General features: G+C 33.1%; 2 protein-coding genes across 26 annotated transcripts; one reads left to right on the top strand and one right to left on the bottom strand.

The window, feature by feature from the left end:
• Positions 1-2,432: 2,432 nt before the first annotated feature.
• Positions 2,433-80,655, bottom strand: LOC125059248 (mucin-3A-like). Of its 24 annotated transcripts, none has more exons than XM_047663588.1 (16): positions 80,565-80,603; positions 80,256-80,340; positions 64,164-64,244; positions 19,625-20,677; positions 19,377-19,499; positions 18,202-19,185; positions 18,005-18,118; positions 14,609-17,017; positions 14,168-14,413; positions 12,458-13,855; positions 12,259-12,387; positions 11,727-11,907; positions 11,447-11,646; positions 10,969-11,244; positions 9,624-9,737; positions 2,433-4,044 (listed from the first exon to the last, which is right to left on the bottom strand). In XM_047663588.1, the coding sequence occupies exons 3-16, from the start codon at positions 64,236-64,238 to the stop codon at positions 3,967-3,969; spliced, it is 7,380 nt and encodes a 2,459-aa protein (XP_047519544.1). In that variant the 5' UTR covers positions 64,239-64,244; positions 80,256-80,340; positions 80,565-80,603; the 3' UTR covers positions 2,433-3,966. The 24 variants fall into 24 exon arrangements, with proteins under 24 accessions (XP_047519544.1, XP_047519537.1, XP_047519532.1 ...); XM_047663581.1 differs by having other exon boundaries at positions 12,013-12,387; XM_047663576.1 differs by having other exon boundaries at positions 11,727-12,387; positions 80,565-80,655.
• A 3,265-nt stretch (positions 80,656-83,920) lies between these two features.
• On the top strand, positions 83,921-106,846 carry LOC125059250 (phospholipase D2). Of its 2 annotated transcripts, none has more exons than XM_047663602.1 (21): positions 83,921-84,242; positions 87,850-88,050; positions 88,847-89,003; positions 91,204-91,473; positions 92,358-92,478; positions 92,941-93,092; positions 93,861-93,992; positions 94,220-94,368; positions 94,883-95,118; positions 95,332-95,436; positions 95,922-96,061; positions 96,819-96,983; positions 97,481-97,808; positions 98,025-98,163; positions 99,053-99,185; positions 100,398-100,506; positions 101,216-101,386; positions 102,412-102,578; positions 103,381-103,621; positions 104,466-104,681; positions 105,987-106,846. In XM_047663602.1, exons 2-21 carry the CDS (start codon positions 87,882-87,884, stop codon positions 106,215-106,217), a joined length of 3,531 nt encoding a protein of 1,176 aa, XP_047519558.1. In that variant the 5' UTR covers positions 83,921-84,242; positions 87,850-87,881; the 3' UTR covers positions 106,218-106,846. The 2 variants fall into 2 exon arrangements, with proteins under 2 accessions (XP_047519558.1, XP_047519557.1); XM_047663601.1 differs by lacking the exon at positions 83,921-84,242 and adding an exon at positions 84,366-84,589.
• Positions 106,847-116,271: the final 9,425 nt, after the last annotated feature.

Consider the following 116,271-nt stretch of genomic DNA (forward strand, 5'->3'; position numbering starts at 1 on the left):
ATTTTTTTGTAGTTAGAGGTACTACGCAATTTAGTCTGGGAGTCCATTGAAGATTTAATAAAAAAAATTGGCCTTGCTAAGTTCTTAGACCTGCCATGTCTAAATTTAAACAAACTCAGACCTTAAATATATTAATACACAAGCATGCGTTTGTTTACTGGCGGCTATAGTATTATTAATTGAATTAAGAATACTTTGATTATTTTAAAATCAATTGAAATATAATTAATTTTGAACAAAAGTCAAATTATTATTTCAGTGTAATAATGCGTTGAATTAGGTAATAATTGGTGATATGAAGATTTAATAAATATAAACATTATTAAGATGTCTATTAAATACCAGGTTGTCTAAAAAATTTTGATGTCAAAGTAATTCTCATTAATTTTCCATGGCATTTTGGCTGAATATATGAAGAAACTAACATCATTGTACTACATATTAAAAAAAATTACGTCAGTCATTTACGGTAAAGAGTGGGACTTTTGATAGTTAATTTTAGATTAAACTATATTTATTATAGATTTTTTGGTACTCGCGACAACCAAAGACAGTAGATAAAAACGAGTTAGCGTATCAATATTCAAGTATAAGCCAAAAAGCTCCACAAAAAATTGTTTACAGTCCTCAGTGTTTCCAAGGTCGTACTTGAATAAATCAAGTGATACGTTTTATTACATGTACCGCTAATGTATGCAAGTATAGGTACCTTACTGAAAACGAATTGTGTGTAAAATATGCGAATTGACTAGATTATCTTATGTAATATTGTTTTATATTAAAATCAACACCCTCGTGTATCAAAATTTACCAAATAAATGTAATTTTTTTCTTATATTTATTTGAGGGCGTTTCCAGATGCTAAAACACACATTCAAAATGAAGCTTCAAAAACCCTAAATTAATAATAAAATAAAACTTACCCCTTAAAAATTTACACAAGTTTGAAAATTATAAAAATCTTTACAATTTCACAAAAAAACTATTTATAACCTAAACCGTTAAATACACGGCAATCGCCATCCGTTCCTTTTTTTTAATAACTACCCACAACATATTTGTGGTAGTATACCCTCTTAATAAGGTTTAAGTTTCTATTTAGTTTTATTTTTTATATATTTTTGTTTTTTGCCTATATTTTTATGATGCTTTGCTAAATTCTATGTTCTAATATAATTGATGTATGTGTAATATGTAAATTGGTTATTATAATTTCTTGTACTTCTATGCATGCATTTTCAGAACTTATAAATAAATATTTTAGTTCTAATTTCAAATTTCCATAACACGTGGTTTCCTGTCTGATATTCATTCTCAAAAGTTCAAATATTTAAACGGTGACGTTGATGTCATAGGATATATGTTTGAACATCATACACACGTATTAATCTGAGGTCATGATACACGAGTATTGACAGAGACAAAAGAACTATATTATCTATGTAACGTGTGGCTAGTAATTGATAAATAGAGCTGGTAATCAGTCGCTAAGTGGTCCGAAGTATGATAAATTAATCTTTATATAATAATAATATACTCTATCATCTATCCAAAATAAAATGGCGGATTTGTATTGCTTGTCCAAAGTGTTATTTATATATTTACTCCATGAGATCGTAAATTTTACTTAACAGCGAGAAAAATTCATTAATTAAAAATACCTTTCTGTTTTATTTGGGTAACATAAGTAATCTTATGCCGTAGCAACAAGAAGAAATAACTCGAAAGAAGCTGTAAAACGTATCCAAATCAACGCCTCATAAATTTGTTTAGCAAATTCTTTGATCAAACATTTAGATCGGGGTTTTAAGTAGGCATTAAGTTAATTGAAATAATCGTTTTGAAAATCTTTACAAAATTTGTAGGTTTTTAAAATTAATTCTTAGTGATTATTTACTAATTGACACGTTACGATAAAGTATTTGCTATACAACTCATATTGCACAGAGACTATACATTTTCTGACAGGAGCTGGAGGAATCGCAAATGATACTAAATAAATATCAAAAACAACTATTTCATAAGTCGGTCAGCATTCTACCTGCAGCTGAGTTTTATCATTGGACGTCGAGACAGAATATAAAATTCCACCCCCGTCATCGTCCGCTATTCTATAACTGAGCGTTTTATAAGACACTGTGTACCGCGATATGTGGAACTAGCTGCCCACTGAAGTATTTCCAACTAATTCAACTTTAAGAAAGAGAGTATAAATTATTAAAAGACCAGCAGCGCACTTGCGAGCTTTCTGGTTGTGTGAGTGTTCATGGGCGCCATTTAACATCAGATGAGCCTCCTGCCCATTTGTTCTCTGTTTTTTTTACTTTTAATCCCATAAGGTGACAGCTTTTATTACTTTTGTACATTATATGTACATATTTCTTCATCTAAATGTAAATTTATATGATTTATTAGGAAAACAAAAACACAAATACCTTGTTATAAATTTATTATATTTTACAATAATTATATTCACAATTTACTAATTATATCAATAATTTACAAAACAAAGCTGTAGGCAGTGAAAGGTTATAGAAGCCTTTTTATTCAGTCGTATTTTAAAAATCGCAGAAATATATTTTAATACACATTATACCCGCTTATATAAACTAACTTAAAATTAATGTTGCAGCACTTTAAGCGATAACTTAATTATTATGTATCATCGTGATATCATTAAAGTATTATTCTCACAAAAGTAATAAAGATTCCAAGCTTATTTTAAGGAATATAGGTATAAAGCTAGTTTCAGAACGTAAGCTTAATCAAAAAGCAAGACTTGAAAATATTCAGAGCCGAAACTTAGCCCTGAGTATAACTCCCGTGAGTCAAAATCGTATTGGATTTGACATACGAGAGTTACCACGCTAAGCCTCGACCGAATTCGCTCTTGAAGTGTCTTAAAAATACCTATAGTTACCGCATCCGTAGAAAAATAAATACAAGTATCGCTTAGCTTATAATTCAAATAAATAAAAGCACAAGAACATAGCTTAAAAGCATGTGCAAAATGGCACCAGACTTAAAAATAGGAGAAAATCTTAGATTTTGCTACTAAGGCTCTATGGAATTTCCAATACATTAGCATTAAACTGTCCAGATTTATTAAAAAGCAGAGATTTACTAAATAAATAGCAAAATCTGCTGAAATTTAAAATGTGATTCGCTATAGAATGCGATATCACATAATTTTAGAATAGGGTCTTAAGAACCTAAGTAAGTACTTAAATTAAAAAAGTGTCGATAAAATAGATCGTTCGAAGTCGAAAAATTATTCAAAAGAGTGGCGTTAAATGACGATATTTCTAGAAGAATCCAAACCCAGAAGCCAGAAGCTCAGGAAATCAGTAAGGACCAATGGTGAGATTTAAAATTTTGCCTGGACTGTCTTCCGTGTGTCAAAATCAAATACACTTTTTGACATAAGGGACACAGACTTATCCCTAAGTCTTTGAATCTTACCATAGCTGTTGTACAAGACAAGTTTTGCGGTCGAAAAGTGCATACACATACACAAACAACTAACGACAATGTCCCAAAAAGTAACAACTAAAGTTATAGGGTAGTGAAAATTAAAATTAAAAAATAGATTACTCCCACACTACAATTTCCTAATTTTATAGGAACGTTCAGGAAATGAGTAGAGTAAGACAAGCTAAGCTTAAATATCAATAACACACCATTGCCCTGACATTGGCTAATCTACGTAATAAAAGGAAATGTTTTCATTAATTTATATTTAAAATTAATTGATAGAGTTCGACTGAATTGTATTTGAATAAAATATTCAAGTACAATTCAGTTCTGATTCTTTCAGGTCTGATTCGATACAGCCTATCCATCGAAATTTGAAAAAAGAATATGAAAACATTCCCTTTACAACACTATGTACAACGCCTATATACATCACTCGCAACACAGTGCGTACTATGACACTTTCGGAAAAGTTTTGAGTCCATGCTTAACTTATCCCGAGCCTCCGGATCCATTCGTGTAAGTGTTTTGTCCCGCTCTAAACACGTTCTGCATTGTTTGGGCGGCGCCCTGTAACGTACAAGGGTTTTGTAAGTAACTTATATGCTTTTGTATATCTAATAAAAATATATGATTTTAATTTATTTATTTATTTATTTATTTATTTATTTATTTATTTAGTTTAAGCTTATAACATCACACACAGTACTAAAATTACTAATTATTTTACAAAAAATCTCGCATCTAAAATGTGTGACAATTAATGTAAGCATAAGTTTCACAAAAAATAAATTAAACAGAAATAAAAATTACAATTAAAACATATACGATAGTAAAAGCACACAATAAAATAAAAAAAAAATTACAGAAATTTGTTGGCACTTAGAGCAGAAAAAAAAGAAAAATCATCATCAAAACAGCGAAATTAGGTTTGAGAAAGGCACTTGCAAATGCTTTCTCTAAAACCGATCAGCCCACTACCGAATATATCCAGCTCTGGATACGCTGTGTTCAATTTGTTAAAATCGCGAAGAATTCGAACGAGAGGTGCCTGAACTCCTAGGTTGGTTTTGGCAAAAGGAATTTGAAAGATATTATTGATTTTAAACCTAGGGAATGAGTGAGGGACGACAAATTTGATTTCCTGTAAGAGGTCACTGCTCTGTATATAGTTATTGAGTAATTTATGCAAGAAGGTAACACCGGCTAAAGTTCTTCGATTGTACAGAGATATCATATTAAATTTTTTTAGTCGCTGATGGTACGGGTGCCTATGTGAAAATCCTCTGCTTATGAAAGCTAGGTGCCGCGTAAAAGATCTTTGGATGCTTTCCACGCGTTGCGAATGGATCGCATATGGTGGATTCCATATAATACTGCCAAATTCTACATGACTGCGCACCAGAGCGTTGTACAAAATTGTTTTAGTCGTACAACCAAAACAATCCGCATTCCGTTTAAGAAATCCAAGCATTCGTGTGGATGTGGTGACTACTTTATTGACTTGTGATGTAAACGTTAATTTTTTGTCAATAATAACACCCAAGTCACGAATCTCCTGAACCTCCTGCAATGGCGCGCTGTCAAGCTTATACACAGTAACAAGTGGTTTTTTTTTTCTTGTGTATTTAATATGAAAGCACTTATTTATATTGAGGATCATACCATTTAAAAAGCACCAATGTTGTATACCATTAAGATCACTTTGAACTAGAGCAGCATCACAGACAGTGTTAATAACTTTATAAATTTTTAAATCATCAGCGAAGAGAGACGCTTTACAGTGCTTTATATGATTCCTAACGTCGTTTACAAATAGTAAGAATAGCAACGGTCCCAAATGGGATCCTTGCGGAACACCAGATCGCGCAATATAGGGAGTAGACTCAGCGCCTCCAACAACTACTGACTGAGGCCTGTTACGAAGATAGGACTTAAACCAGTTCAGCAAATTCTCTCCCATTCCATAACCACGAAGCTTCTGAATCAGTAACGCGTGACTGACTTTGTCAAAGGCATTGCTAAAGTCAGTATATATAGCATCAATCTGGCGCCCACGATCTAATTCCTGACATGTTTCAGTCACAAAAGACATGAGGTTCGTTTGAATTGAACGGCCTTTTCTAAAACCATGTTGCTCATCAATGATACAGCCGTCTAAACATTTTGAGATTACGGGATACAGGACAGACTCAAAGAGCTTGGAAAAACAAGATAAAATACAAATAGGACGGTAATTTTTTACGTCGGTGATATCTCCCTTTTTATACACAGGTACAACACGAGACCTTTTCCATACTTCAGGAAAAACACCATCTTTAAGAGATCTATTATAAATAATAGTTAGGGGCAAAGATAACACAAATCTGCATCGTTTTACAAAGATAGGAGGAATTGAGTCTGGTCCAGGTCCTTTGTTAGCATCAAGACCTTTTATTTTCTTAGATATTTCATCTTCTCTGAAGCTAAGAGACATTAGGCCATCAACATTGCCAATTTCGTCTGGAGTGGAACTGCCAACAAGTGATTCATCACATGTATATACAGATGAAAATTGATATGCAAAAAGATTAGCAATATCAGGTGATGACTGGGCTGTAACATTGTCCATTTTCATGCAAGAGGGAAGCGATGAGTGACCACCTTTCCTATTTTTAATAAAACTCCAAAAACATTTAGGATTATTAGGAATACTTGCCTCAATATTTCGCTTATATTTAGTGTAGCAATCATCATAAAGTTTGTGACAACGTTTTCTAATAATGCGATACTCTATTTCGTCTCGAGGATTCTTGTATATTCGATACCTCTTACGTGTTTTTTCTTTTTCAGCAAGTAATTTTATTAAGGAAGAACTGAACCACACCGGATACTTAGATTTCTTGATGGTCGTTTTAGGAACAAATTTGCTTATAGTGGTGTTAAGAATTTTGTAGAACTCAGATACCATATCATTAACATCATCATGAGCGCGTAGGCTATCATTCCAATCAATGGTTTTCAGATCCCCTATTATAGACACATAGTCAGCTTTATAAAAATTTAGTTTAGTGTTACCTCTCGTTCGCAAAAAAGATATTTTAGAATATTCAATACTTAACAATAAACTAGGATGATTCGCGTATATTTTACTTAACGAGTCGGAGGGGGCTGATACATTAATACTAGACATATTACTTAATACTAAATCTAAGAAACGATCATCGCTATTACCTATACTATTAAATTGCTTTAGGCTATTCATAGACATAAAATCAATAAAGGCAAAGCCAAGTGTATTGTTATAATTATAAGGTGTCATAAAAACTTCATTATTTAGCGATCTCCAATTAATGAACCCTAGATTGAAGTCACCTAGAATAATGACGTCATCGCTTAAGTTTAAAGCTCTGTCAACGCTGTCTAAAAAATGTGTCAAAGTCCCAATCTTTACAGGGGGAGGCAGGTATACTACACATATCGAAAGTTTCTTTATTATTTTATTAATATTTATTTGTAAGGTGACCCATAAGTCCTCCACATCCGATTCCCATGCCTCAACTCTGAAAGAAGAAATTTCTTTGGAGACTCCCAATATGACACCTCCACCATCCGATTTGGTATTGGTAGAACTTGAACGATCTCTACGATAAACAGTGTATCTATTGTCAAATAATTCCATGTTAGAAATACCAGATTTCAGCCAAGTTTCAGTAAGAGCGATGATCTTATAATTAGAAGTTGACAAATACTTGAGAAAGCTTGCCGTTTTAGTTCTCAACCCTTGTACGTTTTGATAATAAATTTCAAGCATCATAAAAAAAAATCAGTGCGTTACTAGGCTAAAGATACAACAAAAAGCTTATAATCTAATATAGGTACTATACTATGTTAAAAGATTTAAGGTTTCGTTATTCTTAATAAGCAAGGCTTGGCAGTTTTCGTTCTTTCTTGTAAAAACGCGTCCGTTGCGAACCCATACAAATTTATACTGCTTCTCTTTTGCTTTCAAGCGTGTGGCCGCGTAAAGAGCATTGTTAACTGATGTTAGATGTTCAGATACATAAATAGGTTTCTTAGTTCCTCCGATACCAAGATGATGAGAGTTCAATTTATCTTGTGGATTCTTCCTATTAAATTTGCTCACAGCAGCCAGAACAAAGTCACGTGTACGCGGGCTACATAACTTGGCTACCACGGACCGAGGCCTATCACTGCTATTAGTTATTTTAGCAACCCTTGTTACGTGCTGAATATCAACTTGAGTGAGGGGACAGTCCACAGTCTTGGCTATACGAAGGACAGTTTCAAATAAATTTTCTGACCTATTCTCAGGGATCCCATTAATCAATATATTATTCTCCCGGGCATGTAGTTCAACAGAAGTTAGCCGGTTCGTTAGGTCAGCCACATTAGACTTTAACCTCTCATTATCTTTTTTTAGATTCACTATTGCGATGTCCTTCTCCTCAAGAGAAGACTTTATATCCTCAAATTGTTGACTCAGGAAGCAGATTGTGTCCTGGAACCCAGCAACCCTTTCAGTGAGATTATTAAGTTCCGTTGTCACTAATCGCTTTATTGTCACAGTGAGGACTGAAGATAACTCCTGTTGTAAGATATCTCGCAATTTATCTTCAGTGACATATGGTTCTAGTTCTGGAAGTTGTGAAGGGGGTCCATGTTTTATTCGCTGCGTTACTTTAGAGCACGGAGGTTCACTCTCCGGACTTGCTTCTTGTGAGCTCCTACTATGTGGGCTTCCATCAGAATTTTCACAAGTCAGCAATGACGTCCTTGCATTGCTAACATTAGCCGGTTTCCTAGAGCATTCGGGACATCTAAATGACGCCTTTTGTCTTGCGACCATCTCAACAAAGCGCTTGCGGGAGACATTAGCACATTCTAGGTCGTATTTTAACTTGCAGATATGACAGCATAAAAAATCCTTTTTTGGTAGCTCAATATGACAGCTAGCACAACAATTTGAAGGCGCCATAGCAACTATTAATAAAATAAAAAAAATAAAAAAAACAAGTGGGATGCCTGGATTGGAACCACGTCAGAAACTATACAACGATATTTATGCAGCGCTCTGTAACACTGAGCCGAGCGAGCAGTCGAGTATTTAGCCGAAATAATAGTATATATTCCAGTCCAATAGCGGAGTACAAACGCACAACGCGTCACCAGGTTGAACAAAAACTCGACACTATTTCACTGAATCTATGCATATGATTATTATAATTAATCAAAAAAACTATCAGATGCAAAGTAATGTTAATGTTATGATTCACTTGCGTATTTATCCATTTAGCGTATTGTTGATGTTTTAAAACGGCCACTGCACCAGAACGCTTGTTATTATGTTGAAAATTTGATTATCCCATTAACACAACAACTTGGAAAAGTCACACACTGCACTAATTTGCCTTGCTTAATTAATTTAAAACAACATTATAGCAATATAAGGGGAATTTCTATTTTTAATTGTATTTTTACACGGGAGCCGATGTGTACGGTACCCACACTTCTCAAATATAATAGACAAAAGAATTAATATAGGGTTACTTTAATGATCTTTGTTAATGCCAATTATAATTGTTATATTGATTAGTAGTTCCGATCCTGAAAAAAAAAACACAAAACGCGAAGATCAACAAATTTTAGTCACAATTTGTTTTTTGTAGCGTTGTCCTATTGTAGCATGTTTGAATCGCTGAAAAAAGTTTTGGATGAATATAATAAATAGCTACATAGCAAAATAATAGCAGATTCTGGCACTATTACTATAAAAATTAAATGAACAACCGAACATATTAAATGACTGAAATGAACTGAGGTTAATTCGTAAATTAAACCATAATTAAAATTTATATCAGCCCATTGTTTTTATATGTTTTGTTGTCATAGCTTAAATAGAAATGAATTCCATTAAATTGATATATAATGTTTTCCCAGTTACATCAAACATACATTTGATCGTACAAATTGACGGACTGCTGCAACTTAAACATTATGGATAGTATATTTTTTTAGCTTTAGGATAACCGAGCATCTTACAGTTTTAGTCGCTAGAACCTACTTCCTGATGGTAACTAAATATTCACGATTCAACTTTGACATAGTTCTCTGGAGTTTTCACACTTTGTGAAATTACGAGTAGTTACCTGAATTGCCGCTCCTAAGAACTGTGAAAATGCCCTGGTAACGTTGATGGCTGCGGAAACTAACTGACCTCTGCCAGGAGGCTGTTCCACAGCACTAGGAGGCTCCAAAGGTATCTACCAGTGAATGATGTGTTAATTACATTAGCACATAAAAATCACAGAAGCTACGAGCTTTGATATTTGTTTCAAATTTGCAAAAAACGTGTAAAAACAGGATTTATTTTTAAATTGAATTTGAAATTCGAATTATTTCGGAAAACTACATATACTTTTAACCCATTATAAAATAAAGAGGTTCTATGTTATATTTTTCTTTTTTTCAAATAAATGTTTGAAATTTGAAACACATAGCAGTGATGGATTTGTGCAATGAAAAAATGAAATGAAAAGTGCATGCAAGGTTAGTACACATTCATGGCACACTATGTACATAACATGAAACATTAATATTTTTAACACAAAATAATTAGAAATTTATGTATTATACAAATATGTCAAAGATAAACATTATAGATTAAGTTATAATGTTAATAGTTTTTCATATTTACAACAATTTCCATGAAAATCGCATCATATTAATAGATTTAATTTAAAATATTATAATTTTTTAATATTAAATAAACCACAATTAATTTCTACAATCTAGTAAAATATTGGACATAAGATTTGTTATTATAGCTCCAATGAATTCAGCATAAGCATTAAAATACAAAGAAAAATAGAATTAGACAGTTAGAAATTAATTGTACGATAATTTTACTCACCGGTCTTAAAAAAACACTATAAAATAGCTTACACTGATTCTGAATGAATGTACTATATAACATCATAATTAAAAAAACTCCAAAATATAATACCAACGAAAATCTCAATTTGTAAAATTATATTTATAATGTACAAAATAATTTATTAGTAACAAACATAATTATGTAATGAATTATAATAAAGGTGTAGGTGTAATATCTGTGCAAAGAAAGTTAGTCACATGAGTAAAAGATCAAACTTAAATTAATAAATACATGTTTAATCACAAAATATTTAAAACGAAGCGTAATTATTTACAACTATTCTACATAAAACACATTGTGTATTAAGTTATTAAAATGTAAAACATAAAATACTTTAAGTATTAACACAAAATCCGTAGTGATGTGAGTTTAAAATCTTTTGTGAGATAATAAATAGTAGCTATCAAACATAAGCTCCACATAAAACTTCTATTTACAAATAATTACAAATGTACATGTTCAAACCAAATTCTTGATTATAATTTAATAAGACCTACTTCTGTTCCAACACCTCAACCCCAATTACATAAATTAAGTAAAAATGACGGAGAACCCACTCTGTTTGCGGGCCTTTCATCTGCATTACCAACGAAAGGCCCTGAGCCGAACCAGTTCAATCTAGAACTGGTTGCTGACGCTGATTGCGCTGGTTGATTTCTTGTTGGCGCTGGTCTGGACTGCCTGGGAGCTTGTGATCCTGGAGCAGTATCTCTCCACTGCTGCCACAACCAACTTAAGCCATCCAATATAGGCCTTCGTGGCGCAGGAGGGGGCGGAGGGGGAGTTGTCGTCCGCCTAGCCTTCGGCGTCACGACCACTTGATTGAGTAATGCCTACGATGTTATATTAGTTCTAGATAATACCTAAATGATGTGTTACATATTTAGTAGAAATAAGTTATCTTGAAGCTTAGAAAAGTAAAAGTTTAAATGAGTGATGACAGACAAGCGTAGGTAAGTTACTCGCATGAATGCGAAGTGAAATATGATTGTTAATACTCTCTAATTAAGAAGAAAAAGAAAAGTTAGAACTAACAGCAAGGCGAATTTGTTCGTCCAAAGAACTTGCCGTGGTTGGACCGAAACCTTGCTCCTTCAGTAGAGCCGCAAGCAAGGCATCGTTGCTATTCCCATACTCTGTGCTTAGCGACATAGACGGTTTTGTAGATTCTGACATCATTCCTGCTGGTTGTGTTTTTTGTATTAATTTTTTCAACGCTTCATCCGACGAATGTCCTATAATTATATACAGTTTATTATATTTTAAACTAATGCTCTAGCGTTATTAAAACTAAAAAAAAATAGCTTAATTTTACCTGTGATAGCCAGTTTACTTCTTACGGTGGTCGTTTCTTGAGCATCTTGTAGTTTTATTAATGTTTGCAATAGTTTCGCATCGTCATGTTCATTTTTCAAATCGTCTTTAACAGCTATTTGAATGCCATAAGGTACCGTTGATGATGGAGTTCTCTGGGTAGTTTGGGTCTGTGCTGGTTTCTGTGTTAGAGGGTCAAAGGGTTCATTCAGAGGTGATGGTGAAGCAAGCAAATTTGATAAAAGCTTTAAATCATCGTTTACGCCTTGTGGAAGTTGTGCACTCACAGTTGTAGTAGGTAAAGTTGGTATATTGAATTTTGAAGGATCTTGACCAGTTGCTTTTAAAAGTGCTTGTAATAGTTTTGTATCTTCTTCAAATTGTTTGATGTCATCTTCAATAGATGGAATATTTTGTCGAGGTGTTGTTGTCGCTCGTGTAGTTGTAGTTTTTGTTGTAGTCGTTGTTGGTCTTGGTGTTGTTGTTGCACGTGTCGTTGTAGTTGTTAGCCTTGGTGTTGTAGTTGTCATTACCTTTGTTGTTCCAACGTTTTTGCCGACTTGAATTTCATTTAGACTTTTTTCAACAGCTAATGCAATTACACGATTGGCCAGTGATGTTTCTGGGTCCTCATTTTTAGATTTCGTACTAAGCACAGATTTCTGAAAAACGTATGTAAAATTATATTTCCATGAACCATGTAAATTGAACATTTCTGAATTTACAACATACCAAATTTTTTAAAAAGAGGAGGTCCTCTTCATCTGAATATGTGGAGCTACTAGGAATTTCAGTGGTCACAGTGGGTCGATTAGCTGTAGTAGATTGTATTCTTACATTAACAGGTCGAAATGTTGTAGATATTCCAATATCTTCTGTGGTTGGCTGTAAAGTGGACACAGTAATAAATTGGGACCTAACGGTGGTAGTTGGGGTGATTTCCGTAGTTGTGTATACTGGTCTAACGTTGAAAGATGTAGTTGATTTTGACTCCATCGATGTTGTTAATGGATTAGAAGCTATTCTTACATTAGATGTCAAACCAGATATTATGGGCATATCACCACCATTTTTTTTTCCAGTAACTTGAAGCAATGCTTGTAATAGTTTAGTATCTTCTTGGAGTCTTTTAAGATCGTCATTTACTATTGATGATGATGTTGTTTCTGTCGTAGTAGGCTGGGTTATTGGTATAGTACTTGGTGGCAGATTTGATGTTGTTTGAAGTGTTGTAGTTCGGACGCTTGGTTTTAATGTAGTTATAACTGCTTTAATGTCATCTAGTGAAGGTAGGTTGAGAGAGGCAGGGTCTCTACCAGTGGCTTGGAGTAAAGCTTTTAATAATTTAGTATCTTCTTCAAACTGCCGGATATCATCCTCAATAGAACGAACAGTCGTTGTCATTGTTTTTGTTTTTGTTATAAGATTATTATTGCTATTTTTACTTTGAGTTGCCATTAAAAGCGCTTGCAATAACTTAGCATTCTCTTGTTGTTGATTTTGTGCTGTATTGAACTCGGATATTTTTTTTGGATTACGATCGTTAAGTAGTGGTGGAGAACTTGTTTGTGTTTGAAACACGGTATTTGTAGCGCTACCAATAGGTACAGAGGTTGCTGTTGGTACTCGGTAAGTAGTTGGTGCAGTTGTAGTAAATTCAACACCATCATTATTTATTTGCAATTCGGGTAGAGAAATTGTGGTAGCAACCGTAGTTGGTTCTGGTGGAAAAGTTGCACGATCGTTGTTTAATTCTGTCATTTTAAAGTTCTGTGCTTCAGTGGTAAGTTCTAGTTCATTCATAAAAATAGGAGTTGGTGGTTCTTCGTTTACTTTTTCCGAGTTGGTTACGGAAGGTGTTGTAATAAATGGCTCTATTGTGGAAGTTGCAACAGTATTACTTTCTGTATTCATTTGTATTTGTGGAGTTTGTGTATTAACTTCAGTTGTGCCAGATATTGTCACTGTTTGAGTATTAATAGCCGTTGTTACTCGCATAGTTTTAGGAGTAGCCAGTTTTAATACGTTAGTTTCTTGTGTAGAGGGCACAGTAACATCCTCAATAGGGATAAATTTAAAAACAGTATTTCCAGATCCGTCATTGGGCTTTTCAGTTCGTATTTGTTTCGTCTGTAATGTTAATGACAAATATGAATATTTTTGAAAGTATTTTAAAATAATTATAGATTATAGAGTAGGTATTTGAAAAAATTAAGTTCGAGACAAACATTAGAATAATCATGTCACTTAAATGTGTTACATTCACTTCCATCACCACTTACCTTCTACGAAAACCAATATTAGAGTATTTATAGTAATGTTAAAAAATCATTAACATGCAATGATCTTAAACGATTAAAACGATAAAATCTTTAACTTATCTATATTTAGTCTAAAATGAGCAAAGCTATGTAATGATGTGGACGTAATTTATGATTATACCTCCGGATCAATATCCAGTGTTAATATTCTTGGTTCAGGAGTTGAACTTGTCATTGAAGATATGACCATTTCCTCTTTAGTCGCCAAGGATATACTATTAAGCAGAATCTCATCAACAGAAGGTAGCATTGTAGTTGTGCGCAAACTTAAAACATGCGAGGCAGTGCTTTTTTCAGCAGGTGGCAGTGTGAAGGTAGTTATACCCAATGAACTGCTATCTTTTATATTAAGTGCCGATGAAGGTATCTGCAATTATGAAATAATATGTTATGCCTCGCTATGTTATTAATAAGCGTTTGGTGTCCCAAAACATGCAAAGCCTACGATCTTTCGAACCTTCACCAATACACCTTCTAAATTAAGTTGTCTATATAGTGTAATTGCATGAGGAAAATAAGCACCAAAGCAGAGCACATAAGCTAAACAACATAAAATCAATACCATTACTTGCAGGTTATTTACAGTGTCGGTGGTTAAACTGATTTCCTTTTCGTTATTTGGTATGTCTGTGGATATCACAGTATTAGTGGAAACTCGGATTGGGTTAGACTGTGGTCTGACAATGGCTGGAATATTATGGATAGGGCTGTATGGATTTTTTAGACTCCATGGACTAATTGATAGTACGTCAATTTTTTGCATGATTCGTGGTACTCGAGTTCCGTTCGGAAACTTGCGTATTATTGTGTTATTTGGTAGTACGCCGTAAATGATGTATGGACTTGCTTCTGTTAATGCTTCCAGTGGGTTATCGTTAGGGTCTTTACGTACCACTGTATTGTTAGGAAGTATTCCAAAAATGACAAAATCTTTTTTTGGAATTGACGGTCGAGTGGCCACGTTTAGCATATTGCTGGTTGTTTTAAAATCTGCTGATTTGCTCTCATTTATTACTGTCGCTGTGGTGGTTTCAATACCTGATGTTGATGTGTCTTCTACGTTGGCTATAACAGTTGTATCAACAACAATTCTGGGCTCTGCTATTCCAGTTGTAGTTTCAAAACTACTTGAAGACGCAAGGTTAAACTTCTCATTTTCTATTTCCTTAGAATTAGATGTTGTTACAATATCTTCAGACACTGTAGTGGTAAGTACTGAATTGGCAGTAGTAAAAGCATCAGCAATTTCGCTAATAGTTTTTGTATATGATTCGTCATTTGGAAAAGCAATACCATCTATGTTTTGGGTAGTGAGATCTAAGTCATCACCGTTGAGATTATTATCAAGGGACAAAGGTACCGATGTAAAAGGTACGGGCGATGTGGAACTAGAGGTACTTTCAATAAAGTTCAGAGTGGTTCGTTCAGTTAAGTCAGATTCAGTGGTTGTAAAGTTCATTGTATTTATTATTTCGGTCAGCCGATTAGATAATGAAATTTTGGGTTTATTTAGGATACCAAGAGGTGGATTAGAAATTTCGTCAGAATGTTTACGTAGGAGATCCTCAATCATTTTTAAAACTCGGGCTTTTTTAGATAATACCCATAATTGGAGTTGTGATACTTGACTTGGATCTTCTAATACTTCAGTATCATCTAATTGGTTAAAAGACAACAGATTTGCTAAAGAGGGTGATTGAAGTTGGGTATTTGATATCTCTGTGGTAATATCTATTAAAGGATCTAGGATGGATGGGGTAACTGGTTCCTTGTTAGTAGAGGTTTCGTCTAAATTCTCTATATTATCAACCGTTACCCTTGCGGTAGTAGACTCGGTATCTTTAAGTGTATTGATTAAAACGTTATTTTCAAATCTTAGGTCACTATCTGATTCTGATTCTAAACTTTGTACATTTTCTAACGACTCAGAGCTATTTACAGGTGTAGTGTTTTCAACATCTACTTCATTTTGTGAATTTAGAAGCGTTTCAGTACTATTTACAATTATTTCTGCGGGGCTAACATTTTGGAGGATTTTATTATAAATATTTGAACTTTCATTTAGATTTATGTCAATATTTGCAGTATCGTTAATATCCTCCAAACTGTAAGGAGTAGTCATGTAAGGAGTATCATCTTCTACTTTTGAGATATTATTAATAGCGCTGGGAGTCAAAGTATTCAATAAATTAGTCATACCTACTGATAATCTAGATTTACTTTCATCGTCCATACTATCGATAATACTTCTAATATTATTTGATAACATGCTTGTTAGTTCAGTAGATACAACTCCATTATTAGATTGTAAAAGATCTGATATACTGTTATATACCGTTGTTGATTTGTCAGTCGACGTCAAACGAGTAGTGGGCAGAGCAGTTGGAGAGTTTTTATTTGTCGATTCAGTTTCGGAGTATAGAACTTTTATTGCGAATGGTTTTCTCGCAGATATGGGAGTAGTAGGATTTGGAATAGGAACAGTTTTGGGTGAGGTAAAAAAACTTGTTTTCTCATCTTCTGCTTTTAGTGACGGTGTAACATTGTCCCCAACCAGCAAACTGTTAAACACAACTGGTTCAGTGGTTTGTACAAACTTAGCATTTGTGTTTAAATTATCCTTTGATGTTACCGATTCCTGACTTGCAAAGCCTGTGACAGTATTTACATTAACGTTACTACTCACGCCATCAAGTGAATGCATTGTATTGATTTCGTTGATATTTTTTGGTAATATTGCAGCTGTTGTTGAAATTCGAGGCTTGGGCGTAGACGTGAGTATATCAGCCAAAGCATCGAATATAGACACTGTTACTGATGGTGAATGTTGGGATACTTCAACGTTTGATACTTGTAAGGGTTTCGCCAAGCTCTCGGAAAGCCTCAAATCAGCTGAATACAATGGGCGATGGGTTTTTGTGATGGCTATAGCATTCATATCAGGCCCTAATTGTATTTCTTCACCCTCTACCTGAAATGAAATGTGTTCTCACCCATGAATATAGAAAAAAGAATAAATAGTATTGTATTTATAAAGGTACCGAACGTGCCAAGAAAGTCAGAAATATAGAAATTACGTGCAAAGACCAAAGCCTCTTTATTTATAAATGAGGAAAATTGATTTCTGCCATTTAAGATTAAAACAATACAATATTAAAATGAACAATATTTAATGTCGACAAAAATGTTAGTGGAATGATATTATTTTACATGATATTTATATTAATTTGTTTACCGCACCGCATTGAAATGACATGTTTTAATCTGTAATTTAAATGCGGTTTATATTAAACTCAAAGATACTCAAAAAGACTTAACAAATGGTATTAAATGCAATTTAAACCGTCTCTTTGAAATACTTTATATGCTAAACATTAAGAAGTAAACTAAATGCTAAAGTGAAGATGATGCGATGATTTTTCTAAATATTTTCATTAACCAGCTCTATGGATGATTCGTGAGTATATGTTGGTGAGGTGAAGTTCATTCTTGACATTATTTCCGTTGTGTTATTGGAATAGTCATTCCCGAACAATATTGGATCTTCGATGAACTGTGTGTACTCGTCAGTCACGAAGAATTTCTCCCATGCCTTTAGCAATAAGAAACTTCTCGTTACAATAATTTAGCTCAAAGTATTATTATGTTAGTGTATTAGTTTTATGGAAATCGATATGAGAACGATTAGAAACGATCACTCGAACCAGTGGAAAAACGTTTTATTTGTTGTTTAATAGTACTGAAGGCAATACAGTGAATTCAGTCAAAAGTGATCATTGCTAAATCATAACATACAATACTATTAGTACGTTAAAAATATATTTTCATAAAGGGGATTTGGTCAATGAGTCAGTCTTTACATATTTTATGGTTAACATAATGCACTGTACATAAAGTAGAAGTTCTAATAACTATTATGTTATATTATTTGTAAATATGTAGTGAATGTGTTACTTACAGTTGTTGATGGTGTTACAGTAGGAACTGTGGGTTTGTAAAAAGGCCTATCTAAATAAGAACCTCTATATTTTGAACTAAACTTATGTTTTGGTTTTTCAGGTTCTTGTGATATCTGAAATTGTTGCGTTAATTATGTTGAAGTTTTTGTGTATTTGTTGATACAATGATTGACTCTGTATAAACACAAATACTTACGCTATTTGCAGGACTTTCTGTTGTCTTGGAAAAGGTGTCTCCGTACTTTCGAACATTCCGGTCTTTACTTTTGAAGGAAGGAGTATTCGTTCCTTGAACTTTAGCTTTTTCTTGTTTGCGTGCGTATTTCCTGGTTTTAATATTTCTTATTTCTGGTGTTGCAGAAGTGATGGCTTTTTCACTTTGTATATTTTCTTTGTAGTTGGCGTGATATTTTGGTGTCGTTATGTCCGTGTTAATAATTAATTTATTTTCACTTTCTTCAGCTTTATTAAGAATCTCATTTTCTGTACTATTTTCTTGCATTTCTTTACCTTTAAGTACGGGTGCAGTATTTTCTGCAGCTTTAGTTGGCTGCAGTTTATCAGACAAGCTTGGGCCATTGAGATAAGTAAAAATTAAAGGCATATCTGCAGAGTTTCCAACTTTTTTATCTGCTATCGGAGTTTCAGTGTTTTTTTCTATATAGCTAGTTTCTGTCAAATACAATTTTGTGTTATTTCTTAATCGGGAATAATATGTTGTACTTGGTAATGTTCTTCTCGCTTTTAAATTATTTCCTGATTGTACACGATCATGTTTACGATTTTCATTCAATGGTATTACAGTGATATTTTTGTTTACGGGATCGTTTTTACGAGAAAAAAGTGAGGAGCGTATGACCTGCTTTTTTGGCAGCGAGTCCAGTCGCTTTGTTTTCAAAGTAATGTCTGTTCTTGATGGTTCCGTTGAAGATAGAATTCTTTTGCTAAATTTATATGGATTTTCAAGGCTAGGTCTTGTTGCATTATTTATGTTTTCAGTTGTCGATTTAGTTGCATTTGGTTTTTTACTTCTGGATAAGTAAGTACCACGTGGACGAAAAGGAATAGACCTAGATTTCGGTGCCTCAGAGGTTGTGGTCGTGGACGTTAATCCTAATGATAAAGCTTCTTGTTCGTCACCCTTCTTACTTTTTTCTTCATTTTGCAACTTTTTACGAAGCTAAAATATACAATATGATTATTGATATAAATGTACATAAAAATTAATCTATATATTTAACAGCTAAACCAATATGATACTCTATGTAGTTGGACTACAATTCTAAGTACAGTCAAAATATTTAGCTTAATATAAGCTTAATTCCATATGAATTATCTAATGTTAAGTTTAGTTAAAACTGTTTAGTTTACCCGAGAGTTTTTGTCAGTGCCAGGATCCGTAGTGTTGGTTTGAATAGATAGTGCGTGAGTTTTGGAATCTTTGTGTGATGCTTTCACTGACAAACTCTCGCCTAAAGAAGAGTTTGCTTGTGTCTGAAAATTATAAGTGACATATTGTATTATTAATACACTGTATAGGAATTATGTTAACGAGCTGTGATTGTTAATATGTAATAATATGAAATTTTAAGCGGCTACACGGATTCCATAATACTAACCGCATTTTTAGCTTGTATAAGAGCTTTAAAACTCTCCGGGTAATTATCATCCTCGCTTATCTCGTCGGACATTTTCGAATTACTTTTAACCTCAGAAGATTTGAAATAACCGTTACTTCTTGTGATTGGTCGTCTTACGACTTTCGAGGGTTTAAGTGTACTCGATGTTAATACTGATTCCGTGCTTGGTTGAAATGTGTTCTCAGTCGCTTTAAAAGTTGTTGAATTTATTTCGCTGAATTCAGGTTGACTTGTTGTGTCATTCCTTTGACTAGATTTTTCTACCTCATTTAAAGCTGTTGTTATACCCACTCCAGTTAAATTTGTATCTGTTTCCAATGTTCTTGTTTTGTACCTCAATTTCCTTGAATTTCTTCCATCGCTTACTCTCGTAATTTTTGTTTGTTTAGCTGGTGCAGTAAAGGTATTTGTAGTACCTGCTACTTCTAAATCAAGAGCTCTCGAATTGGTCCTTGTATTAATTCGTCCTCGAGGTCTGATTTGTTTATAATCGTCCACAGTGCTTACGGTAGAACTTCTTCTTCTGAATTGATTAGATGGTGCAGTTGCTCCTGTAGGAAGAATTTCATTTGTTTTTGTTATATCTGACCTAATTTCAATACTTCTAGGTGACAACGTTACAGCAACTTTATTGGATGAACTTTCTGGTTGATCATTAAGGGGAGTAGTAGTAGGCGTAAACTTTCTTCCACTTCCACGGGATCGTCCTCGAATAATACTCTCTCTACTTAAGATACTCTCTGTAGTTGCTTCTTTCCCAATTGTTCTAGATCGAGATCGGATACTTGATCTCCGGGATTCAAATGGGTCATTTTGTCCAGATTGCACTTGTATTTCCACGTTAGGTGAAATATTATCTTTTTCAAGTGTCCTAACTCTGCTTCTTGACCTAACAGTGCTTGATTCTTGTGTTTCTTCCCTTCTTCTTATGCTTCTTGATCTATACGTCGGTATGTTGTCTTCGGTTTTATTCAAATTATTTGCACTTCTATCAGCAATCGTTCTTCTGCTTGTTCGAGATATGCCTTCACCCTGAAACGAGATAATAATGGAATTATTATTAATTATCAATTAAATATAAAAGCAATATACATATACTATCATCTCTTAAGAGCTAGCTTATAACACATCCTAATTTTTAAATGTGCTACAATTTAACGGGCTTGCCAATAACTGTATGATAATGAAAGGGGGAGGGGCTCACAATCAGTGGCGTAGCTAACAAGGGGCTAGGCGGGGCAGTGCCTCGGGGCCCTCAAGCTCAGGGGGCCCTCGAATCCTCACCAGAAATCTCGTTCGGTTAAAAAATGTTAAAAAAATCATGCTGTATCAGGAGTAAGTAAGCTAATGTCAATAAACTTTTTTGTACTGGTCAATATAGTGGTTCAATTTTATTTGATTTTACCACTCATATTGATGTCCGTTAAAGTCAATAGCTCGTGTCAAATCTAAAGATTTCGGCTACAGCTCATTGTATAACGCGAATTAGATAGCAATTGAAAACAAAACCGCATCAAGCCTGGATTTAAACGAAGTCATTGATACTTTTGCGAAAACTTAAGCTAGGAAAAAATTGACCTAGACTGAAAATCTCTGACCACGCAATTTATTCTTTATTTTAGGGAAAGTTTAGAAATCATTAGGGCTTAGGTCGGGGCTGTACGGCGGATGGTCTAATAATTCTATGTTTTCTTGCTCTAAAAACTCTTTTGTTCTGTGCGCGGTGTGAGAACTCGAATTGTCGTGATGGAGGATGATGCGGCGGTTGCTGTTCTCTTTACGGAGTTCAGAAACGACCTGTGGCAAACAATTGCTAGCATACCATTCTGCATTAACCGTTCTTTGTCCCTCGAGAGGAATAGTCGCAACATGGCCGGTTTTGGAGACAAACGTGGCCACCATTTTTTTTGCAACACTCCCCGAACGAACAATTTTCGTTGACTTTAACTCATTTTCGAACACCCAAACTCGTGACTGGTTTTTTGTGTCGGGTTCGTACGCGTGTATCCAGGATTCGTCACCTTATACGATGTTGTATACAGCATTTGATATAGTAGTCCTGCGTAGAATCTTTCGAGGGCTTCATCACCAAATACAGAAATCATCCGGTCAACACACTGTTTTTGTGATAAACAACTTCGAAAGTCATAATAAATCATCGCTCTTGAATTTTCTCGAGTCAATTCCATTTTCTCAACGACTAAACAAGTTTGACAAAACTTTGTGAAAATACCGAGAATCTTTTTAAAAAAAAAAATGGTATTCGATTAAAAAAAAAAGGAGATTTCAATTAAAAATATTTAAATATGACAGGAACAGTGGTATTATTCCATTCCATACTTTTAGTGCAGCCTATGTAATTGTAATTTATGTTGTTACTGTTTAAAAATTTTATTACCTGCCCTGCACACAAATAAGAGCTTAAGTAGCTTAGCATTTTTAAGGTATTTGTATATTTCATATTTTTGTTTGATTAAACCTAATAAGTTTACATAGCAGTGGGCCCCCATTTTTTAATTTGCCCCAGGGCCCTTGGTCACCTAGCTACGCCACTGCTCACAATTATGTTTATTTGTTATGTATGATATAATGGGTCGCTTAGGTGCATTAGTAAAACAATGAAAGTGCATTCCAAGTTAAACAATAGTTGGGACTTGATGCGGATACCGTAACGGTACCTAACAAATTTATCTTGCTCAGTGATATAATATAGTGCATAATAACTGTAATACATTATGTAATTACATATTATTCAGTGAATCTTCAAAGCGAAGTGATCTCCAGCTTTATCGTAAATGATTTTTTTAACATCAATACTTTTAATAAATGCTATTCTTTACTATATTTTCTTGTATTTAACAATATTTATAAAGAGAAAAGAATGAATTTCCCTGTAAACGTATTCAAACATATGAATTAGACTGGTAGCAAACTAGGTTAAAAGTAATCGGTCGATAATGACTATTTTGCAACAGTCAGTTAAATGAGTGTCCATCCGTAAAATAAGGTTGATATGTTCAAGCTGCGAATAATAGTAAGTAGAGCGTAAATATAAGTACTAAGATAATAAACATGAATCAGACTATAAGTCCTTTAAAGCGCCTAAATGTAGATACATGTAGCAGTATAAATTAAAAGATGGGAGGACGATCTGCCCAAAGAATGGAGAAGGTCTGTTAAGGATAGAGAGACGTGGAAACCATTGGGGGAGGCCTATGTCGACAGACAACCTGACCAAAGTGGTTGCTAATAAATTATTATTTTCGCTATGTAAATTAGATTTAAGAATAATACTGTTAAGTGTTAAATAAGAATAGCTTGGTAGTTAAAAAGGTCAGCGAATAAAGGGCTTTTATTATTATTATAAAATATTATTAGGATTACGCGCAACACTGCTGCAAGATTTTTAGAAGACATCGTGAGAAATCCAACATGCCTTAGGGTGAGTATAGACCCAAGTCAACGGCGTTTGCTCAAAAGGCTATTCACCTACTTGCCCATTCGAAGAAGCAAACGATCAAGAAAGAGATACAGAAATCGGAGGCCTATGTAAAAATAAATGCCGCTATAATCTTTTAGGTTTCATTTTAACGGAACTAACATCAGGTTAATTGAAAACGTAGTTTTCAAATCCAATTCTATTTTAAATTTCAAAGGTACAAAATTGAGCGGCTGGAAAGGGTTAGAATTTTCGCAGAAATTTTACTTATAACTCTAGGACTCTTTTGCCTCTCGCGAACCTGCGTTTATTTATTTGAACCAAAAATAAATAGCATCCATATAACTTAACCACTACGGCTCGAACTAGGGTGTGCATGCTATCAGAAAAAGTTTTGGGTTGATTATCAGTTAAAAAAGTTCTACGCGATAATAAGGTTTCCAAATGTTAGAAGAATTAGATTGGCTTTAAGTATAAGTGCTAAATGATAACCGCTACGTACTACACCATTATAATTACACTGCTATATCTAAAGTACTCATTTGTCGAATCAGTCGAATTTTGTCTAATCTGTCATGAATATCACAGTCTCACAGTACTCATATAAGTACTGAGTACTAATATGAGTACTGTGAGACTGTGTACTCAAGTTAAAACTGTGTAATTGAACTGATTTAGCAATTATTTTTAATGGGGTAAGGCAGTAAACGTGACACCAAACATAACCACGAAAACTTATGATGATAATTCTTTACTACACATTAGTTGACCTTCATCTAACCTTTGGATATCACAAAAGCCCTGACACAAAGTCTCCTATTAAAGGTAAAGTATTCAGTTTCAGTGTCAACTGAAATATAAGATTGTGTTCAAGTATGCGTTAAATTGATCATTTTCAATAGTTTAACATGATTATTGAATTATATATATTTATGGACAAATATTATATTTCAAGCTTCAAATTTCCAAATGATATACAATATTATTTATTTAATGAGTAGTGTGGACTCAGTTTCCACACTAAGACGCAAATTTGTTCCGTTGTGCGATAGAAAAGTATACAGACGCAATGTTTTTATAACTTTTGAAATACTTGTTCAAAAGTTATAAAAAAACATGAAACTATGGTCACCCGATCAGCCAGTCCTTGATCGCCTTTCACCCTATGACAGATAAAGACTTTTGCCTTTTATGAATGTATATTTATCACTGTATGAGCCTGGGAAATTTTTTATGTCCAAAAGATATTATAATAAGAATGTTGTGTACTTGACCCTTAAAACTGTACATTACGTGTTTCCGTTGTTTAATTAGCCTTTATGTACTTTGATTTCATTACGTCATATGTGGTAATTTAAATATATGTTAATATAGTGTTGGTCTAGTTGCCTCGTGGCTCTCATCCCTGATGTCGGAGGTTCGAACCCCGGCTCTACAGAAATGCACTTACTGTCTATGCGCATTTCACACTTGCTCGTATGGAGAAGGAGAACATCGTGAGGAAACCGAAATACCTTAGACCGAACGACGGCGTGTGTCACGCGCAAAAACCTTTCTGTTTATTAGAAAAAAACAAATGTTCTCAAAACATAGAAAAATGTTCTCGAATAAGAGCTGAGTCCCAGACTATACATTGTTTATTTCTCGATTTAGAATACCCTCCTCGTTAATCCTCCAGGATATCAACTAATAAGAGGGCGATACTCAATATAAGTAAAGGAGCTAAGAAAGACTGTCTCTGACCGTTTTGAATTAAGTTAAGTCTTGACGTGACGTTTGATTGAATTAAGTAAGGTTAAATGTTACACTTCGTTATTACCTGTTTGTGCTTGGACTATGTTGTAAGAACTATGAGTTCTACGCATCTTTTCTATGTTATATGTTATAGTATATAGACGGATAAACTTTGTTGAAATACAGAGTTTTCCAAATAATAGAAATAAAAACGTAGGCGCAGTTCTACGGATGGTCCACAGACGGGGAGTTTCTTCGTTCTCATGCAATTATAGTTTGTAGTTATTTTTATATATTAATTCATACAATTTCATATCATAAAATTACTACTGGACTTGCATGGAACTCGAGTAAAGAGTGCCAGGGCCATGAATTGTTACTGTTAATGGTAATACTGTTGACTTTTATTTAATTTAATTTCCTCTGAACGTAATGCTATTGTCATTTGTCGAACTGAAATAAAAACAGTGTATTATATTTTAATATTATATCTTTTTCATCCGTTCGTGACTTGCACCAGAACCTCGTGACGGGCATCACTTACATCACACTGGCTAGACGATACCCTTCTAACTGGTTCGAATGTTACATAGCCATTTAGCCTTACACTTCTTAACCGCATTTTTAAATTTCGAACTATTTTCGACAGAACTGTGCCACAGATCATAATATAACATTATATAGAAAAACTAATCGACAGAATTTGTCGAGTTTAATCTAAAAACCCTATCGACCAATTATTATCAAGCGATGCAATGATCCAATTACGATGTTAGCCAATAACAATTAAAAGATCATCTCGTTTTGAAAGTAATTTTTGTGCAGCATTGTGATCTGTTATTATCTCAATGTATATGCAATATCGTTTTATATGTCAAAGGTAGATAGTATCATTGCTCTACATCGTGACTGGTGCACATATGCTCATGTGGAAATCAATCTTATGTATCTCTTGTCTACAATTCATGCTAATCATTGATCTAGATAAATATTTTTAAGCATTTCAGTTCAGCAACGTTATTTAATATGGTTAAAATGGTATTAGTCCATTGAAATGTGAAATGGGATGAACATTTTTCAGGGGACGCAATTTTATTAATGGGTCAATACAAGCTTAAACCCAAGTTTGTGGGGATGGCGCCCTTGTCCCCCGCCATCTTGGAAAAGGGGTGAAAACACGTTTTTAGCAATATCTCCTAAACTATCCATCGTACAAAAAATGTTCAGTTTGGCCCTCAAATTGTAACATTTCAATGGCTTGGTCACATTCATGAATGTTTTGTTACTTTTCATTATTAGCATTTGAGGATTACACATATGTAATCATTCTTCTATCTAAATTATACATCCGATATTATATCTTAATTTATGTAAGATATATAGTTGTACATATATATTTAAACTGTTCAACAAGCTATCCTCTTAAAGATCAATGATCTGTAAAGAATTTTAATATAGAAGTTCATATTGAAGGAATCGCCAGAGCGAAAGTGGTCTCGTATCACTTTCATGCGAGCGCAAACCGGCTGACTTTCAATAATGTTAAAACTGTATTGGTTTACGTATGTTGTAAGAAGTTGGTTTGTCGTCTAAGTAGAGGGAGTCATACAGACTCTTAGTCATAACAAGTGAAACACATGTTTTGAAGGAGATTTTGGATCACAATTTTCTATAATCTAGCTACGAGAAAGATGAAAGAGCACTTCCCATCTATATAGTTTAAAGCCAATTGTAAAAAAAATATTCAGTTTTTTTTAGCTTGTATAATTGTATAACCTTACATTCTTCGGACACGTATCTCGGCGTGGTGATCAGTCCATAGAACGCCTTGTCTTCCAGGGGAAGGTGGAAGGCACTAGAAGGTCACCTAAGCGTTGGACTGACCAAATCAAGTCTGCCGTAGGAGACTCACTCAATCAGTGCAGCTGGATGACCTCTAATAGGCAACGATGGCGAAACGACGTAAAGCGCATCACATCTGCCCCTTCTATTACCACTTCCTAGCGATCACGACCGCTCTGTCAAGAGTGCACCGGATAGGAAGAAGAAGAAGAATTGTATAACTGTTTTTAAGATTAGGGCTGTTATAACCAAGTAGGTATTATTTTATGTTCTGGTGGTTGGTTAGATTAGTTTTAATGCCTTTGCTTTGCCTTCAACCATTTTGAATAAATATTTTCTTATTAAAGTCCTGATATTGAAAGTAAAATAACCAGGATATGTGTCCTTGATATACACCTATAGATAATTACTAGTTAATTATAAGCAATTAGTAATTGTGTAAGTTATAATTATTTATACGTATATGACAAATGAATTTATATATGTCATGAGAACAATTAGTATTTATTAATGTCAAAGTAAATAAAAACTAAGCAGATTGGAATTGTGATTTTTGTAAAATCGGATCTACTATTATTTCGTATTGTAACAAACATTTAAGGTTGAAAATTTGCACTTTTAACTTTCTTAATTGTGATGAAATGAAATCACCAATAATTGATGTCATAATTAATTTCTATATATATTTTTAAAATATAATCACTACCTATGAACATACAAAATAAGCTTAAAACAAAGAACAATTAGGAGTGTATTTCTAGCTGAGCAGCGTTCAAACCCAGCTGTGCACAAATGGAGTTTTCGTTAAACACCTGAATGGCTTCGTTCCGACGCCCCAACCAACATAGTGGTGTCAAAGATTTGTTCCTAATAAGAAACTCAAATGTTTATAACCAATCGGGTCACAATTTCAACAAGTTCAACTCAGCCTTGCGATTCTGTAACTCACTTTTCGAACTCACACAGCGGTTTTCGCATCGGCGGTCGCTCTCAAATCAGTCGTGAAGCAGTCATTTTATGATTTAGCATTCTGATTAACAATAAACTACTATCTCCCACCTTTTCAGAATGCCAAATCATAAAATGACTGCTTCACGACTGATTTGAGAGCGACCGCCGATGCGAAAACCGATGTGTGAATTCGAAAAGTGAGTTACAGAATCGCAGGGCTGGCCTGAGGACTTTTTTATTGATGTTCACTTTACAATATAAAAATACGTTCTAAAAATCAAACCAGAACAGTAACATTTACATAATCAAAAATGTTATTAAGTGAGAGCGTGTCTTATGTACCATTTACGAAAAGCAAATAGATCTTATCTAGTGAAGATCGTCACGGATTTCCGTAATGTCTTTATTAAGAAAACATCCTTTTTTTGTGAAGAGAAATCTCTGATTGTACTTGCTCGTACGGTAAAGAAACGTTCAGATGTAGCCCACCAATTTTCTTGCAAATAATTGCTTCAACAAATGAAACAACTTAAAAAATGTGAAGCCATACATGCAGTCGTTATGTTTCTTATATGTATTCAAAAGTATCGCTCTTTACGATCCTTACGTATTATACTTCGTAATGCCTTTTATGTTCTTAAAAAAAATACTGTAATTGATAAATAATTTTGATGTTTTTTTACACTTACATAAACTCAAGGCTTTTGGAGTGATTCAGAGGGATTTTAAATATGAAAAGAAATATCTTTATCTACATTCACACTTTTTAAAATATTATATTTTAGATAAAATTACGATAAATAAATCAAATCTAAATTTATTTATTTTTATTGATTCACATTTATAGACTCAATATTAAAAAAATAAAAGGTTAAAATTTGCATTACCAGATACCAATAAAAATAAGTAGAAGAGTAAGATTCTTTGCCATTTTTTTCAATCCAATAAATACAATGAAAAAAGGACGATAACAAGTATTTATTTGTTGTTGTATGTTTATGTAATTAATATGTAATATTGTATTTTGTTTAATTTTTTATGTATTTCGTTTGATTTTAAGCCTAATTAATCACGAAATCTTAGTCATTATAATTTAGATTGACCTAAAGTTAGATGTCTAGACCGTTACATAAGTCTAATAGGTATAATGAAAGATTCATATGTTAATGAAATCACATAAATATTTGCATATAAAATATTTATTTACGAAACTTTCATATGGCGTAAATTATTGTAATTAATCATGTGTTATTGGGGCGAAACAGAATTAATTATATCTAAGGGATTCGCACTAGTTACGAACAATAGTGGAACAATTTGTCGCTGGGTATAATTTGTATAAAATATACCGTATTTAAAACGTCTAATTGTGCTTATTAAATTAAAAGTATTGCATTAATTATAGATACCAATCCCATCGAGGGTATATCGTTGATTCAAAGTTACTTGCGTATGGCACTTGCAGCCCCGTGTACGATTGTGACGAAAAAAACCGACCAAACGGTGGTTCATTTACTTTCCTGACATTTTCCTGGAGTACAGCCCTGCGATTCTGTAACTCACTTTTCGAACTCACACAGCGGTTTTCGCATCGGCGGTCGCTCTCAAATCAGTCGTGAAGCAGTCATTTTATGATTTGGCATTCTGATAAACAATAAACTACAAGCTCCCACCTTTTCAGAATGCCAAATCATAAAATGACTGCTTTACAACTGATTTGAGAGCGACCACCGATGCGAAAACCGCTGTGTGAGTTCGAAAAGTGAGTGACAGAATGGCAGGGCTGATCGCAGCTGGTAAAAATCTGTTACAGAATTGTCAAATATATCAGTAAGATGAATAGCACAAGAGGTAACGTGGGGCCAGCCAGACCGCAGGCTCCGACTCGCCCATAAATATCATGTTAGTTTGGTATCGTAGTAGTACTAGTTTTCTTATTACAGTGGATACAGTAACTTGAATTAAAGTTTTTTTTCATTTAGCATGAAGAAAGAACACAAATAAATAATTTAAGCAATCTTTTATTTAGAATTTAACTGAATGCGATTTGATATAAAGAAACCAATCTCTCTTAATTAAAGTCTTTGTAGTCTAAATGGTATGTAGGTTTCGGCCAAATTTATTGTAAAGACACATTATTATTCAACCCACACTTATTGGTGAGCTGAATTGGTGATATCATTAATTATGCTCATTTAAAAAGGAGTCATTAAAATAAAAATTATGCAAAGCGCTATCATTGATACGATACGCAATATTTAATTCATTTCAGACCGCTGTCGGAAAAAATAGATTAATACATTATAAAGTATTTTTGTTTTACAAAAAAAGTCTAAAAGTAATGTTGAAATGAGTTCATGGATAAGGCCTTATGAAGGCTCTGTTTAGCTATGTATGCCTGGTACCTTGAAATAAGTATGAAATATAATTATTTATGAAAGGAATCCTTAAGGCCTGTGTTGTCTAATTAATAAATAATATCTTGAACATCGAATGAGTTTAATCTTTATTCGGTTGTGAGAGATGATATAGATTAAATTTCTGTTAAATATTATAGACAAAGCCGATAATATGAGATTTTCCTAAAACATACCTTGATTAAGTTAACTTGAGACCTTTAATAATAAAAGTAATCTCGACCCTGAAATACTTTAAATAAATAAAACCTAAAATAAATCATAACATTTATTTATAATAAAATAATCTACATGTAACCTTTATTCGATGATATCAAGTGTCGATCCAAAATTAAGAACAACCTTGACATTTACATAAGAAGCTGCATTCAATGATGTCATATATTGTTTAATACACATAATGTCAAAATTAATGGCTGATGCATGTCAAATGTCATCTGCCCATTAACATAAGTGGAGCCTCTGTATCTGAATTGTTAAAATGTCATACAAAATAAAAAGATAATGAGAACGCTCATTATGTCCAGGTAACTTATTCATAACAACGATGGCATAGTGGATTCAGCGTGCAACTCACATCCCTGAGGTCGTGGGTTCGGAGATCGAACTGATCGGCTTTGCACCAATGCACATTTCTGTCTATGTTTGCATTTAACACTTGTGTGAACGGTGTAAGAAAATATCGTGAGCGCCATGAATAGCCGTGAAAAACCGGCTTGCCTTAGACTCAAAAATTCCACGGCGTGTCTTAGGCTCAGAAGGCTGATTACTTTCTGGCTATTAGAAAATACGAATGATCATGAAATAGAACAGAAATCGGAGGCTCAGAAACATTTCCATTTATATTGAACGCAATGTAATTTCCAAAAATTATTTCCCTAAACGAACGGTGACTTTTCTGATTGTTGTGTAGTTCAAATATTAATTCTTACAAAATACAATAATATACGTGTTAGTAATAGTATACGAATAAATAAATTACACAATATTACTCTTGAACAGTAGAGAAGCTCAAAAGGTCATACCATAATCATCCCACAACAAACCGTATAAGAAAACTTAACAAAATACAAAAATTTGAATGAATCATACCATCCCACTAGTACCATTAAAGGAGACCTCCAAAATAAATATCTATTAAACTATTTGTCCTACAGAGTTTAGTTGTTTTAAAGCATTTTAATAAAGTAAGTTTAAAACTTAGTAAAGACGGGATTTGGTATGGGATACTACTTGTGTGGACACGTTTACCCCGTTTCACATCCCTCGGACAAGAAAAAAAGCTGGGGCAGTCGTAGCAGGCGGATAATAATAAAGGGCTCAAATATAAGAATCTTTCCTCCAACTTCGATTTTGTTCCCTTTGGAGTAGAGACCGTTGGGCTGTTATTAAAGTGCTCAGGCGCTAATTAAAGATTTAAGTTGGCGCCTGGTAGATAGTACTGGTGACCCCAGAGCTGGTGCTTTCCTCGCTCATCGCTACGTACACTGCCACAGGGACCATACTTTTGAAATTTTATTAATTTTTAATTTATTTTTATTATTACTATGTAGGTTAAAGTAGTTAAAATTTTAAATATTGTATATTTGATAGTTTTGTTAGTAAAGTTAGTTTTTTTAGTTTAACTATAATTTTCGAATAAATTTAATTTTGAACTCTCTGCTCGGTATACTTACTAATTGACGATACAAAAGTGATTTTATATAATATATATATATAATTCTTCTGTGAGTGTGTATGTCACTGAACTTCTCTCAAACGACTGGACCGATTTTGATGACATTTTTTGTGTGTGTTCAAGGGGATCTGGGAATGGTTTAGATTCACAAATCAGCCCGCCAGATGGCGCTGCAGTCGGTACTTTCATACTTTGCTTTACTAATTGCTTGAAATATCATGCAGGACAACGTCTGTCGGGTCCACTAGTAATATATATATGTAATAGTTTTAGTTTGCGTCGATTAAATGTATGTCATGCGTAAGTCTAATTATCTTATTTTCGATTTTCTCTTGCATATGGGACAGATGAGCAAAAACTATCACTTTCATAATATACATCATTAGTCTCATTAGACTAACCTTAATAAATTAATTTCAACACTTTCAAGTCATCAAAAGTAAATTGCAAATGTAATTAATTTAATATTGACCTTAAGATCTTTAAATGGAATAAGGTCGGCTAAGACACGCATTAGTTTTAATGTAATAATAAATATACAAAACAAGCCGTAAAAGTTTGCTTACAAAAGTAAACATATATTTATAAATAAGTCATAGTCTAGCCGATTTGTTCTCGGCCTTTGGGAGGGTTGTGCGGTACCGGGCGAGTGCCTAAACCGTACATGGAGGACACGGTCGAATTTCTAAAGACAAGCACGAATTATAAAAAATCCTATACTTGACGCTGGCTAATGCACAAATCGTGCCAGAGCCATAAAAAGTTCATTTTTTTCTCCTATATAAGACGTATGCATAAAAAATTAAGGAATATTAAATCAATATTGTCTTGATGGTCATGGCACCCTGGTAAGTGATGTACATTGTACAAAGCTTTACATTGATTCGTTTGCTTGTTAGTAAAATTAAATAGTAAATACGTTGTGACTTAGTTGAGTGTTTGAGTTTGTTTGTGAGATAGCCGCAAAGCTTTCGGATTCTCAAGAAAATAAACACCGTTATCCACTGAATAACAAACAAAATTTGTGCAGACATAGTATCTAGGCTATGTATGTGTTCTTAAGTAGATATATATAATATTATGTGTTCTTAGAATCTTAAGTAATTTTATAATGAAAATACATCTAATATATAAAATACTTGTGTCACGGTGTTTGTAATTAAACGCCTCCGAAATTACTTGACCGATTTTCGTGAAATTGTGTGTGCATATCGGTTAGGTCTGCGAATCGGACAAAATAAATTTTATTTTTAAGAATAATTTTTTTGTTTTTATTTTTTAATGACACAGCATACAAAATACATATAACCCTTAATTTTTACCCCTATTTTTTATTATAGTAGATAGTTATTTTTATTGAACTAAAAAAAATCCTAGAAATAATATACATGAAAAAACAACGTTTGCCGGATCATCTAGTAAAGCATATAATAAAAAAAATCAGTATTAAAGTCGGAAAAGTTATATACAAGTTTCTATAAATAAATCAGTTCAATATTTTATTATTGAACTAAATTGCTCCGATTAGTACTAGACTTTCAGACTTGTCCTATTAAGACATAATTCATGACCACTTAAATATCTGTTATTAGAATCAATTTATATTTTTTTCATAAATAAACAAAAATATAACTTGTCATTCGTACAGGTTTTAGATTGTGATAAATACATGAGTTTGATTCCAAACCTCAAGAAGAGACCTCAGTAAATATTGTACTTTATTTATTTATTTCTTAATTGTCTTAGCTAATATAAATTAATAATAAACAGAATAAATTGTTGAGGATACAAATACACATAGAGTCTGGCTAATAAAAGAAGATAATTTAATTATTTGAAACTTTTGGATGGCAACACAGAATGTATGATTTATTGTCTTGATACTTCATGCAATCACTCATTTTTATTTTTATATATTTTTCCGAATAGTTAACAGGCTTAATAGCCTAAACTTTGTTTTATTTGATAGAATATTTCGTTTCTTTAGCAGGAATTTGATTATTCCGAATAAAGTTGTGTTTTATAATAAATATAGTTTTAGCTTTCCATGCAATGCTAGTTATTTTAAGTATCAATAGTAAAAGACAAGTAAGTTTAATCCACAAAATATATCAAACTTTTAGGGATTCAATACTATTTTTTTTTTAATTTGCCGCGCTTTTTCGTTATCTTCTTTACTTAGATAGACTCTAGTAGTTGTATGTTGTACAGAGATTATTCTTTACTGATACACCTAGAGTTCTTAGGCCTGATTCCCGTAGAAGAATGCATTGTTTCAATTTAGAAGTAATAGACCAGTGCCGATAATTTTTGAAACCTAAAAAAATTACAGTAGGATGAAACCCATTAGAAAAGCAGGGGAATATGATCAAAATGAAAGGAAAAATAAATTACGGTCGATCTGAGGTCGGGAAGGGGTCGGGGGGGGGAGTTTTAAGGGTAAAAAACGGTTTATCTCGATTTCCGGCAAAACTAAAAGTCCTATCGAAGAAAGTTAAATGGCAAAGTTGTAGGTAATAAAAAGATCTAAAACTTTTGTATTCACACATTTTTCACATAACCTCAAAATTTATGTGAAAAATTCAAAAAACCAAGTTTTTGGTTTTTAATTTTTATCTTTTACAAATATATTTTTTTTTTAACGAAATTTGGTCAAAACTTACCTTTCTATGTCCCAAATACACTGTAATTTATTTGATTAAAAATATTTATTTTTTCACCTTATTTTGAATTAATATCGAAAAAACACCCTAATTTTCAATCGAAAATTCTGACGTCAAAATTTCAGCTTTTTTCAAAAAGTTGGTGTGCTTTCAGTTCGTTGAAATCTCTACTTTCCTATGGTAAAAAAATATATATATACTACCATAGTAAATCTTCTCAGAAAATGCAAAAAATCGTATGCAGTAACGCCCAGACCCGTCATCCCCTTCCCTACTTCTCTATGAATCTTCTTTAAACTATAATCAGATGCCTATTAATATATATATTATATAAGTTATATATACTCAGGTATATATAACTTATATATACCTGAGTGACCTAAAAAAAAATTTAGCCTTTAGATGGGCTAAAATTTTCGTATTTCATAGAGAAGTAAGGAAGGGGATGACAGGTCTGGGCGTTACTGCATACGATTTTTTGCGTTTTCTGAGAAGATTTACTATGGTAGTATATATATATTTTTTTACCATAGGAAAGTAGAGATTTCAACGAACTGAAAAGACACCAACTTTTTGAAAAAAGCTGAAATTTTGACGTCAGAATTTTCGATTGAAAATTAGGGTGTTTTTTCGATATTAATTCAAAATAAGGTGAACAAATAAATATTTTTAATCAAATAAATTACAGCGTATTTGGGACATAGAAAGGTAAGTTTTCACCAAATTTCGTTAAAAAAAAAATATTTTTGTAAAAGATAAAAATTAAAAACCAAAAACTTGGTTTTTTGAATTTTTCACATAAATTTTGAGGTTATGTGAAAAATGTGTGAATACAAAAGTTTTAGATCTTTTTATTACCTACAACTTTGCCATTTAACTTTCTTCGATAGGACTTTTAGTTTTGCCGGAAATCGAGGTAAACCGTTTTTTACCCTTAAAACTCCCCCCCCCCGACCCCTTCCCGACCTCAGATCGACCGTAATTTATTTTTCCTTTCATTTTGATCATATTCCCCTGCTTTTCTAATGGGTTTCATCCTACTGTAATTTTTTTCACTTTTTATTTATTTTAAAGGCTATCTGCACTGGTCTATAAGCGCATCACACTGGGTAACTTTAAAACATACACGATGCAAGGCTATGTGAGAATTAATGGAACATTTCAAAAAATTAATTACTTTTTAACTGTAATGTGTGAATCAGACCTTTAAATAATAACCTTGTTCTTCTTTTAAAGTAATTTATTTTTATTAATAGTTTTATCTTTTCATAAAAATACGAATTGAAACTTCAAATTGTGTGTATATGGGTATTTGTTTTTAAACATTTACGTTTAAAATCAAATACCACATTATTTAATAATGCAATATGATCTTGCAAAATCAAAAATATGAACTTTATTTAAATTTTTCTCTTAATTTTATGTTTTATTATTGTTATACAGAGGATGACTCAGCAGACTATCACCAAAGAGGTTCCATGTATGGTATACCAGCGTAATGCACTACTATGCGTCGTCCCTATGGGAGATTCTAATTTTGAATTAGCTGTGGTAGCGCACGCTTTAGCGCGTGCGCGGTGCTGACTGCTAAGTTTTGGCGCCATTCTATATTTAGTTGCCTTTTTTCTTAATTCTTGAGAATTTGGTTTGGCTTATAAATGTTTATCGCATTATTATAGTAAAAATTAAACTACGTCCTATATTTTATATGCAAAAACAGGAATGAATGGTATGGAATTATTTATTCTACGTATTTATTTTCAATTTATAATATTAATTGCTGTCTAGTGTGCTTGCAGTTTGTACCTACATAAGTTTATTTATCAATTTAATGCAAAATAAAAAAAATAATAATATGTATTTTAATAAATACCTTTTTAAACACTGTGTTAAAATTGATTATAACACGCTATTTTTTGGTGTTTATTATATTCATTATTCTATACATATATCGTACTGTCACGTGATACTAAACTGAGCTTATATTTTTGAAGTAATATTATTGCATACGATAATTTTCATGGATAGAAAAGTAAATGGATCGTAGTTATAGTCATTTTAAAACTAGTATAAACCATATATGTATAACGCTGTATTGTGTTAAATTTCCTTATGAGAACGGGATTCTTCTCAAAATTATTTATACGATCATTTAGATAGTAACTGTTTAAGCATAGAGATAGAGCTATATATTATTTAGAAGTAACGGTTGCTTAAGCTATTAAGTAGTATAAGTTAATCCCCTATCCCTGTGTCAGTCGTTAAGTAATCGGTGCACTGAAACTTATCATTAGAAAACAGTTCGGAGTACGGCCATAAGTAAAAGCTTAAATAGAGCGTTTCCGTGCTCCTACTTATGAGAACTTATAAAGTGACCTATAATCAAACCGTCGCGTCGCATGAAGAGCGCAATTAAATACAAGTTTTAAAAAATACCGGTAGGTACCTATTTGGTAATAACGTAAAAACATGTACCGCCAATGATATAAAGAACTTAAAGTTCACTTGTTCAAGGAAAAAGTGTCCTCAATTTAATATTCAAATTCCATTTAATGTGTAACGTGTAATTATTTCCTGTCGTATAAACTAATTTGTATCTAAATCAATTTCAATATCTATTAGTATTTACTACAATCAAAATGCTAATTTTTAAAATATATCATTAAGTAATATATGGTTTCGTAATAATTTTTTTCTTCAAAGTCAAGTAGGTGATCAGACTTCACTTCGACACGAGACGGCGCCCAGGAAATAAATCGCGACTCCACTGATTTTTTTTACGCCTACTAGGCGAAGGCGATATGCCAGAGGCACGGAGCAATGCGCATAGGTAGCATATACTGATTAATATCTGGTAAGCACCAGTCAAAATGTCCTCTGATGAAATAGATAATGAGAAACATACGGAAAATAGGTGCGGGAGTCAAAAGCCGGAATCCCGTCTGTAAGGAAGGAAGGATCAGTCTAGCTGTTTCACCGCACTATTAATTGGTAATCGTTGGGGCAAAAAGAGAAATAAGGCTCTGAAGAGTCTGAAAGGAGGATCGCAGGAGGAAAATGCCGTCTGGTCACTCGTGCCATCCCTATTAGCAATTAGTAAAAGATGGGACAGAGATTTTAGTTCGGATATCCACTAGCATCTCGAAGCCTCACCACGCCACACTCCCTGAACCATTGCACAGCCCTAGCGCAAAAGTCCATAAAGGATTTCCCTTCTTAAAAGATGAACTCTTTTAAGAGGCCAGGCCAATACTGCTTACATTAATTAAACCAGATAAAAACAACATTAAATTAACTGAACTTTATTTTTTACATTCAATGTTGTGGTTATAAATTGGTGCAATCCGCAACCTTGAGTATCCGGAAACCTAATCTGGTCCAAAGAATTACAGGTAGCAAAACAAGTACCTAAAGATCACTTGTTTGACGTGTAGAGTACCACTTACATATTCGTATATTCTTTAAAGTTGTATAAAAAGATCAAGAGCGGTTTGATAGTAACCAGCTTTATAAAAATCAAATATCTTACTTAGAAAATTAACGCGACACTAATGACTAATTTTAGCGCTAATTCGTATGTTGATTAATAAGATAAACATTGTCTTAATCGTACACTGAAAAAAGGTGCTGCGTTATTACTCTGTGTTTAAACGTCAATATTGTATTAAGGGGAATATGTAACGACTCGAAGAACTCTATTTAAATTATTGTATTATATTGTATTGTTTAAATATCTACATTATTAAGATCTACATAAGGGGGCGTCCATAAATTACGTGAGGTGTTTAAGGGGGGGAGGGGGTCGAGTCAAATCTCATTTAATCTTACGTTGGAGAGAGGGGGGGTCTCGGCAAATATCACGCATTTTTTTTCTGATTGAAAAAAAAAAATAGGAAAACGGTTGGCCCTAAAGGCCATCTCTGCAACTTCCCGCTAACTCCATATCTAAACGCTCAACATTTTACTTATTTTGTTTTAGTCGTAAATAAAAGCACGAAGCAATTTTTCTTTTCTTTTTACAACAACAATCCAACGCGTAGACGACGAATTACGTAAGAAACCCACATTTTGAAAAATCTCACGTGAGATTGGGGGATGGGGGAGGGGGTTGAATAAAATCTCACGACATCTCACCGGGGAGGGAGTCACAGAAAATTTAAAAAAATACCTCACGTAATTTATGGACGCCCCCTAATATCTACATTGTAAGTATCCTATTGGTTTTTATTCATAATAACGGCTGTAATGCAAATAAAGCAAAAAACGTAGATTTTTGTTCCTAAGTCATGCCGGTTTTATCATTAAGTTTTTCAATGCCTGTTTTTTAAATTCTTTTTTCAACGGCCTTTATTGAGAGATTAAGATTTGCAAAAATTGATAAACTAGAGTATTTATGAACTTTTTAACCATCAGCGAAAAATTTGATGTACGTAGATATATTTTTTTGGTGTAAAAGCAAATCAGATTGACATCTTACTTAACTACTTAGCTAATATGGTTCGCTAAATAGTTAAGTAAAATATAATTCATCTCAATACAACATAATTCAAAAAATCAAAACCGCACAATGTTTTATAGCACATAGCTGACTAAATTATTGCGATGCGTTTTAAGTAATGCGTTTGAATTGCCCAACACAATGTTACATACGGAATAATATGAGATGGTGAACGTGAGACCACTGTATATCTCTTAAATATTACTCATATACATATAATAAAAATGTTTTGGTAACATTGACGATTTTAGTAGAATAAATTTGTATAATTTTTATTTATCCTTTTCGCCTGTTTTACGATGACGTCGTGCGTTTTAAGCCCAGCGTTAGCAAGTGTTAAAAAACCCAATAGTGCTGGGTGTACTAGATACACATAGAAGAAAGGTATGGTAAGGAAAGTGTCTTGTACTCAAAAATCATGGCCACACGTCATACATATATACATACGCCTAAAGGCAGAACATTCTACGTGCTTAAAATATAAATGAGATGCACAAAATGCATCCCTCATATTAGGGGATTACCGGACCATAACCATTGCCAAACACGTGCGAAGTCGTATAGTGTTATCTATACCAACATTCAAACTAAAATAACGCAACAATCTTACAATCATCTCTAACACGACTGTTCTAGTAAAATTCTTATCTAATATTCTGATGTTACTAAGTAAAAATGAAAGTTTAAAACTTTATAGAACACAGGCACTTTTATGTTAAATAATATGATTTAATCATAAAATTATTACGCTAATATGTTATTTTGGCAGACAATTCAAAATATAGTTGTTACAAACACTAATTAGTTAGATTATAAAAGTCGTGTTTTTGTTTTGAATTAGTATTGATTCCATTAAAAAAAGATTATTATCCAGGTATTGAAACGCCAAGTTTTGAGTTGGCTTCCAAACTTAAAGATGGTAGTGATCGGCAAAGTAAACTACTCCAAGTACCTTTTACTTTTCGGGACCTTAAGAGGAATAAAACAGGATTTGGTCCATAAGGTTGTAAGGTGGCTGTATGTGAAGCAGTTATTGACAAGCCTTGGTATTTTTTTTAACTTTTTCATTTGATTTTGGCCTTTATCCATTGATATACAAAAAACCCAAGATGCACACTCAACGTCAAAAAAACGTCCTCAAAAAATGAGCGCAACATTCTAAATTGTGCGCTCATTTCAAATAGTCTCGCGTCTACAAGTGGAGTCGATGTTATTTATTTTTGTTTTTTTTATAAATAAATTTATGTACTCTTGAACTTTTTTGTGTGTAGTTTTTGACAAATATATTTACGCTATATAAAGTGTGGGTCAGGAGGTAGCCAATTTAACATTTTTATTTAATTTAAAGAAAAAACTTTTTAACCGGATTAAAGTTATGTATTATTATAAATTTACAACTATTTAACATCCAACACCTTTTGTCTTTAGTCACCGTGACCACTCACGCTGTAAAGCACCCGAAAAGTTGGATAAATTTAAAATTATGTTAAATAGTTGTAAATAAAAAAGTCATGTTCGACTCCACTCAATACCTTGTCCTACCGACCACGGTCGGTCGTAAAATTTTATTGCTTTAAGTACGTATACACTGCGTTGTAATAACAACTTTAAGCAATTCGCGTAAGGTTGATTTTGCAATAATATATGCTTGTAACATATACTGTTATGGACAGAAATAGTGTTTCGGGACACTTTCGAGCATTACTTTTATATGAGACTGTGCATCTTGGGTTTTTGTATATCAATGCCTTTATCGCAAAAATAATCTACCATATTTTATCATCGGATTTCGACGATGCAACTTGCTTGTGAGATCATAAACCTATGTGCCAATCGATGAATTGCGTAAGTATGTTATGCATCTGCAATTCCATATTTAAACGATGCAATTTCGTTGGCTATTGAGTTCAAACTACCGAATTATATTTCGCCAAATGTCAAGCATTATTGGTCAATAGGGATGAAAATTTCTCTTTGTAATCTGCTATAAGTCGATTTTCTGGATTGGATGCAATTATTATGTATTAAACGCCAATGACACATTGTAAATAAATTCATTTTGTTTACGATTAATAAGCATCAAATGAAAAATTGTATTTGTCCCCTTAACAAAGGTAAAAGTTAATAAAATATTTTTTCCATTTTTCTTAGGTAATCTTTAGACTGACGCATCGATATTTTTTCACATTTCGTAACAGATAATTTTTAATTGTTAGTATTGTTTTAAATAATTTCCAGATTAAACTGCCTAATTATGTGCAATGATTATGCATTGAAACGATTCATTTAGACAACAACTGGTTTGTACTTTGTACTTAAGGGTAGTAGGGCATACCACCCTCAAGTACACATAAATGATACGTAATCCCAGCAACTAGGCGAACACGTCACGGAAACTAATATCTAAAGGAATTAATTAATTAATTCTCAAATGCCAGTATCGTAAAAAAAATTATTAATTTCCTAAATTTTTTTATTGAACTATAAATAAGAGATATCAATTGCTTTAATTGCACAGTATAAAATTTAAGCTTAATTATCTAGAATATGACCTTTAAGTAGACCATCAGTCTCGATTCAGACGCACTAATTTAAATGTCAAGGGAAAAATATAATGGATTACACTATCACTTGACAGCACTAACGTAGGTGCTTCCCCGCAAGGATTTCGACAAAATTTCAAACTTTCTTGATATTGTAGACCATGATTACGGATAATTATTGAAGCGTAAAACAAAAAAATCTAACAAGTTTTCTATGCATTGTTTTGTGGTGTAACGTAAATGATTAATTTTCACATTATTAGCCTTATTTGCTAGTAAAACCAAACGTGTCAATACTAAAATAACTTAATATTATTCAATCCGACAAGGTCGTCAATTACTTAAATATTGAAATACTTTTAAGGTCCAAAAATAGCCGTATCCATCAATAACAATTACATAATATCATGTGACTGCTGTTAACCTTGTACTTATTTCAGGAAGATATAATCGGATGACATTTTATATATGTACTTGTAGACGACAGTTTGCGACATTAAAATATAAAGGTCTTTTTAAATCTTTATATCAAAGGACATCTTAAGTTTTTATCTATATCCCAATTTTGTATATGTGTTATTGTATCGTTACCTATTCAAATCCCTAAAACATCTTGTCGGCTTTAGGGTGTTAGTGCTGGTTCACACGATGTTTTTCTTCATGTAAACAAGTATTATACACATAAATAGAACACTCTATTGGTGCAATCGGGGTTTAGTCTCGCCCAGACTACGCTATGAGGCTCATATAATCATTCTGTATAAATGTGCGTCCATATTATAATAGTCTATAATTTTAATGTTCCGCTTTTATTCAGCATATACAGCTGTCGTTAAGGTAGTAAAGGCGGAGCAAGTTACTGGCTCGTAGCTACTGGCTTCCTCATTCTATAAACAACCAGATTAGTCTAAGAGCTTATAACTCAAATTTTTAATTGAATTTTATTAATGTTTATTTAATTTGGTACATTTATGAACATTATATAAGCAGTTTCAATTACTTTTAATAACACCTTCTATTGATGATTTTACGGCGATATAAAATATATCATTTAATATTCTCGTAATCTCTTCGAAGCGACCTATGTATTGAAAGTTTAATGTATGTACCTATACAATTGACCAATAATTGGTAGTTAAAGTTTAATTACCCGGCTCTTACACGAGACGGACTTAAAAATGTCATGGTGATTATACCATTCCGAGAGACAACAATAACTATCGTGCAGTTTAAAAACTGTTTGTTGTGAAGTGAATGTCAAATAACATTTTTTGTCATTCCGATTTCGATATTAAGATTTTCGTACTGCACAAATCCAAGATTCCAAGAAGGACATCTTTACGGAAATTTAGGGGACTGGTTGGGACAACAAATTAAATTTCATATACAATCAGGATATTTGTAAGGAACTAACACCGGCAAGTTATTGTCTTGTACGCCAATCATTGATTTAACGTAGTAGTAACGGGTATGAAGTTGCAGACTCGTAAAGATCAACAAGTATAATTGAATGTTTTGACTAGTTTTTGTCAAATATTAAATTCTTAAATGGAGGATGAAGAATTCTTTACCTTTTTGCTTTCTAATGCTGCGTTTGAAACCTCAATTACCTGAAAAAATTAAGTTATCAATGTAACAAAAATAAAATTAGGTATGTATGGCGTGTTATAATTTAAACACAAGAGAATCAGACCACAGAGGTTATTATTTTTTACTTCACCGTGCAGCTCAAGATAGAATATTCAAATATACCAGATTGTGAACTTTTATTTTACTAACACTCGAAACTGTTCGATGTAGTTACGTTTTGGTATGTCAACAAAATAAAATAAAAAGTATTTTTCCTGGGGTAATCATATTTGACATATACAGTAAAGATCGCCTTGAAGTTTTCTAGATCCTAGTATGAAATGAAGGTCTAGATTGTTATTGTAGCAGGCGGTCAGCACAGCTTAAGAGGTGAGATAAAAACTATATCGCCGCTAATTCCGTAGATTCATAAAGGACAAGGCAATCGAGACTTGCCTATTACTTATACATTATAATTATTGTACGTTAAACTAGAACTATTAATATATTATTTAACTGACTGTAAAATTACTTTTCGCAGTGTTTATGTAATAGAATTGTATTATAATAATATGTATCTGTTATAGTGAAGCACAATTTGCGCGTAGCTTAAGCATCCTCGATAATATTGCATTAAAGACTGATTTCTTTCACACCGATTTAATTTACAAGGGTTACATTATTCATAATTTGTTACAAAAAGGGTTTATGTTTATTTTTTTCTTGTTTTTTTACGGGTATGTTCTTTGGTCAATGTACCGGTAAGAACGGTTCGGTGGTCGTAGATACACAATTTTATAGATCCTTAGTACTTATCTCGTTTCGATATATCCTTAACAAGAACGGCACACAATTGTCAGTCGTAAGTAAATGGAGAAATTATATTCGTTTGGGAATAATAAGAGAGGGTACACCGATAACCTACTGATACCTTGCCTTACAATAGTAACATAACGCACAAAACACTCAATTAAACTCACTCACTCAAATTATAAAATTGATGACGTAACTACTAACAAACATAATTGGCAAAAAGGTAATCAAATATAACGCGTCCAATACAATCCGAGTGGTACAAAGTAGTAATAAAATAAATAATAGTTTAAAAAAACTAAAACACACGCTTTTAAAGCACATCAAACTAAAAAGTGAAAAATAATTCCTAATTTAGGCTGAAAATGGTAATGAACAAAAAATACTGGTATTATTGTGAAAAAGCGTGGCTATAGACGAAAAATATGGCACAGAGCGCCCCACATTATTGCATTGTCATCGATCTTTGACAGGTGCATAGTGCAGGTTGAATAAAATCTGTCCGTTTAAAGTGGGTCAAAATCGAGTCCGAAGGAGTCGGTTACATACATACATACATACAGGTGAAGCTAATATAAAGCGTGTAAAAATGTGGCGATCGGCAGAGTTAAAATACTTAAAATCACCCTCATCAAAATTTATGAAACTAGAATTATGAATTTCGAACAGTTACTTTTTGTAACAGTAATAAGTGCATTAGTATGAATTAACGGTAAGTAAAGATAATAATTAAATAAATATTTAATATGAAAATTCGAAGAACTTGAGAAACTCCTTTGTAATGTGTTGTTTAGCAATTATATAACATTTACAATTTTAAAATGGTATTTAATGGTTTCGAGCTTGTATTTTTGAAGTTATACTTCTTTAGGCGCGTTATGAAAAATTGATGAGAGTGAAATTTTAGGATGCGCGCGCACCGTGACACAAAATTAAAAGAATGAAGTTGCCCACGGAAGATGCTACGGCATTGGACATAATTTAAAAACAACATTCGAATAATAATATAATTTATGTTACACTTAATGTAAGAGAATAATAATAAATATTTATTTATTTAATTTTTCAAATGTAAACTGAACTTTATTGACTATAATGACTCCTTTTCCCGTCTTTGGTTATTTAATTGTAATTAATTATTTGCATGCAATCAAACACTATTTTTAATAATGGCAAAGAAGTATAACTTCTTACGCGCGTACATAAGTACACGCACCCTTTTTTAAAATATATTCAATTGTTAGTTAACAATAGTATCAAAAGAAGTCGTACCCTTTTGTTAAGGTTCGGTATAATGAACGAATATAAGAATTATATAAAGTCAATAACACATAAAATATGTAAAATAGATATGTTGTATTGCATTAATAAGGCGTTACAAGGTAATCAGCTGATGGATCAAAAGCCAAGTTTACGGTTTTACCGTGGAGCAAATTACCACTTACAACTACCGGGGGTTAATCGCGGCAAATAAGCTGGGAAAATTCTAAGTTCGATTTCCGTGAAAATTATTTTTCAAATTACAATTACTTATTTTTTCTCCTAGCTGCTGATACCGTAAACTAATGGCGTCTTCGGCTGTTATATGGGTTTGCTATTCTTTTTCATGACGTATTCTTCAAAATTTTAAACTCAATCACATCATAGCCTCAACTGCTAAGAAACTTCAATTTGTAAGTGTGAGATTTGTAAAAATTAATTATTCCGTTTTTGTATGTATTAGCGCCGCGCTCTGTCAGCAGCGACTTAAAACATGCACATTTATTTAGTCTGGAGCCGATGAACTGTTAAGTAACACGCAAATAATTAGTAAGATATAGTATGTAAATTGGTATCAATTCTCGCAATGGCCAGACACCACGTAGCGTAACTAATTGGCTAGCTTTTTCACTTTTCAGAGCATTCAACTGGATTGTCGCAGAATGATAATAATTATGTAAAGGCAATCAGCAACCGAATTAAGATACTATCTCTTAGGTGATTAATTAACTATTAATTACTTAAGATGTCATGTGGAACATGTTGTAATGGTTGCAGCTTCTTACAAACATGGTGTAAAACAAAAAACCTGCGATTAAAAGAGATTAAGAGTAGCGGAGAGTTTATTGCCAGTTAAAAAAAACGTTCCGTTCTACGCCCTTGATTTGAGAACTAGCAGTAAATGTAAAATTAGAAGCATTTAATATATATTTCTTTTTTGACATTTGATTTTTTGTAATACTCAGAGTCGTCCATTAAATTATCTCTTGTGGCATTTATTTTCTGGAAATATATGGCCCATATGACTCAGGGATAATGTGGCATTTGAATGTCAAAAAAATATTCGAAATCGTTGCAGTAATTTTTGAGTTTTTTTTTTACAAACATGCAAATCTATTCTTTATATATAAACGAATTATACATTTAAAAAAAGATAAAAATAGGTATTTATTATTAAAGTAAAGCTTACTCTACTCAGCTTTACTTTAAATTCACATCTCTGATATAAATTTCTCTGGTATAGTAGGATCCAAAATTATATCTCAATTTTTATTTAAGCCATAGTTAATAGATCTTATCATCAAATAATAATGAAAGCATTTTAAGCTTTTACAAATGAGTAGATAGCAATTTTGATAAATTAATTTTATTAATATTTTTTTCTTAAACTTCTGTTCAGTTCAAAACCTAATTATATTTATCTAAGATTCCATGATCTAAGTGCATTGAATGAAATGAATTACTAAATTATTTATTACACACTTAACCTACATTCTAAAATATCCAACTTACAAAATATCAAAAATTACTGTCAGTTAACTACATTCGAAGCTAGGATTATACTTGCTTTTTAATGGATCGAGCAATGCCAATGCATAGTCAGAAGACTGAATATTTTGAAATACAGCTTTTACTATGCAAGTTTTATTATACCTACCTAACTATTTTTTCTACTAGATAAAAGAGAATGAGCCATAAAATTATTAAGCCTAAATTAGGAAACAAAAATTACATAACTTGATATAACATCAAATGTTTCAGTCTGGCCAGTTTGAAGGAGATAAATAAATTTTTTGCTAGAAAATAAATAAGCTATCTATAGTATCATATACATACGTATTTTTATTTGTTCGCACTTAGGACAGGCTAAAGTTATACCCCCCCCAAGGTCCAAGCCTTGACGTGGCGGGGGGGCTCTAGTACTTGGAGTGCAAGCCAGCACTTTAGGGAAGCCGATTGGACCGATGGGAAGGTTCTCAGTAGGCTTCTTTAAATAGAAGAAACTTGATGAACAACAGGCGCGTGAAGCACGTAGAAGTAGTGTTCTTTGAGGGAAGGTGTGCGTCATCTATTTTCGCACGTGGGATGGCCGGCTTGCAAAGCCAGCGTTTTTGGTGTATCATGTTATCTGGGGTGTAAGCCAGCACCTTGGGGAAATGTATCGACCGAACTTTTGTAGTAGCCTTTAAAGGCAAGAGGTGCGTTTTATTGCGTACGTGGGATGGCCAGCTCGTATAACTGGCGTTTGTGAATATCAAGAGCATTGCTCTTGGCACACTGTATTTGAAACTTGTGGAGTTGCCAGACTTCCATAGATCACGACCCCAGGTGGCGAATAGGGGTCCTCGCACTCGCCCGCGGGGGTACCGGTTGGACTTCCGACATCCAACTGGCGTGGACCAAAACTGGTGGGCTCAGGGCGTGCCCCCGGTTCATTTTGAATCGGTAACGACCGGTGTTGAGCGCATATTTTTGCGTTGAGTTGGTGAAGAGCTTGCGTGTCTTTTTACATTAGTAATGCTCAGTAGCTTCTGCATATTGTAGATGACCTTCTAGGTCAATGGCGCGACGGATCTGGTGACTGCGATAAGCAGTTTCTGGGTGGGTTTCGACTCTCCGTCGGGCAACCTGTTACCTCCGGCGTGTGTCGTTGTCATGTCTAGCGGCATGCTTGTGGCCAGGGGGGCTTGCCTTTATTGGCCGGCCCTGAGAGAAAGGAAAATCTCAATAAAAAACCCTTAAATTCCCGACATTGGGGCGCCTTGTAGGTTTTGCGCGGTGTCGGTTACCTGTATTTACAGGTGGCTGGTGAGTAAAGTCAGTCGCTAGCGGCCAGCCCTCGGATACCACCCGTCCTCCGAGTGGTATAAGGGTTACCTAGGTGCAGGGGGCACCACCTGGGTGGACTGTGTATTTCCCCCATGGAAAATAATTTATGAAATGACAACAATAAATAACAAAAAAACCAAATCAAAAGAAGATGTTAGTGTGGAGATGCCGTGTGATGCGGCTGAGCAGGAGGCTGGAGTGGCAACGGCGGGCGATCAGTTTGTTTTGCCAGCGCCCCCCAGTGATATTATGTTGGAGTGCCCTGAGATGTCGGATTCTTCCACATACTCAGGTGTTGAAGCAAGGGAGTCTTTGACAGTTTCATCGCGGTTTTGGAGCTCCCGGAAGCGTTTCAGAGAAGTCGCTGACACTGATTCAGATATCGCTGGAGAGGCGACTTCAAAGATAACGCGGCGTAAAGGCAGAGGTCGGCCATCCACTAAGGGCGAGAATGTGGATCCGGTTCCTGCTAATAAATCTGCCAAGTTGAAAGAAACTAGAGCTGAGAAAAAGGCTCGCGAGGAAGAAGAGCTTTTGGCCTTGGAAATTAAAGCTCGAGAAACACAATGTACTCTATCTTCTGTCTTGGTGTCGGAACAGGGCGAGGATATGTCATTGGATTTAGTAAAGAGGATTGAGGCTAGCCTGGGAGTTGTTGAAAAGGTCGCCACAAAATCGTCCAATATCAAAGGACAATGGGTCCATATGGCTAAAAATGCCATTGCGGACATGCGGAAGGATATTGGGGTGCTTGCTAAACGTTCAGTTTCTGAGGAAACTCGATCTCTGCGTGAAGACAACGAGCGCCTAAAAAGCAAATTGAGATACTCCAGCAGGATATGACGGATCTTCGGAAACATGTTGGAGTTAATTCAAAGGAGCCACCGCTCACTCCTTCTCTCCTCGAGGAGTTTGAGGCAAATCTGATGCGCCGTATCGGGGATAGATTAAATGCACGGTTTGAGAGTCTAGAGCCTAGGCTTAATCCTGCACCTGTATTAAGACCTTCTCTAGCCGCGGACCGACGCAAGGTCGTTGGGCCCCCTAGATTTGAGTCAGGTCAATCCCAGGATAATAGACAGGTGAATAGTAGAAGCTTGGTGCAAGCAGCATCTACTGCTTTGCCCCAAGGACCATCCTCTATTTCAAAAAAGAAGAAAAATAAAAGAATTGCTGGAGAGGAAATATTGGCCATTGAAAAGGTATCTGCTATTACTCAGCCCTCGCCTCTGCAATCGGCTTCCAACCTTTCTAAGGAACATTGGTTGATTGTTGGGAAAAGAAAGAAAAGGAAAAGGAAGAAAAGGGAAAGGTCAGGTGCTGTGTTAGCTCAACCAACTGTAACAGGTTTTCAGGCACCAGTTAAAAAGCCAAGACTGCGTACTCCCCGAACAGCTGCTGTTGTTGTAACTGTCCCGGTGGAAATTCAGAAAAAAGGCGTAACATATGCGGAGGCTATTAAAGAAGCGAAAGGCCAGATTAGGCTAGAAGAGTTGGGAATTGAAGCAGTTAGGTTTAGACGTGCCGCAACTGGTGCTGCCATTATACAAGTCACTGGTGAAGGTGGAGGAGATAAAGCAGATGTTTTGGCTAAAAAATTAAGGGAGTTGTATGGTACGAAGGGCATCCTTGTATCGAGGCCTGTTAAATCTGTTGAGGTAAGAGTATCAGGCTTAGACGATTCTGTTACTGCTGACGAAGTAAAATTCGCTGTGTGTAAAAAAGGGGAGTGCTCATCCGATCATGTTAGAGTTGGCGAAGTTCGTCAGGATAAGTCAGGTCTCTTTGCGGTGTGGGTGAAATGCCCGGTGGAAGCTGCAAAGAAATTGTCTGAAGGTCGTCTGCTTGTAGGCTGGACTTCAGCTAGGGTGACGGTGCTGCAACAACGAGAACTTAGGTGCTTCCGCTGTTTGCAAGCTGGTCATGTTGCAGCTCGTTGTACGGCGGAAATAGACCGTAGTAAGTCTTGTTACCGATGTGGCCAGCCAGGCCATCGTGCTTCTGTTTGTTCATCCAAACCACAATGTCCTCTGTGTATTGCGGCAGGTAAAACAGCTGATCATCGACTGGGGGGGAAAGCTTGTACGGCTCCCAGTCAAAAGATGCCGAGAAGATTCAACACGAAGGTTTCAGTAGAACCAACCTTAAGCGGTGACATAATGGAGACCCAAGAAATTGTAATAAGTTAGTATGGATCTACGCTTTATTCAATCTAACCTGAACCACTGTGCAAGTGCTCAAGACCTTTTAATTCAGAGTTTGACACAGTGGATCGTTAATATAGGGATTGTTTCAGAACCATACATGGTTCCAGATAAAAACAACTGGGTCGGTGACCGTGATGGTCTTGTTGCGGTTTTTATAAATGATGTCAACTTGCTGTCAGTTGCTTCTACAATGCAGGGTAGAGGTTGCGTTGCTTTAAAAATTGGCAGAATTGCAGTTATTGGTGTTTATTTTTCCCCAAATAAAACGCTTGCTGAATTTGAAACGTTTTTGTCCGAACTGGGCTGTCTGGTTTCATGGTGTCGACCCCTCGATCTTATAGTCGCTGGAGATTTCAATGCTAAATCTACAGTGTGGGGGTCTCCAGTATCTGACGAACGTGGTGACGCTTTGTTGGATTGGCTAGCAACTCAAAATTTAGTGTCACTGAATCGGGGTAATGTTCAGACTTGTGTACGTATGAATGGTGGCTCTATTGTGGACGTTACTTTTTCAAGTCCTGCTCTTGCAAGTCGTGTTTATGGATGGAGGGTGTTGTCAGAAGTTGAAACTTTATCAGACCACAAGTACATTCGTTTTGATATCCTCGATTCCACTGTAAGCTTACCGGGTCCTGCTCCATCTGAGATAGGTCCTAGATGGTCCCGAAAATATCTAGACAAAGATGCGCTTACCGAGGTATCCTTAGTAGAAGCTTGGAATCCCAAACCTTCAAATTTTACAATTGATTCTGAGGTAGAATGGTTTAGGGACTCACTGACTCGTATCAGTAACGTTGCTATGCCCCGGATCGGTCCCATCTCACCCAAGCAAAGCGTCTATTGGTGGTCATCTGAACTAGCCCGACTACGAATGGAGTGTGTTAAGGCGCGTCGCCGTTACACGCGTTTTAGAAGAAGGCATCTCAGTTATCGTGATCCGGACGAAGAGGCAAGTTTATATACTTCTTATCAAGAAGCAAAAAGGGCTCTTCGGTTGGAAATAGCTGAAGCAAAGGATAGGGCATGGAAGGAGCTCCTGAACTCTTTGGATTGTGATCCTTGGGGGCGACCGTACAATATTGTCATGAGTAAACTCCGTCCCTGGAGGCCGCCGCTAACATCCACAATGGAGCCGACGTTTCTGGGGATGGTTGTTACATCGTTGTTTCCTTGTGATTCTACTCCTTTTATTAATGTTGACTTCGATCATTCAGAAGATATTCCTGAGGTGTCAGAGGGTGAGTTAGGGGCTGGTGTTTTTAAAATTCAAAACAAAAAAACCGCTCCTGGTCCAGATGGATTGCATGGAACGGTTTGGGCGCAATCTCTTAATAATGGCTTATTTAACAGATTTCGAGATCTCCTTTCTGATCTTTTGAGGAAAGGCATATTCCCTAATAGCTGGAAAGTTGGACAATTGCTTCTTCTTAGGAAGTTTGGGAAACCGGTAGATTCACCTTCGGCCTATCGACCTATTGTTTTACTTCCTGAGGTGGGCAAACTGTTTGAGCGAATAATTGTCTCGCGCCTCGAGAAGCATCTTCAGACTATTGGTCCAAATCTGTCTGATACTCAATTCGGTTTTCGGCGTGCTCGCTCTACAATTGACGCTTTAGCTAAGTTAAGGGACTTGTGCGAAGAAACTGTCTCTGGGGGTGGGGTTGTGTTGGCGGTTTCGCTAGATATTGCGAATGCGTTCAATACTATTCCCTGGAGAGCGATTATGGATGGTCTCCTTTATCATGGTGTGCCTGTGTACTTACGTCACGTAGTAGGAACTTATCTCTCTGATCGATCGATCATTTATCCAAGTCGGGAAGGTTGGAGATGCTATCAGGTTCGATGTGGAGTTCCACAGGGGTCTGTTCTTGGGCCCCTTTTATGGAACATTGGATTTGATGCAGTCCTTCGAGGTAGACTGATGCCAGGAGTAGGTTTAATATGTTATGCGGATGATACACTTGTGACGGCCAAGGGATGTAATTATCAGGAGGCGAGTTTGTTAGTTACTGCTGGAGTGGAAGAAGTAGTGACTCGTATAAGACAACTTGGTCTTCGAGTCGCTCTACAAAAATCAGATGTCATATGTTTCGCTAGGAGGTCACCACCTAGAGGCGCTGAGATAATAGTGGATGGTGTTCATATGGCATTAAAGTCGACGTTGAAATACCTCGGGTTGGTTCTTGACGCCCGATGGACTTTCAAGGCTCATTTTGCTGCCCTGGAATCCAAGCTTGATTCCACTGCAATGGCATTGGGTCGTATAATGCCAAATATCGGTGGGCCAGGCGGGGGCTGTAGGCTCCTTTATGCTGGAGTGGTGCGTGCAAAGGCGCTTTATGGGTGTCCGATATGGGCAGATAAGTTGTCTTTTTACAACAAGGCTTTACTGAGACGGTCACAGCGTAAAGTTGCCATAAGAATTGCTAGGGCATACCGTACCGTATCCTGTGACGCGGCATGTGTCATAGCCGCCACTCCGCCTTGGCATTTGGAAGCTTTGGCTTTGGGTGAAATTTTTTGGAGACGAGCTGAAGCCAGGAGTGGTGGTTTTGACCCACCTCTGGAGGTAGTCAAGGTCTGGAAGGAGGAGTATCGCCGCCTAATTTTGCTAGAATGGAGGGATGAGTTAAGTGAATGTCGGTTTGGTTTACAAACCGTTGATCTTATTCGTCCCTTCTTGAAACACTGGGTGGACCGACGGTGGGGATCGCTTTCCTATCGGCTCGTTCAGGTTCTCTCTGGGCATGGATGCTTTGGGAGTTACCTGCATCGAATCGTTGGGAGAGAGGCGACACCTGCTTGTCATCATTGTGACTGTAGAGAGGATACGGTGAGGCACACTGTTGAGGAGTGTCCGGCTTGGGACGGCTTTCGCTCGGTCCTTGCTGATAGCATTGTTGGCAATCTGTCGCTTCCACTAATTATCCAAAGAATGGTGGAAGCTGACAATGACGGCCCATGGAATGCCTTCAAGGCTTTTTGTGAGGCCGTCATGACTGAGAAAGAGAATGCGGAGCGTCAGCGCGAAAACAATTCTGATGCTCCGCCGGTAAGAAAACGACGAATGGGGCAGCGACGCCGTGCTTTCGCACGTCTGCCCTAAGTTAAGATGCTGATGATTTTCTCGTGGGAGGAGTCACGTTGATATTGTGGCATTCGCGTTTGGCGGGGGTAAGGATAGGGCACAGCTGTTACCTGCCTCCGCCCTTTGGCGAGCCGAAGGCAGCCGTCAGGTTTTAGTGGGTAGGTGTGTAAATATTATGTCTGAGTCCCACATAATCCCTGCTAGAGTAAAATTCAGCAGGGATATGCGTAAAAGCATTTCCTGACGTTAAAAAAAAAAAAAAAAAAAAAAAAAAAAGGCTAAAGTTATACAGCCCTACCGCAACGTTTAATTTACTACTCCTTGTTCTCCTTTTTTATTATGCCTTAATTAGTTCTTAAGAACTTTACAAAGCTTCTTATACTTACATTATTAGAAATACCTAACATATGCATTATTACATCCTTTCGAATATGATTCAACAAGTTCACAAATATAATAGTCTTAATTAAAAATTTAAATTCAAAACCGTTACAACTTAAATCCAAACGAGAAAATACTAATATAATAACAAATTATCAAAAGCATAGACTTTATCTATACTAGCAATCATAATCCAGACATTAGATTATAATATGTGACCTTACATACAATATTTAAATGTACTCTTCCAATAGATGTAATCTCGAATGTTCTAATATATTTTTAATTGTTACGATAACACGAAGCGATCCATTGTCCGCAGTTTTGGATTACAGGATGTTAGTCAAGCGGTTTCGCAAACTATTATTCAATTATCTTTATACCATCTGTTACCTTTCACTGGTAAGTGATTAGATAATGACATTTATAGAAGGATATTAAAAGATTCAGTGAGAGAAAGATACTGTAAAGAACTGGCTTACTATAAGCATTGCTTAAAAGAATCGAAACTGCGGTCGGATAAATCTACTTCAATTAACCTTAAGGAGACACAAGTTTGCGCGTTTTCCGGTAAAAAAAACATTTGTCGCTACTTCTCCTTTCGAAGACACTCTTTTTAAAACCTCAGCCATACTTGGCGTTATTATATCGAATGACGTTCAGTTTCGCGGTCATTTGGAGGAAAAGGGTAAATTTGCCTCCAAGAAGCTTGGTGTGATTAGCAAGAGCAATAGTACGCTCAAAAAAGCGTCCTACCAATTCTTAAAAACGTACTTGCAAGCCCTCTGGCATTGATAGTGTCTATGGGCGTTGGTATCACTTAACATCAGGTGAGCTTATTGCCCGTTTGCCAAGAGCAAACAAAAAAGAAATAAAGAGAAGTTGCGTATCTACTTCTTTAATATGTCCTCAGGTACCACGTCAGAGCGAGGTAAACCCACTGAAACCATACACCTTCTCGGTACTTCCAACACGTCTGAGACATCCAGAACATCGGATCGCATTGTAACCAGATTGTAAAGAGATTAACCTTACTTACTTATATTATTATATTCATAATATTTTAGTATATCTGAACCTTTTTTGTATGAGTAAAGAATGAAGTAGGTAGTGATGAAACTTGAAACCCAACTATCTTCTAAATTGAATATAATTGATCGTATACTTTAAACTACTGTTCAGTAAAGTCCACTTATAGCCTAATTGAAAAGTTACCAAACTGGTCATTGAGCATTGTCGTTACATATATTGTATATATCAATATACATTCACTCTGATGAAACGACGTTAAAATCGAAGATTCGATGAAACGGACTTTTGATTCTTTTATATTTTTATACTCGCAGCTAGATATAGATAGAAAATATATATATATCTCAGGGAAAATGTGGAATTCTAATGGTGAAAGAAATGTTCAATTCAAATATTTTCTCTTAATAATATCAATATAGATTATTATAGACATTTTGATATCTTAACATTATAAAATGTCTCAATTATTTTGCCAAATTGTAGGCAGAAAATCGTTGAACCTCATTCGTATATTTTTTGCAGACAATTTCTTGAAATTTCTTAAATTTTTTAAAAGAACAATAGCAGGAAAAACCCTTAACACTTTTAATTTACTATCCCTTTATTACGTTACACGTTTGTGTTGTGTTGCACCAGTGGTGGTTTTATGAGTAATTAACACTAGAATTGAAGTCAAAAGTCAAAAGCCTAGTTATCCTCATACGGATTAGAACTAAATCGAGGCAATGCTAGTAATTATATAACTCCACTTATAACTAGAGCTTTTAATTACAACAACAAGTATGAGAAGGCAAAATGTTAAATGTTAATATCGCAGGTGAAGGCTAAGTACGTTATTCCCTTTTTATAAAATTACTCATAATCATTCTACGGATTTTACGCCAATATTTTTTTACTTTTATTTTACCGTGTTTGTTAACAATATTTTTTTAATAACAGAAAAGTTCAACTCATTCTTACATTACTAAGTTTAAACGTAGTAACGTTTTGAAATTTAAACCAAAATAATTTTAATTTTTAAATTTGGAACACGTATTTCCATAGTTAAAACGATCGCCCAGAGATGACCATAAACAGAAAAATCAATCGACCAAAAATTATTCAAACGCAAATTAATTACACTTGTTTAATCACATTTAGTCTATCGAATAATTCTATTGATTATTATCTGTAACAACTGATATTAACTGTATGCGTCATACTGTGAGCGGTGTCCAGCCAAGGTCTTTAGAACTTAAATTAATATCATTTATCGTTATCGTTTAGACACACGACTGGGTTTCTACGGACGAAAGGATATGCTTAATGTCATTCGATTGGACTAAATAAACCAATTATGCAGTTAATTGCTACATAAGATTCCGATTTAAGCACGCGTGATAAACCATACCTACCACCTACGGAAAGGTTTGCTTAAATATAAAGCCTTAGTAGATCAGCTTGCTTAAAATGTATGAGTAAAAGTCACAACCTACTGGATGACGAAATATGAAATAGCAACGTAAAAATAAGAAAAGAGATTGAAAGATTCATTCAGGAAGGGTAGCTTGGATCGCCTTATTGCGACTATGTATCGCTTTTTATTTAAAGTTTATTTGTTTTCTTACTATCTGTTTTTTTTTATATAAATAATACCTTTTCTACTCCCCTGCCATTGTGTCCAGGGACTTTTTCTATCTCTAAACTCCACGTCACACATCTCGCGAAATACTTACTATCTATTTACAATTGAGTGTTGTTAAAAATATAACCTTTGTTGTTAAAAGATTACCTGTAGTTACGAAATGTCGAGGTAATCATATCTTATACAAAATAACCCAAGTAGGAATTGGTTTAATTTATACGCTCGGGGTTTTCCAAGATTGCACGAACGTATTTTCCATTGCATACCAATAAAAAAATGTCAAGTGAAAGAGAGCAGTGTTGGCCTAGTGCAGTGATTCCCAAAGTGGTCTATATCGACCCCTAGGGGTCTATGACAACCTGCAAGGGGTCTACGTCAGCAAAACAAAATTTGGGGGTCCATGAAATGAAAATGGGGGTCCACGATAGTGGATCTCAACACATACACTGATAGTACCTATTTACTTACATCATACAATATCAAAACATATACATTATATTGACTTATTGCTTATGTTATTTTATTTATAGTTTATTTTATGTTTATTTAATGCTACGTATATTATACATAACAGATGCAAAATTTTATTTTGAGTAGTTTTAATTTAAATTCAATTAAAAAATGTATAAATTAACAATATTAACATGTGTTTTTACTTTAAGTTTTTAACACTAAACTTCACTACAGTTAGAAATATACAGGAAATCAATATCAGGTAAGTAGGGGGTCTACCCAACACGGAAAAACATAGCAAGGGGTCTACGACACAAAAAAGTTTGGGGAACTCTGGCCTAGTGGCTTAAGCGTGCGCCTCTCAACACCGAGGTGCGTTCAAACCACGGCTGTGCATTAATTGAGATTTCTTTCTATGTGCGCAATTAAGACTTGCGATATGGCATAAACCCAAAATCTACGTCATGTGTAAATATACAGAACTCTGATCACCTACTAGTCTTTAGAAATAAAAAAGATCACAAAACGGTCATCTGCGGCCAAGACACATATAGGGTTATTACGCTTTTGTATTATTATAAATGATCGATTTTAATTGTTTATTTCTATTTTTGAAAAGAAGTAACGAGGATTAGTCTACTTCGCAACGCTTTCATATTTCTTCAAACATCTAATATCACAACATTATTGCATGTTTATTATGTCATGCATTTGCTATTGAAATCTAAGTTTAAGCGGAAGCTATATGAAATATAATTTCAGGTTCTAGACTAGAAGAATCAGGTTATGATTACTAAAGAATTATATCACATCTTGCGAATGCATCAATTAGATTATCTATTTTGAAGCCAAATCTCGAGTGGTAATCATTTAATATTTTAATGGATGCTGTCTAATTTAGATCATAGCTGATTTTGTAAGAAAACCAAAATAATAAATTACAGTTTCATATTTCCATAATTTGATTAAACAATTTTATTTATTAATTTGATTTTAATGAGTTGACTATGCAGCGGAGGATAAATAATTCAATAAAAATGTCCTTTTGGTCCGGGAATAAAACGCTCCTTCCATGTATGTCAATAAAACACTAAAGCAACTATTGGTTTTAATTTTCTTTTATTATTTATATTATTACATAGGTTTAAGCAAATTTACATACTATAAATGATTCTTATGATTAGGTTTTAATAAACGTTTTAAAGCAACGAGTGGCTTATACAATATAGGCTTAAGGCAATTAGAGTAACGCTATTAAAATTCATAAATATACATCATAAGCCGAAAACTGTAATTATGATAGCAATTTTAATACTAAATGAGTTTAAAAATGTGCTACTTCCACGCACTGAATACCAGACGCCATTTTAACTTAGCATTTTTATCGGGCAAATTTTTCGTTTATATCAAAACTATATTTCGCGTAGTTTTTTGTGGAAGAAACGTAGATAAGATTGCTTTCCTAAGCCCTGGTGGTCTGTTCGAAACCCAGCTAAGCAATAATGGATTTTGCGACTTTATAAATATTTTCTCATACAGAGAAGGAAAATAATCACGATGAGACCGACCAAACCTTGTTGTCCTTTCGAGGTTGGTTCACAGGTCTGACCGTGTATGTGTGTAGAAAAACGGATCAAAGACAAGAATTAGAAAGAGTTAGAGATCAATTTATTATCAAAGGGTAAGGTTCATACTTTGAACATTACCTAACAATGAGCGTAGATGATTCTAGGCTTAGTAAGTTTCATTTGAATATTATAGTTATATTTTTAAATTCTTATGTAATGAATATATTTCTGTATTAAATACTGCTTTTGTTCTCACTTGAGATATTTGAATAAGAAATTTATATTTACATATAAGTTCAGTGAACTTACATTCGGTTTAGTTAAATTATAATTAAGGCTGCGTTTGTAAGCAGCGCATTAATTTGTAAAAAAAATCTTACGTTTAAATTCACAACTGCAGTATTACGTACTGCAGTTGTGAAGTTGTGAGTTGTTTCTACAGTATAATAACGATTATAGTATTTAATGACCATTTTATACACAAGATAACGTTTTTAAGGAAGATTATTACGACAGTACAAAGATAAATTTTCCAACTTTCATATTATGCCCACTAATGCGAGGTGCAATGAATACAAAATATATAGTATAGTGCAGGGAAAGTCATTTATTGGTATACGGAAACGTTCAAGAAAGCAAACTGAGGCGTTCCAATGCAGGTTGGTGAAATGTAATGGCAACCATTAAATTTTACAAAAATCTTGCCTTAAATGTATTTGGGAGAGTCTAATGGCATTTCTTGTACGTTCTACACTCTTAATTTTAGTATTGGTAATAAATATAAGTCTTTCGAATCTTTATTTACGTTCATAATTTTACATACCTAAACATTTTTTTCTTTGGGAAGACCCTGTGTATCTTAAGGCAAAAGAGATACGAATGTTAACTACACTAAAAAATTAAAAAATATTTCTAGAGTATTATTTGTTCGTACTAATGATATTTTTATTGTAATTAATATCTAGTAATAAAGACAATTGAGGTTGAATACTTTATTATTATATATTTAAATGATAAATAATACGTTCTAATGCTATATAAATGTTTGTCGATTATGTATTAAAATGTAAATACATAGGCCGAGGGTGATAAGTGCGTGCCCAAATAGACTTTTCGATATCATAATTATTACAATTTTGTTCGTCGTCTAATGAATAATCTCCTAAGTCTATTATTCTATCAATTTGTTATTGTCTATTTATCTTACCATTCCGTTGTCATTTTTGTATATAATTTGTGCTGACTTTATTCTTTTCTTGACTGTTCTTCTGTTTCAATTGTTTTTATTTTTTTGTTTTCATATGCACATACACATTTAGAGTTTAATTTTAATCTATATTAAAAAGTTGCTGGGCCAATTTAAGTACGAGACCGGATGAAGTATCCGCAGGTGAAAGTCTGGCCATTACTGACAGAACTGTAATTAATTAACCTCAGTTTACGGTTAAATTGTTGTTGAATGACATAAATATCGAACGTAATTTTTATTGCATCACAAAGTTAGATGCTCTGATTTTCCGTGTATTAAAAATATTGACCACATTGTTAAAAGAAACAATCAATGTTTTTATTAACAGGTAACATAGGTAATAAAAACTGTAATCTCATAAAACATTTAACTAAAATAAAATAGTTTTGAAAAAATTGTAAAATGATTTTTTTTTTTGAAATATTGTGAAATGAATTTTTGAAATATAGACACTTTTTTTTGGTTTTGCTGTATGAATTTATTATACAAGACTGAAGCTGAGGGAATGTATGTAATTTGATGTAATAGAGTTGTAAGCGCAACCAATTGACCCCAGGAAATAATTTCTTCTAATTACTTAATATTATACTGAAAGGCTAAGCCTACCACAACCAATACCTGTTCAACTTAAAAATATAAATTATAAATTCATAAAATAATTAATAAAAATGTAATTTAATTAAATACATAATGATTCAAAACCTCTAATTATTAAATAAAATCTTACTTTAATTGGTTTCAATTCCTTCACCTAACCATTAGCCCAATTCAAATTTACGCAATAAACAAAAACTATGAAGATTCCAATTATACTTTGGCATTGACCATTCGTAGGCAAAAACGCGGCACTGCGATGAAATTGGTTCCAATAGACCTAGACCAGTATTATATAACATGACATTTACATAACAAAATTACATATTACTGACTAGACATATTTCTAAATTAAAGGATGATTCTGAGACAGGTTTGAGATTGAATGTAGAAATTTAATGTGGTCTTCAAACTGCTTGTAATAAGGAAACGTATAAACGGAAAGTATAAATTACCCTTTAATTTTATCTATATAAAATAATTCTATGAAGGATTTCTAAAATTCTTATGACCCCTATGTAACATACTACATAATATTAAAAAATTGAATTGTTCGCTTAAGAAACTTAACGGCCGGGTTAAAAAAAAATTACTAGGAAATTGTTAACGAAACACAGTAAGTGACATTTAATTTCTTTTTATTCCAAATAATTTTTCGATTTTTTCCCCCCCTTGTGGGGTATAGGACCCACGTAGGGAAATCCTGGTCTAAAAAGTTACAGGACGTAGCCAAACATAAAAAGGGTTTTTATGTTTATAATGAATATGTTTTACACATTTCGCACTTGTTTATATTATTATTTAAAAAATTTAAGAAAACTTTAACTATAAACCAATCTTTTATTAGGAAATTGTTATTATCATGTTACCATAATAAGACTTTATCAATGGTATATAAGGTTTAATTCCCGTTGAAGGTTGAAGTTAGAGGCTTTGTTGAAACGGAAGTTCGATTTGACAATACAATAGGGCTGAGACAATGGACGTCACAGTCTGTTTTATTAATTAAGTATTTTTATTATGAATTAAAAGCGTTGATAAATAATAATAACGAAACAATAGTAGCCAATGAAGGGTGTATTCTACGTAAGATATAATACTTTTTGTGTAGGAACTCATTTAGTAGATCATTTTCTGATAAATCTTAGCACACATCACCATGAGAATTGAGATTAGCCTGAATGACAAGAAAATCGATCAGTATAATTAACACATATTATATGTGTTAATTATACTGATATATATGAGAAAAATGTTTTAATAATAGGGCTTTCAATGATTATATTTCTATAATTAATTGACAAATAATTATTATTCAAATTTGGTGACAGGATCAGATACGTGCATGAACATCTTTTGAGTTTTGGAGACTAGCCGACATACAAACTGATAGTAGCAATAGCTCATAGTGTATCTAGTAGTAGGTGTGAAAAGTAAAATTATTTTATGTATTTTTTTCTGTCATACCTTAGATTAGTCTCAATTTGTAACTTTGCGTCGAATTAATTAAAAGCAAATTGATTGAGTATTACTGAGAACCAAATTTGGGTTTTGTAACCGTACGTATTATTTGACCATCTTCAATGTACTTGATAAGGTATATAACGCAAGTCAAGAAAACAACACTGTCATACAAAATTAATGGAGTGATATAAATGGAACTTTCTAAGAAAATGGCTTGCAAGAGTAAGGCTTATTATAATTATTTCTACAGATGAACGAAAGCCTACGTTTTCCAAATAAAACCTCATTTCTTATTTAAATTTTATATAACACACCGTGTTTGTTTATAAAGATGATTTAAAAATTATTTCTATATTTATTAATTTTAATTTATTTATGTTTATGACAAATTGTTTAGAAATTATATTTCTTTGAGTGAAACAACAAAACATACAACTCTGCTTTCGTGGCTCAGGCTGTGCAGTGTGCACTATGATTAGTCATATGAACCCTAGGTTCAATTTCAAACAAATAAAATCTAGTTTCATAACACAAAAGCAAGATAACAACGACTTCTTTATATTTATGGACTAAATTATGTGCCGGGAGCAATATTATTTAATTTTAAAGTATAATTTACCGAATTAGATTAACATAATCTATAAAATCAGGTAGATAATAAATAAATTTATGATTAAGATAATTAAATTAATTAACAATAAATCATAAACAGCCATACGGGAGTCGACTCTAAATATTCTGTCTTTGCACACTTTAAACATGAATAAAGCTAGTTGTAATCTTTAAAGTATACGCCATTATATATCATTATACAATACACACTATCATTATTATAAACCTCAAGACGTGAAAAGCAAAGTGCCATTATGATGTGCAATTTGTTATTTATCGTAATACCTAACCTACGGGGCTTATTTCACGATCCTTTCTAAAATATGATTTCAGTGATTTAGCACTATGTATTATTACTTTGATTAATAAGTAATCATTTAATTAACTAATACTGAAATTTAGGTATATTGTGAATACGAAGAATATTATAACCATACGTACGGATGACGTCAGGTGTGAATGAATTTTAGTTCAGTAAAATTTATAGTAATCACTAGTCTATATATATAAAAATGAAACCCGTTTTCCGTTGTCACGACATAACATGAAAACGGCTTGACCGATTTGTCTGATTCTTTTTTTATAATATTCCTTGAAGTACGAGGATGGTTCTTACGGAGAGAAAAATTAAAAAAAATGAGTGATAAAGTCTAAAAACAACACTTTTCTATATTCCCATACAAAACATTCGCAGTAATATTTAAAGGCAATTTGAACTTTAATACCATATCATAAAGTTCAAGTGTTAGTGGAGGGGTTTCGGGAAGGTAAATTTTTATTTTTTGACATAATGTATTTGTTGTATTATCAACTTTCTTTTTTTTATCTTACTAGCTAGACCGGTGTCCCGAATAGCAGAATAAGTATTTAAAAAAATAAGGAATCGACTGTTAGGCGGTACGATGTTCGCCAGGCCAGCTAGTATATTATAAAACAACTAACTGCCCCCGCGAACTTATTTTCTCCTTGATGCCTAGCCTACCTTTTTAGTACATACCATGGAACATTTTGCTATGCTACCCCAGAGACTGTTCGGTTTTCCGGAATGAAAACTTTTTAGGTTTTTCGGTGTTTTTTCTCTACATAAACCTCAGATTTCAAGTTATAAGTTCTTAACTAACAAAATAAAATAGTGGTTGATCGTAGAGGGTAGATGAAAATTAAGGGTTGTATGTATTTTTGTATGCTATATCATAAGAAAATAAAAACAGAAAAAAAATTCTAAAAATAAAAACAATTTTTTTTTGGGGTGGACCCCTTATCACTTAAGAGTTTGAAAGATAGATAGTAGCCGATTCTCAGACATAGTGAATATGCATAAAAAAATTCATAAGAATCGGTCAAGCCGTTTCGGAGGAGTATGGGAACGAACATTGTGACACGAGAATTTTATATATAATACATAATAATTATAAAAAAATTATGAACGGAAAACATCATTAATTTGGAACATCTGTTAGACATACATTGTCTTTTTTACAGAACAGAGGGCCAACGCTCACTCGATGTAAAGTGATACCGCCTCCCATGGGCACTCGCGCCGCCAGAAGACTCGCAAGTTTGTTATGTTTGGGTTAAAAAAGCAAAATAAAGAGTATATGACAGAATCGTGCCTCTAATACACTGGTAACAGAGTCCAAATTGCATCGAAATTTTTTTTTCACAAATTTCACAACTTTAGGCCTATTTTTTTTTGTAACTTATTGCTGGTGTAATAAAATACAGTTTGTCTTTTAAACTTTCAGTAGCTTATAAACTCTAACGGACACGATTAATAACCATTTAACTACCAAGGTCATGTGACAATCTGATATTACTAATAATTTCAAGCACGATTTTATCACTAACAAATAGGCATAACAATGGTAAAATTGTTATGATCAAAATCTAGTAATAATGAAGGTTTAAGTAAGGTCCTGGAGACTTTCAAATATAATTTATAACATATGAAATATATATGTTAAATAAATAGTACGTTTTGTACTCTAAGATAAATCTTATTTTATATACCTGAACAGTCCTGATGGCATCGGTAGCTACGAAAAGCAGCGTTACCGCAACGCCGCACCACACGCCGGCCCGCATCGTTTACTGCAAAAAAAATAACTCTTTACACCGACATATCTACTAAATTAGCAGTTTTAGCAGTGGCGTAACTATACCACCTGGGGCCCGTGGCAAATTCTTTTGATGGGGCCCTATTAGTAAAAATCGTTTCACTCAGTTTAATTTTAATAAACTTCGAGATTTTCAGCGTACTCAATTACACGTTGTATATGTCCGACTAATGGCCATAGGCCTCTTAGGCGAGAGGGAATTGTCTATAGTCCCCGCGCTAGCCCAATGCGTATTAGAGAGTTCACATCCATAGAACATAATATCTCTTGGGCAGGGGCCCTCTTGGTTCGGGGGCCCGTGGCATTTTGCCAGCCCTGCCACCCTATTTTTACGTCACTGAGTTTTAGCCTGTACAAGCATCGGCTGACAGATTTTTCTCTTTATGTCAGTGAAACAAAATATTGTAAGAAAAATAATTGCCTATAAAAGAAAAATGACCGTAAAACAAATACAAAATCCATAAACGTTGCGTGGATTATTTAATAACAAAAAACTCTATCGATCATATAATAAAGTTTATTTATTACTGAGATTGATAATCAGGATCTCTCATCTATAATATAAGTATTATTTATTTTAGATAGCCTTTTTACACGACCAATCCATATTTTACGCACGTGTTAATTTAAGATTAATTAAATAATTATTTTTATTCTCTACAGCAAGTATGGTCTGATTAAGAAAAAAACTAACCCTTTATTGGATTTCCGTTCTGAATATCACAACCTTGAGCTTTCGCGATATTTTAAAGATTACATAATTGTTTGTTTATTCAAGATATGACTCACAAATTTACTAATAAATAAGATTTTTATTTAATTGGTTTTTACTTAGTTGATAAAAAAGAGAGGAGTTATATAATTACATATATTTTTATATTATACATTAGGTACTTAAAAACAGTTCAACTTCATTCACTTCACTTCATTTTTTTAAGTTTTGTATAAATAAAGGCTTAACAAACCAAATCTCCGTTATTCTATAAGAAAAAAAAGTACATTTTAAACGTAAGAATTATATTAAGGCATTAAATTTAATATCTACAGTTGTACAAAGAACCATACAATAAATATTACAAACAATAGCCATTGAGATAATCAAACTGTCTAATTATTCATTGGAAGATAAAGGCATGCAAATTACCTTCTGACAATAATAATAATACTAATTTGCAATGGTCAATGGCCAGGGAAAGTGCACACGCACAGTCATTACTCGCTATACACTACTCAGTACTCATACTAATTAATGTTTGTCATTAACACGATAATATTGTTAGAGTAATTTAGAATAATAAATGTATGGGGTATATTATTTTTGATATAAGATGCGAAAGTGTTTCCTACGCAAGTTTACTTGTAAAGTATTTTTTTTATCCGGGGTCAATAAATACTTTATACCTACTAACACTCAGGTGAAACTCAGGCTGACCTAAAGGTTAGTGCACATGCACGCAGCGGTTGTTGTGGCCATCTGCACATGCCCTTAGGACCCTAACCAAGTAGTGGTTTCAATTTTTACGTAGCCGGTAATAAGTAACACAATTTGCAAAATCATAATTTTGAAAAAGAGTTTTTACCGCGGTTTCGCGACTTTATTCAATATTTTAATAGATAGCTGATATAATAAAAACATGAACTACGTTAAATACACTCATTCGCAGACGAAGTAGTCGTTTTAAGCTATTCTATAATTGCTTTTGCAATGAATTCTAAAAGAATTTTCCATCAACGATTCTTGCGTATTGGCATAAATCAGTGATCTGTGAAAGTTATTACAAAAGTTACTTTGTACAGTTTTGAACCCAATTACAATATACAATTTAGACCATAAATTTCATTTGACTAAAGAAAATATAAGGTGTTTGTCTATTAGCTAGACTGACTTTTACAAGTTTATGATATACGAGTATACACGTACACAGACATTTTTGTAATGTTCCTTGCTTAAAAAGTAAATTACACACTTGCTCAAACTCAAACTCAAACTCAAAATATCTTTGTAATAAACTGTATTTCTTTATCTTAAATTAACATAACATTAAATCGATAGATTGAGTGTTATGATCATGGCCGTGAATCTATTAAAGAAGTGAATATTCCTAATCGTGTAATAAATATTCATTAAATATTTATTGAATCGTTTGAACTTGATATTATATAACATTTGACACATGTAAACGGTACTAATTATAGCGTTGAGAATGAAAGTAGTGAAAGCGCTGAACGTGTAAACGAATTTATATAATTAACGAACGGTTTAAAGAGAATCAACGAATAGAAAAACTAAACATGCAAAAGTTATGTTTCAATATAGAGCAATGTAGGGATTAAGCGTGTGACTCTTTCTGTCCTGCCTTGCGATTCTGTAACTCACTATTCGAACTTACACAGCGGTTTTCGCAGCGGCGGTCGCGCTCTAATCAGTCGTAAAGCAGTCATTTTACGATTTGGCATTCTGATAAACAATAATCTACAAGCTCCCTCATTAAGCTGTGTGAGTTCGTAAAGTGAGTTACAGAATCGCAAGGCTGCCTTTAAATGCTAGCTAATGTTTTTTGTGTTATGTTAACACTTGACACTAGATATCGCGACGAATTCGGCAAATCAAAAATTTTTCATACGGTCATACTTTGCGTCCAGTGTCGGCTCCTACCTTTTACAAAAATTGACGTTTTATCTATTCTTACAACATTTAAGTAAACAAACAACATATTTTAATACCAGTGTCCGCTTTATATACATCCTCATGTATAAAAAAGTGCAGTTTTGTGTGCGTGAGTGCAATGTGCAATCCACCTTGCCATCTAGGTGATGTGCTTCGTTCTGATTGTTCACTGCGCAACACGATTGGTAAATTTGCCCATCCAATTTCTAGGATACATGTCCTAATATTTACCGGTTATGAATTTTGTAATACAGTCAATTGTTTACATTTTCAAAATCTGTTAACAAATTTCATTTACAAGCAAACGGGTCGGTTCAACTAGTTATAATTGCCCCTATTTCGTGGCTTGGTTATTAAGTCATATGTGCTCTTGAAAATATTTTTTATTAAAAGCAAAGTATGCTTCAAACCTTACTTTTCGTATATATTCTAAGCCAATTTTTTAAGAATAACTGTGTATATTATGCGACCTTGATTTCGTATGTCAAACCTAAAATTTTAGAACATTTCTAAGAGCTTCAACGCTTTAAACAAAAAGTGTAACGTTTAGAACAGAAAACATTGTCTACCAATGAAAATAAATAACATTCAATTATACATTTTTGTGAAGGCTACTTTCATAACACAAGAATCCTTAGACGATAGTGCACTTGTATTTTAAACTTGAAACAAATGAATGAATGAGAAATTTCCCACAAAGATTCATTCAATTGTTTAAGCCATTACATAATTTGAAATATTAGCGGTAACAAATACCTTATTATACTTGTTACTCTCACCCGAGAACGATTACTTTACTGCACTAATTTTGGTTGAATAATGTTTTCTTAAATGAGTCGGGATTTTATAAAAAACACTTAGTCAAACTTTAAATTTAAATTAGACATAAGTAATTATGCATAAGTATGTTGTTAGCTACATGTACTAAATCAATTAATAAAATATATGTTAATTTAATTGAATATAGTTTTACATTATAACGAGATTTAATTAATAAGCCGTCGGAAAGGTACTTACTTAAATTTTCGTGCATTTTAATGTAAAATTGAATTTTAATAAACGGTCTAGCATATTTTCTTAATAATTTTAATCACTGAAACTGTATGGAATTATGTGAATAAATAATAATCATTTTACGTATCATTGTCAAATAGATTACCAACCGAACGACGAAAAGAAAAATTAATAAGTAAAATTTACTTAGTAATTCTAGTCATAAGAAAATAAGGAGCTAACAATGCCATACTAATAAATTAAAGTCACAATGGTATGTTATAATAATAATAATAATTATTACTTAATTATGAATGCCTAGAGTTGATGTCTAATAAGCAACGGGTCACGCACCATGGTCAAAACGCACATCGTCAGCATGCGACAAGATCACGACACAATGATTAAGTTTTTATATTACGCAGATTACATCTTATCATTATAACTGAAGACTCCCACAATTTAAAGAGGATGAAGGGATTTTTAAAAACTACTTAAAGCTAAAATTATATTTTATTTTGAGAAAATATGTACGCAAGCCATCTTGGCTATCAAAATGTGAGCAATTGATTTGAGAATTTCGCAATATTGACCACATGCAAGTGACATTAGATAATTAATGTCAAAATAATTTTAAACACAAAACATACCTAAACGAAAATCACTACTCGCCGTTTTAAAAGCTACAGAATAACTAAAGTTTAAATTGCATTTTGATGAAAAGCATCCACTTTTCAGATTGTAAATATCCGTTGGCGTCAATCTTATCTAAAACGATCAGTTAGAATGACCTTATCTTAGGATAAGTCAATTATGCTGATACATTAAGGTTACAAGGCTGGTGCACAAGGTTGTATTGGATATTAGAAATTGTGAGTAACAGACAAAAGCTTTCCACTGAAACGGTGGCTTATTCAGAAGAACATGGTGTAAGGGAGTAATAAAAATATCAATTATCAATACTTGATATTGATTATTGACCCCCCCCCCCATGTGACGCGCCGTAACGTTTTTCTGTACCCAATAGTAAAACGTTTCGTGACCACCTAGTGACTCTTTATATCTAAAAGTTACCATGATGTGGTGTAAAGTACTGGAAAGTCGAAAAAAATATTAACAATAACGCGTAATTCAATCCCCGCCCCGCATCGTAATGGTGGCTGTACACATTCGGCGAGAGCTTCTCGCCGGGAGTCTCGACCGAGAGGACCGAGAGAAGAGCGCAGCCTGTACACACTCGTTACGTTAATTGTATTTAAAACACCGTTAATAATGGACGTGGCAACCGCTGCTGCTGTTTGTCTTTGTGCAATGAGTTATTATAATTTTCTTCACGTTAACCATTAAAAAAATACGAAGCCATGGCGAAAAAGAAGATGGTCACTATACACCGCAACAGAAATTGGTAATTAGGATCATAAAGTTTTAATATTATCCAAAATTTAATGATTGAACGAGTGTGTACAGGTCGCTCTCGTTTTACTCGCGAGACCCTTTGACTCGTGCGCAAAAAACCGACAGGCGACCGAGAGAGGCGAGACCAACTGCGAGGAAGCAAGGCGAGACGAGAGCTCTACTGTACACTCTCGCACTCGGCCTGTCTCGGGGTGTCTCGACGAGTGTGTACAGCCACCATAACGTTTTACAAAATGATAAAAGTAGTTTCTTTAACATGCCTTGTTTATTTAGATTATTCACGGTAAAGTTTGTTTTACGCAAAATGAATTGTCAAACCTTGAAGCAAATACGAACTTATTTTAAATGCGTGTACTTTTACAACATGTCTTCATTGTTAATTGAAAAATCTAGATTAAGGTCTTTGCAGATCCTTTTTAAACCTATTAGCTGAGTGTGAAATCAATTCCAAGGTTGATAAAGCCGTTTATTGTCTGACAAAGATCTACCTGTATCTACATTGTATTAGAATATATTGCATTTACATACAAAGAATTATAGCGCTTTAGATACAATTGTTTGTTTGATTGCTACATTAAAACTTTTGTTTGTATCTTTTATCAAAAAAAATCGAATAATTTTTTATTTAAAAACATAAGAAGTGGAGATAACATTTTGTAGTATTTTATTTGTTTTAAATTTTATTTTAAAACATGTCAACATCGGAATAATTTCCGTGATACACGTGATAAAAGTAAGAATACTGAAAGATGCTAAAACTTGTATATCTATATATCTATATATATAAAAATGAAACCCGTTTTCCGTTGTCACGACATAACATGAAAACGGCTCTACCGATTTGGTCAATTCTTTTTTTATAATATTCTTTGAAGTACGAGGATGGTTCTTACGGAAAGAAAAATTAAAAAAATTGAGTGAAAAAGTCTAAAAACAACACTTTTCTATATTCTCATACATAATATTCGTAATAATATTAAAAGTCAATTTGAACTTTAATACCATATCATAAAGTTCAAGTGTTAGTGGAGGGGTTCCGGGAAGGTAAATTTTTATTTTTGACATAATGTATTTGTTGTCTTATCAACTTTCTTTTTTTTATCTTAGCTAGACCGGTGTCCCGAATAGCAGAACAAGTATTAAAAAAAAAAAAAGAATCGACTGTTAGGCGGTACTATGTTCGCCAGGCCAGCTAGTAGTATATATATATATATATATATATATATATATAAATGAAACCCGTTTTCCGTTGTCACGACATAACATGAAAACGGCTTGACCGATTTGTCTGATTCTTTTTTATAATATTCCTTGAAGTACGAAAATTGAGTGAAAAAGTCTAAAAACAAACCTTTCTTATATTCCCATACAAAATATTCGTAATAATATTTAAAGGCAATTTGAACTTTAACACCATATCATAAAGTTCAAGTGTTAGTGGAGGGGTTCCGGGAAGGTAAATTTTTATTTTTTGACATAATGTATTTGTGGTATTATCAACTTTCTTTTTTTTATCTTACTAGCTAGACCGGTGTCCCGAATAGCAGAAAAAGTATTAAAAAAAATAAAGAATCGACTGTTAGGCGGTACGATGTTCGCCAGGCCAGCTAGTTACTTATAATAATAAATAATTATTATTAAATGAGTAATGAACGAAAATGTGTTTCGTGAATGTTTCTTAATAATTTTGCTCACGCAAGCTTCACAAATGCTTTTATATACTATTTAGGTTACTATTACTTATTTTTTTGGACAAAAGACATCTGTTTTCATTTTTACAATAATTATTTGTATAATTGCTTTATTTCAATCGACGGCTAGGCGAGTTATTTTTAAAATCCCCTACTCCGTCAAATAAAAGAATAAGTTTTTTCTAGAAACATTACATTCTTTGAATCCCAATCGAGTTTTAAGTTTTGCAACATGAAAAACAACTTATAAGTGTTATCAACTTCCTCTTACCATTCACTTGTAATCAATAAATAACGTTTATATCTAGAACAATGTTTGTATGTGTGCGTGGCGTTTGTATGTGTTCAGCCTTCGTAAAAGCTCTTAAATGTCGCCGTCAAATGAGATAATCAGCTTTTAATTTGATGACTAGGCATTAATGCATGAAATGCTAACGAGATAAAAGACGTTGCATAAACTTTTGATACTATATAAATATTTTAATGGTATAAGTTTATGTGCGTTTCGTTAGTTTTTGTATAATAAAGTAAAATAGTATGAAAATCGTTCATTATTACGAGAAATAAAGTTTTTAAGAGCAACACCAATGATTTTAAATTATTTGTCTGTATTCATTATATACAGCATAATATTACAGTAATTATTTGTAATTAGTGTTAACTTTCATGTATCGTTTGAAATGTAATTAGATTATGTGTAATGATATTTGGAAGAAGGTTTTGGCCAAAGCCCATGGATACCCATATTGAGCATTCTGAATAACGAGCTATCCAGACCTAGCTCGTTAGTCAGAATGCTCAATTAACACAATATCAACACACACTTAAGGAAATAAATTTTCCTTATTCTAATTGAATCGAGTTTTTTTTCTCTTTTCGTGATCTTTGCCTAAATGTCAGTAAAACTTGTATTTTTTCCTTTACCAATGTTTCTAAGTGCCGAGCGTTGGCAAGCTTTTGTAAATAAAATAAAATTTGACGAAGTAAGATATTACAAAAACTGTTCACGTCAGTAACAGCTCAAAATTTAGCAGAGCAGTCGTATTTTCACATAATATGGCATAATAGTAATTATGAAGTTATTGTAACAGCGTTATTTAGACTGTCATTATGAAATTAGCAGTGATGTGTTAGCTGATAATTACATGCAAATTGAATATTGCTTACATATAACTGCTTACTATTGCTTACTACTGCTTACTATATACTAATGACATGTTTTATAATGTAATTTTTATCTGTGTCCACAACCTACTTGTTTTGTAATTTTTTTATCTTTGTCACAGTTCACACAAATCCCAGTTTGTAAATAGTGTATAGGGGGCCTCATAGCCTAGCGGTCTTATTAAGTGGCAGCTAGGTGAGGGGTACCGGGTTCGATTCCCGGTTCGAGGGCAAGTTTTAATTTAAATTTGTTCTCAGCCTTTGGGAGGGTTGTGCGGTACCGGGCAAGTGCTTAAACCGAACATGGAGGACACGGTCGAATTTCTAAAGACAAGCACAAATTATAAAATATCCTACACTTGACGCTGGCTAATGCGCAAATCGTGCCAGAGCCATTAAAAAAAATAGTGTATGCTGTTCCTCTTCAAATTAAGAATACAATTGTATTTCATCTAATTTAAAACGGACGGAAACCATTCTTATTTAAGTTTTCATGTTAGTTTAAAAGCTGTCAAAATGTGTCCACATCTGGGAGGCAACAGATCACTGTAACGAAGTAAAGTTTCAGAAACATTATCATGAATATAGAAATGTTTACATTCCCGTACATAGATTTAAATATTCCCACAGATGCTTAGTATTTTTGTAAGCGAGAATAATATATTGTAATATTAATAGATTAAATTATTTACATCACACATGTTACAAGAGTTATGTATGTTTGCACATCAATTTGTCTTATAGTCATTAATCACGCTATACTCCACTTTCGATCGTTGCGTGTTTGGGCTTGCACTCAAAACGTTTACTAGATCACAGTCCTAGTTTTAATATTAGTTATAACGAACTAATTGTTTATTAATATACAAAAGTGTTGATAACAGGATTAGTCAAATCAAAAAAGGCCAAAACCGCGAAAAATAGTGTTTCAGAGATTAATTCCTCTTAGATCTATAAAAAATTATTATTTTTAATAACTGACTTTACGTGAATTATAAATATAATCAAACTTTGTGTATTCTATAATTAAACGGTGAATCAAGCCTCATAGTGTAAATTCAAAGGACTGCCAAAAAGCACATCGGTAGAGAAAAAACGTTGGCTCTACAGTTTGTAATTGAAAATTCTACTAATCATTGAAAAACACCTATAACAGACTTAAACGTGACTATAATATATTCAATTATTTAAATTAAATTTAAAATTATAAAACTGTTAAATTAAATAGTAATAAAATTGTTAAATATGCAAATTATAAGAAAAAAAGAAATATTAGTAGATTTGCATAAAGGTCGATTATGAATATAAAACATTAAAATGAACTCAAATAAATTGAATTGTTAATAATTTGTATAACTCTTCAATTTTCATACGATGGAATTCACCGAACTTTCTAAAGCAACACTCATTGACACTTTCGCCCGTAATACAACGTAATACAATTATGCACTTTTTAACTTAAACGTAATTGTATAAATATTTAACAATTTTAAGCCTTTAATTACAATGTTTCATTTTTCATTTGCATTAAATGAGTTTAGGATTTATACGAGTAACAAATTGGGAAAGTAATGTAGGAATCGTTTTAAAAAATGTTTATATGAATAATGCAGTACATATTTGATGTCAGCTAGTTTTTATATTAGACTAGCAGACCGGCCAAGCGTTGCTGTGGCTAAGGTTTTAGTTATATTACATAGTAGTAACCTATTCAAGGGAAACGGTAGGAGAACACCAGTCATGGGGACCACCATGCTTTTTTGGTGGTTATGCCATTAAATTGTAGCTTATGTGAAACGTTGGTACTTTCTACACAGCGCCATCTGTTAGAATTGTATCAAATAATAAACAAATATTTGCAATAAAATAATATTGCGGGTATAAATTGAGATGTAAGCTATCCTATCTTTTAAGTTAGATCAAACTGCACACGATGTGCAAATTTGATTGAAATGGCTTCAGTAGTTTAGGAGTCCATAGCGGACAAACAACGTGACACGTAATTTATATATATTAAGATTTTATACTTAACAAGTTTAAAGTATATTACATAATTAAAACTGTATAGGATATCTGTTATTTGGATATTCATAAGATCATAATTTTAGTACCAAAATCTTTAAAGTTTAAAAGCGTCTGTTAACAATTCCAAGACGAACAAAACAACCTAAAATAATTATAGTTTCGCTGAGAATCGAATTTTGAATATAAGTATTATTTAAAATCGAAATATTTTTTTAGTTTTATATTTCACCCTAGATATAAATAAGTTGGTGCCAAACTCCACATAGCAGGTACCAAACCACTTTCTAAACTGTTGCAAATGCAGTCAACTTGACCTACATTTTGATATAAATTAAAATTGGCGAATATTTAACTGCGTTTAATCTATTCTTTTCAATAACACTACGAACCTTTATAATTCCTCGCTCTTCATACGTTTTATTGATGACTATTTATGGGTAAGTATGTACATCGTCGATCTTTGTATCTAAAACATGTTGCTGTCGTTAACATTATTGGTGGATAGGTATGCTGCTTAAGCTCACAACCGATATAATGTCGAATTATGTGCACTAGTACGAACCAAATTTTTTTTTTTTTGGAATCTCGTTGTTGGCCTTAAGTCCCTTTTTAGCTCAGCTCGGGCTGTTTTGGCGAGCGTAGCTCGGCCTGAATATTAAATTATATATCTTTTTTTTTTAAAGCAGAATAACATGACTTACTAGCATGGGGACGCGCATTCGAATTCAATGGAGTATCTTAATAAATGCGCAATATTTTCACATGGTACGGCGAATGAAACTTCGTGAGGTAACCGGGATGTCTTCGATTGAATTAAAAGTGTGCGTCAGACACCAATTGATTACTATTTAATTTTTTATTTAACATTTGCCATTACCAAAGTTATTAACATACCCCACAAATATACGTTTAATACAATTTTAAACATATTACACATACCCTAAGACACGTACTAGTCTATCTCATTTAAAGCCATTTTGTAACATCATCACGTTAAATTGAATAACTGGAGTTCTGACGAAATCGTAGCTGCGTAGAAAAGACATCAACGTGCGCAAAGTATTTACTTAACATTAAAAGCTTACCAAACACCGGTGTTGCATTAAATGTGAATACTGATAAAGATGTTATTTTTAAAGAACATTGGAGATTTAGAAAGCCCGAAAGGTTGCAATTTTTTTTTTATAGTCAAAGTGCATTTGCATATAATCATAATCGAATATTGGATGTTTAATCTAACCCTTATCACTCACATGTCATTTTGTGAATAAACAAATAAAACATTTTATAACGAATTAATACCATTCTGATTGTTGATGATTTTTTCTGCTTTAAGTGCCAACAAAATTCTATAATTTTATTCTATTTTGTTGTGTGCTTGTATTATATGTTTTGATTGCATTTTTTAAATTTCAATTTTTTTTTTGTGAATCTTATGTTTACGTTAATTGTCACACATTTTAGATGTAAGATTTTGTACAATAATTAGTAGATTACGTACTGTGTGTGATGTCGTAAACTTAATAACTAAATAAAAAAAAAATAACCAACAACAACTCAACACTTCAACTCAATCGGCTTCCATTTTCGCGTCAGTTAGAATACTAGTTACTAAGAATTAATTAGTATTTGGTAGGTATTTATTTAAACATGTGTCTAAAACAGTCAAATATGTTCATCATTCTGTGTGATCTTCATAGGACTTACGAAATTTTTTACAAACAAATTTGCACAAAGGTTGATGACTTAAGTTGTATAACTAAATCTTTAAAAGGACGTCACTTTCACTGCTCTTTAGTTATGTATCGTCTTTTAACGTGAGAATGCTTTACATTTTTACTTTTATTCAATTCGTAGAAATAAGTTCTCAGTCATCATGTTGTAGATAAAAGTATAAAATCTAAATATTGACGGAATGGCCAATGTCTATGGCAAAGAATTTTCTGTGAGAAACATATTATGTTATCTTCATTCAAAATCTATGACTTAAGTTTAGTAGTAAACCTGAACAGTGAACATAATATATGAAAATCTCACTGTTTAAAAACAATTTTGTTATAATGTTTTGTATTAGGATTTCATACAATTACGGAGCAAACCTTATTTGGCCAAGTAAATATATCATATTGATAAAAAAGGATTCCTTGTTATATTTGCGACTTTTTACCTCACAGATGAAAGCGTCGGGTTACGCTAGCTTTCTTTCACCTATTACCTCTATTTTTTCTTTATAAAGTTTTGTATGGTAAACAATGAGAATACTACGTAACATTTTGTGGTCTGTAGAAATTGAATCACGTATTCCAGATATGGATTGCGGTGGCTGACAAAAGGACGATAAAAATTTCTATTGTTTGAATTTGTGTCATATGTAAAATACATTTTAAACTGCGCTGCGTCCGATATCAATTGTATTAAGACTTAAGATGACTTGTGTTAATTAAAAACAATGTTTGTACGTGATCAAAATAGGCTGTTTACTCGCATGATGTGAAAATAAAAATATGAGATAGAATGGTAAAAACACTTTGATATTTTAAGGTTGATTAGACCTGACATCCAACTTTAATATCAATATATGTAGCGTCAATGGTGCAACGCCTGGGCCATTTCAGTTAATAAGGCTTCTATACTACTCTATAGGTATAACCCATTTGATTATATTGTATGAGATTCTTAATTTACGTTACTGTTGAAATTTGCATATTAACCTATATACAATATAAATTTTAAGATTAAAAAAGATATATTTAACGAATATAAACCTGAATTTATTCGTCAGCGATAGATTCTTTGACTCTGCATGAATTCTGTAAAGCTAAATAGTGTAATAAAGAAGTTTTATTTAAAAGTTTAGTAATCAAACAGCAGTGTTGGACTAGGCTAACACTGCTCTTTGATTCGGGTAAGCGTACGACTCTCATCCCGTAGACTGTAGGTGCGATCCCCGGCCCCGGATCAATGTAGAACTTCGGTGTATGTGCCCAGCACTCTGCGGTAATCGTACGGTGAAGGAAAACATCGTGAGAAAAACCGGCATGTCTCAAATCCAAGAATCGACGATATGTATCATACAGAAGGCTGTCTACAAAATAAAAATGAGCAAAGGAACGGATGGTTTCTGAGGGCAAGACCTCCAGACAGATAAATAATCAAAGATTTCTAATTAGTATAACAACTAAATAATGTCAAACGTAAACCACATTCACTCTCTTTGTCGCGTAATTGACGAAAAGTAAAGATTTCGCTAGCTGTTTGCTTCAGTGAGTCAGAACAGACGCGACATCTCGTTACACCTGCTTGAACACATACTGAATTACATGAAACACGTAACATATATTATCTCCATGCACACTTAGCTTTGGAATGTAAGATTTTGGTTTAAGAGAAAACTCTTTAAATTTAAATTAACGTTTTTACTCGTTTTTCATGTTTAACGTGAAACTTGGGTTCATATGTATATTTAAAATCATCTAAAAAGGTAATTTAAATAATTCAACTACTGAAACAGACCTTACTCAGACTACCTATTAGAGGAATAACGTTACACAATTGAGGGGAAGAGCACTTGCGGTACAATAGAGTAATTTGAAGTTACAGATAATTGGAGCGAAATAATTGATTAAATATTAGATATTTAAAATTGTGTAATTTAGTAAGTAGTAGTTTGTAAGTTTCGATGTTATCATAATTATTGAATAATAGCCAATAAAGTTTATAGATATGGATAAAAATAATTTCCAAGCTTTACCAATATTTTATTGCCAAAGAGTTTATTTTAATGTGTTTATTTGTGTAATTTATGGTCCAAATATTTTTTATTTCTTATTAGATTTTTTGTATCTGGAAAGTTACGCTAATAAGCATCAAATCTACAGGTAAAACAGCAAGACACTGCTAGTTAAAAATTATAGTAATAATAATATTTTTTTATTGTATATAATAAAATTTACATGGCACAAAAAGTCAAACGATACAGTAAAAAACAATGTACATTTGTTACAATTTTAATGTTGATGTGTATTTAATGTTGATTGTATTATATTATATTATTTTAAATAAACTTTTAGCGAACCGCCACCTGAGTTTTCTAGAATAAACTGATCATAGGAGTAAGATTGCTTTTACGTCTTTTGAAAATAAAGATAATTATTCTTAGAAGTCAATATAGCGTAACATGAAAAAAATTTTTTTTAAATATTATTTCATAATTTATTTAGAGCTACAGAATATAATTTTTGATTTCGTTTATTGTGGGTTATATCTATTCTCTGTTATTTAAGTAAATCACGCAATATTTTGTCTTTGAGCTCCACTTATTTACCCATCAGAGTAATAGGCAAAGCCAGCTGCCCCTTACAAAATCAACTCCCAACAATAAAAATGAATGTTTTGATGATTCTGTAATGACTGTCATAGGTTTGAATGAGAAATATTTAAACAGATATAAAGGCAAAAACACGCAACTTCGATCGTTTATAAACTGGAAAATATACTAATAACAAATACGCGACAATGCGTTCATCATCAGGGATAATGTAGACTTAATAGAAATGAATCTGCTAAAAGAAATTTTGAAATCAGTTTAGTAAACAGTAGAAGTATTCTCACGAAAGAATATAAACTTAGAACTTGAATGTTGTATGTTTAGAATACAAATATACTAAAATAAAAAATGTCTAAATATATTCCTTTATTTATTAATATCAAAAATTGTATAAAAAGAGGATAGCGTCTATACTTGAGAACGTATAAAAACTGTATTTAATGGTGATTTATTCCTACTCAGAGGTCTTAATCGTAATATTATTGATCGATACACTTTCTATGATCAGTTTACTTTTACTTTTAATACAATATTTAGGCGTCGATTCAAGTATAGGAATAGAAATACTTTGCCTTTAATAGAATAATTGATTCAAAGTGACAAAATTCTAAAATGGTCATGCGGAGGTGAATTGTCCTCTTTTATTTAATGTAAATGAATACAGTTGATATCGTTATGGAAGAGCTAGAAGTAATATTAAAATCCTATTATAAATTCTAAGTAAATAATAATTCTTTACTAAAGGTGTTATATGTAATTTCATAAAAGGTCTACTTTTATACTTGTTTATAGTAACGTAATCGATATTATATGCGCACTTAAAATACAGTACTTTATTTATATATACTTTCACCACTATGCTCTAACAAAAATAATACAAAATATTTTATAATTGTCTTAATCTGAAGGTCACTTAACATTAATTCATTCATATTTGTTAAACATTATAAATATTTCCTGTCTTTATTTTTCAGTCTCCAAATAAGGATTAATTAATTCATTTGTGGGATGTAAGTAGGTAGGGGTTTATAGTAAATTAAGATAAATAATAGTTGTTTTAATATAGACATATAGACAATAAATCGTTTAAAGCAACCGATCTAGAATAGCATTTGTCTACAGCATTTTCTGTGACAATACACGCCACGCTTTTTAAGCTGCTACTGAAGAATATAATAATAATGAACAATAGAAATTTGGAGGGAGTTTTAAATGTTTTATTAAAGTTTTTAGAATTATAGAAGATTTTTTTTTTTACAAATGGTCAAACGTTTCAGATATTTAAAGAGTCAAATTTAATATTGTGTTAAAAACTCTACGGGAAATTTAAAACTGACTTGACAGATGTTTTCAGATTTTGGAACGTTAATCATAAATCTCTAACTGCATCTTGTGCAAATAAATCATGTTATGTAACAATACATAGCAGAATTTTAAGTATTAAAAACATTATTCTGTCTCGCGCGTGTTTGCTTGTCCTTTCGCTAAAGACAATATTAACCTTTTACTGGCGTAATGAAAGCACACCGTTACAATTATCTTGAATTAAAATAAGTTTAGTCGTGACTATAGCCACACTCATGGTCGAATATTTAGAAAGCGAAACATACTAAATTAAGTACTGTTAGCTAAGAAACAAAAGTACTTTACGAAAATAAACAGTGCAATACTGCATTTACTAATCTTAACAAATTAACTCACCTTATTGAATGTATTTCAGTTTCATAAAATCACTTATTTATTAAGTGGAATCCACCATCATTATCCTCACTATAAAACTGTAACACTATAAAAAAAGCACGTCACATAAGCCCGCTTAAAGCTTTCATTTCCGAAATTGCGTTCAAAAACCAATCATAATTCGTTATCAACGATGTCAACGTTCTCAATGCAATCTGGACACTGGCAAATGTCACAGATTTTCAACGGTTTCCGCGCGAGTGCACTTATTGCAAAGTGAAATAAATCGGTTTTTGAACGCAAATTCAAATTGGCGGGCGTTGTGCGTACATTTGCGTACGTGCTTGGTTCACGCTATGACACTACGGTGCGCGGCTTACGACTGTGGTCACTTTTGCTCTCTAGACATTCTCTGCCCACCTGGCCGCATGAGTTTACACCACTTTACCACGACCTCCACCACGTAAACACAACCCTTCTAAAATCGCCGCTACGCAGCTCACGATATGTCAGACAGCTCCATTTACATACATCATGGAACCGGTTGCGAAGCTTTCAGTTTCAGTAAAATTTAGATTACTTAAAACCTCTTTGTTTATAAATACAATGATTTTCTATGGTTTGACCGTTAAAAATTTCGTGTCATAACTACTGTGTGGTAATTACATAATTTTTAAAGGAAAATATTGGAGCCGGATTTAGAACAGTAACTAAAAGGTTGTTGCGAATTCTTTGTCCATAAGAGATATTGCAACTTTTTCGAAATAAAGCAATCCGTAACTTTTGTTATACTGTTACTAAAAGAACATACATTCCAATGGCGCTACAACCTTTTAGGTTTGGGCCTAGGATTTCTGTATTTGTTCCGTGATCATTTCTAATAGGCAAGTGACCTTCTGTGCCTGATACACACCCTAAACATTTTGGGTCTAAGGCATGTCGGTTTCCTTACGATGTTTTACTTCACCGTACAAGCGAGTACAAATACAGATATACACATCGACAAAAAGTTCATTGATGCACAGCCGGGAATCGAACCTACGATTATAGGGATGAGAGTCACACGTTGAAACCACTAGGCCTACACTGCTCATGCTAACTGAAAGGGTCATCAAGTTTTGTACTTTTTCCATGAATAAAAAAAAACGCGAGAAATTTTAGTAATTCTTCCCCCATTAGAATGCTGTATTATCGCTAAGTATCAAAAAAGGTTTGAAGTTTCTAGCAACTATCGTTGTTTGGTGGTTAGGTTTATTTGGTTGACCTCAAGATTCCTTTTGGAGGGGATTTTCATTGACAGCTTTATTTTTATTTATTTTTTTTGCATTTAATATACAGAATAATATTACTAAATCATGGTGTAATACATTTGAAAACCTTAAAAAAAATAAAATTTCTTAAAGAGAATCTATGAAATATTGGCATTTTATATTTTATGCAAAATAATTTATTGAAATATCAAATCACGGATATATAACATATCTTCCTTTTTCCATCCCTCTAAGTCTGGGAAATCTAAAGTTTTCAATTTGTATTAGTAAACACTTCAACGTTCTTTCACTATAGACGGCGCGACGTTTGCTTTCAATGTACATAGCCGAACTTGCGTTACAGCGCGGGTCTGTACGTCATGCTCAACTCGACGAAAAAAGTACTCGATTTGAAGACATTTATTTACTTTGTCTATAGAGTGAGAGAATATTCAAAAATGTGGCTAAGCGCGGCAATGATGTGGCAATTCAGAGAGGCTTGAACTCAAACTTGGGCTTAGTCTACACCAAATAGTTCGACTAAGTTGCGAATCTGACGCCACCAAACGGACAATTAAAAATACACATAATAATGATGTATTAATAAATGATAAAAATAAAATTTTCTTTCTAAATATACTAATTTATTTATCTGTCTTAAACTGAATTTTCGCACGTCTATTATATTCGATTATATAAAAATTATCTTCATCTCATTTGATCTTGAAATTACTTTCTGTTTGGAGATTTATATTCTCGAATTGATATTTTATACAAATTTAAAAACGTTTACCAATACTTCATTACATTATACATCGCAGATTAATTTCTTAGTATGTTATCATACCAAAGACAATAGAAGTTAGACTTCGCGAAGTTTAACAAGAGGTTTTTTTTTAAACCCTGGCTTAGCTCTGACTGCGAACGTCTTACAATATCGTCTCCTAGTCTAGTCTAATAATTGTTGGAAATATTGGTGTAGTATTTTTATTATGTAGATAAGCTCTGAGCTCACAACCGTTAAAATACCAAAAGAAACCTTTGAAACTTAAATATTGAAATTTGATTAGGAGATATTATAATTAATTAGTTGAAACGCTATTTAGTATTTTACGGCAAAAAATTATTAATTTTTCATACATATAGCGCCATCTATGCATAGCATAAGCTAACTTGACACATGTGAGCGTCGTATGGTTTCAAGTATTGTAAATATATTTCTGAACTAAAACAATTAATTTTTGCAATCAGACACTGTTTTAAGAAAAAATAATGTTACTTAATTTTTTAATTAAGATTAAAAACGGTAAACCCTACAATGTTTGTTTTTTTTTTACAATTAAAACTTTAATAACGATAATATTACTCAGATACACTGTCGAAATATCGCACGCCAACCAACTATATTTGTGTTAATGAAGTAATAACTGTCCAAATCAATATTAATTTTATTGCAATACTATTCGATTATTGCATTAAAACAAACGAAGACTGCACGCTATATTGTAATAAGTTTACACGACTATTTTGAAACAAAAGAAGTATTAAATGGGACATCATATTGCTTATTCAAAAAAACGTAGAAAAGCTATACTATTGGACCCGGATGTTTTTTTTATTTATAAAAAAATTCCGTGTATATTAATACGTTAAGGGCGATTTACATTATCTTAGTGTTTAGGAGAGTGCTTTAGTACAACTTGAAAGGCAAGTTCTTTAGCGTAGCGTTTACTAAAGCAAGTAGCGTTTACATGTTTCAACTAAAGTACTATCCTAAAGCACTCTCCTAAACACTTATGATAATGTAAATCGGCCTTTACAAATTATTCATAGGAAATATGTGAATCGTTGAGATGTAACAGGCGCAAAATAATGTATGAAACATTAATTCATAACACATGTTTGCTGTGTAATAGTGTTTTGACTAATTCCACTTTGTAAATTTTCATTTTGTCTAATTAGTCACAGCGTATATATTTTAGTGTTTGGCTAATTATGCAGATAGAGTAGGAAAATGTTTATATAATGTATTTATATGGGTGCAAATTTTATTATTACCTGCTTCTACGATTACCACATATTATTTCAAGTAAGTATTAAAAAGTCGTGTTGATATGGCTTGATAATAAATTGTTATCTCTTTTTGTGTCAAGCTCAATTGTTTTAGTACCACAAAACTAGTGCCGGCGCATCGTGCCTTGACTTTCTAAAGTCTTCGGATTCAAAAATCATATACATACTTTAAAAAAATACAACATCTTACTCAGTCGCTACATTAAACAGAATACTTTTTGGGGCTTTTTAGGGTAAACTCAAATCTTGCAGGAGGTGGCAACACTGACGCCAAACTATTCATTCATTTCTATCAAGTTAAAAGTAATTATTCTAGTCTGTGGACTGTAAGTACAAATTTCAACTTAGAAAATAGCAATTAGCAGTTACTAGTTAAGTAGTTGGTTCATGAAATTATGAACTGACTGAAAATAATATTATGATAATATATAATTAAATATTAATAAATACACATGACTGATAGTGAATCAGTTACGAGTAAAATAGAGAATCGACTGGCGTTATACGTCTACAACTTTTTGCTAACAGCTGACCAAATTAAATTATAAGACCAGTGACTCAGGCAGGATCTAATGAATTATGGTAACTGTGCTCAATGGCAATGCTCACAGCATTAGTCTTTAACAGCCATGCCAGTGGCTAGGAGTTCTGGAAATCAAGAAAAAACTGTTGTATCAAAAGTTTTGTAAGTATTGATGACTTGTGACTAATCGCATGATTTTCAAGCCTTGGAAATTACCTTGATCAATGAACCATAGCTTTATAGTCGACAATCAATTACTTTAATAACTTTATATTGTGATATTTTGACGATACTATGCACGACGTCGGAAGTTGTTTAACAACTGAAATCTATGTGTGTTATCTTATCAGAGAGATTATGTATTCAAAAGACTGACATGCCGTGTAATGGGCACAATATTGCAAATCAGTACTCCTACAGAAAAGCAGAAAGTTGTTTTGGTGTGATAGTCCGTGGGCCTATGGAACGAAAAGAACTGACCCTAAGTTTTCATAATCTTATTAAACGAGGTAGATTTTGTAGTGTGATGCTTTTGTGTTTGTTTAAAAAAGTTTGCTGTGAATTTTCTTTGAAAAATGCTTTACAGTGTTTATTCATCAATGGTATTTTTACAGACATTCTACAACTAAGCAATATCCAAAATATTAATAGTTTCAATAGTGAACTTACAAAAATGATTTATATTTGTATTTTTTTTTATTATGTAGATTCAGTAACACTAAATTTGCTTATCAATGCTTTATTTATTAACCATTTGGTATGTAGTTCTTGGGGGTGTACTTCACTACTTTTACTATTGTCAAACTGAATAAATCAATTATCTATTGTGTTTTAAGAACAAAGAAATAAAGACTATCTTAAAATAATTAGAATTATTATCTTTTTTTAAAAGAAATTGGTCTTTTATAATGCGACAATTCTGCTTATGCTTATCTTTCATTGTTCAAAAACAAAATATTTATATCACCAATTTATCAGATATTACACAGTAAAATTAAATCCATAATAATATATATATGTATCTAGTAAAGCCATGAGTGTGGGTACAACAATATTATGAATGCATAACATATTTTAACTACACTATTTATTTTTATTATTAATAGTATTTTTTTGGGTTCTACAAATAATTTATCAAAATTTTAAATATATTTAAAAAATAACAAAAACAAGGTGTGGTATTTTGAAGTTATTTTGTTGTATGTATTAACTTTTTTTTACACAAGCATATTATATATGAGTAAATTATATGTATATGGGTGATTCTCTTATAAGAGGTTACTATGGTGGCAATCTATTTAAAAGTGGTTTTTTAATCTATATGTTGCTATTTTGTGCAATGAATCACTTCTCTTAAATGTCCTTTATTAAATAACATTATAATTAAATGTCTCATTAAAGCATATTTTTGTAAAACTCGTTTTATAGTCTAAAAAAGTCTCTACCCTGGCCTGTCCCCTTACCGGTTTCAGCTTAACTAGCATACAATACATACAATATTTGTATTATTTGCTAAAACAAACTATGTTTACCACAAACTTAATAAAATATACTTAAATATTATTAAAGAAAAATTGAAAAATATTTGCTTATTTTCAATAATTTTTAAAACTTAATTGTTGTCCCGCTTTTTTTGTGTATCTACCCTGGCAATATTCGCACGCTGCTACAATATAAAATATAAGACGGCCACATTACCGAACTCGCTCATTGACAATTAACAACGTGAAGTTCGCAATACTAAGCACAGAAGCGGTTAGATCGACGCAATTTGCCAGTTTTTGTGTCACGTCCGTGCGATGTAACGGTTTCGCAAGGTCATTGTGTCTCTCCACTGGTAAGTAATAAAAGTTATAATAATCATTTTATTTATTTGCAATTCCTGTCCTAATTTAGTAATACTGTTATAGTCAAAGCTTACTTTATTATTCATTGAAAACTTTCTTGGATAAACCAAAATAATGTATTACGTCTTTCCCCTGGCGTCTTTCCCCTGGTAAGATTACTATCAGGGGAGAGACTTACTGACCAGGGGAGATATGTATCATAGTAATTGTGCCACCTATTTAATGTCTGTGTGTTGCACACGCCAATGTGGATCTGATTCTTACGGCACTATTCCAAGCCAAAGTTACATCAATATCAAACCATCAAAATCTTCTTCTTCAAATTTGTTGCAATAGGTGTAACGAACAGTGTCTATCGCGAGAATGCATTGTAAAAATAAAGGACTTCAATACAAAGAATTTGATATTAGTAAGCAAATTTTTGCAGAAAGTGGGAATCCAAGACTACCAATATAACTGATCCTAAAAGGCATAAGACCAGAAAGGTGACTAAATATTTGAAAAAGGTAATTCAATTCTATCTACGTGATTTGATTATACAGTTAGAAGACAACTTGGAGTATTTTCTTCACCATGAACTGAATATAGTCCACCAACATTCTGCTTTTAAAATTAATAAGACAAATTTGACAGTAAGAGAAGCAAATTCACGTGAACCTTAGTGACTTTAAACAAAATACGCAGAAGAAATTCAAGCATTCCATTTTAGAGGTGCACGTCAACAGATAAGTCTGTACACAGTTGTAACTTACACGAAAGAAGAGGCATCAGGTGAAGTAAAGACAACATGCTATTGTTCGATGTCACAGATTTTGTTACATACGCCTCCAGCTATATGGGCACACTTACAGCCAATTTTGAACAGAAGTAGAGATCCTCCATTTTTGGAGCGATGGACACAATATCGCACTCATTTAATAGAAGTTTGCCCAGCTCTTAGAGACTTTACCTGCAATTACCATGAAGCTGGACACGGTAAGGGAGCTCCAGATGGTGTTGATGCTGTTTGCAAAAGATCAGCCGACCTATTGGTAACTAGTGGCAAAGATATGGCATGTCTGAGCGATTTGTCAGATGCTATTCAGAAAACTGTCCTGGCATTAATGTTTTCGTTATGACAAAGATATTTTAGACAAAGACGCTTTGCTTGCTAGTGCTAAAACACTCATAAAGACTTTTGCTGGTACTTTGCGCGTCCATCAGGTGTCATGGAACATTGAAGATCCGACAACATTGAAAATGAAGTATTTAAGCTGCTTTTGCAATGAAGATATACATTGCGATCATTTTAAGCTTGGTGTCATGACATACTCGTCTTATAAAAAATCTCGTCTCCGAGTCGAGGATGTTTACGTCCCTGATTCAGAGTCCGAAAACGAGACTCCTTTTGATATTGAACAAATAATAACTTCAAAAGATCGCAAGCACCAAATAAAAAATATTCATCAACCGTTGACATCCAAAGAAACGCTTAAAAACGGCGCATTTAGTCTGATTAATAATAAATATGATAAAAAAATGTTGCCTGATTATAAATTTCAAGAACAATCTTTGATAAAAGTTGATTATTTCAATTGTATTCTTTGTTTTATTGCTTCTAATTATCTCCCATGGCCAAATACGTATCTACCCTGATCTTCATGTATCTACCCTGCCTGATAGTATTTACCCTGGCCCTCTAAAAAGTGACAAAATATGTTTTAAGTAACTTGCCCTTACGTGAGTAGATACACAAACGAGCCAAAAATCATAATATATATGTATAATGGATAAACTCCAACTTTTCTCCTCGGCCGTCTCCCTCATAGACGAAAAACCTCTTATATAAGAACTACCCATATATAATATGTATGTGATGATTAGAAATCCAATAAAACAATACTTTTGAAAACCATGTTAATAATACCGCTCTTATTTTTTAGATGAAGAATTATACAGTTACACAAACCAAGGTATGGAGACCCCAACTCCGTCATCACCTGGTGATTGCCTGCAAGGAATATTTCAAAACCTGGACTCCTTGACACCTGGAATAGACTCTGATTTTGATGAGTGCCTTGCAGTTCCTGAGTCTCTCTCTGTTATAGAAATAGATAAATGTAAAGAGGAAACTGATGCATCTGGTGAGATATTTATACAATTTTGTTGGAATATTTTCTTTGGTCATGTATGGAAAATAAATGTAGCATTTTGTTTTTGAGTATACTTCATTCTGGACTAGTATAATCTCATGTTAGATGAATATGTTAATTTTTAATATGTAGAAATTCCGCTACTCTGAGATGTTTTCTTCTTCAATCTGTTTGACCCTAGGTCTAAAGTTTCATTCTGGATATGTCTATAATTATTTTTGTGTGAGAAGGCATATGCTGATCATGTTTGTAACAGATCATTGTAGGGTTTTTTTTTAAATTTCATTCTCTATGAATTTACTCATGTGTCCAGCCTATAAAAATTATAAGAATCAGAAATGTCCAACCCGGCTCTAAATGCTTATGAAACAGAGAGAATGCGGATACATGTATAATTTTTACATAATTTTATTGGAACAATATAAATATGTTTCTTTTTATCTTTTTATTTTTGTTATTATCGTTTTACAATCAGGTATGACTGTGAATGAATCTTTGCATTGACGCTAAACTTTATCAGTAAAATAATATGAATTCGCTAAAAATATTGTTATAAGTAAACTTATTTGTGAAGCAAAGAAGCAAAAAGCTCTTACTTTGAGAATAAGTCAATTAAATATAAGTTATGATACACTAATCTTTCGTTTACAACATATTTATGCGTGTTAACTATTTCTAAATGAGCTTCATGTCAAATCAAGTGCATATTTTATGAATTCGCCTTATAGACTTAATTAATTTTTTGCTAAAATAACTTGTTATCAAAACCCTTATCCATTTTTTTCAGTACCTCTAGCTAAATCAGTGCCTTACAAAAGCATACACTCTACGCCAATAAAATTCAAATCAGTGCATAGGAAAGTGTTCATTCCGGGTGTTGAAATAAAGGTCAGATTTGTGGAGAATGAAAGGAGTGTTACCACACACCTTCTTAATCCTAATCTGTGAGTATGACCACTTTTCATACATAAAACAGATCTTTTTTAATTTTTATTTATTATCAATGTAGCTGAGTCTCGAGGGAACCTTATAAATATTTATGAACCAGAATTTGTTTTAAACTAAAAAATCTCATAACTCATAAAGGAGCGTTCAAGTATTACGTAAAGAATTTTTCCTTTTGTAAAACGTTACGATGCGGGGCATTGAATTACGCGTTATTGTTAATATTATTTTCGTCTTTCCAGTACTTTACACCACATAATGGTAACATTTAGGTATAAAGTGTCACTCGGTGGTCACGAAACGTTGTATTATATGTACTACGGGTACCTACAGTAAAACGTTACGGCGCGTTACATGGGGGGGGGATCAATTATCTCTAAAAATTGCGTGTATTGCGTAATACTTGAACGCTCCCTAATCAAACTCAATCAATCTACCTCGGACGGAATTTATTGAGGTTTTCATCAATATCTAGAATAATTCATGAGGAAGGTTTAGATATATAATTTTACAAAGTTTACTGGTCACATATTATAATAAAATATAATCTCCGCTAAAAAGAATTCCTTAATATCCGCTACAATTCTTTACTTATATATCTCAAAAGGTTGATCAGACCGCTAGCTGACTCTAAGACTACTTAGTTATTACAATATAGTACATGTGTTATATACGATAAACGTAAAATTTTATCCATTAGACGAAACTACATGACGTCATGACTTAGATAAGGCCCCTACAACGAAAATAGAATGCGGTCATTGACGTATACCGTTTATACTATGGTTTGTAATATGTTCAACCATCTAATTAAGTCACTTGAAGGTTGGAGGAAAAAACTAACCATAAGAAGCGATTAAAAATAAACAATAATTATTTTCCTTTATTTCTTTCCCATGTAAAGTGTGATACATGTCTTAATACAGGAAAGTCTTATCATTCAAGTAACCTTGCAAATATTATGACATATCAACTGGTAGTTGCTAACACGAAGGCATGCCATGGGTATTATTTTCTTAAATGTATTACATGACCGTGGATACAAGTCCTTTAGTCGAATAATATAGCTAACAATGTTGCTAGTAAATATAATTGTTTTTGAACAAAATAAACCTCTTTAAGCTTGCTAATAAGCTGGCTTTTTGAGTATATGTGTAGGTACCCTAATAGTAACTTTTGCGACCGTTGCTTACTGATGATAACTAAATGTATTTTTCGAGGTTTATAATTATAGTGTCATTCTTTAATCGCATAAATTGTTACTAAACACATTAAAACACTAGCGCGGTCACAGATTAGTAGAATATAAATTTACCATCCATTACTATTATATATAAATTATACGACCACGATTTGGTCCCAAATGGATACCAATTCATAGAATTGACATTTGAACTGTATCGTAATTGTTCCAAGTTTTTCGAAGTGAAACTTCTTTATCGGGGTTGGAAAAAAATTTAGTGTAACATTTTTCGGTTACGCGTCACATGTTTCAGTTACGCGTCACATTTGACCGTTACGCGCGTCTTTTTCTCGTCCCTACCACGGTTGATTCGAAGAGATTCTAAACCATTAATAACAAAAATTTATAATAACTATAACAATGATACTAAAAATTATATTACAATTTATGAAATTCTGTAATAATCTTAGTGGTAATAAGGTAAAATGAAATAATTGTATTATTTGTATTCAAGTCTGTGATATTAAAAGCCTTTTGTTAAACTTTATCTAATTTAACTTTATTTAACCAATTTCTGTAAAGTTAGTTGCATATAGATAATTTTTCGAAAAATAAGGTCATAAAGAAGTTTCACTTCTAACGTGTGTACATTAGTACACGCACATTTTTTTTTTCTAGTTTCAAATTATTATGGGGTTCAAGTTTTCCATACAAAAACGTATTGTTACGTTATGACGTCAACGCTTTTGTTCAAGCTAGGTCGTTGAATGCCAGTTGTCGTTCAAAGTACAATCCAAGAATTAGTAGATAAAGATCTATCGCATATTAACAGTCAGCGATTTGACGTCGCCTTGTATTTTTCTCTGTATAGACGAAAGTTCATCACAGTCAGCTAAGAAGTTTACCGAAACAGATAGTACGTACAAAATTTCATATTCCAAATGATATTGGAAACGGCAATACACCCGCGATCCCTTGTATTAATTATGAAACACTATTAACATGACATTTTTCAGATATACAATAAACCTAGAGCATGGCGACTTCAAATGGACGATAAAAAAGCGATACAAACACATACTCTACTTGCACCAACAACTGGCTTTATATAGAACGTCTTTAAAAATACCATTCCCAACAAAATCACACAAAACAAGACGAGCCAGTTTTAAAAATACAGTCGATACAGAGGAAAAGGCCGAAAGAATAGCTTTGGAGGCTCTACCTCGGAGTAATTCTAAGAAACGAGAAGGTAGACCGAGGAAAAGGAAAGGTGCTCTGCCAAGGTAATTATTGAATTATTCTAAATTTAAATAATAATAATCCAATGGTGCTATAACCTCTTTGGTCGAAAGAACCACAGATATTTAAATAGACAGCTTGTTCCGCCATAGGAGATTAATTATGAATGAAATTTTATCGCCACCAGTTAAATACTTATCTCTAAGTTCTGTTGGCTATCTGATCCTCTTAATCAGTCACATTTGATTAAATTTCACTTAAAATGTGCAAATATTAATTTAATTGTAATTGCGACTAATTTACTTTGGCGCGGATTTTGTTAATCAAAAATGATTTATGTTTGAATTCTGACTATTTAGCCCCAAAACATTGAAATGATAAAAAATGAGTTTAGAGTATGGAAGATTTGATAACCTCCTTAGGTTTTTTTAAAGTTGGTTAAAAATAACTTTTAAAACTAACAAATTGTAAAAAAACTTCTGGCCAGGATACCGACATCAGATCATTAATTTCACCATACTAAAGATAGATAAAACGTTTATCAAGGTTATATCTGATAACAATTGACAATTTTTCTCAATGAAGTGTGTCGTTTTCGCCATCACTTTTGTAACAATGTGTAAATTACGTCTTGAAATGTTTAACATTCCTTATGATACTAATTTCCTTTCATTTTATTATTCTCTAAAGTGATCAGAGCTATGACCACTTCTTACCAACACGTAAGAATTATACGAAATTATTAAAATTTCCGCCAGGAATTGACCAATACATTATGTTGCATACAACATAACCAGGAAGGTTTAAACATATTGACTCATTTATGAGAGATTTTTTATTCGTCATACATAAAGTAATTACGAATGATTAACATTGAACTGGATAAAATCCAAGTTAATTAGTAACCATATATAGTGTTTGGTTACAGATTTCCTCGCAAACCCGAGGTGATGATTACGTATGAAGGCATTCAACTTCGTATGAAACAATTGGAGGAATATTTGTACAATCTACTCAATATATCCATTTATAGAAATCACCATGAAACTGTAAGTATTTTACATACATCGAACCTTTTTCTATTAAAATTTAATGATCGTATAGAACAATTCAATTCGCATTTTATAAATAGAAATTACCCTGGATTCTATATTTCCCCATTTAGGCCGAGCTACCCTGGCTATAACAGCCCGAGCTGAGCTGTAAAGGCCCTTAAGGCCAACAACCAGATTCCATTTAAAAAAAACGATTTAAAAAAGAATTTGTTGTTTTTTTAAATGAACAATCTTTTATTCCTAAGGCGAAAAATTCAACTATTAAATTGAGCTCCCATCGCCCGTCTATTTAAAACAGGCATGTAGGTGATGATTGGGTGCCTCTCAATGCAAAATGTTTAATCAGGCCTATGGTTTCCTGGTTCCATGGAATTATTGCAGTGTAACATATAATTTTTTGTAGAAAAATATTGTTTTCTTTTGCCTATTCTAAACGAATATTCTTTTAAAAAATAGGTGGCGTTTTTGGAGGTCTCCCAAATGTCTTTTATATCGGAATTGGGGTCCAAGGGCAAAGAGGGCATTATCGAGAAACGCACGGGGTCTACCAGACCCGGTCAGGCTGGTTGCAACTGTTTCGGGCTTTTGGGCAATATGGTGTGTGTTCGGTGAGATTGTTTATGTTCTCATGATCATGGTCTTAAATAATAAACGAATAAAATTAGTTTCCTCAGGTCGTTGTCGAAGTCGATTTGCTTTATTAATATTGTATTGATTTTTTTTGTATTATAAATTAGGTTTCGTACTCATACAATTCTTCACAAGTCTTTTTTTCACTGTTTTTAATGGTTTGGAAGAGAATTGCATATTTTTTATATAAAGTTTATTGTCAGTATTATTTTTTTATTCTTGTGCAAAAACTGTAAATAAAAATAAAATAGTATTCTAGTTTAGTTGATTTAGTCACATAAGTTTCCACATTTCCCGTGGTAGGAAAGGTCGCGTTTCAGTAGCGAAAAACCAAAAACTACCGTTGCGCACAAATGGCTAAACTATTTATTTATTTATAAAACAGTATTGCCACAGTTAGTTATAATATGGACACAATACTTAAAAGCAAAAATGGAATAGACATACGAAAAGTCAATTCGACAAAATACAGATTTAACGAAATAATTTTTTTTTTATTATAAATTATACGTGTGTTTTTATAGTAAATCTTTTGTCTAAATTATATTGTGGTTGGCCCAATTCTGTTTTATTTTTATTTTATTTTTTTATATTTTATAAACTATAGGTTAGTATAGTACATACATTGTTATTTTTGATATAAAAATTATAGCAAGTTAAAAGAAAGCATTCCTATTATTAGTCACTTCTATTATTTTTAATATTAAAACAATATTTCACATAATATATAAATTGTAATTTTCCAGCTGCAATTACTTCTGCACAGCATTGGTATGCGCAAAATTTCAAGAGCGATGGTTATTTGTCAAGGACACCTTCTTTGGGTATATTAGACCCAGCGATGGTGTCATCAAGGGTGTCATGTTGTTTGACCAAGGGTAAGGTTCTAATATACTTAATAGAAAATAATAATGAATTTTGCTGCCTATATTTATTTTTCGTTCCATGCAGCTTGGTAAAAAGTTGTAAGTACTTAGTTTTTAGATAACATTGAAATCATAGTTTTTCGTATTAAAATGCGCTTATTTTTTTCTAATTATTTTAGATAAATATAAATTATTCGTGATAGCGATAATATGAAGGAATATAAAAATATTTTTTTTAGGTTCGAAGTATCAAGTGGTATGTATTCTACTGGTCTCAGCAATGGGCTTCAAATTTTGAACCAGCACAGACAGTTGGTCATCAAATGCTGGACCAAACGGAAGAGTAAAGAGTGGATGCACTACTTGAAAACTGTTGCTAACCAATCTGGTGAGTAGGTAGATGCTGAAAATAAAAATTATTGAAGATATTAATATGAGAGATATGAATTTGAGAACTGGCACTAAATGTAAAATTAGAAGCATTAATATGTATTTCTTTACTGACAAGTCATAAGTGTACAATGTGTTACCCATATGATTAAATGATTTTTGATTTGATTTGATATGATTAAACTTAAATGTGTGCTATATTGGTTTGTATAATTTATCCCCTCTAAGAGTTTACGACTTTAAAATTTGATTGCATCTCTTTCTTTGATTTTTTTTGGGTGATCAGCAGAAAGACACATTTTTTAAAAGACAAGATTTAAAAAAAAATATTGGATCTTGCTTTTTGTATACCAATGTTGAACACAAAGTTTATTTGAAAAAAAATTTCAAAAATGTGTAGGAACCAAGCTTCACCTTTCACTATTACTTTTATATTAAATTATATGTTTCTAAAATAAACTTATAGCCGTATAATTTTTGTCATAACACTAACAATATAAAAAAATCTGTAGCTCGTGACTTCACATACCCGAACGTACACCATTCGTTCGCGCCCGCGCGTCCGTCTACGCCCGTAGCCATGTTCGTTGACGGATGCGATTATCTCTCCGCGGTAGCTGATGCTATGGAATTGGCTAGAGAAGAGATTTTCATAGCGGATTGGTGGCTCAGTCCGGAGATTTATATGAAGCGACCCGCGCTCAATGGCGACTATTGGAGGTTGGATACTATATTGAAGAGGAAAGCGGTATGTTTTTAATTATATCTTTATAAATTATACATAAATCAAAATGATCAAGTTTAGTTCATTATCAGATTTGGATGATAATTATATATCGATCAATAGCAGAAATGTCTGTTGCACGTTTTGTAAGAAGAACCTCTAATAAAAGATCTTAAATAAACTGCTTTAGAAACACGTCTATTAGTACACTAATTAACATAATTTGGATGATTTCAGGCTCAAGGCGTCAGAGTCTTCATAATGCTATACAAAGAAGTGGAAATGGCGCTCGGTATCAATAGTTTTTACAGTAAAACCAGATTGGCGACTGAAAATATTAAGGTAAGGTATGGTGACAAAGATTCAGAGTCGTCCTTTAATAAAATAAAAGATGTAATTAAATTATATTTAAATATATTTTAAGGAATTTATAATTAAGTTTGTTGTGGAAGAGCTGGGAACCCTGACACAGGTATTTTTCTTTTTAAAATGGTTCCCAAATATTTTACATTGTAATGCATATATACTTATAAGGAATAAACACATTTTTTTATTTTATTATTTAGCGCGCTCTCGACTTTCAATGTTACCATAGTAATTTAGTTTTTAAAGAAAATATAGATCATCTATTATAAAACAAAATTGTTTTATCATAAATGTTCATGAATTGTAATGCGTACATTTTGAAATTTACTAAAGTTTAGAAAAATCATCGCTGATCTTTTGTAGCTGTTTAAATAAAATAAAAATTTCCTTCGCTTATTTTCTTGTATTGAGACACAAATGGGCGGTTGGATCCCAGTATGACACCATAAATGTTTTTTCAGGTTTTTCGTCACCCAGACCATGCTAAGGTTGGTGTTTTCTTCTGGGCGCACCACGAAAAGATAGTTTGCGTTGACCAAACTGTTGCCTTTCTTGGGGGCATCGACCTATGCTATGGACGATGGGATGATTATAGACATAGGTATGTAAACGGTTAATGGTTGCACCCTGAGGTCGTGAGTTCGAATCGCAGCTGTGCCCCAATTAAGTTTCTATCTATGTGCGTATTTTCGCTCGTACGGTGAAGGAAAACATCGCGATGTAACCGGCATGCCCTAGACCCAAATAGACTACGGCAAGTATCAGGCACATAAGACAGATCACCTATTGCCTATTAGAAAAAATACGCGTTAGAAGTTATACTTCTTTGGCGTAACAAGACATTAATATTTTATTTTTTTTTATTTTTCGCCTCATTCTACGTTTGTTGAAAAAACGACCCTAACGAACGACCTAGAAAAAAGGTATTTAAACATACATTGAAACTTTTATTATAACACATTATCTAGTTAAATAAAGTTTATTTAAATATCAAAAAAAAAATTTCTACATAATTACAGAAATTGACATTTTTTATTTTAAAATGTTGTCTATGCTAACTTCAAGATGTCGGTTTTTTGTGACGGTGTGCGCGGGCATCGAAAAATTTACTCTCATAATTTTTCTCTAATGCGCCAAAAGAAGTATAACTTCAAAAATCTATTAAACACACAAATCTGAGGCCAAGCTAGCGCCGCTGTTTTTTTTTAAATAATGTCATCAACAATATTTTTTTTCTAAATATTTTTCTGCCTTTGTAACGTGTATCTGCTATATGTGTGTGTGATACTTTATATAATAGCTCTATATATGGTGGGTAATAAATAAATTATATTCCCTATAATATGATAAATCAACAGACTTACAGACCTCGGTAATATATCGCAGCCGAAATCAACAATAAGAAGTAAGAAGAAAACTTCAAGTTCTCCCGGAGGTGGTCTGTTCGTTGCTCGTGAGAATAACATGGATGTGGCAATTGAACTAGCGAAAGCCACCAAGGATATCGTCATTGGGTATAACGAGTAAGAATACAAATTGAATAATTATTTTATAAATAAAAATGAATCGCAAAATATGTTGCAAAAAACTCGAAGACGGCTGAACCAGTAGGTATTTTTTTTTTCTTGAAATTTGAGGAAAGATTTATGGAGATATTTTTATTTTATTTCGTACTTAGATTTTTAATGTTGTTGTATATGCTACTAAAAGGGTAAAGAGCTACTTGGTTCTATTCCTTATGTCTAAGTAACTATTCTTTTCTCACAGTGCTTGCTTGGAAAAGATCGCTGAAATGCGATTAGCCCTCCTTAATATTTAATTATTTCAATTGTTCACTACTTTTTGCAACGAAGTGTAAATAAACAATAATAATTTAACAAAAACTGTTAGACTATTGACATTATTAAAATTGAACTATTAATTCCGGTGTACACACAATAATTTGCTTCCCGGAAATGCTTTGATATTCACAAAATGAAGATGGAAGAACGACAGATAATGTTTTAACTAATTTATTTAGGGTGATTCAAGAAGAGATCGACCAAAATGCACAAGGTGAAACGGAGAACGCCCCGAATCCTGATTTGCCAGTCCTCGAACCCGGAGACCACCTTCTCATAGCTCAAGACAAGGATGAAAAACAAAACGTACTAGGCAAATTAACAAATAGAGGAAAAGATTTCATTGGTATAATTTACCCGCCGTACGAAGAAGAAAGGAATGACAAGAAATTTGATGACTCAGAAAGAAAGAAGGCAGAGAAGTATGCGAGATCCAATGATGAAGTTCTTTTGACAGATGCACTGGGTTTGAAGGTGGATGGAGTTAAACCTACACCGTTAGCGCAGGTATGTTATTTTTATTTGCACAGCGTAAACACATTTATTTATTTTTTATGAAGAATAACTTAGTGTCGGTGTCGGAGGGTGGTAATTTAATAATTTTCCATACATTTTCATTTAATGAGAAAAGTAGTAGAAGTAGAAAATTAGTACAGTGAATTTTAAACGAATTATTTACCTGTCAAAATATTGATGTAAATATGTTTTTTTTTATCGTTGCAGGTCGTTGAAGGGAGAGTTATAACGGAAAGTACAAAGAAAGTTCTGGAAGGAATGGAGGGGAACTCGAAAATATGGATTGGGAAGGATTATGTCAACTTTATAGTGAAGGACTTCAATAATTTGGATTCACCTTTTGTTGGTAAATGTTTTATTATTTAAGAATTAATAGTAACTAATTATAATATTCTAATCGTTTTTAATGTTTGGGAGATGCAACGCCCCATAACTAAATTATATGATTTTAATTACATAAATTTGGAACCAGCTTGTCTTTCGAAAAAGTGTACCGATTCTTAATACGCCGACAACGCATTTGCGAGCCTTCTGACATTCACATGAGTCTCCTGTTATATAAAGAAATCCACCTAATCAGGTCTATATTCGCACTAGTAAGGCTGTTTCTCCACTGCTCCGGTCCGGCAAACGTTAATTACCGATCCGATTTAGAAACTAACAACAGTACTTACGTGCTTCTCCACTACTCCGGCATCCGGTTTTTAACGATCCGATAACTTGCTAGATCGGAACGCGGTGTTTTATCGGTCCAAGTATATCCAAGAGGTTATAAATTATTATTCATAGGTTTATTTATAGTTTCTTGAATTTGAAAAAATCTGGATAACCCGGACCAAACCAAATTATGTTGCTATTTATTTATATTTTTATACCATAGTATTAGTGAACTATTTATTAAGTAGATTTTAATATTTCAAGATAGACAATATAAAAAAAGTAAACTAGCCAGGGCAATAAAATATTTAGAATATAGAACGTTTTATTAATAAAATTAAGTATATGGGTTTTAGTTAATATAAGTGTTGCATGGTAAATACACAAGTATCGATTATTGTCGGATCGGATATAGTGGAGAAGCGCAATCCGGCCTTCCGATATTTTTCTCATGACTCATTCCGGTATCCGACGTCGGACCGGAGCAGTGGAGAAAGGGCCTAACGCCCCGTTTTTAATGTATGTTAAATAAATTTGTAGGAAATTACTTTATTAATTAATCATTCATGTGATTCCAGACCTTGTGGATAGAAATACAACGCCTAGAATGCCTTGGCACGATGTTGGTGTGATGATACAAGGCGCGGCTGCAAGAGACGTCGCCCGACATTTTGTGCAACGATGGAATGCTATCAAATTGGAAAAAGCTCGGTATATAAACCTTTAAAGTTTTATTCTCTTAAATCTTATGTTTTAAAGAAAACACTTTTTAACCGGATTAAAGTTATGTATTACTATAAATTCCGATACCAACTCCGGGGAAATAAATACAGATAATGGAACTTTTTCTACAGCTGTGATACTTTTTTGACATTCAACACCTTTTGTCTTTAGTCACCATGATCACGCACGCTGTAAAGCACGTGAAACGTCGGATAAATTTAAAATTATGTAAAATAATTTCAAATTTATAATAATACATAACTTTAATCCGGTTAAAAAGTGTTTTCTTTAAATTTGTAAAGGTTATGTCAATAAAAGACAATCTAATGTTCTTGGTTCGATTTTTGAAAACCAAAGTGAATACTGTTTTGAATTAAATTGTATGTTTTTTTTAATTAACAAACTGTTCCAAGGATAAAAATAGGGATGAATTTTCTTGAAGCATGTTTTTGTTCCTTTTCTTAATTTCCAATTAACGATCTATTTTCTATAAAGAAAACAAGCGGTGCTACAACCCTTGGTCTTGGCTTCAGTTTTCTTTATCTGTTTCTTAATAAAAAATAGGCAAGTAAGTGATTAAGGTGCCTGACACATTTCACCTTACAAGGGAGAACTAAAAGCACAACAGTAAATACATTTATTGGTACACTGCGGGGTTCGAACCTACGACGTAAGGGATGAGAATCCCTATACCTACTACTTCCTAATTAAAAATATAATTTTCATTTTTAACCAACTTCAAAAAAAAGGTGTAAACCATTCCAATTCAAATTTAAAATCATTTATTCATTGTCACAATGTCCACTTATGATCGTCAATAAAGAAATACATATGAAATGCTTCTAATTTTACATTTACTGCCAGTTCTCAAATCAAAGGCGTAGAACGGAAGAGAAGAACTGGCATTAAACTCTCCGCCACTCTTTTTAATCGCCAAGTTTTTGTTTTACACTATGTTTGTAAGGAGTTGCAACCATTACACCATGTTCCACATGACATCTTAAGTAAATAATAGATAATAATTAATAAAAAAACAAAGATTTGTCCTCTATCAGCATGAGGCATGGTGAAATAGGAGCACGCATTTACATTCTCGTGGGAACAACACACAAGAAAATTCGATGTATATTCAGGATCATAGTTATATCAGAAATCCCCTTGTACCAAAGCTACAATAGGTACATATGTTTTTTTTTTCAGGCAAAACAGTAATTATCCATATCTACTCCCCAAGACGTATACGGACATCAAGCCTTTACAAGATCTTGCCGAGTTATTGAGTATTAATGTCAATAATGTTTCCTGTCAGGTAAGGCATTTCGATTTGTGTCATAAAAAATGTCAATGGTAGAAACAGTATTGCCCTGCCCTGGTCATAAGATTTTTTATTACTTTTTTACATACATTAGCCTAAGCTGGTATTTTTTTGGGCAGAATTAGCGGTAAGTTTCTCTCGTATGTAATTTTTTTGATATGTGAGAGTCACACTTAACCCTGAGTTGCCACTATATCGGAGGATTCATAAAAAAACCATTTTTTCAAGTGTAGAAAAGTAACTGTTAAATGTGAAATTATGATATATTATTAATTGAATTGTAAAATCTCGAAAATTTGCTTAGGGTAGCGTTCAAGTATTACGTAACGAATTTTGGGGAGGGGGGGGGGTCCCTTTCGTAAAACGTTACGATGCGGGGCGGGGATTGAATTGCGCGTTATTGTTAATATTATTTTCGACTTTCCAGTACTTTACACCACATAATGGTAACTTTTAGGTATAAAGAGTCACTAGGTGGTCACGAAACGTTTTACTATACTTGGGTACAGTACTGTACTTGGGTACAGAAAAACGTTACGGCGCGTTACATGGGGGGGGTCAATAATCTCCAAAAATTGGGTGACGTAATACTTGAACGCTCACTAGAGCAAAGACAACAAAAAAACAGTGTCAGTTTTTTTTTCAATAGTCAATTCTTCTCTAAGAAAAATATTCAAAAATAAGCTTTTCAAAATGTTTTTAGGTCCTGCGAAGTGTATCCAGCTGGTCTTGTGGTTTCCTGGACCCTGATACAGTGGAACAGAGCATACATGAGGCGTATGTCGATACAATAACGAGGGCTCAGCACTACATCTATATTGAGAACCAGTTCTTCATCACGCTCTCGAGGACGAATCCCACTGTTCGGAATCAGGTACTCCCATTATATGAAAACTGATTGGAATGTTTCATTTCTGTTAGTAAGTAATAAAATACTATAAAACCTATGAAATTATTTTGGAAAATCGTGCTTTAATATCGAACAAGTACAGTAAAACAACGGATCATTTTTTCTTCTTAAAAGCTGACATAAAAATCACTTTTCCAGATGTAAAAGCCATGAACGATCCCAATGATATATCTAAATATGGATCTTGTATACGTGTGTATGAGAGACAATGTTATGTTTATCACTTATATTATTAAAATTTCAATATGTCATAACCAATAACACTATGATTTCGTATGTCGTACAGTCTGACGCTTTCTTCTACGATATTTCTATAAAAATCTCTTTCCTAAAAAAACTAATTTAATTTTTGTTACATTTTATTACGCTTTAACTATCATTATAGTTTTACGGTAGTACAACTTATTAAATCTACTATACAAAAAACACAAAGACATATATACATTTTACTTATATTTTACATATATATATTTTATTTATTTATAAACATTTATTCATTTTACCTATATTTTTCAAAATCAGATAAGTAAGAATAAAAAAAATTATTATTCCTAATGGAAAAGGATGTTTAGTTAAAGAAACGAGTCCACAAGTCCGTGTACAACAGTACTGCACATAATAATTTCTACGTAACACTTAAAATTTTATACTTAAACAACTTTTGCACAATAAGAATAGGTTAAGAAAATTTTGTTTAACATTGTTGTGAATGTATATAGTTTTGATTAGTTAGTTTGTTTCGTTAATTTTTTTTTAAGAAAGTGGTTAAACATTTTGGGAGAAAAGCGTTGAGCGAAGAAAGTTTTTTTTGGTTTCCCAAAAATTATGCATTTCCATTAAGTATTGTTTCATTGTACAATTTTGAAGTAAAGAACCGATATTTCTGAGTACATAAATTGGAAGAAAACTAGTGTCAGGGTTCTTATATACTATGAGAATAGCTACGCTTTATAATATAGGCAATAAAACTAATAATCAAAATATTGCAGATTGGTGAAGCTTTATATAACCGTATAATGCGTGCGTTTCGTAGCAAGGAGATATTTCGCGTATACGTCGTGATGCCCTTATTACCGGGCTTTGAGGGAGAAGTAGGAGGTGCTTCTGGCACCTCTTTACATGCTGTTACGCACTGGAATTACCAGAGTATATGCAGGTATATGTCTATGGCTGTTTGTTTCTATGCTATTTATGGAAGGAAAACTGTGAAGGTTTTACTTTGAAACCTATATATTGTAAGTAGTTATATTTATTTCCAAAAACTAACAGTACAAAAAACCACACCACAGATTTAACCTTGAAGAGCTACACTAAAGTACAAATTCATTATTCATGAAATTAATTAATATATTTCGTCTCTTTCTGTCAAATCGTGCTTATGCTATGATGAAAAGATCCTTAAGAGTAACAGCGGAACCAAACTGACAATATATATGTTTATGAATAGCTGCCCCCGCGAACTTCATTTCTCCTTTATGTGATTTTACTTAGCCTACCTTTTTAGTACATACCAACATGGAACATTTTGCTATGCTACCCCAGAGACTGTTTGGTTTTCCAGACTGAAAACTTTTTAGATTTTTCTGTGATTTCTCTATATAAACCTCATGTTCAAGTTATGAGTTATTAATTAACAAATAAAAATAGGGGTTGATCGTAGAGGGTATATGAAAATTAAGGGTTCTACATATGTATTTCTGTATGCTGTGTCATAAAAAAAATAAGACAAGAAATTTTGACTAAAAATTTTTTTTTTTTTGTGTGGACTCCCCTTATCACTTAGGGGCTTGAAAGATAGATAGTAGCCGATTCTCAGACTTACTGAATATGCTTAAAAAAATGTATAAGAATCGGTCGAGCCGTTTAGGAGGAGTATGGGAACGAACATTGTGACACAACAATTTTATATATGTATTAGATTGATGATTATTGAAGTGTATATAATTAACCAATTTTAGGAGTCGTGAGGCCATAATAACCCGTTTGTACGAAGCGGGACTTCCAGATCCAAGCGAATACATAACATTCCACGGGCTTCGAACCCATTCTTTACTAGATGAAGAGCCAGTCACCGAACTGGTATACGTTCATTCGAAGTTACTCATCGCTGATGATAGATATATTATCTGTGGAAGCGCTAATATTAATGACAGATCCATGATTGGCACGAGAGATTCGGAAATCGCTGTGTTGTTGCAGGTAAGTTAATATATACTATTGGCATATTAAATAATATGGTGGAAAAAGCTGCCTATTCGGGTGTAACGATGATGAAGAGACTAAGGTAGTCGTTATATCTGAACGTACGGACAGGTAAAGAAATTGTATAGAAAAGTTTCATTCATGGGTGTCTATGGGCTGCGTAGACTGCCCTTTTTGGTCGTCCCGCAAGCTCGTTTGCCCCCCTATTATATAAAATAAAAATCCCAGACTATTTTAGACATTTACGTGTTTTAACCAATCAAATTTTAGGCCAAAAATGCCACTACTTTAATAACTTCTGTTTATATTAATGATTGATTTATTTACCTATTTCTTTTGATACCAAGAGATCCATATGTTTTTCAAGAACAAGGAGGGTTAGAACGTAAAACGAAAGAGAAACCATATGTTTCATTGGATTTTTGTTTTTTACTCTACTTTAGTCGCCTTACATTATCACCTGGTCCGATAACGAATCGAAAGAATTCTAAGATCTGTATATATGTTAACGTAAAATTGTAAACACCGTTAGATTGTAATCTATCTCGCGAGATTATAAACTGTCGAAAGATTGTGAACCTCAGCGTACTGCTTACAATTTAACGTATTATTATTCGGTAGATTGTACTACACTAACTTAGTTATCATTCAAACTTCTTTGGTCAATTACAGATTAATTTTACTTCCCAACAATTTCATATAACTACCGAATAATAATACGTTAAATTGTAAGCAGTTCGTTGAGGTTCACAATCTTTCGACAGTTTACAATTTCGCGAGATAGATTACAATCTAACGGTTTTTACAATTTTACGTTAACATATATGTATATATATTCCAGGATGAAACCTTCGAAGATGGTGTGATGAATTCCAAACCTTTCCCAGTTGGTCGGGTGGCTGGTGCCCTCAGAAAGAAGTTGTTCCGGGAACATTTGTGTCTCTTAGACCTGGATATGGAACAGATGGGTATCAATATAGACGACCCATGTGCTGAACAGTTCTACATCAATGTATGGAAGAATACATCAAAGAAAAATACGGAAATTTATGAAGAGGTTAGTTTTTTGTAAGGAACACAACAGTGGACATACATATTTCGTATAAGAATAACTTAACAGAGAACGATTACGGCTTAAAGTTTAAACTATTTACACATAATCAGCTAGTATTGGTGTCTGGTTTTAGGTTCAATCCCCGGCGAATTTTTTTTTTGAAGTGAAACTTCTTTATCGACGTATGGGAGAAATTTTGTAGAAAATCGTCACGTTTTTCGGTTTAACGCGCCATGCTTTTTGAAGTCAAACTTCTTTATCGGCGTTGGAAAAAAATCTACCGTACATTTTTCGGTTACGCGCCATCTTTTTCTTGTCCCTACCACGGTTGATCCGTAGAGATTCGAAGCCATTAATAACAAAACTATATAACTTTTTAGTGTTGATAGTCACAGGCTTAAATACTCAAAATAATGAATGGTGTGATTAGTACAAGCTGAAAATTATAAATTAATTCTATATAAAACTAGCTGGCCTGGCGAACATCGTACCGCCTAACAGATTCTTTATTTTTTTTTAATACTTATTCTGCTATTCGGGACACCGGTCTAGCTAGTAAGATAAAAAAAATAAAGTTGATAAGACAACAAATATATTATGTCAAAAAATAAAAATTTACCTTCCCGGAACCCCTCCCCTAACACTTGAACTTTATGATATGGTATTAAAGTTCAAATTGACTTTTAAGTATTATTACGAATCTTTTGTATGGGAATATAGAAAAGCGTTGTTTTTAGACTTTTTCACTCAATTTTTTTTATTTTTCTCTTCGTAAGAACCATCCTCGTACTTCAAGGAATATTATACTAAAAAAATCAGACAAATCGGTCAAGCCGTTTTCATGTTATGTCGTGACAACGGAAAATGGGTTTCATTTTTATATATTACTAGCCGTTTCGCGCCCGCTTTGCTGGACGAATTAAAATTAGAGTTTTTAACAGATGTTGACGTTTTGCGGTTCTAGGAAGCCTCTTTTGTTTTTATTAGCGGGAAAAATTTTCATAAAAGTAAAACAGAAATAAAAATAAATAGCCATAAACCATCTAGGAAAATTTTCGCATCGAATGGTGGTAGTTTCATGTCGATACGATCAGTGGTTTAAGCGTGAAAGAGCCTCAAACGAACACCATTTTCTTTTTATATATATAGATATAGATTTATCCATAAAACCTTTTCGGCTTATTTTTAACCGACTTCACAAACCAATGGAGGAGATTATCAATTCGATGTGTATTTTTTGTGTCAGTTTTATTATAGTATTAGCACTTAACTCCAAAACGCAGATTTTTAGTGAGACTATGATTTCAGGTGTTCCACCCATTACCGACGGACGCGGTACACACATTCGCCGAGCTAAAGAGATATCAAGAGGAAAACTCGGAGACGCTATGGCGTAAAGACCCGGCGCTGGCGAATAGGAAAATAGACCTTATACAGGGCCATTTAGTTGACTTACCGCTTGATTTCTTGTGCAATGAAACGTTGACGCCTCGCAATACTTCCATGGAGGGAATGCTGCCTACATCTTTGTGGACGTAAAATCAATTTGTAATCGTAGATGGCGGAAAATTAAACTTTGTTTGGCCTTTCGGGCCCGTTAAGATAACTTAATACAGCAAATAATTTTGTTATGAATAGCTTTATATACTAATGAAATTACAACTAAATCCTTTATACAAATTATTTTAATTACACTTAATAATAAAACTATTTATTTTAACGAAAAAATGAGATTACTATACCTATTTATATTGATGAATACAAATGATTATTAATATGCAAAAACATTAATATAAATATCCTAATGGGCTACATTATACATACATAGATGGCGCTCTTATTCAAATATATACATATATTATATTGTGTCAAGGTTTATTTTACAATGTTCATAAATATACATTATCAGTTTCGCTTTTGGTTCGCGATGGTTATTGTATGCATGCCTATTTTTCATTCCATTTTACACTTAATGAGAACTTAATCTACCTCTTTACATTCTGTATTACCTTGCCTTTAGATTTTACTGTGGTACTAGTAAATGTTGTAACAATTAAAGTAGGATTTTATTTAGTATGTAAATAGATTTAGTAAGTTGACAAATCTATATTTAAGGTAATTTAAAAATATATTTTGGATAATTCGTGCAATAAAGATATTTTTATAATTAATATAGTTTAATTTCCTTATTAACCATTATCTTATTTTAAGATTACAATATAAAGGGGAACCTTGTTAAAAGCATGGATAGTCTTTTTTTTTCTCCAGTCAATTGGTCCTGCAATAGCTAACGCAGCATATTCTGACGCAAGTATCGATTAGGTATACCAATTCCAGAGATACTATGAAAGTTAAACGTTAGGTAAGGTTAAGTAAGACCCATCTAGTGACGCAAGTTAGTTATTCTTGTTAAAGTAAACAGTTTTCGTATTATTACTTGAAACTAGATGGCGCTATTATCAAACCTTTCAACAAAAAGTATTCACTAGATGTCACTTCTGCCCGACGGGCATTTTTTTATTTCTACGATATTCTCAACATCTTACAAAAACAAATAAATGTATTTAATATTCTTTTTATACACTTTTTTTTACGAATATAACATTATTTCATGGGAAGAGTATGAATTGATATTAATTCAATAATTCTTAAATTAAATTTTTATTGTTTTTAAATCGATATTTGTAGTGTCAACAATATTTGCTCCTTTATTGTAAATATGTATCTCTTCGTCTAAGATAAAAGGCTAAATTGTACGTAGATAATATAGCTGGCTAGCAAATTCAAAACCTATTTCTGTCAAAACATGATACTTAGGTTAAATAATTATTTTTCTTAAACACCTACAAATACAACTTACACATACGTCACACTGTAAAAAATAGGAATGAGAGACAGAGAGAGAGAGAGAGAGAGAATACCTATGAGCTATACCTATATGTTCGTAATAAGTATGTAGCTATAATCAAAAAGTTTCTAATATCATTAAAGACCTATTTTTAATCGATATCAAAAACCGGAAGGAGGTTTACAAATCGACGCGTCAGTAATATTGAAAGTCATACGGCCAAAACCAATATGCAATCTCAATCCAATTTTAGCTGTCATAGACTGACAATTCAATCCATTTCTAAAGAAAAGCATGCCAATATTCAATACATGGACTGAGATACCAATCTAATTATTCAACCAATCGTTCAGAGGGCGGATAAGAGATTGAAGATTGCCCTCTGTATGAAAATGAATGTTTACTCATGCCAACAACCTATCTGTCCATTTTGACAGTGCTTCGATTGGCCAAATCAATCTCGGATTGCTATCGGTGAAACTCGTATGATTTGGGTTTGGGATTGCGACCTAACTTAATATTCATTGGGAAAATTTATTCATCTTCGTCATCTTCCAGTTCTAGTGATAGTGATTTGGAAGTTTAAATGCAATTATCCGATTGGGATAGTAATTCTGAAGCTGGAAGAAGACAACGTACTTCTGTGCGAAGACATAAGAAGACAAGAATTTATTATATCCAGGGCCTGAATGACGCCGAATTCACATTTAACAAAAGAAGCTTTGGAGACACTTTTACACAAAGTGATGTCTATCATATATGACTTCTTGCAGGTTTCATCTTTTCATCAACTTTTGTAAAAAAAAAAAAATATTAGCTACAACCAAAAATATTTGTTACTATAGATACTACCTACTAAATCCACTTCAAAACCTCAAGACTCCAGCAGAACATCTTTATAACGAATCTCAAATACGAAGCAGAAATGTGGTGGAAAGGACATAATATGGTGTTTGGAAAAAATCGGTTCCCCAAAATCGGTTTGTCAAAAAAGGTTTTGCTTCAAGTATCTCGTGTACAAGCCGTGATAGTGGCATGTGCAGTGTTGCACAATATTGCTATTGATATGCGAGATGAACATTTTGAACTACTGCAACAAGTAGATGATATTGATCAAAGCGCAATTGACAACGTGGGAAATGCAAGTGTGCGAAGTAATCTTATAAGTGATTATTTTGCTTTATTACTATAATATTTTATAAATTACAACATTTTTGAGATAAATTAAATAAAAATTCAATGCTTTTATTTAAATAAAAATACAAATTTTTAATACAATACATCCTCGCTCCAGGCACAAAATCTATTATTTTTCTAATTTATTTAACAATATATTTTTTTCTATGGCCCATAATTATCTTTTATGCTCTCTTTCTTCCTTTTCAAATGCCCATTGCTTTCTCTTATTTAGAAGCTTTTCCTTTCAATTGACTTTCATTTCCTTCGACAGACAACAATATCATGTCTTTGACTTTTTCCTCGATAGAGATCGGGGTAAGAGGAGTAGCAGCACTAGGGCCACCTCCTGTACGATATGTTTCAGCATGTATCAAGGCAGACTTTTTTCTTGTAGCCCTCTTTAAGCTTTAGCACTGCGAAAGTTTACCCCACTTGTGCTATTAAACAGCGCCTCCAGCGTCTTCCAGCACTGCTCTTTCTCCTGCCAGGTGACTGAGTCACTCTTTTTATTTTCTAATATATTTTTATGGTCAGCAACAAGCGAAGTTAGAAGGTCAACTTCTTCCCGGCTGAAATTGACGCTTCTTTCACGTTTTTGCGTAGACATTTTTTTAAGTTAAAGAACCAACCTCGAATCACAAAAACAAGATACACAAACTACTCAGAGAAAATTTATATTTGTAATAATATGTACTAAAATACTCAATAACCTAACAAACAAAAATACCATATGAAAATGACAGCCCGTTTCGTTACAAGTAATATTAAATGACCAACAAAAAGGTTGAGGTTCTATGTTTTTCTATAGAATTCTGTAACTTTTTTTTTTTTTTTTTTTTTTAATATTATGGCAACAGCTTCAACTTTATGCCAGTTTCAAGTAAAAGGTTGGGAAACTACACGCGAAAAAAAATAAACAAAGAAATAAAAAAGGAAATAAAGGGATAAGCTGGTTAAAAATAAAATATGTACATAAACATATTACATCTTAATATTATTATAGATTATGAAAGAAGATAATACATTATAATACAATAAAGGATAAAGCAAAAGGCAGGAGATTTTAAAGAAGTGATTGTAAAGAATTCAGAAAGGAGGTACGGTCATATTGGGAACAAGAAAAGAAAATATGGTCAAGGTCACCAATATCTTCTCCACACTCACAAATATTACTATCAATAATACGAAGCCTTGCTAAATGATGAGGTGTACAAACATGTCCTAAACGCATTCTGGAAATGATAGAAGTGACAGTTTTAGAACTTTTAACCTCAAAGAACCATGGTCTACTGGGGATCCTGGGTTGAATTTCAGCATAATGTTTGCCTTTGAACTTGCTGCTTCTCAACCAAACATCATTCCATGACTCCCAAAGATGGGTTTTCGGAAGAGCAGCTAAATCATGACAATAATTAATGTATGGGACTATGTCTCCATCCTTTATAGCTTCTTTAGCAAGCTCATCGGCTTTCTCGTTTCCTTTAATTCCACTGTGACTTGGAATCCATGCAAAGATAACGGTGTAATTTCTTTGAGAACATATTAAAAGCTTATCACGTATTTCGCAAATAATAGGATAACAAAGTTTCATTTGGAAAGGAAATTTTTCAAGAGATTGTAGTGCACTTTTTGAGTCTGAAAATATGATTGTACTTTTAGATTTTAATAAAATAACTAGTTCTAAAGCTTTTAAAAGAGCAAAACACTCTCCAGTAAAAACCGAGGATTCAGGAGGAAGTTTAATCTTTTGAATTATTTTATGTTGCCAATGAATTAGACCAACTCCAACACAATCATCAACAGAGATTTTAGAGGCATCTGTAAAAATATAATCCCAACCTTCCCAATTTTGTTCCTCAACGCTACTCATGAAACGAATATTTGTTTCCAGAATATCTTGCTTACGGACGCCTATATTATATCTTATATCCGGATCAAGAATTAAAGAATTGAATTGTGTCATAAATATGGGTAATGATGGAGATCGATGAATGCGGCTGTGTAATGTTAAAAATTTACGAAAGCTTATTATTAGACATGGTAATGATTTGTGACGCCAGTAACGGGATGTATAAATAATATTGTTCAATTCATGCAGCCTTCCATGTAGAGGGTGGTTAGAAAACTGCATAGATTTGAACAAGAATCGATCACTTAAAAATTGCCTTCTTAATTTTAAAGGAGGATCGCAGCATTCTACTTGTAAAGCATTGGATGGGCTCGATTTCATTACTCCTGTCACAATTCTCAAAGCTTTTGACTGAATGACATCAAGTTTTTTACTTCCCAAGACACTTCCTCCATCTAAGAGAAATGTGCCATAATCTAAAACAGATCTTATAAGAGCGTTATACACAAGTTTCATAGAAAACGGATGAGCACCCCACCATACACCTGAAAGGCATTTCATGATGTTAAGCAGCTGTGCACATTTCATAACAACATGTTCATAATGGGCAAGTCCAGACAATTTTGAATCCAATATAACTCCTAAAAACTTAATTTTTGTTTGGAGTGGCAAAGATTGACCATTGAAGGTCACATTTATTATAGGAGTTGTGCGTTTTTTGGAAAATACGACTATAGAACTTTTGGAAACTGATAGATCTAGGCCATTTTTAACTAACCAGATATTAAGACAATTAAGTGAACTAGACATGGAATTGCAAGCCTTAACCACAGATTTATCAACGGAATAAAAAAGAAGATCATCTGCATATTGTAGCACATTTATATGGGAATTTATAGATAATTCTAAATCATACGTGTAAATATTATATAAAAGTGGGCTTAGTACCGAACCTTGGGGAAGGCCTTTAAAAACTGTACGCTTTAACTCGGTAATATTACCATCTTTCTGAACGATTAATGATATGTATCTGCATGATAGTAAATTGATGATAAAACGTATTAATAACGTAGGAACCTGTAGCTCTAATAATTTGCGTTGTAGAATAGAAATGTTCACATTATCATAGGCGGCAGAGATGTCCAAAAAGGCAGCAACAATATCTTCATCACGCGAAAAAGCTATGCGAATATCTGTGGTCAATATAGCTAAATTGTCTATTGTAGATTTTGACTTCCGAAAACCGTATTGACTATTGGCTATTAAATTATTGTTTTCTATAAACCATTCCAAACGATTCTTCACAAGATGTTCAGCAATTTTAGTTAAAACGGAGGACAACGCAATAGGCCTATATGAGGCAACATCATTGGTAGGTTTGTTAGGTTTTTTAATCGCTATAACTTCTTGAGACTTCCATGTTTCAGGAATATTACCTGTGACCATGACGGAGTTTATTAAATTTAAAAAATACATTAAGGCAGTATCACCAAGATGAGATAAAAATGAGTACATAATACCATCCTGACCAGGAGATGAATCTTTAACATGTGAAAGCACACCTTTCAATTCATGTAATGAAAAAGGAGAGTTTAAAGAGGAAGTGTCATCTATCAAAGACGATTCCAAAGGAAAGTAGATCGATTCAGCAGCTGATGGAGGAGCTAATCTGTCTAAAAAGGCATTTGTTAAAAAAGGGGGAAGTGAAGACGATGATAAAGATTCTTTGAAAGCAGATCGAAAACGTTTAATACTTGTCCAAACTTCTGAAGGGCACGTAGAAGGAGATAAAGAAGTACAAAAATTTTTCCAGCCTGCCTGCTTTTTATCTCTGAGGAATTTACGTGTGGTACTAATAACTTCATTGAGAATATCTAAATTTTCATTGGACATGTCCTCAGCATAGACTCTCTCAGCTTCCTTTCTTCTGCTTACAGCAACCATACATTCTCTATCCCACCATGGAGGAAAAGGAATCTTATTAGACGGATTTCGTTTGACAGAAAAAATCTGATCGGCAGATTCTATTAAACATGTAGCCAAAGCTTTAGAGGAATTGGTCTCACCACCGCTAACTAATTCAGGCAAATCATTTATTTTAGATTCGACAAGGATTTTAAATGCAAGCCAATCAGCATTATTTAATTTATATTTCACACGAGGTTGTCGTTTTTGATAAGGAGAGCGTCTAATAGGTGAGGATATGATAATCGGGAAATGATCACTGCCAAAAGTAGATGATGAAGTGTACCAAGAACGAGAAGAAGCAAGATCTGGAGTACAAATTGATAAGTCAACCGCGCTAAGCTTTTCATTAGGCTTTGTACGTCTGGTTGGTGAGCCAGTATTAAGTAAACACAAATTATGTAAATCTAATATTTCAACTAAACGTACACCATTGGAGTCAGTAGTGCCACAACCAAACATTTGGTGATGAGAGTTAAAGTCACCCAATAGAAGGAATGGACGACTAAGTGAAGAAAGTAAATTATTAACGCTATTGAGAATAACAAAAGAGGAACGAGCTAGGTAAATGGAAACTATAGAAATATTATCAATTTTTATGCCGACAATATTAATGGCATCATTAGAGATTAATGAAGAAAACGCTATTTCAGAAAAATTAATTGAGTTCCTGACAAGTAACGCTACGCCACCATGGCCATCAAATCTATCATCACGCAAGCAGGTATATCCTGGGATCCTTAATAGGTACCCTGGCTTCAACCACGTTTCAGATAACGCAACAACAACGGGAGAATGTTTATTTATCAAATATATCAAATCATGTTTCTTTGGAACAACACTCCTGCAATTCCATTGAATTATCTTGGAATCCATTATTTTTAATAACATTAACTGATTTAATTTTTTCATTAATAGAGGCAACGTGGGACGGTTTCAATAAGTTTGAGTTTATTAAACTAGTTAATAATGCTAGTATCATTTCTAATACATCAGATTTTTCTTCTTCTTTATTTTTGTGTCCAACCAGAGCACTGCCATTTTTAGGCTCTGGAACTTGGAAATCTTTTAAAACATTATAATGAGCAACACGATCATAACCATGTTGTGGTTTACGAGGAGAGCGAGGTTTTAAGAATATTGTCTTTTTATTTGAGGCATTAGTAGAATTATTACGAGATACAGACTTCGCTGCGGAAGAATATACGGGTTTTGGTACTTCCGGAATTGTTGAACTTAATGCATCTGCGTATGAAGGCTTAATAGAAGAAAAATATTTACTGGCTTCGGCATAAGACATGCAGCTCTGAGCCATTTTAACTTTGATTTCTGTCTGTCTCACAAATTCTGGACATGACTTATCTATCGCTGAATGGGACCCTTCGACTTCACACATTACACAGTACAGAGGATCTTTATCTGACCTGTCACATGATACACCTGCATGTTGACCTCCACAGTTATAACATATTGGAGTCTTAGAACGACATTGAACTTTGGTATGACCATAACGGCAGCATTTATAGCATTGTATGGTAGGATAAATATATATTTCTACTGGAAGAGCATTATAGCACATGAAAATCCTTTTTGGTAAAACTTGCCCATCAAATGTTAATACAACTGATTCAGAGGGTTTCCAAGAAACCGAGTCATTAATTTTTACCTTGCGATTCAAACGTCTTATTTTAAGTATTTTGCCGCAGCCTATAGGTACGGATACATTTTGTTGAACTTCCTCTACACTCCAATCTACAGGGACCCCGCGAACTAGACCCATTCTTGTTACGCTGAAAGTGGGAATGAAGGCTTTTAACTTTTTCGTTTCCAAAAGATTGCAGTTAAGAAAATTATTGGCGTCTTTATAATCGGAAAAGCCAACTACGCACCTGTTTCTTCCTATACGCTTTACACTTCCGGGAACAATATTATTAAATTTGTTCTGCTTTAAAAAATTGCCAAATGTTATTGGATGGAGAATGGTCCCGTCGTCAGGTGAACTTTGAATACGTTGAACATGTATAAAATAAGGGGAAACATCGGTAGAAACATATTCAGTACGGCCAATCGAACGGGGGTCCGTATTGGTTACTGAAGTTGTGGTGTTGTTTAAATTTCCCGCGTTAGAGTCTTGAGAGATATTTGAATTTTCCGTGTAAGATGTTGATGGTCGAGAGGATGTGCTATGTGAATTATTATTATTTTGCAAGTGTGGAGATGACGTGGATTGAGATATAGGTTTTGAAGTAACCTTTTTAATTAAAATTGACTCATCTTCTACATTGCATAAGCTTTCGCACTGACAGTAATCACCGCTAGAACCACTACCTTTCTTTTTCTTAATTTTCGTACATTGCCGACAAAGGCGCAAATAACGTGTTCGTTTACGACTTCCTTCACCTGTTTGAGATGATACCGAACAATCGGTATCCATTTTGTCAAATTCATCTTGTGAACCAACAGATACATTTGATCCCACAGGGAGATTCAAGCCAACAAGGCCATCATCCCCCCGACCTAGATCGGGGGGCTTGTTCATACAATATTTACAGAAATTACAAAAACTTACCGACTACACGATGACACTATACACAAATATGATATAAAGATTACATATAATACAAAAATTAAAACTACCAGCTTATCCTCTGCGTTTTAACTAGTAAAATTAAATTAAATATTCAACACCGTGAAAAATACGTCTACCATGAACGAAGTTTCCCGCGCTTTCTTCTGTAACTTTATTTGTTCGTAACAAAAAAACAAACAAAACGTTGCATAGCTATTTGCTACTTTATCCATACATTGTGAAACAGACCCTATTAGTCTTACTTATTTTATTTCGTTCCAAAAACAGCAAACTTTTGGTATGCTTGAACACAACATATTGCATTGAACGAAACGCGGTCGAGAGGCAAGGATCACGCAAAAGATTGCTGTCAATCTTTTGTCAAATAAACAATCGGATAGCAGAAATGTTTATTGGCATGCAGATTGGAGATCGGTCTTTAGATATGAATCAGTTCAAGATTGGTTATAATCATAGATTGAGGATACATTATTAATTTTGGCCGTTAATGTTCATGCATGTAAATTTTCATGCATGTCTATTTGGATTTAACATGTTTCGTGAAAACTTTGTAGTCCAAATAAAAAAAATGCAAACTCTTGTATCTCTCTATCTTCTTAAAATAGATAGGTACTTGACCTCTCACACTTTTTAAACAAGTCAAGTATAACTTTACCCTTTAAAGATAAATAACTTACTTAGATAATACTTATTTATGTAGGTATAGCACAAGGTTTTCTGTTTATTGTATAAAAATCACTTTTAATTGAATAATAGTTCTATAATATTTTTGTAAAAATTTGGCTTATATTTGCTGTAAATAAGTAATACTTATTATAGGTACAGACTACAGATGAAGTATACTAATATCTTCTCTCATTTCTACTTAGGTAAATATATTGCTTAGATACCTACCTAGATATATATATACCTACCTAGATATCTATTGAGCATTGCAATTTATAAATTACAATTTCTTTCATAAAAATTCTTTAACGGAGACCTCTAGTAGGTATAGGTATACTTTTAAAATATCCTATTTAATTTCACATTGAAATTACTTATTCTTAATCTCCGGTAAAAGACAAAGTATAATGAAGAATGATTATCATAAACTTTTGTGCACTTGCTTGTGAACCTCAGAGTCCCTGCTCCACTAATGTGTTGAGTAGTGACTTTGAAT

The sequence above is a fragment of the Pieris napi genome, chromosome 19 (assembly GCF_905475465.1).
Source record: "Pieris napi chromosome 19, ilPieNapi1.2, whole genome shotgun sequence".
In the NCBI taxonomy this organism is placed as follows: domain Eukaryota; kingdom Metazoa; phylum Arthropoda; class Insecta; order Lepidoptera; family Pieridae; genus Pieris; species Pieris napi.

What these genes read in the sequence shown, in the direction of transcription:
- LOC125059248 (XM_047663576.1), bottom strand. Translation starts at nt 64,238, where the DNA reads ATGCGGGCCGGCGTGTGGTGCGGCGTTGCGGTAACGCTGCTTTTCGTA. An exon ending in TTATACAAGCTAAAAATGCG is followed by an intron (nt 19,500 to 19,624) that starts GTTAGTATTATG and finishes TATAATTTTCAG; the next exon opens with ACACAAGCAAACTCTTCTTT. An exon ending in ATGAAAGGCCCGCAAACAGA is followed by an intron (nt 9,738 to 10,968) that starts GTGGGTTCTCCG and finishes ATTCACTGGTAG; the next exon opens with ATACCTTTGGAGCCTCCTAG.
- LOC125059250 (XM_047663601.1), top strand. Translation starts at nt 84,412, where the DNA reads ATGTGTGTTATCTTATCAGAGAGATTATGTATTCAAAAGACTGACATG. An exon ending in AACTGTTGCTAACCAATCTG is followed by an intron (nt 94,369 to 94,882) that starts GTGAGTAGGTAG and finishes AAAAATCTGTAG; the next exon opens with CTCGTGACTTCACATACCCG. An exon ending in TGGGATGATTATAGACATAG is followed by an intron (nt 96,062 to 96,818) that starts GTATGTAAACGG and finishes ATAAATCAACAG; the next exon opens with ACTTACAGACCTCGGTAATA.